The sequence below is a fragment of the Schistocerca americana genome, chromosome 1, assembly GCF_021461395.2.
Source record: "Schistocerca americana isolate TAMUIC-IGC-003095 chromosome 1, iqSchAmer2.1, whole genome shotgun sequence".
In the NCBI taxonomy this organism is placed as follows: Eukaryota; Metazoa; Arthropoda; class Insecta; order Orthoptera; family Acrididae; genus Schistocerca; species Schistocerca americana.
Window position 1 is genome coordinate 118,631,305 of NC_060119.1, and position 144,179 is coordinate 118,775,483.

General features: G+C 43.7%; 1 protein-coding gene across 1 annotated transcript; it reads right to left on the reverse strand.

Annotated features, from left to right (window-relative positions):
• Positions 1–4,445: 4,445 nt before the first annotated feature.
• Positions 4,446–111,462, reverse strand: LOC124604915 (odorant receptor 43a-like). Its single transcript, XM_047136522.1, has 7 exons — positions 111,184–111,462; positions 83,197–83,337; positions 62,912–63,345; positions 58,332–58,431; positions 26,283–26,396; positions 15,238–15,393; positions 4,446–5,011 (listed from the first exon to the last, which is right to left on the reverse strand). The coding sequence occupies exons 1-7, from the start codon at positions 111,460–111,462 to the stop codon at positions 4,952–4,954; spliced, it is 1,284 nt and encodes a 427-aa protein (XP_046992478.1). The 3' UTR covers positions 4,446–4,951.
• Positions 111,463–144,179: the final 32,717 nt, after the last annotated feature.

The window sequence follows — 144,179 nt, forward strand, 5'->3', positions numbered from 1 at the left end:
GAGCGATTGTTGCAGCTGCATCTCGTTGGCACCTACTATGCACGTGGAACGAAAGCCTCAAGGAATTAGCCAACTGGAAAATGAAAATAACAGCTTCTCCTTAGGTGCTATATTGCGGGGCGTCAGTCTCAAAAGGTGCGGTCGAACGCAGGAAGAACGTAGATCTAGGAACCATCAGTATAACAGGTGTACATTACAGTAGCTGTGTTGGGAAAGTATCAGAACTCGAAGCGCCAATACAAACCACTGATGCTCAAATCGTTATAGGTACTGGACGCTGGCTATAAATACAGTTGGCAGTGGCGTGTTAGTTGCTGTTATAAGTAGTTTAACTTGAAGCGAAATTGAAGAACATAGTTCCTGTGAGTTAGTATGGGTAGAGGTCATTCTTGGCAACTGGAAAAAAATAATAATTGGATCCTTTTGCCGACCTTACAACTCAGATCATACAATTGCTCAAAGGTTCAAAGAAAACTTGAGCCTAATTTTAAAAAAGTAGCTGATCCATACAATTATAATTGGTGGTGAATTCAATTTACCGTCGATATGTTGGCGAAAATACATGTTAAAATCTGGAGGTACACATAAAACATCATCCCAAATTGTGCTAAACGCAGTCCCTGAAAACTATTTCGGGCAGTTAGTTCGTGAGGCCACTCGAATAGTAAACGGTTGTGAAAACGCACTTCACTACTTAGCAACAAATAATACTGAGCTAATAACGAGCATAAAAACTTATGCAGGAATTAGTGAACACAGGGTTATCGTAGCGAGACTGAATACCGTAACTCCCAAATCCACCAAAGATAAACGCAAAACACATCTTTTCAAAAAACAGATAAACATTCGCTTGTCCTCATCCTGAGAGACAATCTCCTCTTCTTCCAGATTAACAATGTAAGTGTAGAATATATGTGGCTGTAACTCAAAGAAATAGTATCGACAGCAGTTGAGAGATATATATCAGAGAGATGAACTAATCACGGAGGTGATCCCACGTAGTACGCAAAACAGGTTAGAACACTGTTGTAGAAACATTTTAAAGACATAGCAAATTTAAATGAATACAAAATGCCCAAGTTGTTGCTATAGTCGTCACCAGATCACGAAAACAGAGATAATAAATACGTTCCAGAGAAGGACACACTATGTTTAGTGAACGTCGAAGATACTTGCAATTAATTAGGCTGTATCATATAGTGTTCTCTAAATCTCAGTCTACGATTGCAGGAATGAAACATGCAGACTTAATAAGTGCTCAGAGGAAGCTGCGTAGAATTGTGGGTGAAGGGAATGGGGTGGGGTGCGACTACCGAAATAAGGAGCGTTAGATCCGACTGGAGAGAGGGGTGGAGGCGTGGGATCGTGAGATACGAAACACCAGTTAGAGGTAGTATTTTTTTCCGAGCAGTTAGTCCATGAGCCCACTCGAATAGTAAACAGTTATGAAAACACACTTGATCTCTTAGCAATAAATAATACTGAACAAATAACGAGCATGAAAACGGATGCAGCGATTAGTGAATACGGAATCATTGTAGTGAGACTGAGTAACGTAACTCCCAAATCCACCAAAAATAAAAGAAAAATATGTCTATTCAAAGAAGCAGATAAAAAATTGCTTGAAGCGTTCCTGAGGGCAATGCAAATAATACCGATGACAGTGCTGCCAAAGCATAGTTACTAAACATAGCCTTCCGACATTCCCTCATCAAAGAATACAAAGCAAATATTACAGAATTCGATTCGAGAACAGCTGCCTACATGAATAACTTAGAAGTAGATATCCTCGTCGTAGTGAAGCAATTTACAACACACAATCAAAGCAAGTCTTCCAGAATTCGATTCAAAAACAGTTGCCAACATGAGTAAGAAGTAGATATCCTCGGAATAGTGAAGCAACTTAAATCACACAACAACAGAAGCAAGTCTTCCGGTTAAGACTGCATACCAGTTACATTCCTTTCACAGTATGCTGATGGATTAGCTCCATACTTAAAACTCATGTACAACCGCTCGCTCGATGAAAGATCCGTACCCAAAGACTGGAAAGACAAGAAAGGTAGTAGGAGTAATTCACTGAATTACAGGCCCGTATTATTAATGTCGACATATAGAAGGATTTTCTAACATCTATTGTGTTCGAACATTATGAATTACCTCGAAGAGAACAGTCTATTGACACATAGTCAACACGGATTTAGAAAACATCGTTCTTGTGGAACACAACTAGCTCTTTAATCACACGAATGTTTGAGTGATATAGACAAAGGATTTTCAAGTTGGTTCCGCATTTCTAGATTTCGAGAAGGCTTTTGACAGTGTTTCTCACAAGTCGCTTATCATCAAGTTTCGAGCTTGTGAAATATCGTCTCAGTTATGCAGCTGGATTCGTGATTTCCTGTCAGAGTAGTCACACTCCATAGATATTAACGGAAAGTCATCGAGTAAAACAGAAGTGATCTCTGGCGTTCCCAAGGGTAGTGTTATAGCCCCTCTACTGTTCCTTATCTATATAAATGATTTAGGAGGCAATCTGACCAGCTGTCTAGGGTTGTTTCGACATGACACTGTCATTTACCGCCTAGTAAAGTCAACAGAAGATCAAAACAAATTGCAGAACGGTTTAGAAAGGATATCTGTATGGCACGAAAATTGGCAGTTGACCCTCATTAGTGCAACGTGTGAGGTCATCCCCATGAGTGAATCTCTTAAACTTGGGATGCAGGCCTTAAATTCAACTAAATTGCTAGGAATTACAGTTACAAACAACATAAATTGGAAAGAACACATAGAAAACGTTTTGCGGAAGGAGAAGCAAAGACTGAGTTTTACTGACAGAACATTTAGGAGATCTACCAGATCTACGAAAGAGACTGCCTTACACTGCGCTTGTCCGACTTCTTTTGGAGTACTTCTGCGCGATATTGGATCCTTACCAGATTGGATTAACGGAGTACATTGACAAAGTTCAAAGAATGGCACCACGTTTTGTATTATCGAGAAACAGGGGAGAAGGTGTCACGGACATGATGCAGGATTTGGGATGGAAATCAGTAAGACAAAGGCGTTTTTGGTCTCGGTCGGATCTTGTCGCGAAATTTCATTCGCCATCTTTCTCCTCCGAATGCGAAAATCTTCTGTTGACGCTCACCTACATAGGGAGGACGATCATCATGACAAAAAAAAAAAAAAAAAAAAAAAAAAAAATCAGAACTCGCGCGGAAAGATATTGATTTTCTTTTTTCCTGCACGTTGTTTAACAGTGGAATAACAGAGAATTAGTGCAAAAGTGGTTGGATATACCATCCAGGCACTTAAGTACGATTTGTAGAGTACCCATGTTAATGTTGGTGTGTATATGTAAAAGTACTGACTAATGTTATGGAACCGAAATGTTTGGTAGAGTTACACCTGTATATGAAGGAGTTACAAATAGTACTACTTGCTTAGTCCTATAAAATTAATGACGTAAAATTCTACCTTAAAGTGTCATTGAATCTAAACTAATTAAACTCTCAAAGTTTGAATTATACTTTCCTTTTATTTTTACTAACGAAATTACAGAAGTATTTTTAAAAAAGGTTCCAGTATTTAAGGTGCTGCACTGTTATGTACTACGACAGATACAGAATAGGCATATTTGTGTGTGTGTGTGTGTGTGTGTGTGTGTGTGTGTGTGTGTGTGTTTCAGCGAGAGAAAGAGAAAGAAAGAGAGCGAGAGAGAGAGAGGAAAGTGAGGGAGTGTGTGAACTGTGTGGAATATGTATTACAACTACTCAATAATTCAAGTATTTTACAGAGATTAATGAAGCACCCAGAAAGTGTGCATATGATATAGATAGTCAATAAAACTGAAACCAGTGTAAAATTCAGTTTGAAAGATAATGCTAAAATGGATCAGATATATTCAGAATAAAATGTTCAGCTTTGGGAGAGGGTAAAATAACTTCACGTTCAAACATCAAAGTAGAAATAAGTAGACTCAAATATTCAGAGATAATGTGATTCATTTCCTGCTACGATAAATACAGAAAAGTTACAGCATATGATATTCATAGTAAAGCTAAAGTCAGTGCCATCTTACAGCCAATATGGTGTGTAAAGCATTTTCATATATGTGGTGATTCTCCTTGCTGTTTACACAGAAATCGTTAAAAATGGCGTACATATGAATAAATTCAACAAACTGGTGAATAAATTCAACAAACTGGGAGTTGAATGTCATATCAGTCACAAAATTTTAATTTTTGTGTTACAATTCGGTGGCAGTATGGGTCAGGTAGAAGCAGATCTAATAGCTGGACGGAAATCAATTTGGTGTTTTGAGTTTCTAACACTGGCTAAAAGTGGCTTGGAGAATTTTCAATGACAGATGTGACTCTAGATTCACAAATATGGTGGTGCAATAAACCAACATATTCTCCAGTGGATTCATTCTAGGATTATGAGCAATGTAGTAATAGAATTAAAGTCAAAATAAGAGAGAGATCATTTGCTATTTATCTTTTCATGTTCACTAATGTATGGCTACTTTTGTTCTTTTTTGTCATTAATAAGAAAAATAAAGTTCACTTCACTTTAGAAACATTTTCCCAAAATAAAGTTTCGATTGATTATGTTGCATAAAGTTTAAAATTGGACTTTATGTTTATAACGAAAGTATTTATAGTATCACTGTTTTCACGTTGATGAGAAGTCTAAACTACAATTGTAGAACTGCTGTGACAAAGTCCATAAGCGAATGAATTGGTTACAAAATTCTCTTTAAACAAAGACACTTCATTGTAAAACTAAAGTAATGGCATTGAAATATTTTTTGTGGAAATATAAAAGCTCTAAGTAACTGTTTTGCTGATAATGGTTTTCTCTTATATCCTTATGGCATTAAATCTCAACCTTCAAATATCTGAAAATGTATGCTGGTAAATTACGTTGATGAGTCATCTTATTAATTTCTTCCGTTCGTTTGGAACACCAAGTTGAAAAGAGAGTAGGACGCATTCAGTATCTGTAAAAATGAAGTAGACATTAGTGGTCATTCAAAGTGTTCCACATACTTACCCGTATTAGATTCTGCTTTTTCTTAACATTGTCGAAACTGAATAGCTTACGCAGAGGTTACAATATAAATGTCACAGAACTAGTGGCACAGTTAAAAAGGTACTGAATATCAGATATTGCATTCAGAGATCCAGTTATACAATTTATTGTCCTCGCAATGAAAAAGACTCAAGAAAGCTTCGAGAAGATTGTTTATTAAGAGAATATATTGTTTTTGACTATGAGGTTACAAACGAAATGTTTCACGTACTTAGGGGTGGTATTGAAAGAAGCACTACTTTTTTTGATTGAATTGTATTCCTATTTTTCAACTGGTCTCCAAATCTTATATGGCATTATTAATTCGCCCTTTTGCAGTTATCTCAATGACTGTATTTTGCAAGGAATGGAAAAACAGTGTGATATAGCATACGAGACGACCAGTTACTTTCGCATCACAAAGTGCTGATTTTACCTAACGTCTTAAAGTTGCAAACTAGATTTAAACAAGAAGAGTTGTGTTGTGGTAAAAAATAAGGGTTATGATTCTGCTGCTGCTACTGCCTCTACTAGTACCACATGGGAAGTGAAGGACTAAAACGCTAGTCGTACCGGAAGCAGCAGGCCTCGTTCCTCGATGCAGTCACATAATTTTTGGACTTTTTCGAATCCTCTACCTTACAGAAGGTGAGCACCGTTCTGTTTTTAACTGGTTTAGCTGCTAGTTGGAAGAAAACAAAGAGACAAGGGCAGATATATACTAGACAGGCTACCATAGAAGAAGTGAAAGATTTTTTGCTGAAACTCTTGGCCATTTTGTGGAATGGTGTGACTAAGACTTTGCGATATTTCAATAGAACACCTGCTCCACATCTCCAGGCGATGATGTCTACCATTGGTGCTAGAAGCCAGCCAAGTGTTAACAGTTGTGACAAAACAGGAGATCGCACATGCCAGTCAGCGATCCTTATATTTGGCCATAGGTGACAGATAAGATCGATAGAACGTGATTTCGTTATATTTAAAACCACATTTTCATCACCTGATTCGTGGACACTGGTTGCAGACGACCTACGGAGTAAATCTTAACTTTTCTTTCTTGTAGTATTTTATGCCATGATTTTTTAAATTCCAGTAATAAAGTCTCTTCAGTGAATGATTTCACTCAAAAGTATTTGAGGGGAAGTGATAATACGTTCCACGTGTTAAGTTATTTTAAAGTAACAAAATTTTGGTAATATCTTTGTACACAGGGTAAGTCACTAACTATTGCCACCATCAATAACTCCGAAAGTATGATAATAGCTGAAAAGTTTGTGAGACAAGTGTTGCATGGGACAACGGGGCCCACAATATGACGTTGGTTGTTTGTTGCTATGTGGGGTCATGTCAGATATATGAAGGTCAATTTGTTTTTTTTTTTAATGGGATTCTATAGTTTGTCTTGTGTACATAGTTCCGCGTAGTCAGCGCGTACACAACTTTCTCACTAGAGCGCGCCCCACTAAGCACAACAGCGCAGGCGCAGCGCTCGTCCGTCTCCGCACAATGAGATGGCGCTGCCTTAGAGACGGACCAAATTCTGCTTCCCCCGATCCGCGTATTAATATGTAACGCAGCCAATGAGATTGTTGCTACGTAGAACCTTTTCTGCTCGCGGATCACACTTGCGTAGTGATACCTGAACGCGCGAGGTATTATAACGCGTTTGTGTGTACCAGTCTATAGTCAAGTTTCAGTCTGCGCCTGATAAGATTATCATATTCCTGTACATAGCCATGAAGATAAATGAATAGACACTTTGTCAAGTATCAGAGATATGTGAGAAGAAGATTAACATACCAAGACCAAAGGAACTTCAGATTGTCAATTGTAAACAGCATCCAGAATCAAGTTACGTAATGTCTGTGCTTTTTATTATTTTAATAAATGTATGTGAAAATTAATCAAGTTCAGTTTAAAGTTGGTCACCGTCAATGTGCTACTCTAAGCGTGCAAGTGGCATTTCTATCGTCTGACCCAGCGGCAGAAGATAACACACCATGATAAGACCACGAGACATATTGCTGAGACTCGCTTACTTCGTTAGATCGACAAGTCAAATAATCTGATGGTGTGTGTACCGAAGGTCTTACGGTACGCACACCACAGTTTGGTACTTATTTTCTGATAGCGGCTATAGATGAATCCAACAATATGTAACAGTAAGGTCTTTGAAGGTCAACGAAGGTCAAAAAGGTGGCATGAACGTCCATTTACAGAAGGTGTTCGAAGTGATGACCATTATCAGTGCAGTGCTGCAATCTTCTTCTCATGGACTGAATGGTATTTCTTATCACTTCGGCACTTATCGAAGTACGTGCCCTGACAGTTCTCTCTCGTATATCGTGCAAATAGTAAATATTCGCCGAATACAGTATATACATCTATCGTGCCATTGACATGTAAACACCATTCGACGGTTTCGCAATACAGCATTAATAGGAACGGTAAGATTAGTATCGTCGAAACAAGCGGATGTGAATGATGTATTCCTTCGAAGAACAAGTCGATATGCTGCTTATTTACGGAGAATGCCAACGAAATTCAGAGAGAGCTAGAGATTTATATGCTGAGAGACATCTTCAGTGTAATCACCCTACACGTCGTACATTTAAATATGTGTATGTTAAATTGAGAACAACTGGCTATTTAACGCATCGGAAACATATACGGCAAAGGAAAGTTACTAACGAGGAAACGGAAATTGGTACTCTTGCCACTGTGGTTCGAGATCCTTATGTTAGTCGCGTCAAATCGCAAGGGAATCTGGCATGAAACAGGGTAGTGTTGTTCGTGTTCTGCATAGCCATAAATATCAACCTTACATATCAGTCTCCACCAAGAATTAACTGGTACGGATTGTTTGCGTCTCATTGAATTCTGCCGATGGGCTAAACTTCAGATTCAGAGGTATGACACATTTATTAATACAATTTTATTTACTGACGAGGCTGCATTCACGAACCATAAAATGTTAATTTGCATAACATGAATTATTGGGCAACTGAAAATCCATGTTGGCTGCGGCAAGTTCCACACCAAAAATTGTGGTCGGTGAATGTGTGGTGTGGGATTCTGGAGGATAGAATTATAGGCCCCTATTTCATTGAAGGAAATCTTAATGGTGGGAAGTACACCACATTCCTGGAAAAAACATTAGGTCTGTTATTGGAAGAAACAACTTTAGGAACAAGGAACAGAATGGTTCGTGAATGTAGCCTCGTCAGTAAATAAAATCTGAATTTGAAGTTGAGCCCATCGGCAGAATTCAGTGCGACGCAAACAATCCGTACCAGTTAATTCTTGGTGGAGACTGATACGTAAGGATGATATTTATGGCGATGCAGAACACGAACAACACTACTCTGTTTCATGCCAGATTCCCTTGCGATTTGACGAGAGCTAACACAAGGAACTCGAACCACAGTGGCAAGAGTACCAATTTCCACTTTCTCGTTGGTAACGGATATGTTTCCGATGCGTTAAAGATCCAGTTGTTCTCAATTTATCATACACATATTTAAATGTACGACGTGCAGGGTGAGTACGCTGAGCATATCTTTAAGCGTAAAAGTCTCTAGCTCTCACTGAATTTCGTTAGCATTCTCCGTAAATGAGAACCATATCGACTTGTTGTTCGAAGGAATACATCATTCACATTCGCTTGATTCGACGATACATGTCTTACCGTTGCTATTACTGTCGTATTGCGAAACAGTCGGATGGTGTTTACATGTCAATGACACGTTAGATGAATACACCGTCTTCGGTGAATATTTACTATTTGCACGATACACGAGAGAGAATTGTCAGAGCAGGTGCTTCGATAAGTGACGAAGTGATAAGGAATACCACTTTATCTATCATAAGAAGATTGCAGCTCTTCAGTGATACCAATGGTCATCACTTCGAACACCTTCTGTAAAAGGACGTTCATGTCACCTTGACCTTCAAACACATTACTGTTACACATCATTGGATTGGTCTCGATAGCCGCTATTAGAAAATAAGTACCTAATTCCTAACTGTAGCATCCCATGGGAAAAAAAACCTACGTTGATCTTCATATCTCTGATGCGATCCCACCTAACAACAAAACACCAACGTCATATTATGGCCCCCGTTTTCCCATGCAACATTTGTCCCAGAAACTTTTCAGGTCCTATCGTACTTTCGGAGTTATTGTTGGTGACAATAGTTAGTGACTCACCCTGTATGACAGTTTCTTAAGTGTGTGGAAATTTATCAAACGTTAATTACATTGTCTTTCGTTTTTCAGTCCACTATATGAAGTCTGTAACTTTTCTTGCATAATTTACAATGCGGGTGACAGCTTTCTCCACTAATAAAACACGGTAAGAAGTAGTGTTTCGGCCCTTGTCTTGAAAAGAAAAGTAACAACACTAAAAGGCTACGTAGAAAAACAATTTCCACTCGAATATTTAGTTCGTGAAGCCTCTGGTCTCGGATAAAAACTAAATTCAGAGGATTTTGCTCCAATTTTTATCTTTTTTGTATCTAAGGGAAAAAAGAGAAATTCACAAATTAGAGAAAAGAAACCGCGAGAAGTGTCATGGGCATCAATAGTGAAATTTAAGATGCATTTTACCCGTATTTTTGTGATATGACTGTATACAAAATTTTAAGGCAGAAGTTAAAATGCTTAAACTTGTGGTTTGATTCCAAATGAAAGTACATTTACATTAAGTTTACATGAAAGTCTTTAAGAAACACCATGATGGTCTCATTGAATAGGGGTTGCTGCTATGAGTGTGTTAGCTGTAGAGTTTTAATTCAATAGCAAAGAGTGATGTACGTAACTGTAGATGTTAGTAACAAAATAATGGTAAAGTGTATTGATCAGTGCAAAAATCAGTGATTTATTTTGGTCCTCAGATTTAAAACTAGTCGAATGAGACAAAATAATGTTATATTATTTGATCCGCTATAACAGTTTTTCAATACCAACGCTTTCCTTTACTTTCTACTTCTAGCTGGAATATTGTTTTAGTATCTGTACTTGATTTAGTAGGAGTCGTAAAGTGTAACTTTTTGGAAGAATCGAACCTGATGGATGAATGTGGGTGACATTCCTAATGGCATAAATAGCTGACATGTGTTTCTGAGAAATCGTCTGAAAACAAAGTGTCTTCCTTTTTTTTAATCAAACTGGTAACTTTCCAGAATGAGATTTTCACTCTTCAGCGGAGTGTGCGCTGATATGAAACTTCCTGGCAGATTAAAACTGTGTGGCGGACCGAGACTCGAACTCGGAACATTTGCCTTTCGCGAGCACTTGCCCGCTAAAGGCAAAGGTCCCGAGTTCGAGTCTCAGTCCGGCACACAGTTTTAATCTGCCAGCAAGTTTCAAACTGGTAAGTGTTTTCCTGTCCTGTGCAAACGGTGAATCAGATAATGCACAGTTCGGCAGAACAAGGGAATTCATCGAAGCAATGATAATTCTGAATCTTGAAAAACATACATACAGAAAGAACTGTATGCCTAATGATTTTAGGTTTCTTTGTTACTCTTTTACCTGACCGAATTCTGACACGCTGACAACAGACTGCAGTACTGCAGCAGGCACAAGTGTTTCGCGGCACACCGCCCAGCACACTTTGGAACACGGGGCTCCAGAGCATACGACCCCTACGTTTTCCAGTTTTGATGCAATGAAATCATCAGTTACCACTACAATGAGCACAGGTTTGTCGAGATTAGACCGTGGATTAATTGAAATGCGTCACCAGGTCGAATGAACCCCATTTGTTGTTAGACCAGGTCGATAGTTGTGTGCAGATACCCTGTCATCCATGAGACAAACTGCTCGAAATATATACCGCGCCATGGACGTTGGCCAGTGCAGGCAGACATTCACGTGAACTTTCGTGTGACCTGTTAGCAACTGAAGTCAACATGACAGCTGTCGATTAAGTGAACGTTATTTCATACCATCTGCATTCCTTCACTGTTCATGTTTAACCCGATGATGGTGTGATGTTCCAGCAGGGATTGGGCTTGTTTTGGGGGAGGATAACAGACAGCGAGGTCATTGATCTCATCGGATTAGGGAAGGACGGGGAAGGAAGTCGACCGTGCCCTTTCGAAGAAACCATCCCAGTAGTTGCCTGGAGCGATTTAGGGAAATCATGTAAAACCTAAATCAGGATGGCGGAAGGGATTGAACCGTCGTCCTCTCGAATGCGAGTCCGGTGTGCTAGTCACTGCGCCACCTCGCTCGGTATTCCATTAGGATAATTGTCTGTATCTCAAAGTCAAATTCGTGCCACCCAGCACTACGTATCGATGGTACGTAACTGGGAACAATAGTCGTCTATAGAGCCTCGGCAACGACAAGGCGTTGGTATAGAGAGGTAAAGGAAATCACGTTACACGGTTCATTGTGGTAGAGCAACCACGCCAAGCTCACCTCAACTCTCAGGGCTTCTCTTTCCAGTGCGGACTATAGGCCTATAGCTGATAGGGTTAATAAACGTTACCTTGGAGCTCAGGTTTAGGAAGAGAGAGCCTGTTTCCTTAGGTTGTGACACATAGGGTGTGGAGACGGAAGGACACAAGGATCCGTTGTATAGGGACACTAACAGCCTCATGGTGTAGGAGACAGAGGAGAAAATAGGGTTTTGATATTCAGATTTACAGGAAATGTAAGATCTCAAAAAAATTTTCTGGAATTTGAGATTGAACATATGTGTTACGAATGCTTAAGAACTAGTGTTTATTCAGTACAAATACAGAAAACCAAGCAGTAACTTTTCTGATGCTTGTTTATCCCATAAACCGGTTTTCGATCCTTTTCACTCTCATCGTCAGGTGGTGCACAGGAAGTTACATAACTATTTCATAGCGTAATACCGCGTGCTGACTTCATGACAAGAAAATGGTACATGCTTTAGGCCTCACCATTAATATTATTTATATTGTGAATTGAGTACAAAAATGAATTCTGTACTTACTGCGACAGTATGGGTGGCTTTGTTATTGGTATTCATCTGTTAACTTTAACTGTGACTGACGGGTGGCACATATCACTCACTTTTCACAGTATATATATATATATATATATATATATATATATATATATATATATATATATATATATATATATATATATATATATATATATGGAGGAGACCAGACAGCGAGGTCATCGGTCTCATCGGATTAGGGAAAATATATATATATATATATAGTCACGAAACTTTGCCAGCATCCAGCATGTGCTGTCCATTTGGTGCGTGTTGCAAACGCCTTCACACGAAAATGTAACATACTTTGACCAGAGACATTACCTGTTTTGGTTTGCATATAATGCAGTAGATGTATGAGCAAATACTTTAATCAAACCGGCGCTAACATGATTCCCCAAAAATAAAATAAAGCTACTGTTGTTTCAGTTACTGTGGGAGACAGCACTGACGCAAACAATGAAGCAGAAAAGCGGCGATGGCTGGTAGCAGGAATCCAAAATGATATGTATATTAAACTTTAAGATTCTACAAAGAAGAGAACCATTGATTAACTTGTTGTGCCTCCTTCGTGTAAGTACACTGACAACCTATTAGTACTCGCAGAATGCAGGCTAAGCATCGTCTTCCTATTACACAGTATTGATGCTCTCGAAGTCGGCGACCGAACTGGGGCCAACCAGCCATGGACGGCTGATCAAATCAGCGTTGATAGGGGGCCCAGAACTCTGTCTTCTGGATGTGTGACGTTGCCCGCTCTTTCCACTGGCGTGCGGGCGAGCGCCTGCTTGATGCCGTTCCGCGGCGCTGTGCTGGTCGGTGTGCCGTCGATGCTTTAGGACTGCACATTTATAATAATTGCAGTGAATTACACCCTAATGTATATGCACGGGGACTTTGCATTAAAAAACAACAAGAAAAAAATTCCAGTGAAATTTTACTTTATTTTTGGGAATTTATGTTAGCGTCTGTTTTGATTAAGGCATTTGCCCGTACATCGACGGTGCTACACGCAAAAAGAGGGTCTCTGATCAAAGTATGTTACGTCTTCAAGTGAAGATATTTGTAACATACACCCGTTCGACAGCACATACTGGATGATGGCAAAGTTTCGGGGAAATTGGGTGATGCGTTGCCAACACAATCACAATGGAAGATGATAGATAAGCACTAATAACAATCTCGCCTATACTGTCGCAGTAGGCAACGGCCTTGTCGCAGTGGATACACCAGGAACATCTGTCATGCGCGCAGCCAAAACAGTGTATGCCCAGTAGTACTACCAGTTCTTTTATTTTTATTTCATTATTTGTACTATATTGTCTAGAATACAAGCATTACTTAGTGGAAAGTGCCAACTACTCATAATTTTTTAAATGATTTCCTTTACTATGTGCCCTATAAAATTATATTGTTTACTCACACTCTCCTTTCTGCTTCTCGTATATAATATGACAAAATTTTCTCTCTTCTACAATTTATATATAATCTGCAGCATATGTAAAATAGTTTCTTCCGCTTCTGCTCCATCTAATATGGTGATGTTTCCCTCATACTGTCCCGCCTAACAGTGCAAACTAGAGGAAGAGATCAAACCAGAATGCACAATATGCCTGTAGCATCACAAGTGCATGACATACAGAAACATGAACTCAAAATTAACGTGTCGATGCTACATATAAATTATTATGCCTGTCCTGCAATGTCTACCCAAAAAAAGATGACAAATGGCCATGTAACAGGGTTCAAGGAACAACAATATCAAAAAACGAAAAAGGAAAAAATATAAAAACGAAGACCTATAAAATGACAGTAATATTAATCAACAGTAGAAATATAATAGGTTAATAGAATAAAATGTCTTTTTAAATGTATCATTGTTAATATATTTAAATAAATATATATGGTACAAAAAAAAGTTCCCGTGAGATCACCGAAGTTAAGCGCAGTCGGGCGTGGTCGGCACTTGGATGGGTGACCATCCAGTCCGCCATGTGCTGTTGCCATTTTTCGGGTTGCACTCAGCCTCGTGATGCCAATTGAGGAGCTACTCGACCGAATAGTAGTGTCTTCGGTCAAGAATACCATTATAACGACCGGGAGAGCGGTGTGCTGACCCCACGCCCCTCCTATCCGCATCCTCCATGAGGATGACACGGCGGTCGGATGGTATCGGTAGGCCACTCGTGGCCTGTAGACGGAGTGCTATACTGTCGCAGTAAGTACCGATATCATTTTGGATCCAAAATGCCGTATAAACAATACTCAATGAAGCATGTTCCATCTTCTTGTCACACAGCCAACACCCAGCATTGTGCTATGAAATATTCATGTAATCTCGTGTACACCATCTGAAGATGAGCCTGTAAAGGGTCGAAAACCGGTTTATGGAATAAATAAGCATTTCAGAAAAGGTACTGCTTTCAGTTGCAGTTTCCTGTATTTATATTTTAGAGAGGAACAAATTTAATCAGCTGGTAGAAGATGCACGTGGGAGAAAGAAGATGTATACGGGAGGGCATGTGATTGCAACACTTTATCGGACTTGTAATGGCTAGTAACATATCGGTTGGACAGAGACCCAAATTATGTTGGTGAAAGTAAAGATGGTTCGAATAAAGATTTGCAGTCGTAGAGGATGGCAGAAGGACTTGAGCCTCATCTATGGGCAGTTGTCAGTCTATTATGAGCTTCTTGTTGGGTGGTTAGTTGAAAGGAGGGCCAAGTTAGTTTGGGATCAAGGAGTTATTCCAAAATATTTTTGTGTATTAGTAAGACGGAATGGATGGTAATGGATGGTGAGATGGAAATTATGAAGACGTAAAGAACGGGCCTTGCGTCCTATTCTTATTACCTGGGTTTCATCAGGATAGATTTTCAGGTACTACATGTTAACTAGGATGTGAAGTTACTGATAAAGTTCTGTAGGAACCATTGGGGAACGTTCGGGGTTGAAGGGCATGGGGAATCCAGCGTCGTTGGCTCTGCAGGAGAGACAAAGCAGAATGGACTGAGCAGATCATTAGAGAACTCGTGCATGTGGATGGAAGAAACTGGAGGTTCGATACGTAGGGGCACATCCTGTACAGGAACTTAAGAAGTATGAATATTAATATCGATGAGATGCTCAGAAATGAATGTATCGTAATAACGTAATAGACCTCACCTGAAGGTATGTTTCCTTTGAGAGCGGGTACAGTTTTGCGACCCTTAACTGGAGGGGTTGCAGTGCCCGCGTCATGAAGATGAGCAGCGTCTTCTTGAAGCGAGGATTAGCGTCCGGCCAGTAGCTGCTGTACGCGGACATCATCAACTGCTCGCTCTGCAACAGTGAGGTGCGTGCAGCGTCAGCAGCTGACCGACGTAAATATGATTTCTGCCAAATCGTATGATGCCACGGTGTTTTCTTTTTGCTTCTACAATCGTGACATTAACGATCGACTGCTACAGTAAGTATCCAGTCAACATCTCCAAGGAATAAGGGCATCACCTACCGCGTGAATCAGCTGGAAAGCATTCTCAGTTGTAATGAGACTGCGTGGAAGAAATTCCAGACTCTCACAGGTCGACAACCAGACTGGCAGACTAGTGTGGATGAATGAAAAGTTTATTTTGAGCTAGCTACTATCACACATCATTACCCTTATGAAGGAATAATGAAGAAGAGCTGTGCTTTTCGATTTACTTACAAACTCAGGAAGCGACTGTACAGTGTATGGTGGAGGGTAGAAAAATATTAACAACTTACTATCCCATTCTCTTCGTGTATCGATCGAGGTGAAAAATGGCTGACTGTTTGTCACAATACGTGCTCTACGCACTCTTATTCCAATGTTACCTGCGAAATCTATTTACACACTGGAGACAACAGAATTTTTTCAGTTTTCCTTTAATATCGTTACTCAAAAAGATTTCTTGAGAACAAGGTTATGTTTCGGCCAAAAACTCCTATTCAAGTTCCTCGTGAATCTCTGATACACTTTTTTATGGACTATGGTGATGTGATCCGGTCCTAGTAGTGCGTCTTCGAATTCGTTCAGCATCTGCTGTCCTGTCTTCTTGATAATGGCCCCAAACACTGGAACACTAAAACTGGTTTGCCTGGTGCGTTATATGATTCATTTACAGAGTACAGAAACTTCCTAAAATGTTGATAAGGAATCGAAATGTTTAGTTCGCCTTCCCCCGCGATGATTTTCCCCTGTTCGTCCCATATATTATCTCTTCTTACAAGAATTCGGATTTTTATGCAGTTACATATCCTTTTCCTTCTTTCCAACGCACTGTATTGCCAGTGTTGATTAATTTCATTTTACCGTTTCATATTTCACTATTATTGCGCATGTTAACTTGATGCTACATAAAACTGCATAATATTGCTTCTCTTTTCACCATCAGTAGGCCGCTCCCTATCTACCTATCAGAAAAGTTAAGGACGGGAAGTACATTCTCACTAAAAATAATATTCTAGTGCAACAAAATGAATTTAATTGCACTTTGAACTGGATTATGAAAGAATGATTCTGCTTAATTTTCTAAGATTCGAAATTTCTGTTCTGAAAAGGAAAGCAAATGCAAGACAATATAATTGCAGCATTGTAGAAGCCAGTGTATACATGCTTCCTTTACCAGTTAAACAAAAACCAGAGTTAGGCAAAATTTATTTCAATGACGAACAGGAATACAGATAAAAATTGTTATTCATTATTCGTGAATACCAAATAAAACTATTTACTCGAAATATTATTCGTTTACAAGAATAGAAATATTTATTCGTCATCTGTGAATGAAAAACGTCAAGAATAATAGATAAATTTGAAATCCAATAACATTCGTTGCTGCAGTCCCCTGTCATTTATTAAATAAATGTACATTTTGTTGCTTTTAAATTATATTTCGTAACAATTCGTTTTTCAATCATCTCGTGATGAAGTTTATTTCACTTTCGAATATTTGCCACTGTGACATACTAAAGAAAAAAATACGTTCTACATCTTCAAAGAGGATATCTGTGTGGTACACATCCTGAAATTGTCTGTTTCAGGACAGTGACATAAGACATTCAAATTACAACCTGTTTTTGGCAAAAATTGAAAAATCATCAACTTCGCTGTAGTCTTGGCAGATAAATTCGTTGTGATTCCACATTAGCTTCAACTCCCAAATCAAGTTCGAAATAAATTTTCTTTTAAGGTTTTCTTTAACATTTCTTTGGCTATAATTGTCTTTAGTTTGTTGTAAGCCTGGTTGTTCATAGACAGAAATACAGGCGAACTCTTTGTTTTTTATGTAAGCCTGCAGGCACTTTCAAAATGAAAATTAAGTAAAGTAAAATGTACCTTTCTAAAGTACTCTGCGTGTACCTTTAAATGCATGTGAAGGTAGATCAATTTAGAAACTCATATCAGTGTGTAGGATATTGTTACGTGTTCCTCAGGTGTTCCAATTCTGTGGCAATTTGTTCAATGATGTATCTGTCTGTGTGGGTTTTCGACCAGTTTTTCAAATTATTTGCGTACTGTTGTGTGGATACGATCGTGAATTACTCTTTGTTTCTGGTCTCAACAATGGACCTGGTTGGTGCATGCCTTCCCTAATATCCTCTCGCTCTATACTACAGTCCAAGACAAAAAAAAATCGCATGACGAAGCAATTATCCGAATGGGACGGAAATCAGTAGATGTGATGTACGTCTGCAGATAACCAAATGGTTACAGTTTCAGACAAACTAGACGATTTATTAAAGAGCAAGACTGTCACAAACTAAGAAATTCAATAACGCGTTAGTCCACTTCTGGCCCTCATGTAAGCAGTTATTCGGCTTGGTATTGAATGACGATATCGTGTCAAATTCTGTCCAAATGACGCTCTAGATCGTTAAAATCCCCAGATGGCGAGGTGGTTGGAGGGCTCTGCCCATAATGCTCCTTTTCTTTTCATAGCTGGACCCCCTCCGTTGTGATCCGCGGCACGCTTGCAGTACATCATTAAGCCGACGATATTCTACACCCCGTTTTGTTGCCCTTCATGGCCAACCATCCTGGGCTTACATTTCAGAACGATAACACTCACTCGCACAAAGGTGACAGTTTCTACTGGTTGTTTTCGTGTTTGCCAAACTCTACCTTAGCAAGGTCGCCGGATCTCCCCCCCGTTGAGGACGTTTGGAGCATTGTGAGCACAACCCTCAAACCATCTCACCATCTCGGGATTTTAACGATCTAACGTCACAGTTAAACAGAATTTAGCGCGGTGTCCTGCAAGAAAACTTCCGACAACTCTGTCAGTCAAGGCCAAGGCGAAGAACAGCTTGGATAAAGGCCAGAAGTGGACCAACGATGCCGGCCGGTGCGGACGAGCGGTTCTAGGCGCTTCAGTCTGGAACCGCTCGACCGCTATGGTCGCAGGTTCGAATCCTACCTCGGGCATGGATGTGTATGATGTCCTTAGGTTAGTTAGGTTTAAGTAGTTCTAAGTTCTAGGGGACTGATGACCTCAGGTGTTAAGTCCCATGGTACTCAGAGCCATTTGAACCATTTGGACCAACGCGTTATTGACTTCCTCAGTTTGTGAAGCTCTTTCTCTTTAATAAATAATCCTATTTTTCTGAAATTTTAATCATTTGTTTCTGTGTAGATGGTACATCACATCTACGATTTACGTCCCATTCGAATAATTCTTTCATGGTGCGATTCTTTTTTTCTTCTTCGAACGTATTTTGCTCCTCGTCCTGACATGCAGACTGGACAGGGTGCGAGCTCACTAACTTTGTTGCTAAGATACTGTGCTGGCAGGTTCAGAAAAGTCCGTGATGGTCGCAGGTTAATACTTAAGTCACCAAATACGTAACAAAAACCACGTTTATTTTTTTAGTTTCGACAAAAACTTCATCTAGACAGTTACTAACCTCTTTACCAACCTCTTTAATGAGTATATGCTACTATTTCACGTACAGCCCTTAACGCCACACAGTAAACGCGCCAGACCAGTTGGAGCTGCTACAGGTGAGTTCGCACAAAGACTCACCATCGCGCGCGTACATCACAACACTTGCGCATGCTGGCGCGTGCCAGAACAGACACACTGTTGAACCAGAAACAAAGTTCAAGTCATTCCCACATTCGCTCAAAAGTATCTAATTCGGAAAACTGATCGAAAACCCGCCTCCCCCCCACACACACACATACACGCACACACACAGGTTCATCATTGATTGACACAAAACTGGATCACTTGAGGAACACCAATACCTCACGAGTTGAAATTATTCTTTTATGTTAAGCACTAAAAATATTTTGATGACATTGCATATTTTATCCATTTTCATTATATAAATTGTATGTATTTTACTTGTTGACATTAAATAAAAATTTGTGCTCTAGTTATCTCTTAATATTTGATGCATGTGAAAGGCTCAAAATGTTTACCACCAAGCACGCAATCAGAAAATAACGCTAGCTTTTAGATCAATCACAGATGACGGCTCTAGCTATAATTTTTAACACTTCATAGTATCAACCTCGATAATAGAAGCAAACAGGGAACAAAGGTGAAATAATCCGAGAGCCACGTCCAGGGGAGTAGAAACGGGGGGAGAGGAGGAGGGGGATCCACTCAGTCCCTCTCCCGGCCATGATTTTCCTTTTTTAAAAGCGTGTTTAAAGTCGGTCACGTTTGAACACTTACAGTCACTGTTACAATGCAGAATTTGGCAGCAGCGAAAAGTGGAACGATTTCTGTAAGTTGACGACTCTAAAGCTTGGCTTCGGCTCCCAACCTGTTATCGGCACGTGTCGATACACTTCGCGTCGACTGTCTTATTTTCCCGACTGCTGCCAACTTCAATGATCTTACCAGGTGTAGTAGTATAGTAGCGCGACGAACCCGTGTTGTGTGTCAACTGAAAAATAAATAGCTTAACGAGTGTGTTTGAACATGAATACTTTACGTTATGCTTTCACATAAACTTGTTACTTCCGTGTGTCATTTATACAATAGCAGGTGGTTACTGCGCGCATGCTTTCCTAAAGCTGCATCATTTTATAACAGAAACACAACAGGCCCCCTCTTATGTCCCTCCTTCTTGCTTTCTACGTACCGCGCACTCCACCGCAGTCGAATCGTAACCCAGCATCGACAACTTTATCAACTTCTATCGATAGCTGTAGTGCTGAATAATTACGTCTGAGATCACTAAATCTTGAAATAAAAGAAATGTTACATTGCGATTACCAAAAGATTAAAGGTTTTTGATGCTTTACACTATAGAGTCTCTCAAAGTTTCATTTGCACTGATGTAACAATAATACACCTAACATATAACTGGACCTATTTTCGATGGCATAATAACACCCGATGACTGTGTGCTAGGTTCACTGATCAGTCACTGAGAGTACAGTTGTTAAACGACGAACAGAGCGTGTGGCAGTTTTCAGACGTTTCGTGACGCTGATAGCAAGCAGGAACTTGTTGTACTTAGCGTGACTGAGATTGTGTTGTTTGTCCAGTTGACCTGAAGTGATATTTCACGGTAAAGTTTTTACTTATATTTTGGAAGCGTCGACTGTTATTAAGTAGTTACGTTAATCTTTATATTAGCCTCACATGACAAGAAATGTAACTTTTGTATCATCCATTCAATATTAACATTAGGAGGTTAGCATTCAAATAAATCATAAATAGTTTATACCTTGTGGCCTTTTAAATGTATTAATATAAGGATAATGCTCCAAAAGAAAGACCCCTGGGTGAATACAGCTCTTTAACAGTGGAAATTCAACTTCAGAAAGCAACAGTATTTTCGAGAGAAGCTATGGTACTAACTGAAGGTACTAGAGAAGACTTGTAAGGTCTGATGCTACTTGTAGGGCTGTTTTGGAGAGCAACTAAAATTTGTCAATAGCTGGAAACTACAGTCTTAGTTTACCAGGGCATTAAAATCCAAAAGAACAGACCAAACTACCTGATTCGTAATCCCGAAGAGTACAACAGAGGGGCGGTCTTTATATAATTCTTTGATTGCTTTATAACAAACTTTACAGATCATATGAAAGTTTTGTCTGGATTTTCCTCACTTTTTTTGAGCTGAACCAGTTAAGTACCATTAAATAGTGAAGAATGAGAAGAGTTCTAGGCCTTAATTGAATCCTACATTAAAGATATGGAATGCAGAGTTGAACTAGTTTCTGATGCATTATCTTTTCGGAGCAGGAAATCTGGAAGGTCAATATTATACACTACTGGCGATTAAAATTGCTACACCACGAAGATGACGTGCTACAGACGCGAAATTTAACCGACAGGAAGAAGATGCTGTGATATGTAAATGACTAGCTTTTCAGAGCATTTACACAAGGTTGGCCCCGGTGGCGACACCTACAACGTGCTGACATGATGAAAGTTTCCAACCGATTTCTCTTACACAAACAGCAGTTGACCGGCTTTGCCTGGTGAAACGTTATTGTGATGCCTCATGTAAGGAGGAGAAATGCGTACCATCACGTTTCCGACTTTGATAAAGGTCGGATTGTAGCCTATCGCGATTGCGGTTTATCGTATCGCGACATTGCTGCTCGCGTTGGTCGAGATCCAATGACTGTTAGCAGAACATGGAATCGGTGGGCTCATGAGGGTAATACGGAACGCCGTGCTGGATCCCAATGGCTTCGTATCACTAGCAGTCGAGATGTCAGGCATCTTATCCGCATGGTTGTAATGGATCGTGCAGCCACGTCTCGATCCCTGAGTCAACAGATGAGGACGTTTGCAAGACAACAACCATCTGCACGAATAGTTCGACGACGTTTGCAGCAGCATGGACTATTGGCTCGGAGACCATGGCTGCTGTTACCCTTGACGCTGCATCACAGACAGGAGCGCCTGCGATTGTGTACTCAACGGCGAATCTGGGTGCACCAATGGCAAAACGTCATGTTTTCGGATGAATCCAGGTTCCGTTTACAGCATCATGATGGTCGCATCTGTGTTTGGTGACATCGCGGTGAGCGCACATTGGAAGCGTGTATTCGTCATCGCCATACTGGCGTATCAATCAGCGTGATAGTATGGGGTGCCATTGGTTACACGTCTCGGTCACCTCTTGTCCGCATTGACAGCACTTTGAACAGTGGACGTTACATTTCCGATGTGTTACGACCCGTGGCTCTACCCTTCATTCGATCTCTGCGAAACCCTACATTTCAGCAGGATAATGCACGACTGCATGTTGCAGGTCCTGTACGGACCTGCCCTGGCCAGCACATTCTCCAGATCTCTCACTAATTGAAAACGTCTGGTCAATGGTGGCCGAGCAAGTGGCTCGTCACAATGCGCCAGTCACTACTCTTGATGAATTGTGGTATCGTGTTGAAGCTGCATGGGCAGCTGTACCTGTACACGCCATCCAAGCTCTGTTTGAGTCAATGCCAAGGCGTATCAAGACCGTTATTACGGCCAGAGGTGGTTGTTCTGGGTACTGCTTTCTGAGGATCTATGCACCCAAATTGCATGAAAATAGCCGGCCAGTGTGGCCGAGCGGTTCTAGGCGCTTTAGTCCGGAACCGCGCGACCGCTACGGTCGCAGGTTCGAATCCTGCCTCAGGCAGGGATGTGTGTGATGTCCTTAGGTTTAAGTAGTTCTAAGTTCTAGGGGACTGATGACCTCAGCTGTAAGTCCCATAGTGCTCAGAGCCATTTGAACCATTTGCATGAAAATGTAATCACATGTCAGTTCTAGTATAATATATTTGTCCAATGAATACCCGTTTATCATCTGCATTTCTTCTTGGTGTATCAATTTTAATGGCCAGTAGTGTATTAGTAAACAGAAGGAGCATCCAGGAAAAGGTCATAGAATCAGTATCGCTAATTGAAGATTGTAATGCCTAGATATTAATAGGAACAGGAAGTTGGCCGAAACCGGACAAATTCGAATATCGCAAGGAAACGTTAGTCACCTATGTGGGCACCGTAATTATTACAGAAAAGAATTCGATAATACCTGGCGGGGCTATCACGGATTCCGAATGTGAATTAATACGGATGAAAATAAGCATTAAAGATGGCCCAAAAATGGTGATTGGATTCTTTTACAGACCACCTGCGTCAGGAGCTGTAGTGGTAGGGCGCTTCATATAGTTCAGAATTTCATGAATATGCTTCCCGATCATGCCGTTGTATGCACGTTGACTTCAACTTGCCAAATATACCGGGTGATCAAAAGTCTGTATAAATTTGAAAACTTAATAAAGCACGGAATAATGTAGATAGAGAGGTAAAAAGTTGTGAATTGTGGTATGTGTTGTGGTAGGCTTCATACCACAATTCACAACTCCTCTTGCCACCCCGCAGCACACAAAATGTCAGCATTCCGGTACATGATTAATAGAGCTATCCAACTACCACTCTCAGAAGATAAATGTGATCAAGAAATTGAAATAATAAAACAAACAGCTATTGAAAATGGTTATAACAGCTCCATAGTAGACACCATAAAACACTCAATAATGGCAAAGGAATCACAACACAAAAAACAAAAAGAAAACAACATCTTCCATACAATCCCCTTTTTGGGTAACATTTCATACCAGATTGCCAATGTCTTCAAACGAAAAGGCATAAGCATATCCTTTACAACAGACAACAAGATTGGACAGAAATTACCCCAAACATTGGCACATGAAACCCACCTCATCACACAGGTGTGTACAAAATTGAATGTTTGGACTGTGACTGCTTCTACATAGGCCAGACAGGCAGATCATTTGAGATTAGGTTCAAGGAACACATGGCAGCACCAAAAAACAAAAAATTTCACACATCAGCAATAGCTACCCACCTGCATGAAACAAAACACCATGTTAACAACACAAGTATTAGCATCCTACACGTCCAACCAAAAGGCAGAAAACTAGACATCCTTGAAACACTCCAAATATAAAAACATCAAATGAAACAACCAGAGTTCATCTCAAATGACAAAAATGACAATATTTACAATAGTATCATCTCCGTTTTCAGCAACTGCCTACACTCTTAAAAATGCACGCGCACACACACACACACACACACACACACACACACCTAATATTTATCATAAATATTGACAGCTGCGAAGAGTACAAGAGATTGACCTCATTCACAGATAATTCATCACACCAACAGCTTGTACCCCTTGTCAGCTTGAAACTGTATGTACATCAGCTACTGGCACAAATTTATATCTATCTGCATATTTTATAGCACTGACCAATGTATTACCCCAACCTTTAGGTAGCTAATATATGCAACGTACAATCTTAAGACTCCTTGCCATGTAAATGTTTGCTCTCATATAATCACTCTTTCCTCTCTCTCTCTTTCACTCACCCCCCCCCCCCATTCCCCCCTCACCTCCCCCCTCCCACACACACACTTTTTCTCTCTCTCTACCTCTCCTTCTGCCTCCAGCCCCTCACCTCACATCTGTTCATTAATCCCAATCAAAGAGTGTAATTTATGTATGATTTTACTGTTGTAGCCAATATGATCATTGTAATTAAAGTCTGTAACATTTCACCTAATTGTTATCAACAAGTATGAAGTTTAAGCCATTTTAGCATTTCACCTGATTGTATAAACGAGTACGAATGTTTAGCTGTTTTAACTTGTCAGAATTGGATTTATATACCACCTGAAGTACACACACAATATTTGACTTCTCAAAACAAACACCATTAAATGCTTAAAACAATTATTCTGCAATAATGTTGTTACGATGTATATTCTTTGCACTTTGCGATTATGTCTTCTCTTCTGCTATACGAACCTTGCATCCAGCTGATTCCAGACGCCATATTTGTTTACAAATGTGGCAGTATACATGTGATGTATTATGACAGCAAAAGGAACCTGTGACCACTGAAGGTACTCTAGTTTACTGATTTAATGTTTACCATTAGGTATCAGTTTATTTTTTTGTCAAAAGTAATCCTAAACCATATTCTGAAATAGTGTCTTGTTTCTCCACTAGGCAGTGCCACAAGTTCCTCCAAAATCGTAATACAACACACACACAAATGTAATACTAACTAATGTAAATCCACCCGATGATGGAGGTTTAAACCTTCGAAACGCGTCGTGGAAATAAATAAAACGGTGACTGGCAACAGTGAACTTGTTGTTTCATTTAATGTCAGTAACAGTCACGGTAAAGCCTAACCTAAACATGTTCGCATTTGAGTTCTCTAAGTTCACTGACGTCAAAGAAAACTTGAGGTGTGAAGAATTCATTGTGTTCTTGAAAGAATCACAACGATAGTTTTCTAAACATCTTGAGGACACTGTCAGTCTTACATCTGTTTCGAGGCTATTCGCCATATCAGTTAAAAGTGCTCCCGCGCAAGTGCATTGCAACTGATAATTCTGCAGTGTAATTCCTGTTTCAAAGAAAAATTCTTTTGTGTTAAAACTATCCAGAACATCTACATTATTTGCTACAGGTTTAAGTTCCACGATTAGATAAAGAGGTTGCAAAAGTACTGCAGTATTTCTATCAACATTCCTTTTTCCATTACGAAACTAAAATCACGATTACGTGTTGACATGAGTGCGAAAAGTTGTGAAATTGTCTGCGTCTGTCCATATGTGGACAATTTCTACGAGATAAAAATTGTCTTCAGCGAGTCAAAAATAATTAAATAATACTGAAAATTTGTTCCATTCTGATGAGTGTTACTGGGAAATATGGTTTACTGCGACTTCTTTGCCATCTAAAGGCGGCTCGTTTGCAGTTTCCCCCTCCTCCCGCTCAGACAACTTAGAGTGGTGGGGAAGAGTCTAAATCCAGGCTGAGCACTAAAGCACACGAGCCGAATTCTTGCCGGCCCCTGTCGTACTTCAACAGTACTGATAACCACTTCCCTCCAGAAGAAAAAATTATCTACGTCCCTGACTACTAACAGCAACGTTATCGTTCCAGGCATGCGTATAGCTTGACTGATCTATAGTTGATCAAGATCTTTTGATTGTTTAGAATGTGTCCCTCTTTTACGTAAGAAATATTACAGAATGGCTTCGGATTGCAGCTTACTGGAATATGCAGAAGAAGGACCACATGAACCGTACGAAAAGGACATTGTAGGGGAAATATTGGAGCGATTACTTGTACATGCTGTATATTGTTAGTGTTGTGCAAGTTCTGGAGTAAATCTGTCGAAACACTTTACCACTGACCTGTTCAATGACGTTGTTGCCAAGTATACAGAAAAAACCCAACTGGGAAACAAAGACCGCTATGACGAACATAATCTTGAGAATCATCGGTTTGTAGCCGCCAATCTGCAAAAGCTGAAACAAGCATTCTTCAATCAGTTTTCCATCTGTTTACGAGTCTACTTTTTATTCTTATGCTTTTTTGGCTAGTTTTACACATATTGTAAATTATATCCATAAAAGATTACGTTGTTTAATAACATATAGGGATAATCATCCAAAACATGCACCGAAAATATTGTGGAAATGGAAAATGCTATTGCTGTGCTGTTTTCAAAGAATGGATTGGTAGTCAGGGGCTCGTATTGTTAGCCAAGCAACAGATTGTAATAAGACTTAGAAAGTGTATTTTTGTGCAAACATACACTTTTTTGAATGGGACAATGCCCACTGACACTAACAGACAAAAGTAGGTGAAGCAGAATGTCAGTGGTGTTTGTTGCAGGACTGATGTGTGAATCATTTACGAGATATGGTTTTGAAATTTCCCTCACGGACAATTGTGCAATACCTGTGGTAGCACACAATAAAGAACAACACAAGTGCATACACCAGTTATGTGGATTCTGACCAGTAATGAGACAATTCACAATCACAAGTTATATTCGAAACGACCATTGACAGCGGTATGGAACGACTGGTGCACACGAGCTAGCATTTCAGCGGAGATTCCGAGCAGGCTACAGCAATACGCTGTAGCGTATCATGAAATGTAGTTGGTGTGTCCTTGTAGACAGCGTATTTCAGCTTTTCCCATAGAAAAAGTCTACACGCGTAAAATCTAGGGACCGGGCCGGCCAAGGTACAGGTCCATTGCGTCCAACGAATTGGAAACAATTCGTGGAGGCATGCTGCAGTACTTTGTGCACTATGGGCTAGACAGCCGTCACGTTGGTACCACAGGTTCCTCCTAGTCTGCAGAGGAACGTCTCCTAGCATCCGTGGAAGATGGTCTGATTGGAGGCTGCAATACTTGTGTGCGTTCAGTAATCCGTCTACGTGAAACGGGAATAAGAGCGGGTGGTTCACTATCCCACACGACACGTTTACACTCCACGGACGCTGAAGTTCCACCTGTCGAAGCCAACGGAGGTTGTCAACAGACCAGTGGTGCAATTTCGGTGGTTTAGCTGGCCATTAATGCTTCGTCACTAAACAAAATACGGAGAGTGTCCTGTCCTGCAGTGTCCTGTCTTAATGCCTATGTACAGAAGTTGACACGATTCTCATAATCGTTTTCATTGCGCTCTTGATCTAGAGAAACGTGATGCGGATTGATCCTATGTCGGTAGAGAATGCGTAGGACACTGGCCTGATTCATGTCACTTCCTCGTGCGACTGAGCGGGAGTTAGAGTGTGGATCAACAGCAGCGACAGCAGCAAGAACATTAATTTTTCCCTCTTATGTCGTCTCTTATTTCCTTCTGTTACGTTGTCCAGGTCTTATACTACTAATGTCTCGTAACTGATTGAAGTGACTGATAAATAATTACTGACCTGGTTGATGTCTACTGGGATATCTTAGAGCTTGTACCGTTCAAGAAAATCGAATTGTATTCTTCCTTCATTCTCCATACACCATGAGCATGTCGGCTCTTTCTGCCTTGATAAATCCAATCGCTCTCACGAACCACTGCTTCGACTACTGCTTGGACTGCCGCAAGGCACTCAAAGAACTCACAAGCAAATTATAAGCAAACATAAGCAGGTTGAGTGGCACAAACAAGTGTCGTCGTGGAAACTTTTCAAAATACGATATCTCGTAAACGATTCGCACTAGAATCCTGTAACAAACACCAGCGACAGACTAATTTACCCTACTTTTAGTTTGTTAATGTCAATAGGCATAGTTCCATTTAAAAAGTGTATGGCTGCACAAAAAATACACTTTCTAAGTATTTTTGCAATCTGTTTGTATGACTAAGAATACGAGTTCCTGACGACGAATTCATTCTGTGGAAACCGCACATCAATAGCACTTTCCATTTCCGTAATATTTGCGGTGCAATTTTTAGGTGTTTCACCCTGTACATTTCTCAAACTCTAATAAGCTCTCTATATTCTTTCTTTTTACTGTATATCATCTTCACACATCCACATGGATCAATACAGGTGACTGAAAAGTGGAGTTATATCAATCCGAAATCAGTACCATTACACTCCCCTAAGCAGGGGAGAGGAAGGGTGATGGAGATCATGCGGTTCCCCGCCGAAAACATAAAAATGAGTAGAAGCGTTTACATTCTACATGCATCAATTTCCAACTTTCATAGCCAAATATCGATGAATAAAGTACCATGAAGACTAAGAATCTCGAAAATGGCAAGGAATCCTAGAAATTGCGACCTACGTTTAGCAGGGGACATTTTTCACTTTCTGAGCGAAGGCCTGCCTACGCCGATGGTCTGGTAGCTATACTATGTAATCAAAAGTATCCGCAACCGTCCCCCCCACAAAACATACGGTTTTCACGTTAGGTGCATTGTGCTGCCACCTACTGCCAAGCATTCCATATCAGCGACCTCATTGGTCATTAGACATCGTGAGAGAGCAGAGTGGGGCGCTCCGTGGAATTCACGGACTTCGAACGTGGTCAAGTGATTGGGTGTCTCATACGTCTGTACGCGAGATTTCCACACTCCTAAATATCCCTAGGTCAACTGTTTCCGATGTGATAGTGAAGTGGAAACTGGAAGGGACACATACAGCACAAAAGCGTACAGCCCGACCTCGTCTGTTGACTGACGGAGACCGCCGACAGTTGAAGAGAGTTGTAGCGTGTAATAGGCAGACATCTAGCCAGGCTATAACACAGGAATTCCCAATTGCATTAGGATCCACTGCGAGTACTGTGACAGTTAGGCGGGAGATGAGAAAAAACGTCACACCGGTAAATGCCAAACGACACCTCGCTTGGAGTAAGGAGCGTAAACATTGGACGATTGAACAGTGCAAAAAACGTTGTGTGGAGTGACGAATCACGGTATACAATGTCGCGATCCGATGGCGGGGTGTGGGTATGGCGAATGCCCGGTGAACGTCATCTGCCAGCGTATGTAGTGCCAACAGTAAAATTTGGAGGTGGTGGTGTTACGGCGTGGTCGTGTTTTTCATGGAGGGGGCTTGCACACCTTGTTGTTTTGCATGGCACTATCACAGCACACGCCTACATTGATGTTTTAAGCACCTTCTTGCTTCCCATTCTTGAAGAGCAATTCGGGGATGGCGACTGCATCTTTCATCACGATCGAGCACCTTTTCATAATGCACGGCCTGTGGCGGAGTGGTTACACGACAATAACATCCCTGTACTGGACTGGCCTGGACAGAGTCCTCACCTGAATCCTATAGTACACCTTTGGGACGTTTTGGAACGCCGACCTCGTGCCAGGCCTCACCGACCGACAACGATACCACTCCTCAGTACAGTACTCCGTGAAGAATGGGCTGCCATTCCCCAAGAAACTTCCCAACACCTAATTGAACGTATGCCTGCGAGAGTGGAAGCTGTCGTCAAGGCTGAGGGTGGGACAACACCATAATGAATTCCAGCATTACCGATGGAGGGCACCACGAACTAGTAGGTCATTTTCAGCCCGGTGTTCGGATACTTTTGATCACATAGTGTACATCGCCGGCAGAGCACATTCCAACGAGGCACTGAGGCCGGACTTTCGTGGACTTTGTCACCTGTGATGTCAGCGTTGTGTTTCCGACCGTATATATTTTGGCTGCAGTTTTTCTGACTGTTTTGCTGATAAGAGCATCCGTTCGCATTTTATCCAGGCTTAGAACTGGCCATGCACGTAGAAGATAGGCATCCTCTAAAGCTTTTGTAATTGAATTTTTTCTTATCGACGTGATTATTAGAGTAGATGCACCAAATAACTGCTTATTCTGATAATATTATAAATGCCAATTCCTGTCATCCAGTGGCTCATAAACTAGCACTTTTCTGTTTCTTTGACTAAAAGATCAAATAACCGACCATTAGAAAAACCAGGAATTCTAGAAGAACTTGATCCCGACATAATCACAAAATTATACTAGAAATGTAAAACACCAAGGCAGAACACAGTACATAGCCAGATATGCCTAACTCGAGCAACATCACCGACACAGAAAGAAAGATACATTCCAGCAGTCTACTTTGATAGCCTCTCCAACAGAATTAATGTACTTTTTAAAGCCACAAATATTCAACTAGCATTTCGAACCAATAACAATCTTTCAATAAAATTGCTTTCCGCCACCACTAGGAAATCGAAATATGGTAACCCAGGCGTATATAACATCAGATGTGGCAGCTGTAATACCTTTTGCATTGGTCAAACAGAAAGAAATTTTAATGTGAGATATAAAGAACACGTTAGAGACAACAAATATAATTAGTCGATCTTCTTTCTACACTTAAAAAAAATCAAAATCACACAGCTGAAACGATAGAAAATGCACGCCAGATTCTGCACAGAATACCAAAAGGTTTTGCAATGAACATTCTTGAAGAATTAGGAAGCTATATGTACACGAGAAAATACCTACAAGAAATGCTAAACGAAGATACAGGATTCAGAACAAGTACTACCACAAAAACTTTATTGAACTTTTAGAACACGAAAATGGGTAAATCAGAAGTAACACATGCAACAACCAAAGACAATCGTAATAAATTTTAATTAGTAAAATAATATCGCTGCTCATCTGCACAATCTTAGCAAACATATAGCTTCGTAAGAGTGGAACTGTCAAACTACCTCCACACCGTAATTAACACTTTATTTTCAACATATTTACATCATTTACCATCTTATTAAAAAAGTGACAGTTATAAGACAGTGCACTAACGACGTAATATGGAGGTCACACCAATATAGACGTGAGTACAATACAGCTACTTTAATATAAATGATACTCACATTCACATATGTTCACGAAAATTGTAATTGGAATTACTTGAAAATGGCGATAAAGCCGAAACAGTTTGTCGTAAATAAAGATCACTTATTATAAGCAGCTATTTGGTGCATCTACTGTAATAATCATGTCGTTATCAGACATATATTATGATGCAAGCTCTAAAGAAAAAAATTATTATCTTTGTTTCTTTTTAGCTATTTTCTTTCTACAACATTAGTCAGAAAATTATTAAGATTTTTGTATTGTTTTATGAATCATAATTTCTCACTCAATTTTTCGGAAGAAAGCCAAATTTTTTAAACATCTTCTTAAATCCTCTGAGTCTTGCTACATTTTTAAAATGACTTTTAACTTTTAGTCAACAATTTTTTTGTTACAAGTCAGTACAATGGAACCGTTTTTATTTCAAATATAGTTCCCCCTTCAACTTATTTATGAGAAAGTTTACACTGGGATATTTTTCATTTATCGAGGAGCTTAAAATTCCTATGGCAAACCTGGATGTGCTTCTGTGCTGCTGGTTAAAATCGTTCCATATTTCAGGTGGTATACTAGGATTTTCCATCAACTTATTGGTCAGTTAGTACTTTATCGCGACCTTTTCTCACTGGGAAATTCCTCCATTATTACCATCCACACTTCATCGACACTGATTGGTGGAAGACGTGACACTGCAACACATAAGCGCCAAAACGATAGGACTTCTGTATATTCTTGTATCCTCCGTAAATCCCAGTTTTTGTATTTTGTTCCAAAGACCATGGTTTAAGTGAAAATTGTAAGCAAAGAGGATGTTTGTGGGAGCACTGTTTTCATTCCTTTTCATTGTAGCCACTTCAGAGTCTAACACTATAGGTTTCAGTGACAATCCAGTCATGTTATTTTCCAATCTGGAGAAAGGTCTCTCATACCTATTTGGGATTTTATCTAGGGGGGGGGGGGGGGCAAATGAAATAAAATGTGAAATACAGTACCTTCGCCTCCTCTTCTATGTTTCCGGTGTCGACGTGTATCGTGTACAGTTGTTCGAAGTGTTAACTGTGTCATCCATAAGGACAGATCCATTGAATGCTGGACACTTGCCACGCCGGACATTTGCCACGCCGGACATTTGCCACGATTTTACCTGCTCCCAGGGGTTGGGTCCCTTGTCTCCCCCTCCTCCTCATCGCTGTCTCGCAGTAAAGGTACTTACTGAGCCTTGCCGCTGGTTTACTTAACATAGGACCAGAATCTCTTTGGATTTTCTGCCACATTTCTAGAGATACTTTCGTTGTGGGAACTATTAAATGCATCTCGCATTGAAATCCGCACCAAATTTCGAGCCAGTAAAACTTCGCCAATCTTGGAGATTTTGAGTCCGTCTAAATTATAGTGCCTTTTTCGGTGCTCCTGCAGCAGCTTTCTGTCGTGTTTTGTGTACCATGGGGGACCAATTCCGTCTCTTATTAATTTATTTGGTATGAATCTCTCGAGTACTGTTGATACTATTTCTTTGAACTTAAGCCACATATGGTCTTCACTTACATAGTTTGGAAGGATTGGACACTGTCTCTTAGAAAGACGTCAACCGAATTTTTAGCTGCTTTTATAAACAGATATATTTCGCGTTTAGTTTTGCTGAATTTCTTTGTAACGGAATTGAGCCTCGCTACGACTGTGTGTTCACTAATCCCTGTATCCGTCGTGATGTCCACGATTATTTGCGGCTAAGAGGTCAAGTGTGTTTTCGTAACCATTTAAAATTTGAATGGCCTCATAAAATAATTGTTCAAAATTATTTTTTAAAAAAGCATTTAGAACAATTACGGAACTTGTTTTCTTCTACAATAGGGTCTGAAAAAGTATTTTTGTCAACATACGGAAGGTAGATTGAAGTCACTGCCAACTATAATTGTGTGAGTAGCGTACCTATTTCTGATGAGACTCAAGTTTTCTTTGAACTGTTGAGCAACTGTTTCATCTGAAACCGAGGGTCGGTAAAAGGAGCCAGTTATTAATTTATTTTGGTTGTCGAATATAACCTCTGCCCATACTAACTCACAGGAACTATCTGCTTCAAAGTCGCTTGTGAGCTGAAACACACATTACATTTTTTTTCTTAAGTTGTGCTTCTTGTTTCTGTTGTAGTGCAGATCATTACAATTACGGGATTTCCCTCCAAAACCTAGGATGTTTTCTCTGTGACTCTGTAAATATTCGTTATTTCTAACATTTTAAAATTGTACGTCGACTTTAGATGACATGTCAATATTTGATGTTCTTATCTCTATTTAGTGAACGTATTTTCAGTCATGTTTTGAACATTGTCCCGCTACACTTTATTAACTAATGTTTCGCCGCAAAGGATATCGGATTTTAGAGAGTAAATTAATATGGAGTATGTCGTTCTTCTTTTCAAACATTCACATTCCCATTTCTTCTTTCCTTATTGTCTTTTGGGCATGCAGCTGTAGTACTTAAATCAGGCACAAATGCAGTCATCGAATAGAAAAGATTAGCGTACATTCGCATTCTTTATACGTCGTTCCTTTCTTGTTGCTCCCATGGCGATGAACTGTTTCTTTCGCAATCAGTAAGCGTGAAAGGAAGCTACCGTACAGACAGAGGGATCTATGTTTATACTTGGCAGAACTAATTACATACCGACATAATCGTCGGAATTGCTTTCGTTTCCCAAAAGCTATAAATCTTTCGATTTCGGAAAAGAAGCTCTGTATTTCGCCAAGATGTCGAAGAAGAAGGTCCCTTACGTACCGGTTGTACCGAGTAAGATGTGGAGACGACGGTTTGAAAGCGGACAGAGAAGTATGAGGAAGGGCGTCCCTTACCTGAGGGATCGCTACCTGGCGAAGGGGCGAGTGTGGCAAATGTCCGGCGTGGCAAATGTGCGCACGCCGATCCATTTACACCAAGGCCAGCCACGGCATGCGTGCGGGCCACGGGCGGCCCAAAGTCCGGCCTGCCACTCGGCTTTGTTCTGTCCTTCTCGGAAGTACCCGGAACACCGCGAAACTTCGTTTAGCACTGCGGTGCGGCATTTTGCGGTCGGCACAACTCTCTTTGAGTTCGGCAGAATCGTTCTGTCAGCGCTGTTTACCCTTCGCTTTTTGTTCGTGGTATGGAAGGGGACAGCTGCGCGGGGTAGCCGTGCGGTCTAAGGGCGTCTTACCACGGTTCGAGCGGCTCCCCCCCGTCGGAGGATCAAGTTCTCCCTTGGGCATGGGTGTGTGTGTTGTCCTTAGCGTAAGTTAGTTTAAGTTAGATTATGTAGTGTGTAAGCCTAAGGACCGATGATCTCAGTAGTTTGGTCCCATAGGCACTTAACATAAATTTCCAATTTCTATGAAGGACATTCACAGATTGAGGCTTAGCGCCGTATAACGATCCTGCTTTGGAGGCGGTTAAGTGGGAGATGTGTCTCAGAGCTGGATAGTGACAGATGGTGACACGAGACTGGACGTACACGTAGTTTAGCCGATAGAGGACAATATTGGATAGGTGGACTGTGATTTTAGTTTCGATTGTGCCCACTAGAGTGCACTAAAGTAATAGAATGTTTTTCATAAACTGTTGTAAAGGTGTTTTAGCAGTATGAATGATGCGTGAGTGTGGTTTAAGGTTAATACGAAGATAATTGTTTAACGAGTTATGTAGTGGGATTTAGTGTGGGAACATCTCGAAGAAGTATGGATGTGGACAAAGGGGATTTTTGTAGAATAGATTTCTAAAGTAAGTTTATGGTAAACGGAAAGTTAATTCAGGTATAAATAAGAATAGTAAATAACTTTATGCATAAACAAAACTTCAGCATATTGGATAATTGCGTCGGTAAAAAGTGCAGTCGTTAGGTGTACTATTTTGCGATTGGTTATTGATGAAAAGCGCGGACTGACGCTGGAGAATGTTGTTTTGCTATTGGCTGTTGAGTAAACTGACCAATCGTAAAGCAATACTCTTCGCGCGCCTTTCTCTACTGGTAGAGAAGACTTGGAGTATTCTAGAGATGAGTCGGAGCCTATCCATGAAACAGATCGGACGTGTGTAGTAGTAGTTCCGATGGAAACGATAAGTTGCCCGATCTAGCAGTGTTTCGTACATCAAAAGTGTGGTAAAGTGACGGCATAATTATTCCGATGGGCGTGTAGAAATTTCGGAATTTTTAAGTGAATTTTGTGCCGAGAAAAGAGATATATTCCGCGTGGCGTATTGAGCAGGTCGGTGGCTAAAAACTGTGACTGCATTTGGTACCGACAGACTTAATATTTGGCGAGCATTCTTAATCAAAAACAATCAGTATTTTTGTAGCTATTACGTTTTCGGGAAATGCAACACCATAAACTTGCTAACGTGAGTGAAAGGGATTGTGAGTGGTTGTGTTAAGGCTAGTACGGGCCTGGCAGTGATACTTGTTCACCTAAGTTTCAGAATATATTAATTGAGGACAAAATTTCCAACCTTTCATTTCGTGTGAAAACTTTCTCCCGAAACGTAGATTAGTGACTTAAATTGCAGCCCGGTTCACATCGAAGTACAGTAGGTTTCGCTCGGCTTTCCTACTGATGATCTGCTGAGACAATGTTCGCAGGTATGTGCAGGTTCGTCGTAGAGGGACGGAAGGAACCGCGCCGCCGCAAGATCCAGTAGCTTTTTGTGCAAAAAGAGGCAGTCCAGCGATCTATCGTTACAATCGTTTAAACATGAATGGAAATGATAGAAGAGAAGGATGACAATTCTCAATTGGCATTAGGGGCAGGTACCGCTTATTTGCTACGAAACAACCTTATAGAAGTATGCAGAAAGAATTAAACTTTTAGATGACGATAAAAGAGCTAAAAATTACAATGCTCGACAGACGGGATTCTTTGTTCTGTACATCAAGAAGCACTTTGTGCTAAATCTGTGGCATGGAGCACTTGAAGAAATTGTAGATACAGATAGTAACATTCCAATTTACAATTGCAACAGTTTTCAGTGGAAATGAACGAAGAGTATAGAGACTTCATATATTACTACTGCAAAGTACATTGGCTAAGTCAAGGGGCATTCCTGGAACGACTTCTCGATTTAAATGTCACTATTGCTGAATTTATGATGGAAAAAGGAGTGCAGGAACGAAAATTAAAACATCTGGAATGGATTGCGGATTGCGCGTTATAAATGGACTTGACTGCACACTGCCCACAGTAAGACACTGCAAGGTAACATCTTCCTGATTTGATGGACGTGCATTTGAAAATAAAATCTGACAAAGACAATCCAGTTCCCTAAGCTCACTGCCGGCCGGGGTGGCCGAGCGGTTCTAGGCGCTACAGTCTGGAACCACGCGACCGCTACGGTCGCAGGTTCGAATCCTGCCTCGGGCATTGATGTGTGTGATGTTCTTAGGTTAGTTAGGTTTAAGTAGTTCTCAGTTCTAGGGGACTGATGACCTCAGAAGCTAAGTCCCATAGTGCTCAGAGCCATTTGAACCTAAGCTCACTGACATTAAAGAAAGTGCGAATTAGAAGACTTCATTCTAGCCTTGCAAGAATTACAACGATAGTTTTATTAAGGTTTTGAGGACACTGTCAGTCTTTGTTTGTTTGTGATCTGTGTTGTTGAGAAGTGTGAAATATAAAACCAGCTCATGTGCAGTGCGACTGCACTACTATTTCAGTGCGGCGCGTTCGAAATTTCCCCCTGTTCCCCCTCCAACTGCTGAGACAATGGGGCGCGGCAGTGGTGAAGATGTGCAACGAGGCTGACCGCTTTAGCACTCGGGCCTGAGCATGCTGCGTGAGCCGAAATCTGACCGCCCCTGTTTTAGATGGTCATTCTACTGTATGTAATTACGCCTAGGTGCTTCGTAGTTGTTGCTGTTTCCAATGATTTTTCACCAGTAGGATAACCGAACAGGTATGGATGTCTTCACCTACTTATATGCATTACATTCACTTACATTCAAGACAACTCCTAGTCCTTCCAAGAATAAACGATCCTGTGCATGTCTCCCTGTATTTTACTACAGTCTTAATCTTCCAGTTTTACTTTTAGTTTGCGTTTTATTCTACTTTTATTGCCACTTTAAGTGCTCTTACTGTATGCAAAATTAGGCTTGTTCTTCCATACTCGGAGCAGGAGTTGCGACTGTTTTTAGTGAAAAGTGTATTGTTCTACTTTCTACAAAATCTTCTAGAAGGCACAGTCTTTTGAAAAGTTCATATTCCGTTTTTCTCTGCAAATCTGCTGGAGCTGAGGTTGAAGTTCGTCTCGACCTTGGGCTTTGGTTGGTCTGAATTCTCTCAGTGCTGCTTCAAATTAAATTTCCACAACTTAGCTTACGGTAATCTGGTTATAACTTTCATAATTATAATCACTGATCATGCGATTTGATAGCAATGTTCAGGCAGAAATATGAGTGGGCCAGCCCCCATCCAGACGGATGTAGATGATTCAAATTACAGAGTCTGGAGAAATTTCCTCCACCGTGAAATGGACGACAGGAGGTAGTTACACTTTATAAGCACCAAATTAGGCGCCATTGCTCTCAGTGAACCTACAGTCCGTTAACAACATCCTATACGAGTGAATGGATGTGTTTCGAAACGAACGACTTTGTCTGTCCATAGTTGCGTAGACTTTTCTAATTCCAGACACACAGTGACCCTACTTAAGCAATACACTATCATCCGCATCGTTTCAGGTGCACATTTGACAAACATGTGTAAGTAGGCTGTTCATGTTTTCTCTGTGTATGTAGGCTGTTCAGGTTTTTTTATTGGTAACTATGTAAGTAGGCTGTTTAGGTTTTTTTATTGGTAACGCCACCTCTGTATGAAAATCACTGGCTGTGCTGTGTGCAGTCTGTGGCTAGTTTGCATTGTTGTCTGCCATTGTAGTGTTGGGCAGCGGCAGCTGGATGTGAACAGCGCGTAGCGTTGCGCAGTTGGAGGTGAGCTGCCAGCAGTGGTGGATGTGGGGAGAGAGATGGCGGAGTTTTGAAATTTGTCATGAACTGCTATATTTATATATGATGTTATCAAGGTAAATACATTGTTTGTTCTCTATTAATATCTTTCATTTGCTAACTATCCCTATCAGTAGTTAGTGCCTTCCATAGTTTGAATCTTTTATTTAGCTGGCAGTAGTGGCGCTCGCTGTATTGCAGTAGCTTGAGCAGCGAAGATTTTTGTGAGGTAAGTGATTTGTGAAAGGTATAGTTTAATGTTAGTCAGGGCCATTCTTTTGTAGGGAATTTTGAAAGTCAGATTGCGTTGCGCTAAAAAAAAAATATTGTGTGTCAGGTTAAGCACAGTCGTGTATTATTGTTCAAAAGGGGACGTTTCATATGTCGACCCTTAGCCGAGGATACCTCACTGGGATCTTCTGATTTTTTCTTGTAGTTTGTGTAATTAGTGTAGATTTTGTTTATTGCTAGCGCGTAATTGTAGAGAAAATCTCCTTTGTAGTTGCAGTCTTTCATTGTTGTACAGTAAAACAGTTGTGGCATGCATGTAGATTTGCACCAAGTATTTCGCAGCTGCAATTAACTAGATATTATTTTCAGTGCTATGTTAATGTGTTCTCTTATTTTTGATCTTCAAATTGTGTTTTTCTGTGTTGTCGTGTGAAATACTGTGACAATAATGGCGTGTGAAAAACGTAATACTAGGCTCCAAAGTAAACTGAGAAATGACAGTGAAAATGAAAGCAGTGTGTTAGCGCCACCGAGTAATGAATTAACTGATGTTCAAAGTAGTAATTTGGTAATTGTGCATAGGGAAATGGAGCGGGCTGCAAACAATGGTGTAGACAGTGAAACAGGTAGTGAACAGGGAAGCATTATCGATCGATCGGTCGGCAACAGCTCGCCTCAGAAATCCGAAATGACAGGACACAATTTCGCAAACACTGTAGATTCAGGTTTTGGGTCATCACCTTTTTCTCAAATAAGTCAAGACACATTTTCTGCTTGTCAAAATGTGAATGTTGCCGGTGCAAATGCACTGCCGAAAAGCGTAGAGAAACAGATTCCAGACACTAATACATTATTATTGCAATTAATGCAACAAATGGAACAAAATCAGAGACAAATGGGACAAAATCTTAAAAAGTTAGACACAGTGGAACAAAATCTTAAAAAGTTAGACACAGTGGAACAACATCAGAGACAAACACAGCAACAGTTAGACACAATGGAACAAAATCTTAAAAAGTTAGACTCATTGGAACAAACACTTGAACAAACACGTGAAGATTTAACTACTGAGTTACATAACATTGAATCGAAATGTCAAAAAGTCTGTAATGACGTAAAAACGCAAATTTGTGAGCATTTTCAACCTATTTTTTCGCGGCATGAAAATGCATTACAGAATCACGAAGCAGCCATAAAAGAACTGCAAACCATTGTTCATGAAAATCATGAGACCTTGTGGGCTAAAATTGACTCAGTTGCATCTACCGATTCGGTTACGCAACTTGCAAAAACTCAGGAAAACTTTAAGGACACAGTAGATACTCTGAAACTTGGTTTAGAAAAACACACTGAAGAAATAAGTACACTATCGGAGAAAGTAGCCGAACTTTCGGATCAGGTCACTAACTTATCTACAAAGGTAGATGATGATCTGAAAGACACAAGACCTGTAGCCTTCACTGACACAGAAGAGTATGAACAAATTAGAAAATTCAAACAGAATCAAAATCAAATCAATACACAGTACAAAAGAGAAATCCAGGAAGTACAAGATCAGCTGACACAGGTAATACAAGAATTACGTATTTCAGAGGACACTCGCGCTCCAACACGGGAAGAGGGACTTAGAAACACGGAAAAGCCACAAAATAATAACACAGGGCATTTCGGAAGTTATGAAAGAAATTGGCAATGTGCACCGAATTTTGAGATGGAACGGCCGACACGACCTAACAATGACCGATATGCGACTCGCCGACATGATGATTTTGACTATAAGCTGTTCATTACTACACGTAAATTCAAAACATTTAAGAATTCTGGCAACGACATTCATCCACAAGCATGGCTTCATCAATTCTCTCATTGTTTTCCTCCCAACTGGTCATTAGAGCACAGATTAGAATTTATGTGTGGCTACTTAGAGAATGAACCAGTTGTAAGAATGCGGTCGGTCATTCACGATTGCCACAGTGAAGGAGAGTTTTACCATGCCTTCCTCTCAGCATATTGGTCTCAAGCCAGACAAGACCGAGTAAAACATAGCATCATAATGATGAAACGTTTCGAACAATCTGAATTTTCCAGTCTTATTAAATATTTTGAAGACATGTTACACAAGAATCAGTACCTGTCAAACCCATACAGCCCCTCAGAACTCATCCGCATTTGCTTAATCAAATTACCTGAACATTTCCGACATATTATTTTGGCAGGACGTTGCAAAGACGACATTGAAGCTTTTCAGGGACTGTTACAAGAACTGGAAAGTGACACTGACAATCGCGGAACGCGAAAACAAGGACACAACAATTACAGGTCACGTCCGTCACAATTCCGTGACGACAGAAACAATAACTGGACACGACAGGTCTATTCTTACAACGCAAATCGTGACCAAAATAGACACCACCCGCACGACAACCGTTGGCAGAGTAATAATAGTTACAGAGACAGATCGCATTTCCGTAGTAATGACTATCACAGAGACAATCAGAGAAACAGACAATATGGGAACCAAAACAAGCATTATCAAGGGAGGCAGAATAACTTCAGACGCAACAGTTCGGCGCAGAGTTACGATTCAGGGAGAAATTCTCCACCATATGACCGACAAACAAGAAACTATGTAAACTACCGACAAAACGACAGACGTGAATTTCATCAGAACTGGCGGGATTCTAACAGAGCTGGGCCTTCTCGTCAGAGTGAATTTGTAGAAGCTAGGTCTCCTAATCCCAATAACGACGCGCGCCAACAAAGAAACAGACAATGACTCGCACCGCAGGCAGCCACCTGCGCCGGCTGGCTCAGGGAAAAATAACACAGACGCTAACCTTGAGAAAAGATTTAGCATTCCTTACCGACGTATACAACATGATAATTGCATTCAAATCAAACTGTGAGTACTATGAAGAGTAAAGGATAGCACCACACTTCACATGTAAAACCGTTTATTTAAAGATAATCTGCTTTTTAACTTTGTCTTTGCCATAAAACTTTTCACATTTCTAGTATGCATTGTCAGACTTAGAAACTGTTACCATGCACCAATGTTTGAAGTTAAATATCCAATCAAGAACCAAGAGAACTTATTCAAACAGTAATTACGAATGCATTGTTATTGTGAACAGACGTCACAGCGTTATTGTGTGTGTACATTCTTGCTTGTTAATTGCACGATTATGGAACGACTATAAGGCTCACATACTTAGAACATTTACCAGTACTGCTAATGAGATTTTAATGCAACATTTTGGTTTACTTGAAAATATATTCTGGATTTAAAGTACATTCTGTGAGATACCAGATGACACAGTGGTTAGTTTATGTGACAGCTACACGATGTTATCACGACGCTACTAATGAGTGACAATTTACAATGTTGCTTTTGCAGTGTATCTGTTTTATATCTGCACAGTTTTCTGAATTCTTCTAGGAAGAAAAACATGTTTTAGTAGTAACTTTTGTGGTATAGCAACAATGAGACAGCCTTTTTCGTGGCATAACAATACGTTACTGTACAGCACTTTCTTCATCACGCCAATAAGCATAATAACTACGATATCTATACGCAAAGCATTTCACTTTTGTTTATCATGTGGTAAGTACATTGACTTCTGCAGAACTTAGCTTTCGGAGGACGATAACTACGACACTTCCACAGAGATTATGTTGCGACAAGATGCACAGTTTAGCGCTACAGTACACGCATTTGAGAGATTAATCTTATACTTAAAATACTTATTTTTAAATATTTTTTTTAATTACAAAGAAAGTTTTCCGTGATACATTTCATTCCATTGCTGTAATCTGTAACACCTGAGGGTATAATTACATTAATCCTCAGGGGGGTATACGCTTACTTTGTGTACCATGTGTGTGGCAACCACAAGGAACCCTAGCTAATATGGTATTTGCTTATACAACTTTACACATCGGTACCATATTTCTCTAACACACAAATTACACAGCTATCTGATCATTTAACTGAGAGATAAACATTTTTTTACTACATCAGTGACACATGTTTACGCAATACACAGTTGGGTAACTTCACACTTATGAAACTGTATTTTGTCTGTACTTTGTAAACTGTTCATATTTTTTTTCGGAATCATTGTGATACTATGAGAGCTTTGAATTATGTATTTGGTAAGGGAGCATGATTTTAAAGTACGTTTGAGGAAGATGACACTATTGAAATGAGCAGAGAATTTTTTTTAGGTTTTGAAATTATTGGAGGAAGCTACGACGATTTTGAGATTTGACTGAGGTGTTATGATGTTATTTTTACGATGACGATGTGTATTATGCTGCTGAGGTATGTTTATGATTAATAGGCTGAGGCTATATGAGTTATTTGATTATGCTTCATATTTATAATGACGAAATATTGACGAGTGTCGATGGATACGTATATGTGTAATAAGGTAAGGAGTAATGAATAGTGGGTAGGGACTCTTGACTTGTGAAACAGGATGTTGGAAACCAAGAATCGTACTTTAAGAGTTATGAAATGTGTGTAAATGCGTGAATGTATCACAATGCCGGCGAAAATTTTTTTGGACACTTATATTTATAGGATTTTGTTTCTACAGATTTGCAACGCTAATTCTTGACCTGTGAAATATTTTTATGTGAGACTGTCACTGTAGCGGAAACTGCTGTTGTAAATATTTCCGTAAGAAAGTTAAGTGACCACCTGCACGTAATGCGTCGCGGGCACCCACCTGGGCGACAGCCGCCCGAGAAAAAAAAAAAAAGCCATTAGCCTTTCAGCGGCACAGGTAGAAAACAAAAAGGGGAGGCCATTGTCCGTGCTACTGACATTTCCTTGTTGAAAGCATACTGTGGAGCTCGTAATTTATGATATTTACTGAAATACCTAATAAAATGACAAGAAATATTTTTACATCTGCACACCTGATTATGACAAGCGTCTTTCTATGAGAGTTGAGAGGATTTCTACTAACTTATGAAATGTCACATGACTACTGAATGACATTTTTATGCTTTGCTTTTCGTAGTTGCTTATTTCACTTGATATCTGGTTTCCAGCTGTGTTGCAGCATTGCTTTTATAAAAGGAAATGCATTTGCTAATGTGAACACTTTCTGTCAACAGATCTATTAAATAATTATTTTATGATCCACATTCTTTAAAAAAGGAGCACTTGGAAAGGAAAGAACAATAAGAAGGAACTAGTAACAGTAACACATAATTTTCTTTTCAAGTACATGGTAATATTTCTTTTACAATAAGTTGTTGTGGTGCACCACTTTAATTACGTAGACATTAAGATGTGAATATACATTTCCCTTATCTGCATTGTTGTCTTTAGTGTAATGTTTTTTTCTGCTTGAGCTATGTCATGTTTAGATATAAGTTATTTCTGCTGCTATTTGCCAGGCATAGTGCTACTAAATTTCACTTTGTATTACTCTGTTAAGCTAGTTTTACTATTGATTTATTTTTATTGTTGCTGCACATTGGCTCATATTAGTTGTAATTTTGCATTTTATCTGTTAATTTAGATTTGCTGCTGCTTGCTTTGCAAATTGGCATTTTTTTGTCATTGCTGTTTGTGATAATTTGTTATGTGATGCTGGATTGCCTCGTCCCTTGTTTAGCATCTGAGCTCAGTAGATTTAAGTTAGCTTAAGAGGGGGTAGCCTCTAAGAGAATGAGTTTCGATGAATTGGAAGAAATGCATTGAGAAGTTATACAAAAAAAAAAGTACAGAAAACAGGTTTAGGTAGGATTTTCTTGGAAATAAATGTTGAGGTGAGAAATGTGTGAACATATAAATACAGAAAGCATGCTTAGATAGAATTTTTTTGGTGGAAACAAAGGATGAAATAAGAGGAAAGATATATGAAGTTTTGGGTTGGACTGCAGTACCAAATGTTACACTGAAAACGAACCCTATCCTTTCCTATTGGTGTTATCCCACTATGTGTTTGTGTACCCTTGTGTAGTTGTTTTCTTCCTGTCTCTGTGTAGTTTCATAGAATTTTTTTTTCTCTTTTAATATTAAGCTACATTCACTATGATGAGGAATACTGTTATCCTCAAATATAATTGGCATTAATAATATGTTATTTACTTTGTAAAGATGTTAGACATTATTCATTCTCTTTAAATGCTCATGTGTGAAGTTGACGTTTCGCAAGTTATTCTGATCTTCTATGTATGTACTCATGTCATAATTCCTCTAACACTGACGTATATGTCTATTTCTATTCTTTTGTAAAGCCTGTACTACAAATGTTATCTATAGTGTTATGTTTTTAATGATGTATTTTGTACCTTTATTGTATTCTTATGTTATAAAATTGTAATTGTCACCAGTTCATCTTATTATTAACTTGTAAGTTACATTTCACTGCACACGTTTCTGTTGGTCATAGTACATGGACAATATGTGAGAAGTAGGGACTGATAGTGTTTGCACGTGTGTTAATAATTCAGCAAGGGACTGGATAACAGCATTGCTGGTTCTAAGGACAATTCCAAACACTTTGTGAGTGCACAAGTGGTGGTTTATGGACTTGCTATATTGTCCGCAAGACTCTTCGATGGTGATTGTGCACCTGCACACTCGCAACAGATGGCTGCTGGCGTCTCTACAAGGACTGCAGTGGGTCTGCATCTTTGATGGCCCACCAATACCATCATCTCTACAAGGACTACAGTGGGTCTGCATCTTTGATGACCCACCATGCCAATATTTCTACAAGGACTGCAGTGGGTCTGCACCTCTGGTGGCCCACCAATACCACAATCTCTACCAGGACTCCAGTGGGTCTGCTCTGTGATGACCTACCTACCAATATTCTTCAAAACTTCGAATGACTCTGCTGTGGGTTTGCTCCATTGTGGCCCATTACCTGTCTGCATGTCAAGAGTCAGAACTGTCTTTCCTTTGGAAGGACAACACTACTTCTGCAAGACTGCATGGAAATCCACTACTTCTATGTGCATTTTCTTTTACTGCTCAGACTTTGAGAAAAACTCTGCATTTTTACTGTGATGAACAATGTGGACTGTCTTTATGGACTGTGAGAAATTTTTAGCTTTTGACCAACATTGTATCAATAAGTGTGTGCATTTGATTTCTTTGTTATTGTAATTATGAAAACATTTTTTCAAATCTGTATTGGGCGCTGCCCAAACCAATTTGTAAAATTTTTTGTGGGGAGCATGGGGGCTATGTAAGTAGGCTGTTCATGTTTTCTCTATGTAAGTAGGCTGTTCAGGTTTTTTTATTGGTAACTATGTAAGTAGGCTGTTTAGGTTTTTTTATTGGTAACGCCACCTCTGTATAAAAATCACTGGCTGTGCTGTGTGCAGTCTGTGGCTAGTTTGCATTGTTGTCTGCCATTGTAGTGTTGGGCAGCGGCAGCTGGATGTGAACAGCGCGTAGCGTTGCGCAGTTGGAGGTGAGCCGCCAGCAGTGGTGGATGTGGGGAGAGAGATGGCGGAGTTTAGAAATTTGTCATGAACTGCTATATTTATATATGATGTTATCAAGGTAAATACATTGTTTGTTCTCTATTAATATCTTTCATTTTCTAACTATCCCTATCAGTAGTTAGTGCCTTCCATAGTTTGAATCTTTTATTTAGCTGGCACTAGTGGCGCTCGCTGTATTGCAGTAGCTTGAGCAGCGAAGATTTTTGTGGGGTAAGTGATTTGTGAAAGGTATAGTTTAATGAAACTTCCTGGCAGATTAAAACTGTGTGTCCGACCGAGACTCGAACTCGGGGCCTTTGCCTTTCGCGGGCAAGTGCTCTACCAACTGAGCTACCGAAGCACGACTCACGCCCGATACTCACAGCTTTACTTCTGCCAGTACCTCGTCTCCTACCTTCCAAACTTTACAGAAGCTCTCCTGCGAACCTTGCAGAACTGGCACTCCTGAAAGAAAGGATATTGCGGAGACATGGCTTAGCCACAGCCTGGGGGATGTTTCCAGAATGACATTTTCACTCTGCAGCGGAGTGTGCGCTGATATGAAACTTCCTGGCAGATTAAAACTGTGTGTCCGACCGAGACTCGAACTCGGGACCTTTGCCTTTCGCGGGCAAGTGCAAGTGGTAGAGCACTTGCCCGCGAAAGGCAAAGGTCCCGAGTTCGAGTCTCGGTCGGACACACAGTTTTAATCTGCCAGGAAGTTTCATATCAGCGCACACTCCGCTGCAGAGTGAAAATGTCATTCTGTATAGTTTAATGTTAGTCAGGGCCATTCTTTTGTAGGGAATTTTGAAAGTCAGATTGCGTTGCGCTAAAAAAAAAATATTGTGTGTCAGGTTAAGCACAGTCGTGTATTATTGTTCAAAGGGGACGTTTCACATGTCGGAAAAGTGCAATGCTAAACCACCTCCATTCAGTCTGTAGCAAAGACGAAATGCAAGTTTTGCGCGGGATTTTTGCACAGGACTTAACTTTTTTTCTCCAAAATTAGTCGTGTGACGTAGTCTGCAAGTCAGAGGAACAAAATAACACCTCCTGCAATACAATGCTCACAACTAAGTTAAATTCCACAAACCATCTTACAATGTTTGACAGATAATACGTAGTGTACCACAAATGTCAACTCCTTCTTCTCCCAATTAATGTTTCATTCGAAAATGGCATCCTCAAGGTTCAATAATTTTACCGACGTGTTCCTTTTGTGAGGTACATCCTCAAAGTCGTTCGTCTGAACGTCAACTTTCAAGCTTTTCATTCTTACACGAACTCTGAATCGAAAGTCTGTTAAATTCTAAATCGGGAGTCTGGTATACAATCAGTCTTTGCTTAATGTATTAGGCTCTTTCCCTAGTCAAGTTCAAATGGTTCAAATGGCTCTGAGCACAATGAGTCTTAACTTCTGAGGTCATCAGTCTCCTAACTAACCTAAGGACATCACACACCTCCATGCCCGAGGCAGCATTCGAACCTGCGACCGTAGCGGTCGCGTGGTTCCAGGCTGTAGCGCTTAGAACCGCTCGGCCACCCCGGCCGGTCACTAGTCAAGTGAAAGCATGTCTGCTGACCTGTACTTTGGAAGAAGTAGAGATGAACCATTCACAGGTCTGTATGGGGCGTGTCGCGTGATTGTGGGTGTCGTTGAATGGTGGTAAAAGCATTCTGCGTTCTGCTTTCGTCTTTCTGCATTAGGCTGCCGATCTTTCTGCCTCCTGCATGCGGCTCTCTTCTGGACGACTGTCGTCGCAGCTTCATCATCGACGTTGGCATTGGGATTGAGGCCACTTTCTGATACCCGTTCTCAGGCTATGAGCTATCAGAAGTATGGTGATGCTGAGCTATACATTCTGCAGCTTGGTATAAATATTCTTTCTGCAACGTTTCAGGTCCTTCAATATACCTGCAAACCCAACACCTTCCATGAAAAACCCGACATGATAAGCAAATCCAGTAGTATGTCGCATAGCTCCGAATAAGTCGTGACATTAAATTAACCAAAGTAATACGAGTAACGAGTGAGCAAATGAAATACCACAGACTAACACAAGAATGCCTAAATGAATGTCATACCTTCCCACCGTGGGACAGACGCAGTTCCTAGGGGAGAAACGAGAACAGAAGCCGAGAGCAGAACCGTGTTAAGCTGGAAGGCCTTACGATAAGGGACGGACGGACACCCACGTCGCCAGCTAACCGCGAGGACCACACCACCCGCAAGTTTTAGCGTGAGACTTTTTCGCGTCTCTGTTACGTCAAGACCACCCCCCAGCTAATGTTAAAAGCTAGAGCCCTCCAGAAGAACAGTATAGATCTTACGATAACACAAAAAGGGCTACACCACCCGCAAGTTTCAGCGTGAGACTTTTTCGCGTCTCTGTTACGTTAGGACCACCCCCCATCCCATGTTAAAAGATAGAGCCCTCCAAAAGAACAGTATAGATGTTACGATAACACTAAAGGACCACAACAGCTGCAAGTTTTAGCGTGAGACTTTGTCGTGTCTCTGTTACATTGCAAACTTTAAAAACATTGCCCCACCACGAAAAGTATAACGTTTCTCATTGGATAGACGGAATTTTTGTAGGCGGAGCTTAAGGTTAACATTGAGACCCTGATCGGTCAGATGGAAACACAGCCAGATAGTTTTTTTTTAAACCAACTTCGGTAAATAGTAGTAAGGAGAAGTTAGGAAGGAGTTGCTTCCGAGAGGGCGAGCTGCACAGAGCTGCGCCGGCCGCCGCCCCCTGACGAACACCGACAAGGCAATGAACGCATGCGATGCCGCATTTTTGAGCGCATAAGGCTTCACTCAGAACTGCAGAAGTCTCATCTGTTACATCCCCTTTTTGCGTAATACTAGCGTCGATCGTCAATTAAAGCTCATGGTGTTCACATTTGCCACTTGAAGTAAAAATCTGAAACGCTATGATTTTTCTGTTATATAGTTATTGAGAAGCCACATCAGCCACTGTAATTTACGACAAGTTAGATAAGTAATTAAAAACATAATTGAGGGTCACTGTAGACCATTTTGATAGTTTTCTCTTTTGTGAAACTTAATTTAAACCCAGATTATAGATGTGATATGGCATAGGTCATCCTTCGATCCACTGTAGAACTTGGAAACCCATTCAGGGAATATTCGTTCACATTTTTGTTGAATGCAGTTGGTTTTTCCAATCCTGTATTAAAACATTTCCTTTTATCAATAGTGCAATTTAGAAACAATGTTTTGTGAGTAGAATAAAATTTCCAATGGTAAACTTAACTGCTTTTTCGACGTTATTTTACCAGCTAACTAAAAATAGGAAAGCCTTGAACCCCTTCCACTAAATTTAGTTAGTATTAAGATTCTTTTACAGGGAGTGCAGTGGAGCTGACGCTGAAATCATTAGGTATTTGTTTATATCATCGCTAGTCTCACTGAACTCTTCTGAATTCTACATGTCATGTGTGGTCTGGCGTCTCCTTACCAGCAACAGGTCCCAGGTTCAAACTAGTCAATTCCCTAAAAAACACGCTCAGAGCGTCGTTGCACGAAAGTGGTAGGGAGACACGATATAGAACAAACAGACACCACCATGAATGTTTAGATCTGTGATTCTTCAGATTCTCTCGGCGTACTTCCCGACGAAACAGTTCACGGGTGAACGACCGTATGTCAGCGTCCAACGGGCGCATTATTTCGGCAAGCGACAACGTTCCCATTGTCTGGTGCGCTGATAAACTGACCGCTTGGGGGCGCGCATGGCGCTTTTACCTCTTCTCCCCTCACTCCCATCTGCCGTTCTGTCCGCCATCCGTACCCTGTGTCTCCCGCTGCAGTCCATCCGCCGAAAGACAGATCCATCCTACTCGGCGCCCACGTACGCATGCTGGCGGCAACTTAGTTGTTCCTCCGCACGCCCCCGAAATCGGTTCGTTATGGGGTATTTCCAACCTCTTCTCAATCAGATTAATAGCGGTTTAGCCACTATTACGATCGATCAGCGATTCCCTTTATCGGATCTTATAAGGTTCTTTAATTTCGCAGTTCCATAAGTTAGACATCCGTGTCAGAACTTTAGTATGGCCGTAATCCGCTCCATGTAATTCCGATAGGCAATGTTCTGCGACTGCTGACTTATTAGGCTGCTCCAATTTGGTGTGCCGTTGATGTTCTCGACAACGATCTTCGGCAGTACGCAGCGTTTTACCACATTGGCAGGGTATCTGATAGTCCCTGGATATCCATTATCCGAGGTTGTCTTTGGCACTAACCGGCAGTGACGTGTTTTAGATGGTGACTCAAATGGCTCTGAGCACTATGGGACTTAACATCTGAGGTCACCAGTTCCCTAGACTTAGAACTACTTAAACCTAACTAACCCAAGAAAATGACACACATCCATGCCCGAGGCAGGATTCGAACCTGCGACCGTAGCAGCAGCACGGTTCCGGACTGAAGCGCCTAGAACCGCTCGGACACAGCGGCCGGCTTTTATCTGGTGCACGGAAGACATTTTTCACGAGACATTTCCGGACAGTTCGTCCTATTTTCTGGATAATGAGCCACAAAAAGCAATAAATGCAATGGTGACATACTTCTGGTGTTCCCCTTCTGTTTCTGCCAGTTGTACAGTAAGAAATTTGCCAGTCCTCGTAGCTGTTCTTCAGGAACACCGTTATCAGATGTTCAAGTTCTTGACTGAGACTTTCACTGTCAGAGAGGCCTCTGTACCGATCTTTTGAGCACGCCATTCATCTGCACCGCACAGTGGCAGCTGTCCGAGTGCAGGTATAGGTCGGCATGCGTCTTCTTCTGGTACACACTGTGGCCCCACGTGCCATCGTCTTTTCTTTTCACCAGGACATCGAGAAATGGAAGCACTCCACTCACTTCGACTTACATGGTAAAACTGATGTTCTGGCGTATAAAAGCTGAGACGTATGAGAAAGTCATTCAGCTTGTCACTTCCATGTGGCCATATCAGAAAGTTGTCGTCAACATACTGGAACAGACAGGTAGGTTTCCATTCGGCTGATACCAGGGTTTCCAGCTCGAAATTCTTAATACAGGGTGTTACAAAAAGGTACGGCCAAACTTTCAGGAAATATTCCTCACACACAAAGAAAGACAATATGTTATGTGGACATGTGTCCGGAAACGCTTACTTTCCATGTTAGAGCTCATTTTATTACTTCTCTTCAAATCACATTAATCATGGAATGGAAACACACAGCAACAGAACGAACCAGCGTGACTTCAAACACTTTGTAACAGGAAATGTTCAAAATGTCCTTCGTTAGAGAGGATACATGCATCCACCCTCCGTCGCATGGAATCCCTGATGCGCTGATGCAGCCCTGGAGAATGGCGTATTGTATCACAGCCGTCCACAATACGCCGGCCGAAGTGGCCGTGCGGTTAAAGGCGCTGCAGTCTGGAACCGCAAGACCGCTACGGTCGCAGGTTCGAATCCTGCCTCGGGCATGGATGTTTGTGATGTCCTTAGGTTAGTTAGGTTTAACTAGTTCTAAGTTCTAGGGGACTAATGACCTCAGCAGTTGAGTCCCATAGTGCTCAGAGCCATTTTTTTCGTCCACAATACGAGCACGAAGAGTCTCTACATTTGGTACCGGGGTTGCGTAGACAAGAGCTTTCAAATGCCCCTATAAATGAAAGTCAAGAGGGGTGAGGTCAGGAGAGAGTGGAGGCCATGGAGTTGGTCCGCCTCTACCAATCCATCGGTCACCGAATCTGTTGTTGAGAAGCGTACGAACACTTCAACTGAAATGTGCAGGAGCTCCATCGTGCATGAACCACATGTTGTGTCGTACTTGTAACGGCACATGGTCTTGCAGCACAGATAGAGTATCCCGTATGACATCATGATAACGTGCTCCATTGAGCGTAGGTGGAAGAACATGGGGCCCAATCAAGACATCACTAACATGGAAATTAAGCGTTTCAGGACACATGTCCACATAACATCTTTTCTTTCTTTGTGTGTGAGGAATGTTTCCTGAATGTTTGGCCGTACCTTTTTGTAACACCCTGTATATAAGTTGGCGGCAGCTGATGCAAGTGGAATCCCCGTGGTTACTCCTTCATCTGCTCATAGTAGCCACAGTAGAATAGAAAGTATGTCGATATCAAGGCATACTTGAAGAGATTAGTCGTTTTTAGGTCAAATTTCTGACCAATAGGCTCTAAGGATTCTTCTAAAGGACCTCTGATAAAAAGAGAGAAAACATCGAAGCTCACTAGGATATAGGTTGTGAGTTAACGAGTACTTCGCTCTCATTTAAGTATATGATTGAAAGAGACAGACTTCCAGGAATTGTGAAAAGAATCCTGTCGTCCAGGACCGTGTGGCACAAAGAGCGCAGATTTGCCACGACATGGGGAGATTCACAGGCGTCTATTGTACTGAATGAGGTCAGGGTGATCAGGCCTAAGTGCTGTAAGGTAAGAGTGAGACAGATGAGAACCTATGTCACAGGGAAACCCGATAGGAACTGTTCGTGCCCAGGGAGGCGTAGCAGCGTTAAATAAGGCGGACCTAAGATCGGCTATGTCCACTGCTCGTGGTCTCGCGGTAACGTTCTCGCTTCCCGAGCACGGGGTCCCGGGTTCGATTCCCGGCTGAGTCAGGGACTTTTCGTATCTCTAGATGACTGGGTGTTGTTGTGTCGTTTTCATCATCATCATTCATCTCCATTATGGTCGGAGGAAGGCAATGGCAAACCACCTCCACTAGGACCTTGTCTAATAAAGCGGTGTGGGTCTCCCGCACCGTTCCCCTACGCTCTGTAAAGAAGCATGGGACTTCATTTCATTTTATAAGATCGGCCATAAAGGGAAACATTTATGAAAACTATTTAATTTTGTAGTAATTCAGGGAATGAAGCCACAGTAATTTTAATCTATCATCTTTCTTAAAGTTTCATGGTGATCCCGATAAAACTTGGATACTGATCATATCTATAATAGTTTTTGGATTTGCCGTTAAAATGAAAGTAAGAGGTTTTGTAACAAAGATCTGAAGGTAAAATCTGATCGCTTTGGTCGATCTTAACGATCGACAGTTCATATAAAAGCGGATCATTAAAATGACACATGTTGTAAATATCAACTCTGTAACTTTATTTGTTTAAAAGATATAGCAAATTTAAATTATCACTATTTTCAGTTAAGCATCAGATCATCATTTCCTCCACACAAAACACATTGAACAATGACAACGTGACACCTTATTGAATCATTAGGTAACAGAATATTTGTTGTAAAGTTTATTGCATAATAGTTACTTTTGTTCTTTGTTTATTTATTAGAAAGGACATTGGTGCAAGGCTACTGACCGTGACATTCAAAGTTAAGAAGGAATTTGTATTGGTTTTATGTAAAAGAATTAAACGTTTATCATATAATCGATATTATTGTTACTCTATTTAGAACATGAAAGTGGTCAAGCTTTGATTATTTGAATATGTTAAAATGTAAAATAATGTAGAATAAGCTGTAGTCAATCAGATGCACGGCTGCAGGGAAGTCAATTGAGCGATGATGTTCAGCACGCGGGAGACGCGGCCAGAGACAGGGCAGAGAGACAGTGCTGGTGCAGACGCGAAAGCGGACAGTCGGTCTTCTGGGTAGCTGGAAAGCGAAACGACTTAGAAAATATCGCGTTGTGTGGTATCGCGGGACACAGTCTCTGAGCGGTGAGGAGCCGCGCGCCTTGTGTGAACTCTCGCATAGATAACGATGTGGAGTATTGGACTTGTATTTCACGACGAGATTGTGAATGATCGAGCTGTGTCAAATGGATATGCGCTCGACTGTAACAGTAACTCTAATACGACCACTTTCGCTATTAGTTTCCTTTCTGAATAAACATTATTCTAACCAAATCGCAACTGTGTGGCCTACATCATTTATGAGTCGTTAATTCAGCTCCCGATATTATTATTATTATGTTATTATATGTTATATTAACTTTGTATGTTTCATACAATTTCACAAACTTGCCATCAGCCAGACAATTTAACAAAAGGGTCACAAGTGTCTAATTTAGGGCTTGTAATGCGACACGTGCAGTTCAACCCCTAGAAAAGTTTGAGCCAAGTCATTTCGACGAAGACAAACCGCATGTGAGCCCGAACATCTTTGCGATGTTAGCTCAGAAGGTATCTTTAATTTAAAATTGTTAAAGTACCGCACAAATCAACAGATTTGAATATATGATATGAACATTTCCCGTTAGGGTTAAGCAAATCTTTCAGGTATTTAGCAGGGGACTACATGAGGACACAAATATTGCTATCAATGGAGAATAAACGCACTTCATCTTTGTGAACTTTCGGTAGTTCGATAAGTCTATGTGGAACTGATGATATCCATCGTAGCTCCTTAAATCCCTCGTCTAGTAAGCCGGATTCTTTGAAATACCGCAATTTACTCCTATTACGTAATTTTTGGAATGAATACTTAAGAACACAGTGCAAAAAAATTAGAACGTTCTGATACTTTTACTCACCATTTAAAACACTTTGATATACCGCAAGTTACACCCTTTATGCCATTTTCTGGATAAATACTTTCAAATATGGCGAAAAAATTCAGATCATTCGGATACTTTTGAGCACACTTAAAGTACTTTGAAATACTGCAGATTACACCCTTTACATAATTTTTTGGATAAATACTTTTGAGTACGTTTTCTGCCTGGCATCTCATTGACTGACGTGATCTTCAGTGATGAGTCCTACTTGGAACTGAGCCCCAGTGACCAGAGAAGACGTACCTGAAGACGCCCCTGTGGGATACCAGTTGAAAGCGGCCCGACCACCAGGAGTAATGGCCAGGGAGCCATTTTCTTTCATAGGAGGACCCCTGTAGTTGTCATCTGCGGCGCTCTTACAGCACGGCGGTACGTCCACGATATTCAATGCTCCGCTTTGTTGCATCATCATGGGCTTACATTTCAGTAAGATAATGCCCATCCGCACAAGGCGAGAGTTTCTACTGTTTGTCTTCGTGCTTGTCAAACTCTACCTTGGCCAGTAAGGTCATCGAATCTAACCCCAATTGAGAACGTTTGGAGCATTACGGGCACGTACCTCCTAGAGCTTAATTTATCCACTTAATCAAATTTGTTTCGGGCTGCATGCAGGGAAAGCCTTGATGACTCATTCGATGAAGGTGCACTCTCAGCTACTGTTTTGATGTCTGCGTACGAGGGGCGTTTGAAAAGACCGTGCAAAAATAAAAACTACTTACGTGTTTGGGGTAAACCTTTTTTATTTTTCGATATAGTTTCCTCTTAGACTTATGCAACGCTGTTCTAATTTTTTGATCCCTTCCGAGTAATAGGAACTGTCCAAGCCTGCAAAATAGCTACGAGTTGCTGCAATCACCTCCTCGTTTGAATAAAATCTTTGTCCTGCCAGCCATTTCTTCAAATTAGGGAACAAATAGTAGTCTGAGGGAGCCAAGTCTGGAGAATGGGACGATGTAAAACTAGTAGGAATCCTATTTCCATTAATTTTGCTACCACAACTGCTGAGGTGTGTGCTGGTGCACTGTCGTGATGGCAAAGAACTTTTTTACGGTCTAATAGCCGGCTTTTCTCTTGCAGCTCGGTTTTCAAACGGTCCAATAACGATGAATAATATGTACCTGTAATAGTTTATCCTTTTCCAGATAGTCTATGAGGATTATCCCTTCCTAATCCCAAAAGACAGTCGCCATAACCTTTCCGGCCGAAGGACTGGTCTTCGCCTTTTTTGGTGCAGATTCTCCCTTGGTAACCCACTGTTTAGATTGTTGTTTGGTCTCAGGAGTATAGTAGTGTATCCATGCTTCATCCAAAGTAACGAAACGACACTTAAAGTCCAGCGGATTCTTCCTGAACAGTTGAAAACTATCCTTGCAACACTTCACACGATTCCGTTTTTGGTCAAGTGTGAGCAATTGCGGAACCCATCTTGCGGGTAACTTTCTCATGTTCAAATGTTTATGCAAAATATTATGTACCCGTTCATTCGAGATGACCTCAGCACTAGCAGTCTCACGACCTTAACTCTTCTGTCATCCGTCACCATATCATAGATTTTATCAATGATTTTTGGAGTCCTCCTCCACAGAGCGTCCAAAACGTTCAGCATCACTTGTGCCCATATGGCCACTCCGAAAATTTTGAAACTACTTATAAACTGTTCTAATCGAAGGTGCAGAATCACCGTAATGTTTATCAAGCTTCTCTTTAGTCTCCTGAGGCGTTTTTCCTTTCATAAAGTAATGTTTAATCACCACACGAAATTATTCTTCGTCCATTGTTTGACAATCACTCGAATACCAAACACAAAGAAATAGACCAATATGGCTGAAGCTTGGTGTGCGTTCTTTCAAAAAATGCTACTAACTAAACATGACCTCGATACGCGCCAGTGGTGTCATCTCTCGGACTTTGCAAGGACTTTTCAAACGCCACTCGTAGTGTTCGCTGTCTGCTAAGTGGAATTATTGTTACAGGGTTATTACAAATGATTGAAGCGATTTCACAGCTCTACAATAACTTTATTATTTGAGATATTTTCACAATGCTTTCCGCACACATACAAAAACTCAAAAAGTTTTTTTAGGAATTCACAAATGTTCGATATGTGCCCCTTTAGTGATTCGGCAGACATCAAGCCGATAATCAAGTTCCTCCCACACTCGGCGCAGCATGTCCCCATCAATGAGTTCGAAAGCATCGTTGATGCGAGCTCGCAGTTTTGGCACGTTTCTTGGTAGAGGAGGTTTAAACACTGAATCTTTCACATAACCCCACAGAAAGAAATCGCATGGGGTTAAGTCGGGAGAGCATGGAGGCCATGACATAAATTGCTGATCATGATCTCCACCACGACCGATCCATCGGTTTTCCAATCTCCTGTTTAAGAAATGCCGAACATCATGATGGAAGTGCAGTGGAGCACCATCCTGTTGAAAGATGAAGTCGGCGCTGTCGGTCTCCAGTTGTGGCATGAGCCAATTTTCCAGCATGTCCAGATACACGTGTCCTGTAATGTTTTTTTTTTCGCAGAAGAAAAAGGGGCCGTAAACTTTAAACCGTGAGATTGCACAAAACACGTTAACTTTTGGTGAATTGCGAATTTGCTGCACGAATGCGTGAGGATTCTCTACCGCCCAGATTCGCACATTGTGTCTGTTCACTTCACCATTAAGAAAAAATGTTGCTTCATCACTGAAAACAAGTTTCGCACTGAACGCATCCTCTTCCATGAGCTGTTGCAACCGCGCCGAAAATTCAAAGCGTTTGACTTTGTCATCGAGTGTCAGGGCTTGTAGCAATTGTAAACTGTAAGGCTTCTGCTTTAACCTTTTCCGTAAGATTTTCCAAACCTTCGGCTGTGGTACGTTTAGCTCCCTGCTTGCTTTATTCGTCGACTTCTGCGGGCTACGCGTGAAACTGCCCGCACGCGTTCAACCGTTTCTTCGCTCACTGCAGGCCGACCCGTTGATTTCCCCTTACAGAGGCATCCAGAAGCTTTAAACTGCGCATACTATCGCCGAATGGAGTTAGCAGTTGGTGGATCTTTGTTGAACTTCGTCCTGAAGTGTCGTTGCACTGTTATGACTGACTGATGTGAGTGCATTTCAAGCACGACAAACGCTTTCTCGGCTCCTGTCGCCATTTTGTCTCACTGCGCTCTCGAGCGCTCTGGCGGCAGAAACCTGAAGTGCGGCTTCAGCCGAACAAAACTTTATGAGTTTTTCTACGTATCTGTAGTGTTTCGTGACCATATGTCAATGAATGGAGCTACAGTGAATTTATGAAATCGCTTCAATCATTTGTAATAGCCCTGTACTGTTGGTAAAGATCGTAATGGCCAAGGCTGCACTGTCGCCAGATTTTCCCCTCAGCCCTACAGAACTGTTAGATGAAAGACATGCAAAAGGTACTAGACTGTGGAAATAGCCCACTTGTGCTATGAAATAAACAGCCAAACTGATTGAAATGGATCACTTGCTCTGTGCAAAAGTGGGGGGAAATTCAAATTTTATTAGAAAATTCATCGAATTATTATGGTAGGGGACCTAAGTGAAAACTGTGCGAAAATTTCAAATACGACATTATGTAATAATAATAAATTAATACGTCTACTGGATGGGGGAAGGTCAGGTAAGAAAGGATGACCAAGGATACTTGCGGTATCAGGGAACAATGGCACATAGTCACAAGTTACGTGTGATGACACAAGAAATTATATTCGGATGAAGTTTGTTGAGCGTAAAGGCATGATAAATTTATTGTCTTTTGAGCTACCTTCATAAATGTTTGAGCAAGAAATCTTTCCTTGTTCTGACGAGGCGCCGAAACAGATGAATGACTTATCACCAACATACTCATAGTAACAAACTTTTTTTCCTTAGTATGTGCACTCACCACGGCGACAGACACGATGCTGAGAGAGATGCAGACGAGGTTGTAGAACAGGAGTATAAGCGTGGGTCCGCTCATCAGGGATTCCAGTTCCATCGTTCGGCTGCAACGGAACCATACGGAGCGGAAGTATCAAGTTCGAAGATATATGGTTGAGCTTCAAATAAGAGAAATGAGTTTTACTGCCTTTCTGTCATATTATTCTAGCTGCATTTTTTAAAAGTTTATAGGTTTCCGTTTCTAATCAGATTGGTGATTTTGCGAGAACGTGGTAGTGATCACAGAAACTATAAAACAAAATTCATACAAACATAGTGTGTACAGGCTACCAATGCATGCATGTTATGTTTTCAGTCATTAGCAACGTCGCATGTAAGTCACAATACGTGTTAAGCAAATTTTATTTTCTTATACACGCTAAGACGTGTACTAGCATAATACATCGTGACTAGATCGTTAATGTCCCTGTAACAAACCAAACAGCTGTAGTGTCTTAGTTCTGACCGAGGTTTACGGAATGTTTGTGTTGTTTTTTGAAGAAAGCTTCGGAGTTGTCAATTAACAGAGTCCCAAATGAGACCAGTTACTGGACCTCAGTTCTATCAGATTTGGACGAAAGTTTCTGTATCGGCACTCCTGCTCATGTTGATAGAAAATGGAAGTGCAAAAAAAGTAACACATTGTATGAGTATTAAAAACAGGCTACAACACATAAGCTGCTTACACTGACCGAAAAAACTCGCTACACAAAAAAATAATTAACGTAGAGCAATGAAATTTTCCGAATACATTTGTTTAGGTGACATATTTAAGTGATTAACATCGTAAGATCACAGGTCAATGTAAGCGCGAGACAAGCCATTGTAAATGTGAAATGCTGGTACATTTATAACCACTGACATTTGAATGCAAGTATGCATTATGTTGTAGAGGTGCCGGATGTGTTTGTGTGGTGGAGTTCCTTGCGTATTGCACTTGGTTGGTCAGTGCAAGTATTGTTCATGCTAAGCATGGATGACTCTGGAGTTCTCGTTCAATGTCTCCCATATGAGGTCGATTGGAGGCAGATCTGATGATCGTGCAGACCGAGGCAATATCTCGACATTCGGTAGAGCATATTGGTTTAGAACAGTAGTATAAGCGGTATGTGGGCGAGCGCTATCCTGTTGGAAAACATCCCCTGGAGTGCTGTTCATTAATGGCAGCACAACTGGTCGAATCACCAGACTGATGCACTGTTTTGCAGTTACGGTGCATGGGATGACTACGAGAGTGCTCCTGCCGTCATACGAAATCGCACCCGAGCCCATAACTCCAGGAGTATGTGCAGTGTGCCCAGCACGCAGAAACGTTGGTTGCAGGTCCTCGACTGCCTCTTTCTACACAAAACACCGCCATTACTGGCACCGACGCAGAACCACCTTTCATCAGGGAACATAACAGACTTCCGCCCTGTTCTCTGGTGAGCTCTCGCTTGACGCCACTGAAGTCGCAAATGTTGGTGGTTTGGGGTGGGTGGAATGTACGCTACGGGGCCTGTGACTCGAAGCTGTACTTGAAATAATCGATCTCTAACAGTCATGAGGAGAACACGCCAAGTGCCACATTCCACTTTCATAGAAACTTTGCTGAGTGGTAGAGGGGTCGAAATAAGCGAACACGAGTCCCAGCTTATCCATATATACTCGACCGTTTGTAAGAAAACTATAGTCAAATTTGTTGAGGTGCTTTATGTGCTGCTCAGTATGTAACTACTTCAGCCGAAGCGTTGGCTAAGTGGCTAGCATTGTGGTGCCAACTGCTGCTCAAATTGCTTCTGCAGATGCAGTGCGATTCGCCAGAGCCGTACGTCGAACACGGTAGTCTTCCATCTCAGTAGTGTCACGTGGCTGGAGGGGGCCCGGGTTGAAAGGGGGGGGGGGGCGGGGGCGTGACTGTACATTCTTGTGACCACTGCTGCCAGCAGTCATGTACAGTGGCTACATTCCTGCCAAATCTTTATGCAGTATCGTAGAAGGAACATCCAGCTTTTCGTAGCCCTGTTACATGACGTCGACGAAATTCGGTGGAGTATTAATAATGGCTTTTTGGTTGTGTATTTAATGCAAACCTAATTAGCAGCCTCATAGTGGCGCTACTAGCGCCACTCTTAAGAAACTGCCGCGAAACTGGAATAGACGCCATCTTTCAGATGTAGAAACACTGGTACCAACTTCCGATTATGTCGCACAACTCCTTCTTGGTGCTGCCATTTCTTCCTTCAATGTGTTAGTGCAGTCATCGATAATAAAATTTTAAAAAATCTTCATTTGTAATCGCTGTTTTCAGTACGAGATGATCGTGGCGTTTTAGAAGTGGATTCGTCATTTAATTAATCACGTGTTTCATATTTAGACTCACTGTGGTGTTAAAAATGCTGTGTTGCTAGGGCCTCCCGTCGGGTTGACCGTTCACCTGGTGCAAGTCTTTCGAGCTGACGCTACTTCGGCGACTTGCGTGTCGATGGGGATCAAATTATGATGATACGGACGACACAACACCCAGTCCCTGAGCGGAGAAAATCTCCGACCCAGCCGGGAATCGAACTCAGGCCGTTAGGTATGACATTCCGTCGAGCTGAACACTCAGCTACCAGGGGCGGACGCTGTGATGTTGATGGCTGCTGATGCAGAGGTGCCAGTATGGTGGGCAGATCTATAACGGAGTCCACTCGGTGTCGTAATGTCAAGTGAGAAGCAGCTTCAATAAATAACCAAGAGTCACCAAATCCAAAGGCTTATATCAGACTGCTATCTGTGTGACATCCAGCAAGCAAACCACAAAGGTTCCGCCACGCTGGATGAATATGCGTGCAGGCAGTGCCGATTTAAGGCCGAAGCGACACCAGCTAACCTGAGAGGGGCGCCACAGGAAAACTTGTGTACGTCTTCTATCGTAACTAGTAGCGAAAATGAACATGGGTGAAGCTTTAAGATTGTGAAAGCAAAAATGTTTCAGTAAACGTAGGACTCCAAACGAATCATTTCCGAATAATTACGAACGTCGAGAACCGCCAGTGATTTCAGTGTGAAACTTCGTTCTAATTAGTATAGAGATATTTAAAATGATAACTTTGTGATTAACTCCCCATCTAAATGAGGTCAAATTTCGCGAAACAAGAAACACATTAATACCTCAGCATGCTACAAATTGTGAAAGGAGTTTTCAAAACTCAAGACGATATGGGAATACCTAGGGTCAACACTTTCTCCAGAACTATCGCGTACACTGTCAACTGTAGCCACTGAAAGCGAGATCTTGAAGTCGGTAGACCCGGTAGACAGTTGAGTTCACCCAGAAAATAGCGCTTCCTCCTGGTTGCAGGGTGTTTGCTTTCAGCAGTTTCACGCCATACACGCCAGCGGCCGTCTGTCTGATGGAGCATAAAACGTGATTCATCTCAAAACGCCACCTGTCACCATCCAATGGACGTATTGGCATCCAAATTCCAGCCGTCATCAACGATGAACGGAAGTCAGCATGGGGGACGAAACGGGCTCCTGCGGCGGAGACGCGTACGCAGCAATGTTCGACGCCCAGTGGTTGAGGAGACAGTTGGTAGCCCCTTGCTTCATCTGGGTGGTCAGTCGATCGACAGTTGCACGTCTATTCGCGTGTACACATCTCAGCATACCTGTCATTTATGGCCTGTGGTGTGCCGCTGTTTCCTCGGCGTTGGTTTTCGGTGTGACCGAGCGGTTCTAGGCGCTTCAGTCTGGAACCGCGCGACGGATACGGTCGCAGGTTCGAATCCTGCCTCGGGTATGGATGAGTGTGATGTCCTTAGGTTAGTTAGTTTAAGTAGTTCTAAGTTCAAGGGGACTGATGGCATCAGATGTTAAGTCCCATAGTGCTCAGAGCCATTTGAACCATTTGAGCGTTGGTTTTGAGCACCGCCATTTTCCCCTGCGCGGTTTACATTAACCACGGTGGCACGCGAACAATTTACAGACTTAGCCATTTCGAAAGTGCTTCCAAACTCGTCGGATTTAAATCCAGTCGAGAATCTGTGGGACCACCTCGATCGGGCTGTTCGTGCCTGGTATGTGGGGAATGGTGACGGCAATGCAGTCGGCATGCCTCTACATCCCTGTCGGTACCTTCCAGAAGCTCACTCCCATGCTGCACGTCTCGCGGCATCCCGCGACGCAATGGTCAGAGAGTGTTTTGACACGTGATTACATTAATGTGACAGGACAATCCGAGCGGTCTAGGGCGCTGCAGTCATGGACTGTGCGGCTGGTCCCGGCGGAGGTTCGAGTCCTCCCTCGGGCATGGGTGTGCGTGTTGGTCCTTAGGATAATTCAGGTTAAGTAGTGTGTAAGCTTAGGGACTGATGACCTTAGCAGTTAAGTCCCATACGATTTCACACACATTTGAACATTTGGCTGGACAATGTACAATTTGTGAGCTACGGAGAGAGTCAAACAGCTGTAGAATGATCTGCTAATTTTGTTATTCCTGTGACAGGTGATAGTTAAGAAATAACACAAGAAGGGAAGGACAAGGAATATAACACAGTGATTTTCGTGCAGTACACTTACCTTATGATATGCTGGTGGTGTTTTATGTTATCCACTAACTGAAGGTACGTGTCGTCCGCGGAACTGGAATTACTGTTGAGACGCTTGTCATTCGAGTACGGATAGCGATCATTTGTATGACAGCATTTTTCGTCCTTCGGCCGTTCGGTGCCTTTTATGGAGACGAGGTTGTCGTTGAGAACCTCCAGCTCGGCAGCGATGTTGAGCATCAGCGTCAGGAGCGAGGCGTCCAGCAGAACCATCCCCTCGGTCGCGACGAACAGGCACGAGGCCTGCATGACGTACAGCAGCTCGTAGTGCGGGGACAGCGAGACGTCGGCCCCGTGCACGCACAGCGGCATCGGCAGCTCCCTGGCGGCGGCCGCGTCGCCGCTGAGCAGCCCCGACGCGGCGGGCACCGTCACCCACACCAACACCGTGAACCGCGAGACTCTCTGCAAACCAAAGGGGCCTCAGGTAGCACCGGCTCCAGGTGTAGGGTGCTGGCCGTGTGTCTTCTACCGGTGAAGTAATTCTTGGTAGTCTTCTAATCCGACCTTGGATGGTCCGTCACTCTGGTTAGTCCGACCATGCTGAGGCTCGCGAGCCTCTGCCGACTTGTCACTGACTGGACGCCTGTCGGGCCATTGTTGCGGTGTCTATCGCTGTGCATATTGTTATACTGTACGTTATTGTGCAGTTTTATCCTTTGTTGGGATTAAAAAACTTCGTTGTTTGCTTTATTCCGTGTTCTCTACCGTACTTATTACTGTAGATTCACTGTGTGTACAGTTGTCTGTTTTTAACATGTCTGGATTCGAACGCAAACACGTAACTCTTTCACTAAATGAAAAATTAGCACTGCTACAAAGACTGGACGAAGGAGATTCGCTCCAAAAAATTGCAAAGAAACTGAATGTAGGTGTTACGACAATTAAGGATTGGAGGAAGGATCAGAAAGACATTGACTCCTATACAGTTACGATTGGTGGTGAAAACACTCTGAAGAATCGCAAAACATTAAAAAAGCCTAAACTTGAACTGCTTGATAACGCATTGTGGATGTGGTTTTGTCAAGAAAGAAGGAAAGGAACTCCAATATCTGGGCCAATTCTCAAAGAAAAAGGGATAGTTTTGCACAAAAAACTGGATGCCGAAAGTACATTTGCTGCCAGTGAAGGCTAGAGTGACCCTTGGAAAACTCGTGAAAAATGTATCCCTGACTTTTTTTTTTCAAGTAATTTGTTTTCGTTTGTACTGTAAAAACAATGCATACAGGATAATCATTTCTTAGTTTATATATACAGTAGTTTATTTCTTTGTAAAAAATTTCTTTTTTTATATACAGTGCTATAAACATTTATAAGTTTACAGTATATATCGTTGATGCGTTATTATGTACAGTACAGTTCTGTAATTTGTTTGTCGTTTTCCTTCTAAAACCAATACATATTATAGTGTGTGTAGACGTTTTTTAGTTAATATACTGTTCAACACTGTATAAAAAACATCTTTTTATATTACTGAGACATCTTTTAGTTCTTAAATCGTTAAATTTTTTGTACTAAATGTCTTTTTATATTTTTTGCAATAAATATAGATTTTTCGGATAATCCGACCTTTTTCTCATTCCGACCATGGTCCCGGTCCCGAAGATTACGGATTAGAGGCGTTCTACTGTACGTACAGTCAGGTGCTAGAAGGTTTCCCCCGTGAATGGCACCCCATTCTTTACGGAATGCTGCACTGAGAGGTATCGATGTCGGTCGGTGAGGCCTGGCACGAGGTCGGCGTTCCAAAACATCCCAAAGGTCTATAGATTCAGGTCAGGACTCTGTGTAGGCCAGTCCATTACAGGAATGTTACTGTCGTGTAACCACTCCGCCACATGGCGTGCATTATGAATAGGTGCTCGATCGTGTTGAATGATGCAATCGCCATCCCTGAATTACTCTTCAACAGTGGGAAGCAAGAAGGTGCTTAAAACATCAATGTAGGCCTGTGTTGTGATAGTGCCACGCAAAACAACAAGGGGTGTAAGCCTCCTCCACAAAAAACACTACCACACCATAACACTACCGTCTTCCAATTTTACTGTTGGCACTACACGCGCTGACAGATGACGTTCACCGGGCATACGCCATAATCACACCCTGCCACCGGATAGCCACATTGTGTACCGTGATTCGTCACTCCACACAACATTTTCCCAGTGTTCCAATGTTTATGCTCCTTACACCAAGCGAGGTGCCGTTTGGCATTTATCGGCATGATGTATGGCTCGACCACGAAATCCAAGTTTCCTCACCTCCCGCCTAACTGTCATAGTACTTGCAGTGGATCCTGATTCAGTTTGGAATTCCTGTGTGATGGCCTGGATAGATGTCTGCCTACACATTACGACTCTCTTCAACTGTCGGCGGTCTCTGTCAGTCAATAGACGAGGTCGACCTGTACGCATTTGTGCTGTACGTTTCCAATTCACTATCACATCGGAAACAGTGCACCTATGGACGTTTAGGAGTGTGGAAATCTCGCGTACAGGCGTATGACGCAAGTGACATCCAATCACCTGACCACGTTCGAAGTCCGTGAGTTCCGCGGAGTGCCCCATTCTGCTCTCTTGGGATGTCTAATGACTACTCAGGTCGCCCATACGGAGTACCTGGCAGTAGGTGGCAGCACAATAGACCTAATACGAAAAACGTATGTTTTTGGAGGTGTCCGGATACTTCTGGTCACATAGTGTTCCAACACTGTAGGATAAGGCATATTGCTTCTTACCGCAAAGAAGACACGTTAACTTAAAGCACACCCCATGCACACATAACCGCCAACTCCAGCATCTCGGGCCCGCCTTCCCATGTGCTTACTTGTGTTTGTGAATGGTGTGTCTTTCTCTTTTGCTGTTGAGGGCTCTGACCGAAAGATTTATGTTAGTGTCTATCAATTGAGACTGTCTGGAACATAAGTGTCAACTCTACGCTAAGTAGCACATAGTTGAATCATAAAATCAACGTGACTCCATATTTCGACGATCCACCTCTCCGCCATCTTCGGGAAAGAGGCCGCTGTTGCTGCTATTGGGTCCCGCTGAAAGCTGATGCTAAGGCTGAAGTCGTCGACCTATATGGGGCCCCGGTTTTCGGCCACACCGATTCCCTTCGTCTCCAGTTTAATCTGGCTGTTAAAACCCCTCAAAAAACTGGTTTCTGAAATAACCGATTTTCTGTTTTTTGTTGCTATCACTTCCGCGGCAGACATATATCGCATTCGAAAACTGTCCCCAAACACTCGGACTGGTTACATCAAAGAACATAGCTAATACACGATTCCACGTCCTGCCAAGTAGAAAACCCTTGTCTCTATTAATGAACTTATTACATGGCGGCCTCTAGTAGACTAAAAGCAGCACGGGACAAAAATAAATAATTTTCAGCAAAAATAATTCAAATTGCCTCCTTAACAACACTGTTACAAACACGGGACGTATCGATGACTATCACGGTCTCATCATATTCCTCTTGTTTAAAAAAGCGAGTGAGATGGTGTAGTAGTTAGTACACTGGGCCCGTCCAGAATTAGGTTTTCAGTGACTTCTCTAAATCCTTCCAGGTAACTCATAGGATGGTGCCTTTGAAATGGCATGGTCGACTTTTTCCCCCACCGTTTCATAATCCGCCCTTGTGCTCCCTCTGTAATGATTGGATTGCGCTGTCGATAGGACGTTAAATTCTAATCTTCCATCCTTCATTTTTCGTTTAAACAATGTACTGCTATGGCTGATTTTTCATACTTTTATAGCTTCTTGCGACGGCGACGTTCCATGCATCTGTCCTGAACTGTGTGAATCGATCGGCCGGTATAAGCCTTCCCACATTGACACGGATATATGACAGGCTTCCTAAGTCACAAATCATATTTGATAGAGTCGAATAGAGTCTCCTTAACGTTCTTCCAGTCTCAAACGGTATGCCCCGAGCATAAGGTACAAAGGGCACAGAGCTATGCTTCTCTTCATGCACCTCCGGGGATGGTCCAAACTCCGTAGCTCGACGAACCTGCTTCTCGGAGTACCCACTTTCGTTGAACTCATGTTCCAAGTGTGTAAGTTCCTGTGTTAGGCAACCCTTGTTGTAAATAGCGTATGCTCCGAGTAAGAATCCTAAGGACGCCACTGCGGTGGTACGTCGATGGCAACAACACTTTGCATGCAGGTATCGATAGGTATGCGTTGGTTTTCAATAGACACAGTGGCCCAGAGAGCCACCATGATTTTTATAAACCATTGTCTTCTACAATGGAAGCTTCTTATCACTTTCAGCCTCCATAGTATAATTTATTTCTTGGATGAAGACAGCTGAAGTGGTCCAAAAATCGGTTAAAAGCGTCACCTGCCGTTCTGCCAAGATTGTATTGTCCCCATATAATTAGCGATTTAAGTGTGTCTACTTACAACCTGTTCTTCACTCATTTCTTGGCAAATGTGAACACCATATCTCCAATTCGGTCGATTTGTTGAAAAATGTTCAAATGTGTGTGAAATCTTATGGGCCTTAACTGCTAAGGTCATCAGCCCCTGAGCTTACACAATACTTAACCTAAATTATCCTAAGGACAAACACACACACCCATGCCCGAGGGAGGACTCGAACCTCCGCCGGGACCAGCCGCACAGTTCATGACTGCAGCGCCCCAGACCGCTCGGCTAATCCCGCGCGGCTCGGTCGATTTGGTTGGTTGATAGATTTGGGGGAGGGGACCAGACAGTGAGGTCATCGATCCCATCGTATTAGGTAAAGTTGGGGAAGGAAATCGACCGTGTACTTTCATGGTAACCATCCTGGCATTTACCCAAAGCGATTTAGGGAACGCACGGAAAACTTAAATCAGTGGTCGGACGCGGGTTTGAACCGTCGTCCTCCCGAATGCGAGTCCAGAGCGTTAACTACTGCGCCGCCTCGTTCGATTCGGTCGATGTCATTCGACGGTTGAAATCTCTGCGGCTGGATCCTTTGAATATACTTGACAGGAGCCTCTGAGAGATTCCTTGAGTTTGATTAGTGAAAAACTGAATGAGGACTTGATAAAGTTTTCTCGTCATACGTTGACCACATATTTTCCATTTAATGGCAATATTTTTGAACTGATTCGCGAAGTCACTATAGGTAGCCCTTTTGTGCCCATAGCTGCCCATTTATTCATGGAGAACTTTGAGGACAAGGTACTGAGGACTTCCGTTTTTCAACCAACGTGCTTCTGGCGACACGTCGTCGATACCTCTTTTGTCTGGCACCATAGACATGTACTCTTAACTGGTTTCTGGACTACTTCAGTTTTCTTTATCCTAATATGAAATTTACCATGGAGGTTAAAAGTGATGGGGAACATCCATTGTTTTATGTAATGGCTTAAAGAAAACTTGATGGTACTCTGTGACACAGAGTTAATCGAAAACCGATACACACCGATCGACATCTGCATGCAAAAGAGTTGCCACCCACCATATCAACGCAGTGCCGTCCTCATGACTCTGTTACGCAAAGCATATGTTGCGGATAGTCTAACACAGACACTTGCGCACTAGGAGGTTGTGTTCAAGAAAAATGGATACTCCGAGAAGTAGGTTCATCAAGCTATGGATTCTAGACTATTCCATGAGGTACATGAGCAGAAGCATAGATCTCCACTCTTTATTCCTTATGCTGGGGACATACCTTTTAAAATTGTAAAATTTTAAGGAGATTTGACATTAATAGTGCGTTCTATCCACCTACCAACATTAGAGCACTACTTTGCACTGTCGAAGATGGTTTGGGACTTTAATAAGCCTGGAATATAAAAAAAATCCCGTGTCAATGTGAGAAGGCTTACATCGGTCGCCGATTCACACACTTCAGGAAAGCAGCGTGGACAGTAGTCGCCAGAAGAGGCTGCAACAGCCTGAAAAATGGACGGTACCACAACATTGTTTAGACGATGGATACGGGATGAACGATACCCTGGTAGCTGCCGGTATGTCCGTTTTTTGGGACAGTGTTTAAAAAGAGACAACTGAAATTAGGTTGGCACGCAATTTGATTAACAGAGATGGTTTTCCTCTTAGCAGGACGTGGAACCTTGATGCGGAAGACCCGATCACCGAAATGTTGATTTTAGGATGTGACAGCAAACTCAAGCTGACTACGGTGTAGCGTTCTGATTTGTTTGCAGCTTAAAATTAGACTGAGATTCCTCGAACTAACTCTTCACTTTAAACTAACGCAGAGCCATCTCCTATTAGACTACCACCAAAAGTCAGGCAACAGGCTAACGCTGTTCCCGTACTTACCGTGGGGTGCACACATGGGTGTCCGCCGAAATTTTTGCAGAGGGGGGGGGGGGGAAAGGGGGAAGGGGGGGAGGAGAGGGGCAAGGCTGCAAAATTTCCGCTTTCATGTAATGAATTGGCCTGTTTGGAGACATGTCATGCCATAAGAACCAAATTTTATAGGCGACACAAAAAAATTTTATGTCCCAGAGAATTCATGGCGCTCCACTCGATGTCCACTACTGACCATTAAAATTGCTACACCACGAAGATGACGTGCTACAGACGCGAAATTTAACCAACGGGAAGAAGATGCTGTGATATGGAAATTATTAGCTTTTCAGAGCATTCACACAACGTTGGCGCCGGTGGCGACACCTGCAACGTACTGACATGAGGAAAGTTTACAACCGATTTCTCATACACAAATAGCAGTTGACCGGCGTTTCCTGGTGAAACTTAAGGAGGGCAAATGCGTACCATCACGTTTCCGACTTTGATAAAGGTCGGATTGTAGCCTATCGCGATTGCGATTTATCGTCCCGCGACATTGCTGCTCGCGTTGGTCAAGATCCAATGACTGTTAGCAGAATATGGGATCGGTTGGTTCAGGAGGGTAATACGGGACGCCGTGCTGTATCCCAACTGCCTCGTATCACTAGCAGTCGAGATGACAGGCATCTTATCCGTGTGGCTGTAACGGTTCGTGCAGCCACGTCTCGATCCCTGAGTCAACAGATGGAGACGTTTGCAAGACAACAACCATCTGTACGAACAGTTCGACGACGTTTGCAGCAGCATGGACTATCGTCTCGGAGACTATGGCTGCGGTTACCCTTGACGCTGCATCACAGACAGGAGCGCCTGCGATGGTGTACTCAACAACGAACCTGGGTGCACGAATGGCAAAAAGTCATTTTTTCGGATGAATCCAGGTTCTGTTTACAGCATCATGATTGTCGCATCCGCGTTTGGCGACATCGCGGTGAACACACATTGGAACCGTGTATTCGTGATCGCCATACTGGCGTGTCACCCGGCGTGATGGTATTGGGTGCCATTGGTTACACGTCTCGGTAACCTCTTGTCCGCATTGACGGAACTTTGAACAGTGGACGTTACATTTCAGATGTGGCTCTACCCTTCATTCGATCCCTGCGAAACACTACATTTCAGCAGGATAATGCACAACGGCATGCTGCAGGTCCTGTACGGGCCTTTCTGGATACAGAAAATGTTCGACTGCTGCCCTGGCCAGCACATTCTCCAGATCTCTCACCAATTAAAAACGTCTGGTCAATGGAGGCCGAGCAACTGGCTCGTCAGCCAGCCAGGGTGGCCGAGCGGTTCTAGGCACTGCATTCTGGAGCCGCGCGACCGCTGCGATCGCAGGTTCGAATCCTGCCTCGGGTATGGATGTGTGTGATGTCCTTGGGTTAGTTAGGTTTAAGTAGTTCTAAGTTCTAGGGGACTGATGACCATAGTGCTCAGAGCCATTTGAACCATTTTGAACTGGGTTGTCACAATACGCCAGTCACTACTCTTGATGAACTGTGGTACGGTGTTGAAGCTACATGGGCAGCTGTACCTGTACACGCCATCCAAGCTCTGTTTGCCCAGGAGTATCAAGGCCGTTATTACGGCCAGAGGTGGTTGTTCAGGGTACTGATTGCTCAGGATCTATGCACCCAAATTGCGTGAAAAAGTAATCACATGTCAGTTCTAGTATAATATATTTGTCCAATGAATACCCGTTTATCATCTGCATTTCTTCTTGGTGTAGCAATTTTAATGGTCAGTAGTGTATTAATAAAAACTTTGTATCCCAGATTCCAGGGTGGTGGTGGTAAAAATGCCCCTTCCTGGCCTCCCCCTCCCTACCCCCGGCCGCATCCCCATAGTGAAAACCTATGATGGTATCATTATGGGTTTTGATTTATTACCAACCCATCCTCAGATGACTATCTGGTAATAAGTTGCAACTGGTGATGATATATTTGAGTGATCTGTGGATAAGATATATAACAGAAGGATTCAACATAAAAATATTGAAAAATATGTGATATTATATTCAGCATGTAAAACATTTGTTTACCAGTGTTTAGTGTGTATATAGAAGATAAAAAACATTTATAAGTGACAAAAATGTGATAGATGTGCCGTTTCCCTGCAAGGATTCTGTACAGGTTTTGACGGCAGTGATGTTGAGAGACGGTGTTCAAACTGCCGTATGACAGATGTTGTTTTAGAGATGTTGCTGACGTAGTATGGATTTCTTTTTGTGGGTGAAGATGAAGCGTTTGTTGTACACGACGTCGATAGACACTCCAAAAGAGCTGGTTTGCCGTTTGGCTGAGGGTGCAGCCATTATTCGTAAAGTACCTGGTTGTTCTGAGCGAATTACACAACCATTACTCAGCAAATGTTGATGCAGGTATAAAAGGCCAACATTTCCAGCAATATGTCTAAAACAGTATTCATCACAGAACAGTTTGAACATCGTCTCTGAACATCGCTAGCCTTAAAACATTCATGGACCCCTCTATCGAGTAAACTTTACACTTGTGATTTTTTATGACATAAAAAGTGTTTTTTGCTATCTCCTGTAGACACTCAAAAATTTTTTATACGTAGTGTTTTTGAACACTCTGTATAGATTGATGTGAGCTGCCCAACAGTGTGTACTTTTGATTTTGATTTTTTTACCACACTAGTATCGGACGCGTCCCCATCTTCTACGGCATTCACGTTATGGAAAACAAAATGACTTTTGCAGTATTTATAAATAATCTGAAAGTTGCTCGTCACAAATGACAAGTTCCAACTTTTTTCGGTTTCCACATTGTCTAACTCGCCATCACAAGGCTAACACATCCTGTGTATAGTAATCGAGGTATAAGTATGAAGTGAGGACAGTCATCGGCCAGTCGTGAAGGGAAGTCTGGGCCACGTTCTTTGGCGAGCAGAGTCTCCGCCAATGAGAATTCTGCACAGCCACGTACTTCAACGCGTGGACAGCGTTAAAATAGAGCAATCGTAGACTACATACACATGCTTGTGGTTCTTCGGTGCTGGATGTATGGCTCTTGTGTGTTCAGCCCTGATCTGAGACGTTCTTAGTGGAGGAGGCTGATGTTCAAGTTTAACATGAGATTGAGTTTAACATACTCTTCTTAAGACTTATTCCGAATTACGGTTAGGTAAAGCACAACACTGTGCAGTTTAGCATATTAATTCAAAGTTACGATTTCAGGTTTGTAACAAGCCACTAGGATGATATATTTTGTACTGTGAGATATTCAGTCTTGACCCACGTGGGCCTGAAAAACATCCGAATCGCAGGCGGGCTAAATAAATCACATTCTCATTCATTTTACTGTTCTTGATATTGTCATATGATTCTTGAACGGCCGGCCGGAGTGGCCGCGCGGTTAAAGGCGCTTCAGTCTGGAACCGCATGACCGCTACGGTCGCAGGTTCGAATCCTGCCTCGGGCATGAATGTGTGTGATGTCCTTAGGTTAGTTAGGTTTAAGTAGTTCTAAGTTCTAGGGGACTTATGACCACAGCAGTTGAGTCCCATAGTGCTCAGAGCCATTTGAACCATTTGAACATTCTTGAACAATATGGGGATAAATTCTTTATTAAGTGGTGGCATAGCAGGACACATAATTTATCTGTGACTAATTGTTCTCTTCGTTGCACTATGAATTATCTTGAATTGAAATAATCATTAAATTCAAATCATTTTTTCTCAACATTTATTTATATTACCTTGTCAAAATTAAATTGATAGTTCAAACTTAACAGTTCTACATAACATGTCATTCGTCTGTGCACTTTCAATTAAGTTGCAGTAAAGGTCCTGCTACTATAGCATTTCATCTGAAACGCACGGCTTATGACTTGTACCTTAAAATAGTAAAACTGTTATTACGAATATTTCACTAAATTTGCACCCTTGCTAGTTTAAAGGTTTCTTGGTGTTCATCTTAAGTTCTTTTCAGGTGAGGTAAGGCACTTTTCAACCCTTTTTTGTCACTATAGCACCACTTGGGGCATGTCCGTATATGCGTAAATGCCCATTGTGCAGAGACGGCGCGTCGTAAAGTTTTATTTGTGAGAAAATACTTACTGAAGACATAGTCTGGTAAGCTCAGAATCCTTACTATGACCCCCAGAACCCTTGCCAATGTTCGGTACATCACTTATAACTACAATTAAGCCTCAGACCTTACATTACATGATTATTTTTATGTGCGTATATACTGTAACTTTGAAACTCATATCGAAAAACGTTTCAGTGCTCTCGAGAACATTATCTTAAGAATATCTAGTAAAAATTTCGACGATTTGCCATGAGTAGAAATTATAAAAGTGGGTGTCCACACAATTGGTACTTTTGGTACGCAAAAACTATGGTTTCTGGGGAGTTTTCTCAGGAAACGCCGATGAACAAATGGCGCCTTTATAAGCTATCTTTGGTGGACACTAGGTCACACCTAATTCAAAGGAACCAACCGATTTGCTCAGCTTTTTTGGGTTTCAGAAAGCGTCTAATATTTAAATTTTGACCGTGTGATGCAGGATAGCTACAGTATCACCGTTCTTCAGGTGGATACAAAAATGGCCGCTAGGCCAAAGACTATCAAAAACACTTGATCCCTTATCTCTGTGATCAATAGAACCCGAGACATGACCCACTGAAAAATCGCATTTTCACGCGAGGCTTTTGGGAAGGTACTGATACAGTGCACTGGCCAGTTTTATTGTGAGGTGCATTAAGATTTGAGTGGGAGTGGCTCACGTGTGTGATCGTGTATGTTGAGGTGCGTATCATGATTATTAATATGAACTGTTATATTGATCGTTGGTATTAATTCCGTGATTATAAAGTACTTACGATGTAGGCAGTCACGTGGAATAGCGTGTATTTTCTTACGTGTGTTATTTTAACAGTGCTGTGGCGAGAACTGCAGCACAGAATAAATAACTGGCATCCGATAAAACAAATTTACGTGTTCTTTACTGAACAGTAGCCGATACTTGCCTACAGTCACAACAATTTCAGCGCCACTTCATAAATGGAAACAAGACCGAGCGTGATCTTCTGTCGTCTTCAAGGCCTTTGACTGCTTGTGGCACGAGGGCCTCCTCTATAAACTTTTTGTACTGGGGGTTCGCGTCGCGTCGTATTTGCGTGACCAGACGTTTCACGTTTGTGCCGAAGACGGCATCTAAACAAATAGGCCTATACGAGCAGGAATGCCGCAGGGATCGATTCTCGGCCCCCTTCTGTACTCCCTGTATACATCTGACGTGCCACGCACCGACAAGGTATCCCTCGCGCTATACGCGGATGACACCGCATTCCACGCGCGTCCCCCAAGGATTGACGTCGGTCGCCGCCGCTTAAAAGAGGCATGCAACGTCCTAGGGGCCTGGACAACGAAATGGCAGCTTAAGTTCAATGCCATTAAAAGCCAGGCCGTCGCAATAACGAGACATAGAGTGCCCGTGGACCTCCAACCGCTGCGAATCATGGGAGGCCCCAGCCCTTGGTCTTCCACGGCTAATTATCTAGGGGTAACACTCGATAGGCACGTCACGTGGAAACCGCACATCCGAGAGGTCTGGGGCAAGGTGCATGGACGTTTGAAGGCGCTATATCCCCTACTAAACCCTCAATCGACGCTTCCTCCACACTGCAGAATTACGCTATATCTGTCACTGATCCGACCAGTGCTAGAATACGCGTCTGCAGTGTGGGGGAACGCAGCCGACCCTACACACACACATGTCGGCTCCAAGGGGTGTACCGCGCGAGGTGGCGCAGTGGTTAGCACACTGGACTCGCATTCGGGAGGACGCGCGTCCAGCCATCCTGATTTAGGTTTTCCGTGATTTCCCTAAATAGCTCCAGGCATATGCCGGGATGGTTCCTTTGAAAGGGGCACGGCCGACTTCCTTCCCCGTCCTTCCCTAATCCGATGAGTTCGATGACCTCGCTGTCTGGTTTCCTCCCCCCAAACAACCCACTCCAAGGGGTGCAAGGGAGAGCTCTGCGACTCGCGAGACTACCCGACCAGGGCCTCGCGTGAGGAAACCGGGATCCCCCATGATAAGGGACCGCATAAAACAGACTGCCCGACGGTTCTATGAAGCGTCGCCGCAATCTGACAGTCGGCTCATTTCAAGTCAGGGAACCCAGGAGCGCCGACGACGGACCACCAGGTGGCCCGACCTGCTTCGGCAGTGAGGTAGGCGGTGCACAAACGCGCCAGTGCTCCTGACGCCAAGAGGAAATACACAAACGTTATGGTAATAAAATGCGCATTGAGGGAACACAAGAATAGTTAGAAAAACTTAGCTGTACAACAAACAAACAGTAAGGGCTGTCCTTTAGGAAAAAGAGCAGGTGGTGACCGTGATCTTCTGCAGGGAGAGGCAGATCCAACTTTAGAAGGCTCAAGGTGAACTACAGAACCCCATAATGCTTACCTGATGCTATACAGATCCCTCATGTGTGTGGCCCGGCTGCCGCCACCAACAACAGTGGCATATTATTTAGAGCGAAGCTGTTATAAATTACTCAGCTGTGTGTACTACACATTGCTGTTAAATGTGGTTGTATCTTTCCGCGTTTAGTGGTTTCTTAAACTCAGTAAGGAAACCATATCCTAACGACAAACAACACCCCCATACCATAACGGCCCTGAGCCGCGGCCGGTTCGCGTTGATGCCATTTGTTCTGTGACAGTTTGTCGCAATCGAGTGGCATGTTATTTCTCCCTGAGTTACTACCATGACGAGTTGCTGACTTGCAGTGGCAGCAGCAGCGCTTCGATACTAGTACTGCTGTGCCATATTTGGTGTAACCTCTATATTTCTGTGTGGTGGTGCTGTGTGGTAGCCAGTCGGTTGGGACAGAAGTCTCCGCAGTGCGAGTTCAGGCCGGGACCGCAGGTGGCGTTCACACACAATCGGATTGTGAGGTAGTAGCTGCAAGAGGTACAAAGTTCGTTGTCCACCGAACCTGGACACTGAAGTTGAGTGATCAGTTAAGCTGCTATGAAACCTCAACTGCTCTGACATCTCTTCGTTCATTGCCAGTTGTTGCTTCCAGGGCCGTTCCGGCTAGCAGCAACATATGATGCCGGCCGTGGTGGCCGAGCGGTTCTAGGCGCTACAGTCTGGAACCGCGTGACCGCTACGGTCGCAGGTTCGAATCCTGCCTCGGTCATGGATGTGTGTTATGTCCTTAGGTTAGTTAGGTTTACGTAGTTCTAAGTTCTAGGGGACTGATGACCCAAGTTAAGTCCCATAGTGCTCAGAGCCATTTGAACCAACATATGATGTGTTGGAGTCGGTGAAATTTTGCAGCCATCTTCCTCTACAGTCTTTAACTATTAAATTGGTTGTTACTTCTCAGTGAAGCGCAGCAGTGATATTTTCTGCCTTGTGGGCGTTAACGCCCCAGTGACTTGCCCTGGACGTTAGCATAGTTTTCTGGAAGTGTGTTTTTCCTCGCCATGTTGATGCTGTCCAGCACGGCGTGTAGTTCTACAGCCTTTTAGATGTTTGTTAATATTTTTTTCTTAAGAGCGGTTATTGTGCCGTGACTGTTTTTAGACAACAGGTTTGAAGACGTAGTGCTGTTAGTATTTTCGCCCTCGTCTGATATTTTCCATTGTCGTACCGTTGGTCAGGCAGAAGGTAATTGATTAGGTTGTTGGTCGGTCCTTCAGCCATCCCTGGGTCGGGTTGCCATCCGATATTTAACCTTACTCTTGGCTGCCTGTCTCACCTCACCATACATTATAGCTACCCCCTCAGGTCGACCCTTGGAACACTTCTGAGCACCACTGTTCTGTTGGTTTTAGATTGTGATTTTCATTGTAGTCTGATGTACTGTGTGGGGCCTTCAGCCGTCTATTAATTTAGATTGTTTTAATTTTGAAATAAGGCCTTCAACTGACTTAAATTAAAATTTGAAGATTGATTTGTTTAAAAATTAAATTTTGAAAGTTTGTTCTATCTGAAATTCTTGTTATCCGGGCCTTAAGCCCTTAGTTGTTCAATTTTCAAGTGTGTGGCTTTCAGTTGAGCTTTTAAGTGGAATATTTTTAAGATAAGGCCTTTAGCCGACTTAAAGTTTGAAGATTGATTTGTTTAATAACTAAAATTTTGAAAGTTTGTTCTATCTGAAATTCTTGTTATCCAGGCGCTAAGCCCTGAGTTGTTCAATGTCTTGTGTGTGGCCTTCAGCCGAGCATTTACATGAAATATTTTTTTTTAGATAAGGCCTTCAGCCGCGTGTATTCTTTAAAGTATTTTTTATAACTTGTGTTCAGGCCTTCAGCCTTTCTTGTTTTTGGTGTGGTTTTGGGCCTTCAGCCCAGGAGGTATTGCAAGTTTTCTTAACTAGGCCTTCAGCCATATTGTCTTAATTTGATCCTTTTAAGGCAATATTTAATTAAGTGGTGCTTAGGAAAATAAAGGTTTGTGTGTTTTGTGTAACTAACAGTAACTGATTACGGCCCCCTCCACAACCATACCCTGATCCGCTCTATCCTGCAAAACCAGACACCTCCACCATCCTTCACTGTTGGCAATGGACATTACAACAGGAAACTTTCTCAAGACATTTGTCAAAACCAAACCTTGCCGCCAGATTGCCACAGAGTATAGCATGATTCGTGACCGCAAATCATTCATTTCCACACCCACTGTCCAGTAGCGTCCCTCTTTATACCACCTCAAGCTTCGGTTAGCACTAACTACAGAAACGTGTGGTTTACGAGCTTCTGCTCTACCGTAGTACCCCATTCTTCGTCTCCTAACACAATCATTCCGCTACCTGGACTGCCGGTAGGGCTTTGGAACTCACGAGTGGTTCCTTCCGCTGACTTCATGCGGTTTGTTTACATCCGCCCTCCGCAGTGCTCTACGGTCCCTGTTCGCCAGTACACGATGTCTAACCGGTCTTGGTATGGCTATGGTTCTTCCTTCGCATTTCCACTTCACACTCACAGCACCAGTAGTTGGAAGCTTTAGAAGCGTTGCTACTCAGATCAAATCCGATGACCAGTCTACATTGGAAGCTACTGAGATCTACTGATCGACCCATTCTGCTGTCAATGTTTCTCTACTGATGAAACATCCTGCCTTCTTTTGTACTGGCGTGACATCTAATAGTCAGTTCCGGATTACAAAGGGGTGTCCAGATGTTTTGACCAGGTGATGTAGGACGAGCGAAATTGTGCTACATTCTCTGAAAATTATTTCGAGCAGTTAGTTCATGAGCCCACGTGAATAGTACATGGTTGTGAAAACACACTTGACCTCTTAGCAACAAATAATCCTGAGTTGATAACAAGCACCAAAACCGATTCAGGGATTAGTGAACAAAGGGCTGTCGTAGCGAGAATGAATATTGTAATCCCCAAATCCTCGAAAAATAAGCGAAAAACATACCCATTCAAAAAAGAGGATAAAAGTTCACTTGACGTCTTCCTCAGAGACAATCTCCACCCATTCCATATTCATAATATAAGTGTAGACCAGATGTGGCTTAAATTCAAAGAAATAATTTCAGCAGCAATTGAGAGATTTATACCAAAAAAATTAACAAACGACGGAGCTGATCCTCCTTGGTACACAAAATGGGTTAGAACACTGTTGCAGAAACAACAACGAAACAAACATGCCAAATTTAAACAGACGGAAAATGTCCAAGATCGGCGATCTTTTACAGAAGCTCGAAATTTAGCGCGGACTTCTATGCGAGATGCCTATAACAGTTTTCACAACAAAACTTTGTCTCGAAACCTGGCAGAAAATCCAAAGAGATTCTGACTGTATGTGAAGTATGTTAGCAGCAAGAAACAATCAATGCCTTGTTCCATTGAGTTTCGGGTGTGCAGCCGCAATAAATCTCCTTCTTCTTCTAATATTTCGGCTGTGTAACGTTCAGCCATCTTCAGAGTGAGCCGCAAGACTGCCGCTCCAGTTTTTTTTTTTTTTTTCTTTATTGAATTTCAATTCCCCCCGAAGGGGGCGGGCTGGCAGCAGCTTAGTATTCCGCTCTTCAGCCTACAGACTTTGTTAGAAAGATGAAGAGAATAAATAATAAAAACAGGCGATAAAATCGGAGACTTAAAGAGTAACATGGCGAAAAAAAATCGTGGAACTTAAAACAAAGAACAGAAGGATGATGATGCTAATAAAATACATACGAAGCAGACAGGTAAAACAATAGACAGACAATTAAAAAACACGGCGACAGTCTGGTTTCTGTTCGCAAAAGACATAAAATTCACACCTAGCGACAGCATGGTTTCTGTTCGCAACACGAGAAAGACGAACAACACTGAATAGTCGCTGGAACACTGCACTAAAAAGTTGGCAAATGTGACATACCACAGCCGAGAGCAGGTGGGGGGAAACTGGACAGATGATGGGAAAATAAAAAAGGGGGAAAGGAGAGTAAAAGCGAAGGGGGTGGGGGAGCCGGGAAAGGAGCTGATGGAGGATGAGGACCCATAAGAGGGGTGGGGGGCGCTGGGCAGACGCGACAGGGAGTGGGGTAGGCAGAGGAGGGGAATACAAAAGGACTCGGTGGGGGGGGAGAAGGGAGGTAGGGAGAGGTTTAGTGGGGAGAAAACAGCATGGAAGGGGGCAAGAGGGAGCCCAGGGAAAGGACAGAGTAAAGGAGGGGCAGTGAGGATGAGAGTTGATAGGAGGGATAAATGGAGGGAGAGAGGGCATCATCCGGGAGGGGGAGTTGACGGAAGCCACCTTGGGAAAGGAGATGAAGGATGTGGAGATGGAGGGTAGGGGGGACACAACGGTGAAGGTGTGGCAGGGGGCGGGGATGAGAGAGGAGAGGAGCAACCAGGGGGTGTGGGGGTTCAAGACGGCGGGAGGTGTAGAGGATGCGGATATGTTCGAGGAATAGGAGCAGATGGGGGAAAGGAATGAGATCATAGAGGATCCGCGTGGGGGACGGGAGGCGTATACGGAAGGCGAGACGGAGTGCACGAGGCTCAAGGATCTGGAGGGACTTATAGAATTTGGGGGGGGGGGCAGATATCCAGGCAGGACTGGCATAACAGAGGATGGGATGGATTAAGGATTTGTAGGTGTGGAGGATGGTAGAGGGGTGCAACCCCCATGTCCAGCCAGAGAGGAGTTTGAGGAGTCGGAGGCGGTGCCGCTCCAGTGCTTGCTTCGTCCCTTTATGCTGTTTTACCGCGCGACTGCGCATGCGGCCACAGATGCAAATGCGCCAGAGACGTTGGGCGGCAGAGACGTGCATAATGCGCGAGTTGTATCTATGACTCCGCAGTTTATCTGTGTTGGCATATCGATATATCATTGTGAGCTGCACTCTGATGACGTCTTTGCGAGTTTATTACAGCAAGTGCCGTATTTATCAAGATTGAAACCACTATCTCTGTTAATTAAATTCGTCGTCAAACGAATTTCAATTGCCTCCTTCACTATCGAGTCCCAAAAGGATGATGTAATTGCTAAAATTTCGACGTTGTCGTACAACATACTGTGACCATTATCAATACAGTGCTCTGTCACTGCCGACTTGTCAGGTTGTAAAAGTGGTGTGTACCTCCGGTGTTCTGTACATCTTTCTTGGGCAGTACGAGTTGTTTGTCCGATGTAAGAAAGGCCACATTCACATGGAATTTTGTAAACTCCAGATTTTCGGAGCAGCAAATCATCTTTGACGGAGCCCACGAGTGCAGCTGTCTTGGGTGGAGGACGAAAAATTACTTTTACTTTGTGTCTGCCGAGAATGCGTCCTATTTTTGATGAGAGGCTACCAACATATGGCAGGAAGGCTATCGATTTAAAGGTTTCTTCATCTTCTTCTGCTTTCTTTGTGGCCTCTCTCAGTTTCATTTTGAGTGCCCTCTGTATTTGTTGTGGAGAGTACCCATTGTAAGTGGGAAAGTTCATCTTGCAGACTGCTCTCGTCAGAAATAATATGCGCTCTGTGGGTCAAGTTTCGGAGAACACTCATTGTCTGGGCAGGAGGGTGGCAGCTATTTGCACGTAAATACAGATCGGTGTGCGTCGGCTTCCTATAAACTTCATGTCCCAAAGTGCCATCCTCTCTGCGCCGAATCAAAACATCCAACAATGGAAGGCGTCCCTCCTTTTCAATTTCCATTGTGAACTTTATTTGATCGTGGAGGGAGTTCAGATGTCTTAACAAGTCTTGCAAGTTGTCTTCACCATGGGGCCAAACTACAAAGGTGTCATCAACATACCTCCAGAATACCGTGGGTTTCAAGTCAGCAGATTCAAGTGCCTTCTCCTCGAAGTCCTCCATAAATAAATTGGCCAGCAGAGGGGATAAGGGACTACCCATGGCGACTCCGTCCGTCTGTTCAAAAAATTCGTTGTTAAATAAGAAATATGTGGAGGTCAGAACATGTTTAAATAAAGCTGAAATCTCTTTGTCAAAATTTCTTTCAATAAGTTAGAGAGATTCTGGAAGGGGAACCTTTGTAAATAAAGCCACCCCATCAAAACTAACTAATATATCAGACGGGTTCATCTTCAATGATTTCAGTTTACTAATGAAATCACCCGAGTTTCTTATGTGGTCAGTGCATTTTCCCACAAGAGGCCTCTACAATGATGCCAGATGTATGGCAACGTCATAGGTCGGAGAGCCTATGTTACTTACTATGGGGCGTAGAGGGACATCTTTCTTGTGGACCTTTGGTAGTCCATAAAGTCTAGGAGGCACCGGACCACTTTGTTTCAATCGCCGAACAACTTCTGGTGGAAAGGGAGAATCATTCAGAAGCGAAACAGTTTTCTTGGCCACTCGATTAGTGGTATCCTCCGAATGCGAAAATATTTTGTTGACACCGACCTACCGCACTGCCGCTACGGTCGCAGATTCGAATCCTGCCTCGGGCATGGATGTGTGTGATGTCCTTAGGTTAGTTATGTTTAAGTAGTTCTAAGTTCTAGGGGACTGATGACCTTAGAAGTTAAGTCCCATAGTGCTCAGAGCCATTTGACACCGACCTACATACTCAGAAACGATCACGACGATAAAATAACGGAAATCAGAGCTCGTACGGATAGGTGTTCGTTCTTTCCGCACGCTATACGAGACTGGACTAATAGAGGTCCGGCCGGGGTGGCCGATCGGTTCTAGGCGCTACAGTCTGGAACCGCGCGACCGCTACGGTCGCAGGTTCGAATCCTGCCGCGGGCATGGATGTGTGTGATGTCCTTAGGTTAGTTTAAGTAGTTCTAAGTTCTAGGGGACTGATGACCTCAGCAGTTAAGTCCCATAGTGCTCAGAGCCATTTGAACCAACTAATAGAGAATTGTGAAGGTGGTTCGGTGAACCGTCTGCCAGGCACTTAAATGTGATTTGCAGAATATCCATGTAGATGTAGTTCAGAAAGGGGTTTTGCTCGAGTGAAGAAAACTCCCTTCAATGAAAGATCTATTATGGTATGAGATATTGATATACGGCCAAAGAAGAAGTTCTTGAAAGTGTACGCAGAAGTATATGGAAGTGAAATGTGGACTATAGGAAATACAAAGAAGAAAAAAATGGAAGTATTTGAAATCCAATCTTATCGGATAGTATTGAAAATCAAGTGAACAGAAAAAGAAAAAAACGGAGAAGCTTTAAAAGTAGTAGGTGAGGAGAAAAGTCAATGCAGGACATCTCACTTGAAAGAGGAGCTTAATACTGGGGCATTTGCTATGGAATCGGGGAATAACTAAATTGGCGAGGGACGAGACGCTTGAAAGGAAACTTAGTAGGGGCACGCGAATGAGCAAAACTGATTATAGGGATAAAAATATTTGCACAAGACAGAAAAAATATGGAAGACAGCATGAAACCAGTCAAAAGACCGACCACCGAAAGCAGTAATGGCGGCGTCCTGTCGAGACACTGAGGCACAGCCGGAGTAGGGAGGCCGGCAGGGGGGACTCACATGGTGCGTGTTGTAGAGCCTGGTGGCGATCGTGCGGCAGCGCTCCCTCGCCCCCGCGTTGTCCGCGAACAGCGTCTGGGTCTGCTGCAGCTGCACCAGCAGCCGGTCGAAGCGCCTCTTGTCCAGCGCGAACAGCAGCGCCTGTCCACAAAAGTAATCTCAGTTCGTCCTACTTATCTTGATGGTACAGCGCCCATGTAGAACAACTATTGATTTCCTTTATTAAATCGTTGATTTCATTTATTGCCTTACACTCGTACGCAACAGAATTAGGACGCCTTTACACTGCAGCAGCGCTGGTGACACCTGTATCTCCTGGATGCAGAACTCTAGTCTCTGAGCACAGAACATCTGCATACTGTGCTTTGCATCGACCCCAATGCCAAAAACTTTCCATTGATTTGTACGTGAATAAGGATTATTTACTGTTTCAGAATACACATCTTATGTCACGGACTGCAACTTGCCGAAGCAGGTAATTGTCAGATCAGCAGAATATTGAAACAGCTCGTTAGAACCTACATACATAACCGTGCCCTGATCTACGCTACGAACTGTGTAACTCCTTAGTGGTTTTGTTCCTGAAAACGGTAACAAAGTTTAGGGCTCCACAAATACACTGCTCGACAAAAAAAGTGAAATACGGCTGAGCTGGGTCTGTCACGTTATTTCAGCGTTTACGACATCGGCTCAAGTTTGCCAGGAACTTGGAAGTATGAGCCCAGTTACAAGTATTACATTGCTCTCCCCCTACGCTGGATGCATGCACTCACTCAGTTAGGAAAGATGTGATAACGCCATGTATCCTCACCAGAGGCAAGCTGGTACACAAATGCTGTAACTGGTCCTTGATGTACTGGATACTTGCACTGGGACAGTGCTGACGCCTGAGCTCCTGCCCCACATGTTATATTGGGGATAGATCCAACACATGTTCTATTGAGGACAGATCTGGGCATCTTGCTGACCATGGCAGTATCTCTCCTGAGGCAGGCTGGAACACAACTGCTGTAACTGATCCGTGATGCACTGGGTACTTGCACTGGGACTTGACATCCGAACTAGTCCCACACGTGTTCTATTGGCGATAGATCTGGGGACCTTACAGGGCACAGGAGTAGCTATCCTGAGGCGAGCTGGTACACAACTGTTGTAATTTGTCCTTGATATACTGGATACTTGCATTGGAAAAGGGTTGACGTCCGAGCTAGTCCCATGTATGTTCTATTGGGTACAGATCCAACAGATGTTCTGTTGCGGACAGATGTGGGCACCTTGCAGGTCCTGAGAGTACCTCTCCTATGGCAAGCTGGTACACAACTGTTGTAACTGATCCATGATATACTGGATACTTGCACTGGGACAGTGCTGACGCCTGAGCTCCTACCACACATGTTCTATTGGGGACAGATCCAACACATGTTCTATTGGGAACAGACCTGGGTATCTTGCTGGCCATGGGAGTACCTTCCCTGAGCGAAGCTGCTCCAGAACTGGTGTAACTGCTCCTTGATATACTGGATACTTGCAATGGGTAGAGTTGATGTCCGCGCTGGCCACACATGTGTTCTGTTGGGAACAGATCCAACACATATTCCATTGGGGATAGATACAACTCATATTCTATTGGGGACAGATCTGGGTATCTTGCTGGCCACAGGTATACCTCAAGAGCACACAAACAGTTCATGGAGAGATGTGCCATGTGTTGACCAGTACTGTCCTGTTGAAAAATGGCATCACAATAACGCCACATGAGATACACATGAAGATACAGAATGTCTGTGAGGTATCTTTGTGCCTTCAAAGTTCCCTCAATCACTGCCAGCCATGACATGATGTCATACCCGCTGGCTTCCCACAAAATATCACCGCTGTGCCTCTCGACATTCGCCAACGACAGTCATCTGGGGTGGCGTAGAACCACGATTCACCACTGGACACAGCAATCCATGCTTCCCGGTCTCGTACCTCTCCGAACACAACCGTTCTGATTGCGATCTTAACTACAGCCTACGCATGAGACAGTAATCCCTAGTCCAGCTGTTCCTAGTCTGTAAATAATAGTGCGGGACGATACAGAGTGTTGCAGTGTTGCAGAATGTTTCAATACTTGTTCTCGGATGACAGACTCAAATGTGAAGTGTTTACCACATGCTTGGTGAGCAGTTCAGTGGCCCTCCCTTGTGTGGTCAAACAGCATTTACCAAAATGTTGGCGGCATGTATTCATGCCCTCACGGTCCTATGCAATCCAGTATCGAACCACTGTCACATCCAAATGCCGCACAAATCTGTATATTGCACAAATCGAGCATCCAGCCAAATGGAGACTCACAATGAGGTCCGTTTCAAACTCCGGCTGTCCCACGTCAGTTACCAGCATCTCAGTATCCTTCTCAGTGGTCACTCAAGACCTGGTGCTGTTTACGCGTCTTATGTACCCTACCAGGGCTGATAACTAAATATAAACGCTAAAGCAATCGGCCGTTCTAAACGTCACAGAGAATTGCAGCTCTAATCATTTACATACTCGCCGATAGCTTGTATATATATGAAGTGACATTGACATCCGAGCTGTCTTTTTGGTGCTTCATTTTTTTTTCTTCAGGCAATGCATTTCGCTTGCGTCGTGTCTTTACTGTCAGTATGCTGTACGAAGCTGACAAGTGTTATCACTATGATTCCCAAAATCTGTTATTTTGTACATGCAACTGTGTTGGCAAAATACAGTATATGTAGCATCCATAAGTGCAGATAAGTCCGTGAAAACTCTATATTGAAGCCCTGTTGAAGGTAACATACTGTTGCATTCTATGGATTGGCTACCACGTGGTAACCAATCGATCTATATACAGAATACTACTCATGTCAAAATGAGAAACATTCAGGCAAATGCGAAATTATTCCAAAATCAATAACGTAAATTTTCTCCAAACATTCTAAGCCTGAAACCTCGCTATAAAACAGAATTATTATTAACTGGCATGATAAATGCTAGCAGGAAATGCATTGCTTTCGATGCCATGAATGTAAAAGTGTATTTCGTTTTAGGCTGTTAAAGTTTTCTGTTTGCTACAGGTTCTCGAATTTAATTTATCCAGAACCTTGTAACATATGCTGTAATTGTTGGGGGAGAAATTCACTGCCTCTGGCCATAAATCGAACTTTATCAACGAATAATTTTAATATAGGCAAAAGAACGCAATATCTTCTATTTAAATTTAGGCCAAGTATTTTATACACTGAACCGCCAAAGAAACTAGCATAGGCATGCGTAATCAGATACAGTGGTTTGTAAACAGGCAGAATAAGGAGCTGCTTTTGGCAACGCCTATGTAAGACAACAAGTGTCTGGCGCAGTTGTTAGATTGGTTACTGCTGCTACAATGGCTTATTATCAACATTTAGCCGCGTGGAGTGGCCGCGTGGTTTAAGACGCCATGTCACGGATTGCGCGGCCCTCCCCGCCGGGGGTTCGAGTCCTCCCAAGCGCTTGGCTGTGTGTGTTGTTCTCAGCATAACTTAGTTTAAGTTAGTTTAAATAGTGTGTAAGTTTAGGGACTCATGACCTCAGCAGTTTGGTCCCTTAGGAATTCACACACATTTGAACCTTTTCTTTATCAAGATTTAAGTGATTTTGAACGTGGTGCTATAGCCGGCGCACGAGCGATAGTACATACCGTCTCTGAGGTAGAAATTAAGTAGGGTTTTTCCCCTACGACCATTTCACGAGTATACCGTGAATATCAGGAATCCGGCAAAGCGTCAAATCTCCGATGTCGCTGCGGCAGGAAAAGGAGAGAAGCTACCATATCACCAGTGCAGACTAGGCAGGGAAACAGGTCATCGCAGTGAACAGGTGCGAAAGCCACGAAAGTTCGTTGCACTGAGAAAAATAAAAATTAGTAAAATCCCGCTATACATGTAGGTACTCGTTATGCATCAAAGAAAGGGAGCAATCGATTACAGAAAGCTACAACAGTCAGAGCATTATCTGACGAGCACGTGGGCAGAAGGAAGTAATCACATACAAAATCACGACAAGATGTGAAATCAGCACTCACAAAACAGACAAAATGGAGCAACGAATATAGGTACTCATTCTGTGATGAAAATTTGACACAATTCAATGGTGAGTTTGAGCAGGCACCTCAAAATTATCTAGTGAACACATGGTAGAACATTGACTAACGCACGAAGTACGACACTGACTATTTGGCCACAAAAACCACATCTTAATGAAAAATCACCCTCATTCCAGACTAATATCGAAGGTGTGAACACTCATAAAAACCTTGAAAACAAAACACATCGATCGTATCACAGAATCCAACGAAAACGTGGCTGAAACAAAGACCCAATTACGAAGTCCGCTACCAAATCTGGAAATTTAGAACGCCATAACCGCGCCAAGTGCAAATAGACCCCTTTTATTTATCTAAAACATTTAGGATGAAACAACCTGATAAAATATGTAACTAAGCATGGTTCCCTTGTTTCTTACCACCACACGTGATAGCCAAACGATCTATTGGCAAAATTCTACTGATGTTAAAATCAGAAACACTAAAGCACATCCGTAATTATTCTCAAAATGTGTGACATATATTTCCTCTTAACATTCTCAGCTTAAACCTCGCTATAAAACAAAATTAAAGTATACGAAACTCATTTCAGTACCTGTATCCACATCTCAGACTGTCTACGAGGGACACAACTTGACTTTACCAGCTGCTCGTACGAGAGTGTGTGACGTTCCGATTGTCTAAACTTAGCCCACTCTGGAAGCCAGAGAGCGAGGAGCTCTAAGGCACAGACCATCCCTTCTGTAAACCCTCTTACAAAATCACCTGCCCAACCACACTACGTTGGTCAGACTGCTCTTGCAGACTACAAAAGTCCCCTCACCCACGAGAAAATACATCCATCTCACACACTCAAATAAGATATATGGAATTTAAGCACAAACGTGCGGAATGGATCTGAGGTGTCCCTTTTAAATTATATGTAGGTGGCAATCCACACATTAATATCAGTTTATATTTAATAACTACGTCATTTGTTCATATGTAAGTAGTAGAACAAATTTCATATGGCCCCTCTCTCCATTGTTGCCAAAATTTATTCAAGATGATGGAGCCAAGATGGCAGCGATAGATATGGCAACATCGCAATGATGTCATGGTGGTAAGTTCAAATTTTGGCGAGAAAATAGGTCAATTGGGCTACCTCCACTAACCTATACCACTCCCTCCCCCCTCCCCTCCCCCCCAGAAAATGGCAGGAAATTCAAATTCCAGCAGGACATTGCAACCCACTGCGGCTACCTCCACTAATCTAAGAAAATGGCGGGAAAATAGCTCACTTGGGATAACTCCACTAACCTAGGAATTGGCAGGAAAAGGGCTCATCCTTGTGCTGGATAGGATGGACGTAAGTCTTTATTTTCAGTCTTTATTTAAACAATTAGAGGCAGTATGTTCATCAAGAGGTCTGGAGCCCAACTGACCTAGTACACAGTACCGCCACTAAAGGGCGCCATCGTCCCTCCTGTGACATATTCCAAGATGGCGGCCTAGGGTGCACAATGGTGGGAAAAGGACTCAGCCTGCACTAAGCTGCTAGAGAGAGGAAGGAGTGTACTTTATTTATTTTGGAACAATTTATTTAGGGATGAATTTCTTGTAGTTTATTTATTACACTGATACAAAACACTCGCCGTGAGATGCTTGAGGTCGCAGTAAATAGTCTACAGACCTGCAAACTGCTCATAAATAATGCAGTACACTGATGTGCAGAGACGTAAACAACTCGTAAATTACCGAAATAATGCAGCACACAGCATACGGACGTGCAAAATACTTTTAGATCACCAAAATAATGTATGTGATGTGGAAAATACTTGTAGATCACCAAAATAATATATATGTAACGCTACGCAAACACGCTCACATAGCTCAAACACCCGAAAAAATGCAGTGCACAAACATTCATTGCACATGAAAAACGCAATGTTACAGTGAACTGTTCCAACACGGCCATGCACTTTGCAGAGCCTGCCATATGCAAGCCAGCACTGGAGCGGGAGCTATTGGTATCACGCCGTTGTCAATGGCAAGTGAAAGTCATGTCTATTTTCGGGTATAGAGTTAAGAGTTCTTCAAGTGTTATAGTGATGTCACATGTCTATGTAAATGAGTGCCAAGTCACCTTCTGGACCACACGCGTGTGTTCACCATTGCTGGCACGATTCCTCTGTTTACCTGCGGTCCAGCGAAGACCTAATTGCTGAGTGACTCATCCTTGCAGATGCTGCAGAAATCTGTTCCATTGCTTCGCAGAATAGCCCAGGGTGCACTGTTCCTAGTGATCCTAATGGGACACTCGAGATGCTCAGGCCACATATGTGATTACCCAGCCACCACGCGTATCTGCCGGTCCAGTGAGGCGTAATTTCCAAGCAAGAGATGTCTGCACAGCTACTCACCTGTGTAGGTGTAGTAAAATGTTTTACTGATGTCTCATGTCTATGTAAATAACAACCAAGCCCCCCTCTGGACGTGCAATAGAAATCTTCTGCAATGCTTTCAGAAACTGTTAACGAAAATAGTCCAAAATGACACTGAATCCATTCTTCCAGATGCTCCTAGTGGCAGAGCTTGTCCATCACATGGTAGTCCCTCACGGAAATCGTAAACTGTCCCAGAATTAGTTAATGGTCGCTTTTCTAGGAGTTTTCGTAATATCTCAGCTTGTCTGCATGGAAATTCTTACCCTAACAGAAACTGTTTATGGAAATAGCCAAATGTATTTGTCCTGATGGTCCTAACTTGGCACCCCATCCATCATGTGTTACCCTTCCTGGAAATCGTTAAGTCCTGCTTTCAACAAACATCTCAGAAACGGTAAACGTTCTCACTGCTATGTACAGGCTCCTATGTCCCGGCACAAAGGATGTCTTGTGAATGAATGGAGCAATGGAGCACTATGATTGGCTCTTATTGAATTTACCCCCCTCCTCCCAAACTACTGATGCCGCCAATGTGGAAGCAGTGTCCACTGTTTTTTTTTTTTTTTCTTTCTACAGATGAGACTTTCAGTGGCAAAAACTATTTTGTACAGATCACCATATTGCACCGACAATTAAACCCTGCAAAGTGGCCTACAGATCATAAGATACAGTAAGAATTTTACTCAATTACACTTCTCTCCACTGAGGGCTGGAGCTTGAATATTAGAGAGTGAAACTGATCTCCAACACGGCAGTATATCACTGTGTATTGTGTCGATGTAGTAAACATACAATTCGTATCCTGAACGATACAAAATTTCATTTTCAAATCATTTGTATAGCTACCAACCGCCAGACACTTGTTATATACCGTGAAGACAGACAGCATAAGCACAGGCACCATAGGTATACTCCTCACTGAGCTAAATATTTCCTGTGAGGTCAGCCAGTCATCCACCCCTGATGCATGACCAGAGCGCCCTCAGTGGACTGATATCACACTCCAAACTGTTCTACAAATTCGGGGCTGACTCGCCTCCACACAAACGCATTACTGTTTCTGGTCCTGACCTGCTTGCTTGCTTGCTTTTCTACACCAACCTCAAGAACATATGTAATTCCACTTGGTTTGCCACAGTAATATGCCATTTTTGCGATACTTCTCAATATGCTCACAGCAATATCGCTTGCACACTATAATTCTGAAGACATAGACTGGAAATTATTTCTCTAGAAACCCGAAACTTTAGCAAGGTGAAGTGTGGTGTAAATCACTGAGTAACTAGAAACGTATCCCATCTACAAAGACCTTTACATGAAACCTCGAAAAAAATAGAGGAAACTGATGTTTTCACTCGCAAATACTGATTTCGGTGATACAACAGATTCCAAATCATCCATGTAATTTACAAAGTCAACTAAGGTGTTTCTCATGTCTAGAGAACCAGCAAACGTGTCCTTCACACGTCTTTCACCTGCTAGATGCATGCAACACACACCACAGTCGATGCTCTTTGAACCAAATAAAGATGGGGAAATGTCAGAAAGCAGTCAATCAGACAATTTACTTGGGGGGGGGGGGGGGGAATAATGGTCTAGCGGCGCAAACACATGTCCGTATTGAATCTTCTCAAATTTCCATACAATCACGAAAGCTGTCCAAGACATACTAAGTATTAGTTCGCTACTTGGCTGTCTAGAGGACAACATGGTTAAGTCAGCTACATTCCTGCATCTCAACAGGCCTTTCCATTTGGACAGCTCCTGCCATTAACGGGAAACATGAATCATTCCAGCCACAAGCCACCACTGGCGCGCCATGCACTGTAAGACATAATCGTCCTAGGAAATCAGTCACATATATATTTGATTGCTATACTTACAATTAAATGTTTCGATTGCTATCTCAGTTGAATGACATTTGACAATGAGCGAAGTATCTGAAATACACTCTCCCAATGGCTGTGGCTCTGGAAATAGAAATATCTGTACCATTCTTAAGACCTGACATACTCTTCTCATTGCTATCACAGTATCCCACATCAAATCCATACCTTCCTTACAACTGGACATAGTCATTTCCTTTGCACATGTCAGAACACAAACATATACTTCATAAGCCTGATGCTTAAGGCAAACCTATCATGCATCCCCTACTACTAAGTATAAAACTTGGCTATTAACTGATTGCCTGCGATACAAAGTAATACTAACCAGAAATCAGCGATGGGTGGATATGTCTCATAAGTTTTTCTTGAGAGTGGTACCACCGTCTCTTAGAAAGAAAGGTGTAATCGTCTTACAAACCACCAGATATTAAAAAACACGATCGCAACAACTACTTTATATTACTGTCACAAGCGGCCTTGGTTCTACAGGGACATACTAGCTTTATAAATCGAGGTATGTCATTACTTCCGAATGAAATGGTTTTTCCAGACAAATACCGCGATACTGAATATGGACGGTGATCACCAAAGTGTATATTATCAGACCAACAGTGCGGTTACATGTCGCAGACTGTGCAACCTCGTAATAAAATTATCAAATTTAGAGAGTGATTCGGCTAAGGAAAATGGTATGAAACCAGTACTTGCAACTCCCTCACACCGCCGCTAGATATTTCTCCAGTATTTGTAACACATTGTGTCTCAATGCCACGTCAGAGGCTCGGTATTATATCGACTGGGTTATCGGTGATGGTTGATTGATAAGGTTCACAAATAGTAGATGGCGTGCTTATTGAGGTCACAAGAAATATACACTAGCTTCTCAGACCTCTAGTGCTACGTTTTCCGGTAGAAATGATATCTTTGATTTGGAATCAAGTCTTTCCATTCAACCACATACCTGCATTGTATCCGATGGAGAATTCCTTTAATGATTACAGCCACTAGTAAATTATATTTCTGGCACTCTCATATCTCGAAATGAGTCACCTTTTTCGTACCTGTCTGCTACAGTAAAATTTTAGATAGTCCCTATGCCTCTTGCAACTGCTGCCATTTCTGCAGCTTTGCGATTTGATCGTTCCAATTTAAGTCGGAACTGAGCAAAAGTTGGAGAGAGCTATGTCCACCACCTTCTGCAACCCATGTAGAAACAGAGTGACCCGAGTTTGTGCGACAGGACCGTGTTTTGACCATTTAGTGGAAATGGGAACAAGCTGCAGTAGCTCCACCAACAGTGTACGATGTGTAAGGTCAGTGCCAAATGTAGCCTGCTATTGCAACACGAGGTAGTTTAAAAGACAGTATGGGAACTGGGAGAAGGACGAGGATTATGCTACTGCGTTGTGATGCGTACCCAAACTTCATACAGATACTGCAATCCAAAGCAGATCCGTGTCCCTCAAGTCCCATTCACATCTAGCACAGTGTTGTTACTGCCGCTACCACAGCACATCACACACCCTGGATGATTTTAAATAAAAGACAGTTACAACATAAGGAAACTGGAAGAGTTTGGCCACATTGTGGAGCGTTTCCAAACTGCTGTCCTAAGGTGATTGACGTCCTCTACATTCAAACTCATCTGTCACAGTCACAGAATAGCCGATGGCTCTGCATTTCATTTCGACTGATTCCTCATACTGCAATCATGTACGTGATCACTGTTTTGCCGCTAGCCATCCCCAGAAGGTGTTGCCTCTCCACCAAAACTCTTTCTCCATCTCAAACAAGCGATGTCAGTCAATCATTATGTGGTACCCAACAGCGTACCAGTGGACAGATGGGGTGGAAAAGACACTGTCGATGTACTGTAGCCGGCCGGCGTGGCCGACTTGTTCTAGGCGCTACAGTCTGGAACCGCTCTACCGCTACGGTCACAGGTTCGAATCCTGTCTCGGGCATGGACGTGTGTGATGTCCTTAGGTTAGTTAGGTTTAAGTAGTTCTACGTTCTAGGGGACTGATGACCTCAGATGTTAAGTCCTATAGTGCTCAGAGCCATTCGAACCATTTTTTTATGTACTGTAATGATAAGCATCACAGTTGATAGTGCGAACAATTTTATCAATCTTACAGTAATTTCAACACCGACCAATGATGCAACAGATGTTACCCAATTTCCGTATAAGCACTAAACCTTGCGAATGTGAATAGATGACTGTGCAGTATGTCCATTCTTGATAATTCACGAACATATACATCCTCAAAGTATACCAGACAGTGCTCTACATATTTTTAGCACCTCTAGCATAGTGCATAATTTACAGCCTATCTGTATGCAAATGAGTGTTATAGAGCATTCTCATAGTCTTAGGATAAAATTAGAGACTGAAAGACCCCCTCGCACTGTCTTTGACCAACCCGCTCCGCAGCACCATTACCTGCTGATCAGAAGTAGACCGCTACATCCCGTGTCTCATGAATGAATGAAGCTTGACGAGTCCTTGCCCATCAATGTGCACAAGATTTCTCCAGACCTGCCCCTGTCGAGGAGGTTAGCACTCCTTATCGGTGTATAGTAATAGATTTGAAAGTGCTGTGATGTAATAGCAAACGGTTAAGAAGAACAAGAAACAGGTGGTTTTTATATATGATGGAGCTCCAGGCAGATGGAGTTCAAGGCAATTTACGTAAATCAACCTCGCCATCAATTTTAAAGTAGTGTTCTAGTGTCTGGGATCAGTAGCAGGAGGGTACTGGTAAGAGGGAACATAAACACACGCACTCCTAAGGCTACACAGTTCTGCACTTAAAACAGGCAATACTGTTATATCGCTTCAGTTTCCGACCTACCAGTCATGTGGAATGCAGCGATGCTAACATTCCAATGTGAGAAACATATTTCCAGCGCATGACATACATCCTTCCTACAGGTTTCTCTACGATAAACAATGGTAACAAACTGTAAAATGAAAAAACTACTTCCTTAAAATATCGATTCTGTGTGATACGTGCACAATGTAGCTTTCCAGACATTATAGCGACCACTGTTCACATCCAATCACGGTTCAGAAATTATACTATTCTCAAATCAGTCCTGTATAAAGTGATCGTTAGTATCGGAGAGCTGGCCGTGGTGGCCGAGCGGTTCTAGGCGCTTCAGTCCGGAACCGCGCGACTGCTACGGTCTCAGGTTCTCGAAAACTGACATACGGTCGGGAGAGCGGTGAGCTGACCACATGCCCCTCCATATCCGCATACAGTGACGCCTGTGGGCTGAGGAGGACGTGGAGGGCGGTCGGAACCGTTGGATCTTCATGGTCTGTTCGGGAGGGGAGAGAGTTGACCTGTGCATAGACATATGGTCCCACATGCTTCTGTCAAGAACTTGTAGAATCAGCGCCAAGCAGAATCTTTTTTGTACTGTTTGAAAACTCACTTAAACGGGTAGTCATAATGTTTTGGCCCATCGGTGTAAGCCAGAAGGTGTCTGCAGCTGGGAGGTTATTCGATTGTTCTCAGTCATACAGGAATATGCCACGCTCCACTGTCACTCTGTTCGCGGCCGCTTGAGTCTCAGGTGAAGTTGATAATGACTGACGTTATTGTCTTTCGGTCGAATGATATACCGTGTACAACTGTTGAAACAGCGTAAAAGTTAACATACTTGGGTTATGAATTGATCTCGAAACGCATATTTCGCTGTCCGTGGTGCGTTTTGTGCTCCGCACGCAATGTTACAGAAAACTATGTGGTAAGTGTCCCAGATCTTTCTCCACTTTTAAGGCGAGCAATTAATTTTTCCTAAATGGAAACAAAGAAATAATCTCTGAACTGTTTCGGGTGCTGAGAACAACAGGACAAGGTTAAATGATTTTCAGACTCATTCTTGTGCGTGTGATCATTGATCGTAATACACTGTTTCGTTAAATGACAGTAGACTTTTATTTATTGTCGTGGTTCCTGACTCCTTTGCATTATTCTCAGGGTTCTAGAACATTTTATTTCACTGTAGGCGAGCTGAGAAGTGGACCTGTGCAATGAAGGCTATGAACGACACGTTCTCAATCGTTTTCTGGCTTTCCATACAAATAGTTTTCGCAACCTTGTAAAAGGCTGTGGTGTCTAAAAATCGTACAACGCTACTAAACATTTCAACTCGTAAACCAGAAGAAACAACCGATTTTACCCGCCACCCCACAACCTGACGATCCTTCCATACAAACCCAGACATCTGTAAAACGTAATAGTACACTTTGATTGTGAGCAGGAACCAAACACTGAATGTGTACAAAGCTTCGTATTGAATATCATCATAAAAGTAACAAAGCTCTGTTAAATATGACTACATCTGTAGTAGTATATGACACATCTGTACCTGTTAAGAATGGTTCAAATGGCTCTGAGCACAATGGGACTTAACTTCTGAGGTCATCAGTCCCCTAGAACTACTTAAATCTAACTAATCTAAGGACATCACACACATCTATGCCCGAGACATGATTCGAACCTGCGACCGTAGCGGTCTCGCGGTTCCAGACTGCAGCACCTAGAACCGCTTGGCCACTCCGGCCAGCTGTACCTGTTAAGATAAGGTATTTATGTAGGTATTTATTTACAAGACCACTGAGGGATTAGGCCTTACTCCTGTTCCGATGGGCTAACTGCCGCATATAAGGCGGTACGAGGAGCCATCTATGAGCGTGGGACGTGTGATCAGCACGCCGGCAATAGCTTCAGCCGTGAATCCTAATTATGCCGCTGCTCCTATATTCAAGTTGGACTTGCTAAGTGAACTCCAGAAAACGTATTCGCCATTGCGAATGTGAACGACCATAGGCTGTACATTGGCATTACGACGATGAAAATTTGTGCTGAACCGGTACTCGAAACGGAATTTCGCGCTTTACGTGAACGGACGCCTTAACTGCTTCGACTAACCTCGCTTGAATCACGGCCGCCAGACCAAAACTTCCATATCTCGTCGCCTGTATGACACAACCTGCACTCGTACTTTATGTATATTCCGTCAAGGAAGTACATATGCATTGGGAGTTGAGACCTCGGTATTGGAGAACAAATACGAAATAGTAGTGGCTGTATTAATAACAAGTATGGTGCAGTGTTCCTTCGGACATACACGAATGTCCATATGGAAGTTTAGGTCTGGTGACTTGCCTAAATCGCCCCAAGCGAAAGCCGGGGTGGTTCCTTTGAAAGGGACTGCCGATTTCCTTCCCCATTCTTCCCTAATCCGAGCTTAAGCACCGTCTCTAACGACCTCGTTGTCGACGGTACGTTAAACTCTAATCTCCTCTTCCTCCTCAGTTTAGATCTGGCCGTGATTCGCGCTCGTATGGCCTAAAGGGTTAAGAAAGGAACATTACGTCATGTTTCTCGATAACACAGGCGCTGTTGTTTGATAAGCGATCTCTGTACCTCAGAAAAAATACGAGGACGTACCAGGTATCAAAGCCAGGTCCTTCCGCACCAAAGGCAACTGCGATAACAATTCAGCTACGGAGGTAGTCAAGATATTAATTTAATGTAGATATTAATGTAATACAATGTTGTTATTAATGTAATGAATAATGATAAATCAGTATTAAACTTTTCTGAAACGTCGTTTGCCAGAAAAAGACAGAAAATGTTAGTAGGCAGATATTTAACTACACCCTAAAAATGTGTTGGAAGTTCAGATGAGACTCTAGTAATACGGGGTGTTAAAAAGTTCCGTATGATTGTTCGACGCGGGTGCCGTATGACGCAGTGAATATACCGAAATGAAACTCAGTGAAATACAAGTTATTAATTTATTGGATATTCATTTTTACTTACAAATTTTCACGTTAAATGAATTACTTTTGAATGCATTACGGGAACAGCAGTGATCATTGTCTTATAAATAATTACTATTAAAAACAGTCTTGATCACGATTTATTTAACAAGATGACCGGTTTCGACCACTACTGTGGTCATCTTCAGACCTACAAGTTGTATACAATGCTCTAATTAGAGGGCTACATACATTAAAGAAAATACATAAAGTTATAAAGCTATAAAACGTTGAATTGCCATTGAGTAGGAACCTCTTACTGTTGGAGAATCACTACTGGAGAAACCAGTACACGTCTTACTATATATAATGGAGGCTCCACCCACTTCTGACTGCATGATGTCATTATTAACCAATGAGTTATAAGTCGAATTACAATTTAAAATTTCTTAGTTAAAACAACATTGTCAAGAATTAGAAATAAATACACACACATCATGCAGTCAGAAGTGGGTGGAGCCTCCAATATATATAGTAAGACGTGCACTGGTTTCTCCAGTAGTGATTCTCCAACAGTAAGAGGTTCCTACTCAATGGTAATTCAACGTTTTACGGCTTTATAGCTTTATAACTTTATGTATTTTCTTTAATGTATGTAGCCCTCTAATTAGAGCATTGTATATGTTGTGTCTAGACAAGACAGCCTAGACACAATGAGAGGAAGCCGAAAGGCACGCGCTAAGCTAAAGCAGGATGGCGTGAGGTCTGAAACAGGATACGTAATGAGTGCTTTAAAGAAAAGTACGTAGCTTCTGGAATACTTAACTTTAATCCATCCTTTTGGTACATCTGGAGATTGTGGCGATACAAGTGAGACTCTTTAGATACATGCAATGTTACTAATGGCGCCTTGCTAGGTCGTAGCCATTGACTTAGCTGAAGGCTATTCTAACTATCTGCTCTGCAAATGAGCGAGGCTTCGTCAGTGTGCATCGCTAGCTACGTCGTCCGTACAACTGGGGCGAGTGCTAGTCCGTATCTCGAAACCTGCCTTGTGGTGGCGCTCGGTCTGCGATCACACAGTGGCGACACGCGGGTCCGACATGTACTAATGGACCGCGGCCGATTTAAAACTACCACCTAGCAAGTGTGGTGTCTGGCGGTGACACGACATTCCTCCCCAGCAAATCGGCGAACGGTCGTGTTATAAGGCTTCCGCCCGCCGTGGGGAGGACCCCATGTTGACGTATGCGATGAGGTGGGGAGCCTAACAACAGGCGAGGCTGTGCCACCCGCACCCGGCCATTCGGTCCGAGGGGATCTAGGAAACGCCTGAAAACCTAGTCCCGGGTGCACGTCAACATGCGGTGTATGCGCCCGTAAAGAGACAGGAGGGGCCGAAGGGTCGACCTCCATTGCGTCGGGGTAGCCGACGCGCGATGACGTCATGTGGTCCGGAGCGGGCAAGAGTTCCATGGCGGAGGACAGCTGGTCACGGGAAGCGATCGGCGGCGTCTGACCCAGGGAGGCGCTTGGCGGCTGCAGCGAAGCGTCCACTGCGGGCGGCGCCGGCTGGAGGACAGGCGGCGGCGGCGGAGGCGGCAGCGGCGCGTCGCCATGGGGCAAAATGGAAGGCATCGTCGGTAACACCTGGGGATGAGGCGAGCCAGTAGATGGGTCCCCAGGGCGCTGACCGGACGGCACCGTCGCTGAAAGCAGACGGGCAGCGGCAGAACCCGTGCGACTACAGAGGCGCAGCTGATTGAGATGCCGACGCACCTCACCAGAGGCCCCCAAAACCAAATACATCGCGCGGCCGAGGCAGCGAAGTATGCGCCCTGCGAGCCAACGCCGTGAACCTCGATAGTTGCGATAGAATACAACGTCGCCTGGAGCAAAAGCAGAAGTCTGCCGCTGCACAGGAACCTGATGCGGCGGGTGCAGCAAAGACAACAAGGTTCGATGAGGACGACCGTGGAGCAACTCAGCCGGCGAGCGACCATCTCGGGGCTGAGAGCGATACGATGACAAAAAGAGCAACAACGCGTCCTCCCGAGAGTGCGACTCTTTCAACTTCAACATCTGTGACTTGAAAGTCCGGACCAATCGTTCAGCGCAACCGTTTGACTGAGGCGAGAACGGCGCGGATGTCAGATGTTGAATACCATTGGCCTGGCAGAATGACTGAAATTCTGCGGACATGAATTGTGGGCCATTGTCGGACACAATCGTCTGCGGAAGACCTTCAATGCAAAAGATAGCAGACAACGCTTGGATGGTGGCAGTTGACGTCGTGGATGACATCCGGACAACAAAAGGAAAATTACTGAAGGCATCTACCAGAACCAACCATCTAGCATTCCAGAATGGACCAGCAAAATCGATGTGCAAGCGTTGCCAAGGGGAAGTGGCTTTTGGCCATGCAAAGACTTTCCGCGGCGGTGCGGATTGTTGTTCGGCACACGCCATGCAAGAAGAACACATATTCGTAATCGCAGCATCGATTCCGAACCAAGTACAGTGCTGACGAGCAAGTTGTTTCGTTTGCACTGTATCCCAATGTCCTTGGTGAAGAAGCCGTAAAACAAAGGACTGTAACGAACGTGGGACCACGACTCTGGACTGATCATTATCAGAACGCAACAACAAAACACCACGTCGAACAAAAAGTCTCTCCTTGTGAGCAAAAAATCGGCGAACCAACGGATCCTCGATCCGAGACTTTGACAAAGGCCATTGCGTAGCAACAAAACGCAAAACGGTAGCAAGGACCGGGTCAGCAGCTGTGGCTGTAGCTACACGACGAAAATCAATCGGAAACGATGCGACCACGTCATCAGTTTCCGAATCAATGAACATGCAAGCAAGTTCGGAAGAATCGAATGCTCTATCCTCAGCAACAGGCAAACGGGACAACGCATCGGCGTTTCCGTGCTTAGCAGTGGACCGATACAAGATATCGTAGCGGTACTGCGAGAGGAAAATAGACCAGCGAATGAATTTCTGCGCTGTACGTGGAGATACAGGCTTGTTTGGATGAAAAAGCGATGTCAAAGGTTTGTGGTCTGTGATGATGGTAAAGTGACGACCATACAAGAAATCATGGAACTTAGTAACACCAAACACGAGAGCCAAAGCTTCTTTCTCGATTTGTGAATAATTTCCTTGCGCAGACGAGAGCAATTTGAACGCAAAGGCAATAGGGCGATCATGCGACCCATCTCTGTGCGCAAGCACAGCACCGATCCCGAAATCCGATGCATCGACCATCAACAAAAGGGGTTTCTGGGGATCGAATGGCGTAAGGCAAGTATTAGAAAGCAACGCCGATTTCAACTGGCGAAAGGCGCGTTCGCATTCCGTCGTCCAGACGAACGGAACACCTGTGCGGCGTAAGTGATGAAGCGGAGCTGAAATGGAAGAGGCATTGCGCACATTCACTCACACCTTGTGATTCTAAATCGTGTAATGTTCTTGCGACCTCAGCACGCAATGCGTGGGGAACATTGCGCGCTCTGAAAAATTTCGGTTGCGCGTTTACTTTCAGTTCCAAATGTGCTTCATAGTTCTTAGCGCAACCAAGGCCTGGTGCAAAAATGTCTGCAAATTCTTCACACAGACGAGAAACACTGTCTGAAGGCACAGTCTGATTCACTGATAGGACCTGATTTACTATAGACATGTTAAACAACTGAAATAAATCTAAACCAAACAAGTTCACTGGAGTAGGAGAACGAAGATCGTAATATGACACAAGTTTTGTTTGTCCCTTATATGTGGCAGGAAGGGTGCACTGTCCGAACACAGGGATCTGCTGTCCTGAATAACTTTTTAACTGAACATTTGCGGCACGCAACGGAGGTTTGGCCAGTTGTTTGTACGTGTCGTGATTGATTAATGAAACAGCAGCTCCGGTATCGAGCTGGAATGCTATCACGTGGCCATGAATGTCCAAATCGACAAAATGTTTATTGTCCGGCTGACGACAAGAGCGACTGTCTCGTGCAATTTGAACTGACACTGGTACAGAAGCACTTGCGACTTGACGCGATTTTCGGCGACGTCGACGCACAGTATTTGTGGGACGAACACAGTCACTGTTAGAGACAGTGGCACTGGACGAAGTGGAATTAACTACATGAATGTCCATGGGCGAAGGTTCACGAGCCTGAGTATTCTTGGTTCGATTCTGGCGTGAAGCAAAGGGCCTGGAATGGTTGTGATTGTCTGATCTGAGCTTTTTCTGGCAAACACTTTGAACATGTCCTTTCTTATTACAGAAAAAGCAAATAGCTTGGCGTGACGGGCAATTTTCACGCAAATGTCTAGTAGCACACCGCGGGCATGATTTCACAGCATTTGTATGCTGTCGCGGCACACCTGGTTTAGAGCGTGGCGGCAGCTGCGCGGACGTGTGCGAGGGCAGTTTATCGGTCCGTGCAGCGCGCCCAGCGGGCAGGTTAATGTTACACACGGCTGGCGAAGTTGCAAATGATTCCTGAGCAAAGTCAAGCGTGTCTTGTCTATCCAATATGTCTATCACTTGTTGCAGGGAGGGATTGACGAGTTTCAAAATCTGTTCCTGTATGCGAACATCAGAAACGTTCTGTGCTATTGCATCACGTACCATAGTATCTGAATAAGGGAGTCCACATTCACACTCAAAAGCACAATCCCTTGTAAGGCCTTGCAATGTTGCAACCCACTCCCTATTAGTTTGACCGGCCATACGTTTTGTACGAAAGAAAGTATACCTTTTTGCAACGACATTCACTGTTTCTTTGAAATAGGCATCCAATGCCGACAAAATTTCTTCGTAGGACAGAGTTGCTACGTCACGTCGGGGAAACAATTTCACTATCACACGGTGGGTGGACACACCGACACAGGATAATAAGTGATGTGTTGGCAAATGTGCCAACACCTTGTATATAGAGGAGGCCGAAATGCATGCTATCTAACGCAGACGGGCGTGAATTCTGGAACAGGATAAGTAGTGAATTCTAATAAGAAAAGTATGCAGCTCCTCGAATACTTATCTTTTATTCCTATGTGTGAATACAGCATTCTTGATGAGACATTTCATACGATAACTATCAAACTATGTAAGGCTAATGGCGCCTTGCTAGGTCGTAGCCATTGACTTAGCTGAAGGCTATTCTAACTGTCTCTCGGCAAATGAGAGAAGGCTTCGTCAGTGTAGTCGCTAGCAAAGTCGTCGTACAACTGGGGCGAGTGCTAGTCCGTATCTCGAGACCTGCCTTGTGGTAGCACTCGGTCTGCGATCACACAGAGGCGACACGCAGGTCCGACATGTACTAAATGGACCGCGGCCGATTTAAGCTACCACCTAGCAAGTGCGGTGTCTGGCGGTGACACCACATCCCTACCCCGCAAATCGGCGAACGGTCGTGTTATAAGGCTTCCGCCCGCCGTGGGGAGGACCTCATGTTGACGTATGCGATGAGGTGGGGAGCCTAACAACAGGCGAGGCTGTGCCACCCGCACCCGGCCATTCGGTCCGATGGGAGCTAGGAAACGCCTGAAAACCTAGTCCAGGGTGCTCGTCAACATGCGGTGTATGCGCCCGTAAAGAGATAGGAGGGGCCGAAGGGTCGACCTCCATTGCGTCGGGGTACCCAACGCGCGAATACGCCATGTGGTCCGGAGCGGGCAAGAGTTCCATGGCGGAGGACAATTGGTCACGGGAAGCGATCGGCGGCGCGTGACCCAGGGAGGCGCTTGGCGGCTGCAGCGAAGCGTCGAATGCGGGCGGCGCCGGCGGGAGAACAGGCGGCGGCGGCGGCGGCGGCGGCTGCTGCGGCGGCGCGTCGCCATGGGGCAAAATGGAAGGCATCGTCGGTAACACCTGGGGATGAGGCGAGCCAGTAGATGGGTCCCCAGGGCGCTGACCGGATGGCACCGTCGCTGAAAGCAGATGGGGAGCGGCAGAACCCGTGCGACGACAGAGGCGCAGCTGATTGAGATACCGACGCACCTCACCAGAGGCCCCCAAACCAAATACATCGCGCGGCCGAGGCAGCGAAGTATGCGCCCTGCGGACCAACGCCGTGAACCTCGATAGTTGCGATAGAATACAACGTCGCCTGGAGCAAAAGCAGGAGTCTGCCGCTGCACAGGAACCTGATGCGGCGGATGCAGCAAAGACATCTAGGTTCGATGAGGACGACCGTAGAGTAACTCAGCCGGCGAGTGACCATCTCGGGGCTAAGAGCGATACGATGACAAAAAGAGCAACAAGGCGTCCTCCCGAGAATGCGACACTTTCAACTTCAACATCTGTGAAGAATTTCTTTGCGCAGACGAGAGCAATTTTGACGCAAAGGCAATAGGGCGATCATGCGAGTCAACTTTGTGCACAAGCACAGCACCGATCCCGTAATCCGATGCATCTACCATCAACAAAAGGGGTTTCTGGGGATCGAATGGCGTAAGGCAAGTATTAGAAAGCAACGCCGATTTCAACTGGCGAACAGCGTGTTCGCATTCCGTCGTCCAGAGAAACGGAACACCTGTACGGCGTAAGTGATGAAGCGGAGATGAAATGGAAGAGGCATTGTGCACATTCACTCACACCTTGTGATGCTAAATCGTGTAATGTTCTTGCGGCCTCAACACTCAATGCGTGAGGAACATTGCGCGCTCTGAAAAATTTCGGTTGCGCGTTTACTTTCAGTTCCAAATGTGCTTCATAATTCTTAGCGCAACCAAGGCCTGGTGCAAAAATGTCTGCAAATTCTTCACACAGACGAGAAACACTGTCTGAAGGCACAGTCTGATTCACTGATAGGACCTGATTTACTATAGACATGTTAAACAACTGAAATAAATCTAAACCAAACAAGTTCACTGCAGTAGGAGAACGAAGAACGTAATATGACACAAGTTTTGTTTGTCCCTTATATGTGGCAGGAAGGGTGCACTGTCCGAACGCAGGGATCTGCTGTCCTGAATAACTTTTTAACTGAACATTTGCGGCACGCAACGGAGGTTTGGCCAGTTGTTTGTACGTGTCGTGATTGATTAATGAAACAGCAGCTCCGGTATCGAGCTGGACGAAGTGGAATTAACTACATGAATGTCCATGGGCGAAGGTTCACGAGCCTGAGTATTCTTGGTTCGATTCCGGCGCGAAGCAAAGGGCCTGGAATGGTTGTGATTGTCTGATCTGAGCTTTTTCTGGCAAACACATTGAACATGTCCTTTCTTATTACAGAAAAAGCAAATAGCTTGGCGTGACGGGCAATTTTCACGCAAATGTCTAGTAGCACACCGCGGGCATGATTTCACAGCATTTGTATGCTGTCACGGCACACCTGGTTTAGAGCGTGGCGGCAGCTGCGCGGACGTGTGCGAGGGCAGTTTATCGGTCCGTGCAGCGCGCCCGGCGAGCCGGTTAATGTTACACACGGCTGGCGAAGTTGCAAATGATTCCTGAGCAAAGTCAAGCGTGTCTTGTCTATCCAATATGTCTATCACTTGTGGAAGGGAGGGATTGACGAGTTTCAAAATCTGTTCCTGTATGCGAACATCAGAAACGTTCTGTGCTATTGCATCACGTACCATAGTATCTGAATAAGGGAGTCCACATTCACACTCAAAAGCACAATCCCTTGTAAGGCCTTGCGATGTTGCAACCCACTCCCTATTAGTTTGACCGGCCGTACGTTTTGTATGAAAGAAAGTATACCTTTTTGCAACGACATTGACTGTTTCTTTGAAATAGGCATCCAATGCCAACAAAATTTCTTCGTAGGACAGAGTTGCTATGTCGCGTTGGGGAAACAATTTCACTATCACACGGTAGGTGGACACACCGACACAGGATAATAAGTGAGGCTGCCGCGCATTACCTTGAATTCTGTAGGCGGCGATATGGAATCCAAATTGGCGTGACCACTCCGTCCATGTTTCGAGGGCCTCATTATATGGCCGGAATGGAGGTGCAACAGCTTGTTGTGGCTGCGGTAGCGGTGAAGCGGCGGCCGCCGCATCGGTTTGCATTGCACGTTGACCCTGGACGAGCTGTCCAAGGGCATCCAATAACGCCTGCGTCTGCCGATTCTGCAAGCGATAAAATTCGGACAGTACATCTGGCGAAGCCATGACACAAGTAAATTAGAGCAATACGAACGCGAAATCCTCTTTTAAGCCTCGTCGCCAAAAATGTTGTGTCTAGACAAGACAGCCTAGACACAATGAGAGGAAGCCGAAAGGCACGCGCTAAGCTAAAGCAGGATGGCGTGAGTTCTGAAACAGGATATGTAATGAATGCTATAAAGAAAAGTACGTAGCTTCTGTAATACTTAACTTTAATCCATCCTTGGTACATCTGGAGATTGTGGCGATACAAGTGAGACTCTTTAGATACATGCAATGTTATTAATGGCGCCTTGCTAGGTCGTAGCCATTGACTTAGCTGAAGGCTATTCTAACTATCTGCTCTGCAAATGAGCGAGGCTTCGTCAGTGTAGTCGCTAGCTACGTCGTCCGTACAACTGGGGCGAGTGCTAGTCCGTATCTCGAGACCTGCCTTGTGGTGGCGCTCGGTCTGCGATCACACAGTGGCGACACGCGGGTCCGACATGTACTAATGGACCGCGGCCGATTTAAAACTACCACCTAGCAAGTGTGGTGTCTGGCGGTGACACCACAGTATACAACTTGTAGGTCTGAAGATGACCACAGTAGTGGTCGAAACCGGTCACCTTGTTAAATAAATCGTGATCAAGACCGTTTTTAATAGTAATTATTCACGTTAAATGTTGAAAGTGACCCCCTGTTGTTGAATACACAATTCAATTCGTCTAATCATGTTTCCAAACACAAGCTGTAACATTTCTGCTGTAACAGAAGCAGTGAAAGTGGATATTTCAGTTCATTGATGGATTTTGGACGGTTTTTATAGACAGTTGCTTTCGCTGCACCCCAGAAGAAAAAGTCAGGTGGTGTTAGATCAGGCGATCGTGGAGGCCAAAGTCCCTGTGAAATTATGCGATCACCAAAAACGTCAGCAAGCAGTGACATTGAAACGCGAGCTGTATGCGCGGTTGCACCATCTTGTTGAAAACAACCGTTCTGTATTTCACTTAACAGAAGTTCTCCTATGAATGGGTACAGAATATTACTGCAGTATCGTTGTGTGTTTATTGTTTCGTTGAAAAATATAGGACCAACAATCCGACGGCTAGAAATTGCAATCCCAAACTTCTTTTTTCACAGAATGAAGTCGTTCCTGATGAATACACAGTGGATTTGCAGTACTCCACATACGAGAAATTTGCGAGTTCATGTACCCCGATAGATGAAACCAGGCCTCATCAGTGAAAAAATTTTTCAACCATTGATAATAATTCAGTCTCTTGCCTTGATCAGTATTTTTCAGTTCTTGCACGTCTGTCACTTTGTATGGGAAAAGTTCTAATTTTTTCGTTACAGCTGTGTGGGCCGTTCCGGCACTAACATCGATTTCCTGCGCGAGTTTTCTTACTGACTTGTTTGGACTCATGGACATTTTATCGGAAATATTGAGTAGTTTATCCTCAGACAAAACGTTAGGACAACCACTTCTCGGTGCATCTGTCACTGAACCCGTACTTCGAAATTTGTTAATCAAATCTCGCACAGCATCGCGCTGTGAGAGTGTTGTCTCCGGGAAAACTGAATTAAATGTTTGACGAACTGAAACTGTGTATTTACCGCCAGCTTTGAACACTTGTTCAACTGAAAACACACGTTCTTCAATGGTTAGCATTTTAGCAGTGACAAAAACGAAACAAAGGAACTAAAGTTAAACGTTCACGTCAACACGTAACGACAAACACCAACAATACTTCTGACGCTGGCAGAGATAAACGAAACAATGGAATGTTGGGAGAGTCCACTTGAAAGAAAGTAACCCAAGCAGGCGAACAATCATACGGCATGCGCGGCTAGCAATCACACAGCACTGCAGAGAGACTTTTTTGACATCCCGTATACCAAAATATTACGTAAATATGTCATCAGACAATAAATATGTTGATGTGAAACAGACTTCATTATCTGTGTTGTGAAACAAGTGAGGAGAATATGTGGATGTCACAGGCTGTTGACACTGGCACTCATACTCCCACTGCTTACACTCTCACAGGTAATGTCAAAGTTTGTCACGTTTTGTAATTCAGTATGTTACTATTAGATTAGAACATTTCGTATTTTAATGCACTACAGTGTTAACATATGTAATTTCTATTTTCATTTGGGTTGAATCTGGAGCGTTGTGTTCCTTATTTTCAAGCGGAGCGAGAGAGTGCTGTGGCTGAGAGAGTTCGTCCGCTACAGCTCGTGATCTGGCCACTATTACGCCTGCTGTGCTGGCCAAAGGTCCTAGGAAGACGAACTACAAGGCGCCAAGCATCTGCTGCTCTCTTTTTTTAATGTGTTGTACGGTTTCGTTTTCATGTGAAATGTTTGAAAAAGGTGGTGTGAGGGTCATCAGCTCTGTTGTATAGAATGTAATATTGAAGAGGAAATTATTTTACATTGCTCAATGTTTTCCGACTTACCTGCCTTATATTTAAAAACAGTCACAGAGCGTTTATCTTTTTAAAAAAAATTGAGAAATACATAAAACAGACTTCTTGGATGAGTGACAGAATTTACTGGTCTTTCAAGCAGATTACATTGATTCTAAAACATTTTTCAGTTCATGACGATGATGTTTGGTTTGTGGGGAGCTCAACTGTGCGGTCGTCAGCGTCCGTACAAAGTCCCAATTTTGACACAGTCCAATTTTTACACAGTCCAATCTAGCCGCTGTCACGAATGATGATGATGGTGATGAAATGATGATAACAACACAAGCACAGAAAATCCCCTAACCCGACCAGGAATCGAATCCGGGCCCCCGTGATCCAGAGGCAGCAAATGACGAGGTTGGTATAGCAACAGGTACGTACGACACGAAGAAACAAGCAGTGTTGTTTGCAGTGTCAAATTTTTTTGTGATTTCCCAATGACGCATTTCACCTTTACTTACGCACCTTCGCACTGACCTACGGCAGAAATAGAAAATTTCATAATAGTGGCGTGACTCCATTCAGTGTGACTGAATTACCAAGAAAATATAAAAGAACTTACTGATATTTGGTAGCGACGGGCACATGGGATACCGCGTACAAAATATCCCAGCAGGTAAATGTGTCTTGTCAAAGCTTTAAAAATACTGCACGGTGTTCTGTAAAATATAATAAAACAGAAGATGACACAAAGGTATTTTAAAAAAGTATGTGACCCGCTTTGTCGCTAAACCGACGACCCCCAACAAAAACAAGAAGTAAGTTGTGTATTGGCATGTGGCGCAGTCCAATGTAAACCAAAAGGGATCAGGCCTACAGCAAACATTAAACCATAAACATGCCGGACGTGTAGTGCGTATTCTGCCCATACAGTAAAAAAATATCTATGGAGTGATCATAGCCTACTGCGCATGTTCTCAACATCAAACCAGGCTAGTCACGTGGTAATTGGACGTCGCTGCTCGTCTGCAATTTGTGGTAAGAGCGAAACTTGTGGTAACACGTATTCACCTGTTTTTACATACGTTTCTAAACTTTTTCGTAGTAATAACAGCCATGGTGCAGTGCTCTTATTACTACGAATGTAAAGAGAAGTACGTGAAAGGAGGATCAGTTACTTTTCATAAGTACGTACAAAAAAATCTCTAATAGTGAATATCATATTGATATGTGAAACGCTTTATATACTTAAGAATATCGAGAAGCGGTGTTATAATGTCTTGCATTATAAAGCCGATTTCTGCGTTTTTTTTTTTTTTTTTTTTTTTTTTTTTTTGCCCATGTGTTTACGAGAGAAATGCTAAATGCTACATAAATTTGCAAGTGCATTTAAGCCGCCAGTCAGTGTTTACGTATTCGTGCTATGTTCATCTGCAGATGATGCATCGGCGCCGATACAGTGTCATTGTGACGTAATTAATTAGAACGGAGATTCTACGACATGAATAAGTGCAATACAAAACCTAGAAAGGTGTTATTCGCTGTCACTTCTTTTCCCGCACCAGAAAAAACGTAGGTAAAGTCGAACTAAACTATAATACTGTGGCGAAAAACCACAATACCCTTGCTCTTGACAGCTTTAAAACTATTACAGTTCCAGGTATAAAATTGTTAAGATGTCTATAAAACGCATATACAAAGTTTCAGGATACTTCTGAAGGTGATCTATCTGTTCTAGCGAAATAATAACATTCGAAATACGCCAAGCACTATGCAGACTAACATGCACCGCCCCAATACCACGTGACTTGAGCAGCAGGAAATCTTTCTCGTTCTGTGCATCGGAATGCTCACTCCATAGATACTTATACTCTATGATTCTGGCAGAACACACCACACTGGATAAGAAAACGTACAAGGCCCCTAAGACTACTGTATGTAGCTCGCGGCAGGTGGCGCAAACAGGTTGTGAGCTTCAATAGTGTTCAATTGCTAAATCTTGTAACAACAAACCATAACAGATATATAGAACAATGGCGTTCTAAAAATTGATGATGAATTGCTTACATTAACAGCCAGAATAATCAAGGTGAATAAAAATTAAAAACTAAAATAAAGCAATCATTGTAGGTCGTACCACTCGCTCCTTCCACCTCCTTGATTTCTCCCATCTACGCCCCCCCCCCCCCCCAAATTCTATAAGTCCCTCCAGATCCTCAAGCGCCATGCTCTCTGCCTCGCCTTCCGTATACACCTCCAGTTCCCCACGCGGATCCTCTACGACCTGATTCCATTCCCCATCTGCTCCGATTCCTCGAACATATCCGCATACTCTACATCTCCCGCCGCCTTGATCTCCCTCATCCCCTGATTGCTCCTCTCTTCTCTAACCCTCGCCCTCTGCCGCGCCTTCACTGTTTTGTCCCCCCTACCCTCCACCTCTACACCCTTCCTTTCCCAAGGTGGCTTCCATTGACTCCCCCTCCCAAATGTCCTCTCTCCCTCCATTTATCTCTCCTATCAACTCTGATCCTCACCTTCCCTCCCTTCCTCTGTCCTTTTCCCAGGCGCCCTCCCCCCCCCCCTTCCATCCTGTTTTTTCCCTGCCTACCCTCTCTCTGCCTCCCTTCTCTCCCCCGAGCCCTTTTGCATTCCTCTCCTCTGCCTTTCTCCATTCCCTCTCGCATCTGTCCTGCCCCCCCCCCCCCGCCCCCTATAAGTCCTCTCCCTCCATCGATTCTCTCCCCCCCCTAACTTCGTTTTTCCTCTCCTTCCCCCTTTTTTCCCCTCTTCTGTCCAGGTCCCCCCTCCCCGCATCAGCCACTTGGCTGTGGTGTGTCATCTTCGAACCGACTTCTTAGTGCAGTGTTTCCAGTGAGTGTTAAGTGTTGTGCGTCTTTTCCAAAGTGTTGCAAATGGAAACCACACTGTCGCTGGGTGTGATTTTTATACCTCTTGTGAACAGAAACCACACTGTCACCGTGTTTTTTTAATTGTCTGTCTACTGTTTTACCTGTCTGCTTCCTGTGTATTTTATTAGCATTGCCAACCCTTTGTTTTATGTTTAAACTTTCCACAATTTTCTGCCATTTCACAATTTAAGTCACTGTTTTATCGCCTGCTTTTATTGTTTATTATCTTCTTCTTATGTTTTAAAAATTCTGTAGGCTGAAGAGCGGCGTACTAAGCTGCTGCCAGCCCGCCCTCTTCGGGGGGACGGGGGGGAATCGAAAATCTATAACGAAAAACAAACAGTGCCGCTACGACGACAACATAGATGACGTACCTTTAACGACACACCTCCCATGCCAGAGAAGAGAAAGACGTTGGTGGCGAGCAGATCGAGACTGTCAAAGTGGCAGTTGAGAAAGTTGCCAGCTAAAGTGAGGGGCAGCACGACGTGCGCCACGGTCAGCAGCCCGGCGTGCAGCCACGCCGCCAATCCGCGCCACACGCCACCACCAGCTGCAGGGCCGGCCGGCTGAGAGGGCCACAGCCCCAGCCTGTGGAGGCCCGCGAAGCAGGGGCACAGGTCAGCGCCCACCGCCAGCGCCTTGCTCCGCATCTGCGGCCCAAATGCGGATGCACACTTGTGTAGTGATCAGTTGCTCCGGCACACAGCCTACTCTGTGCACAGAAGTGCTAATGCACAGCCAGCTTCCCAGTGACCACCATTTTGGGCCCACTGTGCTGCTCCTCATACACTGACCGCTACAGTACATACACTGAGGTGACAAAAGCCGTGGCATACCTCGTAATATGGTTTCGAACCTCCTTTTGCCCAGCGTAGCGCAGCAACTCGACGTGAGAGGGACTCAACAAGTAGTTGGAAGCCCCTGCAGAAATCTACATCTACATTTATACTCCGCAAGCCACCCAATGGTGTGTGGCGGAGGACACTTTACGTGCCACTGTCATTACCTCCCTTTCCTGTTCCAGTCGCGTATGGTTCGCGGGAAGAACGACTGCCGGAAAGCCTCCGTGCGCGCTCGAATCTCTCTAATTTTACATTCGTGATCTCCTCGGGAGGTATAAGTAGGGGGAAGCAATATATTCGATACCTCATCCAGAAACCCACCCTCTCGAAACCTGGCGAGCAAGCTACACCGCGATGCAGAGCGCCTCTCTTGCACAGTCTGCCACTTGAGTTTGCTAAACATCTCCGTAACGCTATCACGCTTACCAAATAACCCTGTGACGAAACGCGCCGCTCTTCTTTGGATCTTCTCTATCTCCTCCGTCAACCCGACCTGGTACGGATCCCACAAAGATGAGCAATACTCAAGTATAGGTCGAACGAGTGTTTTGTATGCCACCTCCTTTGTTGATGGACTACATTTTCTAAGGACTCTCCCAATGAATCTCAACCTGGTGCCCGCCTTACCAACAATTAATTTTATATGATCATTCCACTTCAAGTCGTTCCGTACGCACACTCCGAAATATTTTACAGAAGTAACTGCTACTAGTGTTTGTTCCGCTATCATATAATCATACAGTAAAGAATCCTTCTTTCTATGTATTCGCAATACATTACCTCTGTCTGTGTTTAGGGTCAGTTGCCACTCCCGGCATCAAGCGCCTATCCGCTGCAGATCTTCCTGCATTTCGCTACAATTTTCTAATGCTGCAACTTCTCTGTATACTACAGCATCATCAGCGAAAAGCTGCATGGAACTTCCGACACTATCTACTAGGTTATTTATATATATTGTGAAAAGCAATGGTCCCATAACACTCCCCTGTGGCATGCCAGAGATTACTTTAACGTCTGTAGACGTGTCTCCATTGAGAACAACATGCTGTGTTCTGTTTGCTAAAAACTCTTCAATCCAGCCACACAGCTGGTCTGATATTCCGTAGGCTCTTACTTTGTTTATCAGGCGACAGTGCGGAACTGTATCGAACGCCTTCCGGAAGTCAAGAAAAATAGCATCTACCTGGGAGCCTGTATCTAATATTTTCTGGGTCTCATGAACAAATAAAGCGTGTTGGGTCTCACACGATCGCTGTTTCCGGAATCTGTGTTGATTCCTACAGAGTAGATTCTGGGTTTCCAGAAATGACATGATACGCGAGCAAAAAACATGTTCTAAAATTCTACAACAGATCGACGTCAGAGATATAGGTCTATAGTTTTGCGCATCTGCTCGACGAACCTTCTTGAAGACTGGGACTACCTGTGCTCTTTTCCAATCATTTGGAACCTTCCGTTCCTCTAGAGACTTGCGGTACGCGGCTGTTAGAAGGGGGGCCAAGTTCTTTCGCGCACTCTGTGTAGAATCGAATTGGTATCCCGTCAGGTCCAGTGGACTTTCCTCTCTTGAGTGTTTCCAGTTGCTTTTCTATTCCTTGGACACTTATTTCGATGTCAACCATTTTTTCGTTTGTGCGAGGATTTAGAGAAGGAACTGCAGTGCGGTCTTCCTCTGTGAAACAGCTTTGGAAAAAGGTGTTTAGTATTTCAGCTTTACGCGTGTCATCCTCTGTTTCCATGCCATCATCATCCCAGAGTGTCTGGATATGCTGTTTCGAGCCACCTACTGATTTAACGTAAGACCAGAACTTCCTAGGATTTTCTGTCAAGTCGGTACAGAGAATTTTCCTTTCGAATTCACTGAACGCTTCACGCATATCCCTCCTTACGCTAACTTTGACATCGTTTAGCTTCTGTTTGTCTGAGAGGTTTTGGCTGCGTTTAAACTTGCAGTGAAGCTCTCTTTGCTTTCGCAGTAGTTTCCTAACTTTGTTATTGAACCACGGTGGGTTTTTCCAATTCCTTACAGTTTTACTCGGCACGTACCTGTCTAAAACGCATTTTACGATTGCCTTGAACTTTTTCCATTGAGGTATGCTGCCTCTACAACCGTCCATAATTGCGGAAGTGTTGCCAGTGCAGGATTTTGTGCAAAGACTGACATTCTCGATTATTTTCCATAAATATTTGATCGAATTCGCATCTGGCGATATGGATAATCAAATCATTCGCATGAACTGTCCAGAATGTCCTTCAAACCAACTGCGGACAATTGTGGCCCGGTGACACGGCACATTGTTATCCATTGTTGTTTGGGAAGTCCATGAATGGATGAAATCGTCTCCCGGTAGCCGAAAACATCAATTTCCAGTCAATTATCGGTTCAGTCGGACCAGACGACCCAGTCCATTCCACGTAAACACAGCCCTCACCATTATGGAACCACCACCAGCTTTTGCCTCTAGGGGTGTGCACCACACTCGAACCCTACCTTCAGCTCTCAGCAACTGAAATCGGGATTCATCTGACCAGGCCACGGTTTTCCAGTCGTCTAGAGTCCAACTGATGTGCTCACGAGCCCAGAAAGATGGTACAGGCGGTGCCGTGCTGTTAGCTTACGCACTTGCGTCGGTCGTCTGTTGCAGTAGCCCATTAATGCCAAATAGGTTCGTCGTACATCCCACATTGGTTTCTACGGTTATTTCACGCAGTATTGATTGTTAGCACTGACAACTTTAGGCAAGCGTCGCTGTTCTTAGTAGTTAAGTGAACGCCGTCGGCTATTGCGTTCTCCATGGTAGGAGGTAATGCCTGAAATTTGGTATTCTTGACACTGTGGATCTCAGAGTATTATATCCTCTAATGATTTCGGAAATGGAATCTCCAATGTGTCTAGCTTCAACCACCATTCCGCGTTCAAAGTGGGAAGCCTTTTCACATGAGACATCTGTGTACAATTGGTAGCTCAGCCAATGCATTAATACCTTGTGTACGCGATACTGCGGCCATTTGTACATGTGCATATCGCTCTCCCGTGACTTTTATCATCTCACTGTTGCTGTTGTTGTTGTTGTTGTTGTTGTAGTCTTCAGTCCTGAGACTGGTTTGATGCAGCACTCCATGCTACTCTATCCTGTTCAAGCTTCTTCATCTCCCAGTACCTATTGCAAACTACATCCTTTTGAATCTGCGTAGTGTATTCATCTCTTGGTCTCCTTCTACGATTTTTACCCTCCACGCTGCCCTCCAATACTAAATTGGTGATCCCTTGATGCCTCAACACATGTCCTACCAACCGATCCCTTCTTCTAGTCAAGTTGTGCCACAAACGTTTCTTCTCCCCAATCCTATTCAATACTTCCTCATTAGTTATGTGATCTACGCATCTAATCTTCAGCATTCTTCTGTAGCACTACATTTCAAAAGCGTCTATTCTCTTCTTGTCCAAACTATTTACCGACCATGTTTCACTTCCATACATGGCTACACTCCATACAAATTTCAGAAACGACTTCCTGACACTTAAATCTATAATCGATGTTAAGAAATTTCTCTTCTTCAGAAACGCTTTCCTTTGCCATTGCCAGTCTACATTTTATATCCTCTCTACTTCGACCATGATCAGTTATTTTGCTCCCAGAAATAGCAAAATTCCTTTACTACTTTAAGTGTCTCATTTCCTAATCTAATTCCCTCAGCATCACCCGACTTAATTCGACTACATTCCATTATCCTCATTTTGCTTTTGTTGATGTTCATCTTATACCCTCCTTTCAAGACACTATCCATTCCATAAGTCCTTTGCTGTCTCTGACAGAATTACAATGTCATCGGCGAACCTCAAAGTTTTTATTTCTTCACCATGGATTTTAATACCTACTCCGAATTTTTCTTTAGTTTCCTTCACTGCTTGCTCAATATACAGATTGAATAGCATCGGGGAGAGGCTACAACCCTGTCTCACTCCCTTTCCAACCACTGCTTCCCTTTCATTTCCCTCGACTCTTATAACTGCCATCTGGTTTCTCATCTCACTGTATAATTTCAATTTTCACTGTCAATAATTGATCATCTCACTGTATAATTTCATAATCAGTTATTGACTATTGCAGCAAATTCGATTATATCTAGCAATACACTCTTTGAACCTAACCTAAACTGATGTAACACATGTTCACTCAAGGTATATATATATATATATATATATATATATATATATATACACAGGGTGGTCCATTGATCGTGACCGGACCAAATATCTCCCGAAATAAGCGTCAAACGAAAAAACTACAAAGAACGAAACTTGTCTAGCTTGAAGGGGGAAACCAGATGGCGCTATCGTTGGCCCGCTAGATGGCGCTGCCGTAGGTCAAACGGAAATCAACTGCGTTTTTTAAAAATAGGAACCCCCATTTTTTATTACATATTCGTGTAGTACGTAAAGAAATATGAATTTTTAGTTGGACCACTTTTTTCGCTTTGTGATAGGTGGCGCTGTACCAGTCACAAACATATGGCTCACAATTTTAGACGAACAGTTGCTAACAGGTATGTTTTTGAAACTAAAATACAGAACGTAGGTACGTTTGAACATTTTATTTTGGTTGTTCCTATGTAATACTTGTACCTTTGTGAACTTATCATTTCTGAGAACGCATGCTGTTATAGCGTGATTACCTGAAAATATCACATTAATGCAATAAATGCTCAATATGACGTCCGTCAGCCTCAATGCATTTGGCAATACGTGTAGCGACATTCCTCTCAACAGCGAGTAGTTCGCCTTCCGTAATGTTCGCACATGCATTGGCAATACGCTGACGCATGTTGTCAGGCGTTGTCGGTGGATCACGATAGCAAATATCCTTCAACTTTCCCCACAGAAAGAAATCCGGGGACTTCAGGTCCGGTGAACGTGCGGGCCATGGTATGGTGCTTCGACGACCAATCCACCTATCATGAAATATGCTATTCAGTACCGCTTCAACCGCACACGAGCTATGTGCCGGACATCCATCATGTTGGAAGTACATCGCCATTCTGTCATACAGTGAAACATCTTGTAGTAACATCGGTGGAACATTACGTAGGAAATCAGCATACATTGCACCATTTAGATTGCCACCGATAAAATGAGGCCCAATTATCCTTTCTCCCATAATGACGGACCATACATTAACCCGCCAAGGGTTAATGCAGCCGTGACTTATTAAGCTGACAGTTCGGTGATTTTCACATCTGTCAACACCTGCTTTCTTTGGGATTGGAATTATTATGTTCTTCTTGAAGTCTGAGGATATTTTGCCTGTCTCATACATCTTGCTCACCAGATGGTAGAGTTTTGTTAGGCCTGGCTCTCCCAAGGCTGTCAGTAGTTCTAATGGAATATTGTCTAATCCTGAGGCCTTGATTCGACTTAGGTCTTTCAGTGCTCTGTCAAACTCTTCACGCAGTATCATATCTCCCATTTCATCTTCATCTATATCCTATTCCATTTCCATAATATTGTCCTCAAGCATATCGCCGTTGTGTAGACCCTCTATATATTTCCTCCTGCCACCGAACTTCACTAATTCCCACTATATCTAATTTTAACCTATTAATATCCCTTTTTAAATTTTCTAACCCACCTGCCCTATTAAGGGATCTGACATTCCACACTCCGATCCGCAGAACGCCAGTTCTTTTTCTCCTGATGTCCTCTTGAGTAGTCCCCGCCCGGAGATCCGAATGGGGGACTATTTTACCTCCGGAATATTTTATTCAAGAGGACGCCATCACCATTTAACCGTACAGTGAAGCTGCATGCCCTCGGGAAAAATTGCGGGTGTAGTTTCCCCTTGCTTTCAGCCGTTCGCAGTACCAGCACTGCATGGCCGTTTTGGTTAGTGTTACAAGGCAGGTCAGTCAATCATCCACACTGTTTCCCTGCAACTACTGAAAAGGCTGCAGCCCCTCTTCAGGAACCACACGTTTGTCTGGCCTCTCAACTGATACCCCTCCGTTGTGGTTGCACCTACGGTACGGCTATCTGTATCGCTGAAGCACGCAAGCCTCCCCACCAACGGCAAGGTTTCAAGTTTCATGGGGGGAGGATAGATGGCTGTCTTTATTGTGAACTCTGTGAACTGCATTTTCGTAACAGGCCTCGTGCTATGAATACATTGCTCTGATTTATTAGTCTTTACCAATCGCAAGTGAACTCTGGAACAAAACTCCTGAGATGGGCTGCAGCTCCGACTATCGTACGATCTCATTGATCACCGAGACAGAATCACTGCTCATTATGTACAGTGTATAGGCAGGTAGTAATGAAATACATAGGAACTGAAACTGAGGGCCGCAAAGCAAAACAAATGGCGAACTGGGTTATAAAATGTCCCTTTATATAGAAAAAAAACCAGATGTAACCTCCTAATTTAATTCTTGCACCATGCAAAGATGACTGAAGTAGATATTAATGTGAGTGACGTTGAGAAACACCTGAAACAGCTAAAACCAAACGAAGAGCCATAGCCCACTGGGATCGCTACGGAATTTACGCTGTGTTAGATCCACTTCTAACCATAACGCACCAAGTGTCCCTCGGAAACAACTATGCCCAGTTGTTGGATGAATGCGCAGATCACACTTGTCTAAAAGAAAAGTAGCAGACGTAATCATCAATACTATTGTTGACGTTGATCTGTTGTAGATTTTTAGAACGTACACTGATCTCAAACGTAGTAAGGTGTCATGAACAGATTGATCTCCCGCATGCCGACCAGCATGGATTCTGAATGCATCATTTATGCGAAAAACAACTTGTGTTCTTCTCGCACGACGTCCTGAAATCCATGGAGTAAAGACGTCGGGTAGATACAATGTTTTTGACTTTGGAAAAGTATTTGAGGTTGTAGCACAAATAGCCTAATTACAGAGAGTGTGAACACAGCCGTGTCAAGCGAAATTTGTTTCTGGATTGACGATTTCTTGCTAGGCAGGACAGCTTGTTGTCATGAATGGAGAGTCATCGATAAATGTACTGGTAACTGCAGATGTCCCCCCAGGAAAATGGTAGGGACTCTTGCTTTCATGTTGTATATTAATAACCTTGCAGACAATATAAATAGTAACAGACTTTTCTCAGATGATGTACTTAAGTATAACGAGACACTGTCTGAAACAAGCATCATACATATTCAGCACATCTTGATAAGGTTTCAGTGTAAATATTGACAATTATGCATAAAATGTTCAACACGTAAAACTGTGCACTCCACAAAACGAAATACCGTAGTATCGTATGACTACAATATAAATTAGTCGCAACTGAAATCATTTAACTCAGAGCCAGTAACAAATATCAAATGGAACAATCACATAACATCAGTCTAAGGTAAAGCAGTTGACAGACTTCGGTTCATTGGTAATATATTAGGAAAGTAGAGTCAGTTTACAAAGGAGAATGCTTATAAAACGCTCTTGTGACCCATCCTAGAATAATGCTCAGGTGTACGGGACACTTAACTGATATGAGTGAGAGGGGATACTGAGCGTTGTATATAATGGAGGGCAGCACGAGTGGTCACAGTTTCGTTTGACCCGTGGAAGAACGTCACGAAGATACCGCAAAAACAGAACTGCGAGACTCTTGAATACATATGCAGAATGTCCCGTGAAAGCCCCCTTACGAAGTTTCAAGAACCAGTTTTGACTGAGGAAAGTAGGAAATCAGTATTTAGCACAAAATTTGGGTGGGGACGGATTTCGACTCTGGGTTGTGCAGGTGTGGACTTGTTTTTTAAAGACATTTATTAATACCTGAAGTATTTTCACACAAACGCAATGACATCCATAGGATGGTAGACAGTTAATCGTAAATCAACAATATTCTGCCAAGAGCTAATGCTTATGTAAAAATATAACTCATGTAACTCAAATGTGATTCAGCCCATGTGCCACACAAAAGTATGACAGAACAGAAAACACAATATTGCACTGAGCAGTAGTTGTATGTTACGACTGGGCAGTCCTATAAACACTGTACAACAAATTAATAAAATCGCAACAGGATATAACTCTGTTACTAAAGAGGTCCACCAGCAACTTACTACTGCTACATTTAATGCTACCAATGGGACCTAGTGTACGGATAACAACAGCAACATAAAACTAAGGAAACTAACAGATACGAGTATGTACATTTATTAAACACCCTTTCAACCAGATAACAAACAGAATACAGAACCCTCTCTTGTGTAACAGCTGAACATGAATATAGTGAGGAGATAAGACACAACACAGGAATCACACCATCGCGGCCCCAAGACCACACTGTGCAGTATCAAAACTTGTACTTCGTTGGTGCCCGCTTGTTGGCATATGGGGTGAACCACATTTGAGTTATACTGTATCAGGTAAGTCACATAGACACCAGGGTACAATAGTTATCAAGTGGAACGATCACGTAACCTCAGTCTTAGGTGAAGCACCTTGACAGACTACAGTTCATTGGTAGTATATTAGGAAAATGAAGTCAATTCACAAAGGAGACTGCTTATTAAATGCTTGTGTGACTATACTAGAATAATGCTCATGTGCATGGGACACTTACTGAAGGGGACTGAAAGGGGACATTGAGTGTTTGTAATGAATATGTATATTGTTTAGGAAGGTTTTTATTTATTTTATTATTGTATTGTGCCAACTTTTGAAAACTCTCACACTAGCCTCTGGCTGTGTTAATTCTACACACTACATGTCGTACGATAATCTCAATCTGCCAACTTGTCAATTGACTACCAAAGCCTGCAGGTCACAAAAGCACGCTCTTTAGTGTTCAGTTTATTACCGCAATAACAAAAACCACCCTTCCCTGCATCTGGTTGTGGTCACTTCTCTGACCACCGGCTACAGGCCCATCTACCCACCAGGTAGGCGGTGTTCGCAACAGCTAAGCTTTGTTGACCGTTGACTGCTGCCTAGCTGCTCGGCACACTACGTTCCAGTTGACCTTCCGCCTCGGTTTTTGGTCGCCAGCCAACTTCCGTCCGGTCCAGCTGTGGCCCTTGACCAAAACTTAGGCCTGTCACACCTTATCCAAAACGTGTCTGGACTGCGCCCTTTAGCAGGACCTACGTGTGGCTCGTCCGCCGCTAACCAATGCGAGTGCCGTCGGTTGAAGTTCTCGTCGCTGCAGCACTGATTGCCACATCCAGACCCAGCGTGCCTGTACGGACAGTCTCGCCCGCCAGGCAGATTGTTGGACCCGATGACGCACCAGCGCTCCCCCTCCCCCCCCCTCCCCAACGGCTTGGAGGCGGCACTGGCTTCCAGATGACGTCGTCTTTACCACTCTGTGCAGACGGCTAACTTTTTCCGTGTCGCGCTGCACCAGCTAGGCTCGGAGCGGCGCTGCTGCGGTTCAGGCAACGCCAACCGCGCACTCTCCCCAAGCTACGAGCACCAGAGCAATACCGCCGTAGCTGGCTGAGTGCGCAAGAAGAACAACGTGCCGAAAACTTAAAATTCTTGGCGCAAATACAACGTCCTACGTATCGCCCCCACAGGGATTGCGAAGAACAGGACTAGACTAATTACAGCGCACACAGACACATTTGTACACCACTAGCTGTGTCCCCAGCGTTGTCCGGGCATGCATTAGGTGGGTGCATAAATTCGTAGCGTATTTGTTTCGTGTGTTGGTGTTCCGGTTAATATGGATTTTTACTATCAAAAACAGTCTTGATCACAATTTATTTATTACGGTGACCGGTTTCGACCACTACTGTGGTCATCTTCAGACCTACAAATACTTGTAACACATTGATCACTGTTCACCCCCACAATGTATTCAAAAGTAATTAATATGGGTTTATTTACCGATTTTCATCTTTATTTGTAGTTCACTGTTGCTATTTGAGTTCACATATTGTCATTTTGTCATTAGGAGATAGCGAGTGGAGCACAAAGACCCGCGCGCATCTACGAAAAACTAAGCTCTGCAACTGACTGAACAGCGACTGTGTGGTGTACTACAGTGTAACCACCACTGCTGACATTTGTCAGCCCCAGATTTACGATATTTCCGAACCGGAATAAAAACTTGATAGTGGCGCCCCCCTGTCCCACACGAGCGTTTCAGATAGAACGTCAAAAATTTAAAAAAAATCGGTTTTTCCAAAATATGTTCATTTAGCAGCACACATCTTTCTGAGGAGTTTGATATGTAAAACACATATGTTCGAATAACTGTATGACATGGTATTTGGTCTTAAGTGTGCCAAAGTGCAGTGCCACGCCTCTTCACACAGCATTCTTCTATCGAACGGCACTGTATTTCGCTCTGTCGAATTCAGACGGGTATATTTTGTAATGGAAGCCATCAAACCTACACTATGTGATCAAAAGTATCCGGACACCCCCAAAAACATACGTTTTTCGTATTAGGTGCATCGTGCTGCCACCTGCTGCCAGGTACTCCATATCATCGACCTCAGTAGTCATTAGACATCGTTACAGAGCAGAATGGGACGCTCCGCGGATCTCACGGACTTTGAATGTGGTCAGTTGATTGGATGTCACTTATGTCATACGTCTGTACGCGAGATTTACACACTCCTAAACATCCCTAGGTCCACTGTTTTCGATGTGATAGTGAAGTGGAAACGTGAAGGGACATGTACATTACAAAAGCGTATAGGCCAACCTCGTCTGTTGACTGACAGAGACTGCTGACAGTTGAAGCGGGTCGTAATGTGTAATAGGCAGACAGAAACGTTGTGTGGAGTGACGAATCACGATACACAATGTGGCGATCCAATGGCAGAGTGGATGGCGAATGCCAGGTGTACGTCATCTTCCAGCGTGTGTAGTGCCAACAGTAAAATTTGGAGGCGGTGGTGTTATGGTTTGGTCGTGTTTTTCTTGTTGTTTTGCGTGGCACTATCACACCTCAGGCCTACATTGATGTTTTAAGCACGTTCTTGCTTCCCACTGTTGAAGAGCAATTCGGGGATGGCGACTGCATCTTTCATCACGATCGAGCGCCTGTTCATAATGCACGGCCTGTGGCGGAGTGGTTACACGACAATAACATCCCTGTAATGGACTGGCCTGCTCAGAGTCCTGACCTGAATCCTATAGAACGCCGTTGGGACGTATTGGAACGCCAACTTCGTGCCAGGCCTCACCGTCCGACATCGATACCTCTCCTCAGTGCAGCACTCCGTGAAGAATGGGCTGCCATTCTCCAAGAAACCTTCCGGCACCTGATTGAGCATATGCCTACGAGAGTGGAGGCTGTCATGAAGACTAGGGGTGGGCGAGCACCGTATTGAATACCAGCATTACAGATGGAGGGCCCCACGAACTTGTAAGTCGTTTTCGGCCAGGTGTCCGGATACTTCTGATCACATAGTGTATATTCGGGACAGAGAAAATTGAAATGGTCGGTGCTGCCTCTCCTTCACCCAGTTGACTGGTCTGACATCCTAGCCCTCTGTTATTTTTAGAAAAAGAAAGCAATTAATACTGGGTAGGATTATTTGTGACTGGGAGAATAAGAACTCTTCAGGAAAATTGCAGTCTTTGTTGCCTATTAGCTAATAACTTTCTCTTTTGTGTGACGTAAAATTAAATACAGGAAACACAAAACCAGTAAAGACGAGAGACAACCAAGACAGGACACATTTCTTCAATCCGTAAGTCCCAGAATTTTTTTCTCTCTAATCTTGCTATAACTTTACACGGCGTGCTTTCCTTTCTGCGAAAGAATCTGTTATCTCATTGACGTTCCTCAAACGTTTTGCTACATGAAAAATCAAAATGTCACTGTGTAATTATGAAAAAACTGTTAATACTAATATTATCCAAGACTGGTTTGGTTTCTTGATCTCATTACATCTACACTCCTGGAAATGGAAAAAAGAACACATTGACACCGGTGTGTCAGACCCACCATACTTGCTCCGGACACTGCGAGAGGGCTGTACAAGCAATGATCACACGCACGGCACAGCGGACACACCAGGAACCGCGGTGTTGGCCGTCGAATGGCGCTAGCTGCGCAGCATTTGTGCACCGCCGCCGTCAGTGTCAGCCAGTTTGCCGTGGCATACGGAGCTCCATCGCAGTCTTTAACACTGGTAGCATGCCGCGACAGCGTGGACGTGAACCGTATGTGCAGTTGACGGACTTTGAGCGAGGGCGTATAGTGGGCATGCGGGAGGCCGGGTGGACATACCGCCGAATTGCTCAACACGTGGGGCGTGAGATCTCCACAGTACATCGATGTTGTCGCCAGTGGTCGGCGGAAGGTGCACGTGCCCGTCGACCTGGGACCGGACCGCAGCGACGCACGGATGCACGCCAAGACCGTAGGATCCTACGCAGTGCCGTAGGGGACCGCACCGCCACTTCCCAGCAAATTAGGGACACTGTTGCTCCTGGGGTATCGGCGAGGACCATTCGCAACCGTCTCCATGAAGGTGGGCTACGGTCCCGCACACCGTTAGGCCGTCTTCCGCTCACGCCCCAACATCGTGCAGCCCGCCTCCAGTGGTGTCGCGACAGGCGTGAATGGAGGGACGTGTCGTCTTCAGCGATGAGAGTCGCTTCTGCCTTGGTGCCAATGATGGTCGTATGCGTGTTTGGCGCCGTGCAGGTGAGCGTCACAATCAGGACTGCATACGACCGAGGCACACAGGGCCAAAACCCGGCATCATGGTGTGGGGAGCGATCTCCTACACTGGCTGTACACCACTGGTGATCGTCGAGGGGATACTGAATAGTGCACGGTACATCCAAACCGTCATCGAACCCATCGTTCTACCATTCCTAGACCGGCAAGGGAACTTGCTGTTCCAACAGGACAATGCACGTCCGCATGTATCCCGTGCCACCCAACATGCTCTAGAAGGTGTAAGTCAACTACCCTGGCCAGAAAGATCTCCGGATCTGTCCCCCATTGAGCATGTTTGGGACTGGATGAAGCGCCGTCTCACGCGGTCTGCACGTCCAGCACGAACGCTGGTCCAACTGAGGCGCCAGGTGGAAATGGCATGGCAAGCCGTTCCACAGGACTACATCCAGCATCTCTACGATCGTCTCCATGGGAGAATAGCAGCCTGCATTGCTGCGAAAGGTGGATATACACTGTACTAGTGCCGACATTGTGCATGCTCTGTTGCCTGTGTCTATGTGCCTGTGGTTCTGTCAGTGTGATCATGTGATGTATCTGACCCCAGGAATGTGTCAATAAAGTTTCCCCTTCCTGGGACAATGAATTCACGGTGTTCTTATTTCAATTTCCAGGAGTGTATTTTGTCACTGTCTGATAGATAAAACGAAAGAGGCCTTTCTGATATTTCAGTAATTATAACACACACCAAATAAGCAAGACTGTTTTGGCACAAATGCTCATTTTTATCTACCTCGTTTACATAGGTAAAACGACAGAATATAATTCACGAAGTACCAATGTCAAATGCGTATCGGGCCTATTATACACAAACACCAAGTTTTATATTAGGAAACAGGTTCACATTTCATTCATATGCTCCAATTTCTCAAGCATCAGATCTAAAAGTGGTAGTAGTACGAAATTTTTATATAAATTTGGAATTATCATATTCTTCCATGTAATTTGTGTAATGTCCTCGTTTCTTCTCCTTCCTCGTTCTAACAAACAGTCTTGTCACACTAATTCTGTAACTTCACTAACCCTACCAGAATCACCAGTTTAGTTATTCCGCATTTATTCTCCGGTTAGGCGTTATTACATGTTGTTACAACACCTTTTCCTCGCTATACCGAGAACAGAACTTCAGTGGCTGCCTACCGGGGACAGTGCAACTGCCCCTTAGCAGGTAGCGATTTGATAAAAATTCTCAGTCAAAATTTCATTTACTTGGATACCCTGAAAGGATAAAGTGCAGTCTTTCTTCCATTTATTCCTGTTAGTCGTTTATTTGCACTCTGGTAGTCTCAATATATGGATTTCGCTAGTAATTATAACAACGCTTATCATTCGCACACCCAGTAAACGACATAAACAAACAGCAGCGATTGGTATTCACCTGTTTGGGTTTATTCGACTCAGCTCGTATAGCCCCCTCCCCTTTTGTCTCAGGGAAACTTTTTTACTTCTTGATGCGAAGGGGTTTCCCCTGGCGGAGACATCATCTACACGATGCACGCATTCAAAAATCAACTAACGACTAGTCCAAAATTCAACTTGAATGTGTTCAAAAATACTCAAAAACCAACCGGGATGCGTTTCAACGTCATATGAATAGTCGATAGACGAACGTGTGCTGAGTGCTAGGCGCTTTCTGAAACAAGGTTATTTTCTTCAAGAATGTGAATTTGGCGCCCACCCCCCGAAATTGCTGGCCGAGGTGGATACCCCGGTTTCCGCCCCCCCCCCGCCCCCCTCCTAGATCCGGGGGCCTGACACTTATTGTGAACAACTTGCTGATGCAATCCAAGAACAACGATCAGGACGACAAAGTGAAGTCATGCAATTCCACAGCAACGCCCACCTGTGTACTGCTAGACTGACAAACACTACTGTTCGGGAGCTAGGTTGGGAATTCATTCCGCACCATCCTTATAAAGAACTTCATTTTCGTATAAAATATTCTTCGAACATGGTTCGATGAATTCTTCGCCTCACAACCGGGTGAATTCTCCAATCGCGAAATCGAAAACTTAACCCAGCGTGGGCAGACTGTTGTAAATAATGAAGAAGAATATAATTATTTCTGTTGCCTACACATTCTGTTATGAATATCTGTCCTGTTAACTTAAACTTATGGAACTACGCTACGAACTTATGCAACAGCCCAATATATTCCATTGTTCTTTTAGTCTGTCTTCTGGATCTCTGTGTCCATCTCATCCTACACCCCCTCTATGTCTATCTACTCCTCCCCCCTCTCTGTCCATCTCCTCAGCCCCCCCCCCCCCTCCTCGTTCATCTGCTGATCTTTCCTTTCTCTGTCCATCTCCCACCTGCCCCTCCCTTTGTACAGTTCCCCCTCCTTCTCGCTGTCCATATACTCCTCCCGCGTTTGCCCACGTACGCTCATGTCAAATATATTTTACATTTATTTAACACATTCCACTAGTCAAAATATCCACGGGTGTGCTGCCGGTCTATAGTGTCCAACAGGCACAATATTTCGGCGATCATACATGTCGCCATCATCAGGTGAACTGACGGACTGAGCTCCTGTGAACGTGCCGGCACGGAGATCCGTACGCTATGGCTGCTCAGAGGGAACTGGGTTCGGTCGCGGCGGCGGCCGATTTAAATACCCTCCGCCCGCGGCGTGCTCCCTCCGCCGTCCGCGCCCCGCACCACGGTGGCGCGGTGGAACAGATTGCGACGGCGTCTGAGATGACGACGGTGTGATGGCTCTGTCCGCCGTGGTCGTCACAACTATGCGTTTGATCGATTTACTCTTGATTAACCCGATCGCTGGTTCCCAAGCCTTGCTAAGATTATAGCCACAGTCACGGTTTATGAGGTCGTCATTGGTGCGAATTTCGATGGCCTCTCTGACAACGCTGTCCCAGTATCTCGACGTCTGTACCAGAATCCTCGTGCGGTCATACTCCATGGCGTGATTTTCCGACAAACAATGTTCAGCGACCGCCGACTTGCTCGGATACATCAGTCGAGTGTGCCTCTGGTGTTCACGGCATCGATCCTCGACGGTACGCATCGTCTGACCAATATACGACTTGCCACATTGACACGGAATCTGGTACACGCCGGCCTTCCTCAAACCGAGGTCATCTTTGGCGCTCCCCACCAGTGCACGAGTCTTATTTGGAGGACAAAACACAGTTCCGACCCGGTGTTTCTCCAGAATTCGGGCGATTTTCCCCGAGAGTGCGCCTGTGTATGGAATAAATGCAGTGCCTACCTCCGCCCTCGTGACTTCATCCATCTCAATAGCTTGTGCTGCAGTGGTTGGGTGGAGAGCACGTTGAATCTGCCACTCTGAGTACCCATTTTTTCGAAATACAGTTCTCAGATGTTCCAATTCCTGGGGTAGACTCTCTGCGTCAGAGATAGTGCGCGCCCTATGTACTAGCGTTTTAAGTACCCCATTCCTCTGTGAAGGGTGGTGGCAGCAGTCTGCGTGCAAATACAGATCGGTGTGCGTAGTCTTCCGATACACCCCATGACGTAGGGTGCCGTCAGCCCTTCTCCTGACCAAGACGTCAAGGAAAGGTAATTTACCCTCCGTTTCAGTCTCCATAGTGAATTTGATGTTGGGGTGTATGGAGTTTAGATGTGTAAGGAAGTCAAGGAGTTTATCCATACCATGTGGCCAGATGACGAACGTGTCGTCCACGTAACGGAAAAAGCAAGTAGGTTTCCATACGGATGACGACAGGGCTTCCTCCTCGAAGTTCTCCATGTACAAATTCGCTACCACCGGTGAGAGTGGGCTGCCCATGGTGACTCCCTCCGTTTGTTCGTAGTATTCTCCATTAAAAAGAAAATACGTGGAAGTCAAGACATGCCTAAAAAGTTCAGTGGTCTTCTCGTCAAACTTCTGACTAATCAATTCTAGTGACTCTCGCAAGGGTACCCTCGTAAACAAGGAAACGACGTCAAAACTCACCATGATATCTGACTCATCCAACCTGAAGCTATCAAGGCGTTTAACAAAATCCACGGAATTACGGATGTGATGAAGGCATTTACCCACATAAGGACTTAATACTCCCGTCAGGTATTTGGCCAACAAATATGTAGGTGCCCTGCTGTTGCTGACAATGGGGCGTAATGGTATCCCCTCTTTGTGAACCTTCGGGAGTCCATATAGTCTAGGCGGTACCGGACCTTGGGGTAACAATTTCTTAGCGTCACCCTCCGGTAAATCTGCGTCCTTGAGAAGTGCCCTCGTCTTGTTCTCCACCTTCTTTGTAGGGTCAACGCTGATCTTCCGGTAGGAATCCTCATTTAGCAGGCTCCGCATCGCACCCACCCCCAAGTTCACTCCAGTCGCAGAAATTGTTAGTGCTGTTGAACAGGTTGCAGCTCGACTTCCCCAGAATCAGCAGAGGAAATACGTCGTGAAACTTGTCGTGCGTTGACGAAATCCAAGTCAATGAAGTCAAATATCAGCAGTAAAGAGAGGGCGGCCATTCGTGATCTGAGGGAGCGCTCTGAAATTGTTGTCTTACCGGCTGACAAAGGCAATGCTACAGTTGTTGTCTCCCATAAGGACTACACTGATGAGATGCGGAGCCTGCTAAATGACGATTCCTACCGGAAGATCAGCGTTGACCCTACAAAGAAGGTGGAGAACAAGACGAGGGCGCTTCTCAAGGACGCAGATTTACCGGAGGGTGACGCTAAGAAATTGTTACCCCAAGGTCCAGTACCGCCTAGACTATATGGACTCCCGAAGGTTCACAAAGAGGGGGTACCATTACGCCCCATTGTCAGCAACAGCAGGGCACCTACATATTTGTTTGCCAAATACCTGACGGGAATATTAAGTATTTATGTGGGTAAATGCCCTCATCACATCCGTAATTCCGTGGATTTTGTTAAACGCCTTGATAGCTTCAGGTTGGATAAGTCAGATATCATGGTGAGTTTTGACGTCGTTTCCCTGTTTACGAGGGTACCCCTGCGAGAGTCACTAGAATTGATTAGTCAGAAGTTTGACGAGAAGACCACTGAACTTTTTAGGCATGTCTTGACTTCCACGTATTTTCTTTTTAATGGAGAATACTACGAACAAACGGAGGGAGTCGCCATGGGTAGCCCACTCTCACCGGTGGTAGCGAATTTGTACATGGAGAACTTCGAGGAGGAAGCCCTGTCGTCATCCGTATGGAAACCTACTTGCTTTTTCCGTTACGTGGACGACACGTTCGTCATCTGGCCACATGGTATGGATAAACTCCTTGACTTCCTTACACATCTAAACTCCATACACCCCAACATCAAATTCACTATGGAGACTGAAACGGAGGGTAAATTACCTTTCCTTGACGTCTTGGTCAAGAGAAGGGCTGACGGCACCCTAGATCATGGGGTGTATCGGAAGACTACGCACACCGATCTGTATTTGCACGCAGACAGCTGCCACCACCCTTCACAGAGGAATGGGGTACTTAAAACGCTAGTACATAGGGCGCGCACTATCTCTGACGCAGAGAGTCTACCCCAGGAATTGGAACATCTGAGAACTGTATTTCGAAAAAATGGGTACTCAGAGTGGCAGATTCAACGTGCTCTCCGCCCAACCACTACAGCACAACCTGTTGAGATGGATGAAGTCACGAGGGAGGAGGTAGGCACTGCATTTATTCCATACACAGGCGCACTCTCGGGGAAAATCGCCCGCATTCTGGAGAAACACCGGGTCGGAACTGTGTTTTGTCCTCCAAATAAGACTCGTGCACTGGTGGGGAGCGCCAAAGATGACCTCGGTTTGAGGAAGGCCGGCGTGTACCAGATTCCGTGTCAATGTGGCAAGTCGTATATTGGTCAGACGATGCGTACCGTCGAGGATCGATGCCGTGAACACCAGAGGCACACTCGACTGATGTATCCGAGCAAGTCGGCGGTCGCTGAACATTGTTTGTCGGAAAATCACGCCATGGAGTATGACCGCACGAGGATTCTGGTACAGACGTCGAGATACTGGGACAGTGTTGTCAGAGAGGCCATCGAAATTCGCACCAATGACGACCTCATAAACCGTGACTGTGGCTATAATCTTAGGAAGGCTTGGGAACCAGCGATCGGGTTAATCAAGAGTAAATCGAGCAAATGTATAGTTGTGACGACCACGGCGGACAGAGCCATCACACCGACGTCATCTCAGACGCCGTCGCAATCTGTTCCACAGCGCCACCGTGGTGCGGGGCGCGGACGGCGGAGGGAGCGCGCCGCGGGCGGAGGGTATTTAAATCGGCCGCCGCCGCGACCGAACCCAGACTCACGACATGCACACGAGTCGTACGCACTTCGCGTGAGAGATGTCGAAGCGAACGGAGCTACGTACTGCGAAGGGTGTGGCAGATCGCCGTCCGGCGGAGCTTGCTACGTCGGCGGCCCCATCTGGCCCCCCACTTATGACGGACCACGCAACGAATGAGGACATGCTGGATATCGCTATGGATGCGCTTACAGTTCCGCTTCCGGAGTCGGAAGAAGACGAGCCGTCGGGCGTACCACCGCCTCGTCGGCAATCCGGCAAAAGCAGAAGAGAAGAAGATACAGCCCCTACCGGCGGGCGCAGCTCCCCGGTTGAGAAGCGCTCGAAACAAACGCCTGCTGACGATGCTGACGGATTCACTCGCCCGAAGCGACGGCATACAGCGCGACGTCGGGTGCTGTCCACCCACGAGCCGGCATCCACTGCCAACACTTTTGCTGCCCTTGAGGATGCCCCTGAGGACCCGCCGCGCCCTTCCACGGCGCCAAGGAGGGATGCGCCACTTCCGCCGATCGTTCTGAAATACGAAGGGACCTTCCGGCAGCTGCAGCAGCTTCTCAATACCTGGACGACGGCAGTCTACAATGTGAAGGTCGCCGGACGAGACATGTACAAGATTACGCTGCGCTCAGCAGACGACTACCGACGCGTGACGCAGGAGGCGTCTGAAAGGGCAATCCCTTTCTTCACTCACGCCACCACACCGGACCGCGTCCTGAAGATTGTCATCCGGCATCTGCCCTTCAACATGGAGCCGGATCACATTAAAGAAGAACTCGAAGAGCTCGACTTCAGTGTCAGAACTGTGGTCAAGATGAAGCAGCCCAAATCACGTGCCTACATGCCCCTGTTTCTCGTCATCGCAACCGATACAATCGAGAACAGGAAGCTCTACCAGCTCACCCGACTCGCCAACGTCTCGGTGACCACAGAAGACTTGCGCGCCAAGAGAGGCCCTGTTCAGTGCTACCGGTGCCAGGGCATCAACCATGTCGCCCGGCATTGCTCCATGCCTGAAAAATGTGTGAAATGCGCCGGTGCACACCCAGCGAAGGACTGCCCCATCCCTCGGAAGCAGCAGCCAACGTGCGCTCTCTGTGGGGGCGCTCACGTTGCCAGCTACCGCGGCTGTGAAGCTTGGAGACGCGCCAGTGCTCGTCAGCGCGGCCAGCCAGTCGCCGCGAAACAGAAGAAGTCTGCCAAGGCTGAACCTACAATCTCCCACGCCACGGTTGTCGCCAGAGGACTGGCGCCCCGCCGACCCAACAGCGATGACGCCGACCATGCAGGCCCTCAGGCACGTCGCCACAATGGCGACTCACACACCCGAGATGTTTTTGAAGACGCAGGGGCACGCCATCCACTACTAAACTGCGCCACTCCACCTGCGCAGAATTCGTCGGACCCGGAACCGGGCCTCTCCTCTGCTGCCCTACCCGTGACGTCTGATGCACGCCCCCAACGCCGCGGCGGCCGGCGCAAGACGGGGGGTCGCACACCCAACGCTCCAGAAGAAGCCACATACAATGGCGAAGAGGTGGCCACTTCCGTCGGCGCCAGAGACGATACGGCTCCTGCCGCCTCCGCCACGGACATCGCCAGTCTGATTACTCAACTCACCGCACTTGTGGCGAGCACGACAAAACTGCTTGATGTCCTCACGCAGCACCTGACCGCTGCACAGAAGATTGCCGCTCCGGCAGCCACCAGACGCTCCTCCACTACTCATTATGGGAAGTGTTAGAGGACTCACGGTCGTCGCGTGGAACACCCTCTGTCTACGCACACAAGCTGGCGAATTTCGTCAATTTCTTCGCGATGAAGCCGTGGACATCTGTCTGCTCAGCGAAACCCGCCTTAAACCAGGCATTGCAGTCAAAGCGCCGAACTACTCCTGTTACCGTGCTGACAGGCCAACTGCCGGCGGAGGAATGGCCATCTACATACGGAATGGGATCCGTCACCACCAGATTCAACTGCCGCCGCTCGTGACTCTGGAGGCGACTGGAGTTGTCGCGCACACGTCAGCGGGAGCCATAACCTTCATTGCTATCTACAAACCACCGTCGCATCCATGGGTAGATGCGGACTTAGAATCTCTTCTCTCCATCGGAGGCAAGCTGTTCATCGCTGGAGACTATAACTCCAAGCACGTCGCTTGGCGTTCACGACTCACCAACAGAGACGGACGCCGCGTCCTACGAATCGTGGATCGCAATGACGCCGTGGTAGTGGGTCCCTATGATCCCACCATCTTCCCCGCTAATGGACAACCGGACATCGTCGACTTTGCGGTCGTGAAAGGCATTCCGCACCGCATCCTCGCCTCGACACGGAATGTTCTCTCCTCTGACCATGTGCCAGTTGTTTTTGACGTCGACCTCGACCCACTGCAGTTACCCAGGCGTGGGGTGTCACTCTCTGGAGTCAACTGGGATCTCTTTCGCCACACCCTGACCGAGTCCCTAGCTGGGATGCCTCCTGCCGACGACGCAGAAGCTGAAGATTCCCTCCTCCACTTCACGGACGCCGCCCTCGCCGCAGTCGAAGAAGCGGCTCCGCCCAGACGCGAGCGTCAGGACCACTCTCGACAGCTGCCCCCCGATCTCCTTGCACAAATTGCCGAGAAGAACAGAGTGTACCGCGAATGGCAGCGTACACGGAACCCCGCCACCAAACGGCAACTCAACCGTATGCGGCGCGAAATCACGGTGGCTGTGGACAATCACCGCAACCGGGAGTGGGCTAGCCGTGTGGCGGCTCTTCAGCTTGACGACGGGTCTGCCTGGAGGACCACGAAACACTTCATACGGCGAACGCAGCGCATGCCGCCTCTCCGAACTGCAACCGGAACTGTCTGCGAACCGAACGCGAAGGCTGATGCCCTCGCCGATGTTTTCGAAGAGAACTTCAAGCCTGTAGAGGATCCACTGGACGCAGAACATGAAGAGATGGTCGCTGCCCGGCTCCCTCGCTATCTGGAAACGGAGGGCGATGATGACATAGAGGCCACAACTCCTGAAGAAGTCTCGGCGGCTCTGAAGGCCCTCAATCCAAAGAGAGCTGCAGGCCCTGACGACGTCTCCACTGCCATGCTGAAACAACTGCCTGAGGACGCCTCTACTCGCCTGGCTGCAATCTTCAACAAGATCTTTCGCACCGGCCACTTTCCCCTGCAGTGGAAGCATGCTGAGATTGTGGCTATTCCTAAGATGGGAAAAGATCTCCGCCAGCCGAAGAGCTATCGCCCAATTAGTCTGCTGCCTGCCATCTCGAAAGTTTTCGAGCGCATCTACCTGAAGAGGCTACAGCAACACGTCACCGCCGAAGCTCTACTCCCAGATGCCCAGTTCGGCTTCCGTAAGGGCCACTCTACGGAGCACCAACTTCTCCGACTCGTGGAGGAAGCCTTCGATTCCCTGGAGAGGCGCGAATACTTCGGAGCAGTCTTCCTTGATGTCTCGCGCGCTTTTGACAGCGTCTGGCACGATGGGCTGCTCTTCAAACTTCTCGAAATGGGGGTCCCTGGATCCCACATCCGTCTGCTACGGTCCTTCCTCGATGGACGGACTTTTCATGTCCGTGCAGAAACTGGCCTGTCAACAGTCCGTCCCATCAGAGCAGGCGTGCCACAAGGGTCGGTCTTGGGGCCGATTCTGTACACGCTCTACACGGCTGATACGCCGACGGTCCCTCGTGTGCACCTAGCACTGTACGCCGACGACACTGCGCTCTACTCACGAAGTATGCGCGCGGACACACTTCGCCAGAGGTTGCAGCACGCTGTCGACACCCTAGCCGATTGGGCCGTCAAGTGGAAACTCCAGTTCAACGGCGCCAAGACGCAATTTTTCATTGCAACCCGTCGTGTCATCCCAGCCGCTCTGCCCCCACTCGTCGTTGGAGGCAGTCCTGTCAACTGGCGACCGACAGCGCAGTATCTTGGGGTCACCATAGATCGCCGCCTCACCTGGGGCCCACACGTGAAGGGCGTCGTAAACAAAGCAAGGGGTCGACTTCTCCAGCTCTACCCCCTGCTCAACCCGACGTCGACTCTTCCTGCGCGACTGGGCGTCACGTTGTACAGGGCGCTAATCCGCCCTGTCTTCGATTACGCGGCTGTCGTCTGGGGGAATGCGGCAGACGACCATCTGAAGAAACTACAATCTCTGCAGAACAGGGCTCTCCGCCTCGCGCTGCACCTGCCGCGGGACTTCCCATCTGGACCACTGCACGACCTCGCTGAGGTCCGCAAAGTCAAGGACCACATCCGTACGGTTGCCCGCCGCTTCTACGAAAAGGCGCGGCAATCCGAGAACCGGTACATACGCTCTCTGGGGCAGAAGATACGGCGCAATGCCAATACACGCTGGCCCCAGCTCCTTACGGCATAGGCTGTCACTGAAGAAGAATAAAGAGTGGAAACAACCAGAAGCCAATCCCCTCTAGAAGACGCACCACCAGAATTAATGGGAGGCAAAACATGTATGTGTTGTGAACTCCGCTTTACTCGAAGACTGAAGTTTCTTCGTGAAGGAGCCACGCAGGACCGAACCCAGTTCCCTCTGAGCAGCCATAGCGTACGGATCTCTGTGCCGGCACGTTCACAGGAGCTCAGTCCGTCGTTCACCTGATGATGGCGACATGTATGATCGCCGAAATATTGTGCCCGTTGGACACTATAGACCGGCAGCACACCCGTGGATATTTTGATTATCAAATACGCCGGGAGAAACTCAAGAATCACACGTTCCACTAGTAATTGTGCACATATTTCATCAGTATCTCTAGCAAAGTTCTCCCTGTAGCTTTATTTTCACGTAACTTGACGTTTACGACATCGTATCTCTTGAACTTTTTGCTGTACAATGACATAGTGTTGGAAGTACATCCGTTGGCATATATAGCTACCGTCTGCGAAATGTGTTGTGAATAGAGTTTGTAGTAACGAAGTGTAAATTAAAACATCATGGATGACTCGGCAGTTTTTCACACGTCTCAATGTTTATGATGTCGTATCCCCTGAAGTATGTGTTGTACAGCGATATACTGTCCTAGGTACATTCAGAGGTATATGTGCACACTGTCTATGAAATTTTTGCGAGTAGAGTCTGTAGTAAAGAAGTAATAAATTAAAACTTCATGCTCCAAACGGCTCTTTTACTGCATTAACAGCGAAAATGTCGTAAGGGATAACTTTTTTACTTTCATTTTTTTGTGTGGGTTGTCAGCGATAAAAAGTCTCCATAGAAGTTTGAAATTATGTGTGAAGCTGTTCCAGGTCACGAAATGTGCTCATTGTCCAACACTGGATGACTAAAGTACGACTGTTCGCGCATCGTGGTATATCCAACAACACCTTTTCACCCCCACTCCTACGATGACACTTATCCGCACAGTGATGATTTCCAGACAGTAAGGGATATGTGCGCCACGTCTGGCTGAAATCGGTCGTGTAATTAGAGCTTCTTCCGATTTTTGGGTCACTCTGTATGTATAGATTCTTCCCGAGGTCCATACAGGAACTGAGTAGAAGAAGACATAATTATTGGTACAGTGGGAAGTATCCTCTGCCATGTAGTTCACAGCAGTTTGCAGAGTATATATGCAGATGTAGATACTGAATATTGTATTTCTCTCATGGAATTTTTACAGAAGCAAAGCACTATGAAAAATATAAATGCTTTAGGTAAAATGGGTATGCAACGAACAATATCTCCGTACAGATGTATTAACCAAGCACAGAGCGTTCACAATGTCCTTCCTTAATAGCTAACAGCCCATATCTCGACGAGTGTAACTGATACATTCGTCGTGTACATCACTGTAGTAACATTCTCAAATTTTCTGCACAATTAAACAACAAACATTGTATATGCACATATTGTACATCGTACCTGAGTTTGAAATTGCTTACGCCAGTTTAAAAAGGAGACATCTGTAAAATTATGAGAACAAAAAATTCGACTTTACTGTTCCGATTACATCTCTTTTTTGCTTTCCATCTTTTATTTTTCGTTTGCTGTAACCCTACACTAAACGCTACCGAACGAATCGGAAACGTATATAACAGTCTTAAACAATTTAAAGTTAACTACGGAACGAAATTAAACAATAAACAGATTTGTTGCCTCAGTTATACGTCATATTTAATTGTGTGTTTCATTCATCTGCAGAGAAATAAAAATAGTCGATACAGAAAGAAGTTAACCATACATCATTATGTAAAAACTTTAATTATGAATATTCAAATTAAAAAACTGCAGCTCTTTGCTTTGCGATATACTCGTCGGTGAAACATAACATTTAATGAGGTGATTTACGTTAATGCATAAACATTCTTTCTGCTGCATCTCTCCCTTCAGCACAAACCCTACACCATTTACCTTCCTACTGATCTCGAAAAGTGCAACCGAAAACACATCACGGCATTATTTTAGTGAAAACTTCCGGAAATACGTAACACATCCTATACTACATACGTAACAACCGAGCCCAGTACAGTCAGAAGTGTCATATTTGCAGCTGCAGACAATCGCAAACAGCAGACTACATCAAACGAAGGGGAAAACGATGGTCGTAGTTCCCTATATAGAGCAGTATAGCAGTGGGGCTCAAGTGAATATGAGAGGCTAACGAAAACATCAAGCTCTTGAAGTCGTTTATTTTCTGGAGAACGTTAACTGTAACATTATTATGTTAGTAACACTATTGGTGTTGGTATCAATATTCCCAACTTCTTAATACAAATCTCATAATTATCAACACATACCCACAGGTTTGTAATTGAAACATACATGTGACATCTAGTCACACGTAACATGAAGATTAAAAGATTTCTCAGGTTCGTCAAAAACAATTTTACAGATACATAACTTTGCCATTTCCGCTTGCAAATCCAAGGTGGCCACGAATATATATTTTTAAATTTGAAACTAGCAGTTTAACATTCAAAGAATCATCAAACTATTATTCTTTCAGTACTACCATAAAGTTCTTATGTATTCTGTACTTACTATGTAATTAATAGTAGTGTTTCGTATATCTTGATAACTCTTCCTCGCCGTCCGATTACCATTAGTTCAACTACTGGCAACTGGGTGGCAAGAAGAAGATATTAAGACACATTAAAACCTTTGTTTATAAACAGAACCGTTTATTTTTTAAACAACACTTTTCCACTCAGTCACATTTTCTAGGAAATGGAAAAAAACTTCTGTAACGGATAATCTGTTGAGGAGACCTGTAAATTTTTTTTGAGAGGCAACGTTTTTACATCTTGTTTGATAACATAAAACCAATATAAAGACCTACAGAATTTTTTAAAAGTGATGGAGAACTGCTGTTTTCAAAATAATAGGTAATAACTTATAAAAGATAAAGCTGTAAATCGCTTTTAACAGACGATATCTAACTTAGAAACTATACTTCACACTACACAAAATTTTTACACTGATAACAAATTGTGCGTGCTTCCTATCCTGTGCCAGGGATTCTTAGTAACAAAAGAAATTAGTACTGATTATGATTCATATACACTGAAGAACCAAAGAAACTGGTACACCTGCCTAGTATCGTGTAGGGTCCCCAAGAGCACGCAGAAGAGCCACAGTACGATATAGCATGGACTCAACTAACGTCTGAAGTAATGCTGGAGTGAACTCACACCATGAATCCTGCAGGGCTGTCCATAAATCCGAGAGTTCGAGGGGGTGGAGATTTCTTCTGAACAGCACGTTGCAAAGCGTCCCAGATATGTTCAATAATGTTCATGACTGGGGAGTGTTTAAACTCTGAAGAGTGTTCCTGGAGCTACTCGGTAAAAAGTCTGGACGTGTGATGTCGCATTGTCCTACTGGAATTGCCCAAATCCGTCGGAATTCACGTTGAACATGAATGGATACAGGTGATCAGACAGGATGCTTACATACATATCACCTCTCAGAATCGTATCTAGACGTATCATGGGTCCCCTATCACTCCAACTGCACAGCCCCCACACCATTACATAACCTTGACCACCTTGAACAGTCCCGTGATGACAAGCAGGGTCCATGGATTCATGAGGTTGTCTCCATACCCGTACACGTCCATCCGCTCGATACAATTTGAAACGAGACTCGTTCGGCAAGGCAGCATGTTTCCATTCATCAACTGTGTAAAGGCCGGTTTTGACGGGCCAAAGCGAGGCGTAAAGCTTTGTGTCGAGCAGTCATCAAGGGTACACGAGTGGGCCTTCGGCTCCGAAAACCTATATCGATGATGTTTTGTTGAATGGTTCGTACGCTGACACTTGTTGATGGCACAGCATTGAAATCTGCAGCAATTTGTGGAAGTGTTGGACCTCTGGTACGGTGAACGATTCTCTTCAGTCACCGTTGGTCCCGTTCTTGCAGGATCTTTTTCCGGTCGCAGCGATGTCCGAGGATGTTTTACCGTATTTCTGATATTCAACGGTACACTCGTGTAATGGTCGTACGGAAAAGTCCCCACTTCATCGCTGCCTCGGAGATGCTGTGTCCCATCGATGCGCCGACTATAACACTACGTTCAAACTCACTTAAATCTTATAAACTTGCCGTTGTAGCAGCAGTAATCGATCTAACTACTGCGCCAGACATTTATTGTCTTATATAGGCAACCAAAACCCCAAGGAAAGGCAACCAGCGTCTGAAGGAGAGGGGTAGTGACACTAAATGACACGTTGCGTGTGTGAGAAACTGTTACTGTAACGGGCCTGCTAGCACAAGTGGTAGAGATTTGGCAACCGCACGTGGTTGCTGCGGCCACAAAGCTCGTGGTATTGGTTGAACCCCTACCGTGCCTCCGACGTCTGCCTCCGCCCACTGCTTTCTTTGTAGCTGTTAATTATGAAGTAATTTTGAACAGAGTATAGCGGCAGACTCAACAATAAATGCAAAGTGCACTACAAAGGGATAGTGCTTCACGTACAGTCTCATTGCTGAAATTCGAAGAATGCGCATTCCAAGAAGAATCAAGCAGTATGTTAATTCCTCCCAAGTATATCGCTGTAAATGGCTGTAGCTGTAAAATCAAATCAGACATATTCCACCTTATAAAGTGTTGACAGTCAGTCTTCCCACACACCATTCTCGAATGGAACAAGTAGTGACAAAATTAAACAAGACAGTAGTACAAGAAGTATCATCCACCAGGATGATTTACTGAGTCAGAATATTAAGATACACGTAATTTTTCATTTTGGATGCTTTGGTATTGATCTCTATTTATTGGTAACGCGAATCCGCATATTCCGTGCAATCAATGTCCTTTACGAGCGTTCTATACACGCCATTGTTTGTCTGCTCCTTCCTTTCTGTTTGCCTTCCCTCACCAAATCCTCTGATCATGGGTACCTTAGAATATGCCGCAAAGACACGTCCCTTCCTCTGCCAGAAAAACCACAGACTTCTTTCTTGTAATTTTTATTGTTTAGTAGCTCAGTATTTCATAGGTTATCTGATAATTTCCTTGGAGCTTTCCATGTTGCGTAGCTTAAAAAATGCTCCACCGCAACTTTTTTTCTCCCTCCGGTATCTCTAGAAACAACACAAAATACCTACACAAACATGTGCCCCGGTAGCACCGTTTCAATTATTTCTTCTATATACTTGTAGACCACTGTTTTGCTCTAGACCATAGATTACGTCGTAACGTAAAGAATCCTTACACTCCTTCTATTTCAACTTCAACACAAAATTTATTTTGCACAATGAATCAAAACCTGCCACCCTTGTCTAAATTTACAATCAAGACAAAATAAATTTTATATCGAAAACCAAGATCGCGTATTCCACAAACTTGACCATTTCAAGTCATATTTTTTTATCCGCCAATTTTGGTGTTCATCAGGTTTTTTCTGTTATTATCCAGTGCTTCTTGTTTTGCACAACCCAATCGAAATATTGTGCTAAATAATCCCTCCATTTCACATAAGAATTTTCGAAAGTCTGCCTTAGTTGGCTGGTTCAAATGGCTCTGCGCACTATGCGACTTAACTTCTGAGGTCATCAGTCGCCTAGAACTTAGAACTAATTAAACCTAACTAACCTAAGGACATCACACACATGCATGCCCGAGGCAGGATTCGAACCTGCGACCGTAGCCCTGCCTTAGTTCCAATCCAACATTAGCACTAGTCTCAATTCCCGATACAATTCTACTCCACAGTTAGTTATAACTAGTTTCCTCTTTTATATTGTATCCACATAGCTTCAACGTAAATATGCAGCAGGAAGGGGACTTTCGACCACTGAAAGTATTTGATGTTATTGATATGGCTTGCTTATACACCAACGATACAGCTTCATCACAGAGCCATACAGCTTACGGCACACTGCGGAAAAAAATATAGCAACACAAATTAGCAACAATTAACAAAAATTTATTACAGGGAAGTATGAGTAAGTAAGTTAAGTGTGATAACGATGTGCGCCAAATTAGTTAAATTTTCACTTTCTTTGATAAATTTTTGAACATTGATTTGGTTCTGAATCCAATGAATGATGACTAATATAACCTGTAGCATGTCCAGTTGGGTGACGGTAGATAAGTACCAGTGTGGTCTTGAGGCATGGTGTTACAATGGTGTCCAGTGTGTGCCTACCATGTTCAAACACTTCGAAGCTAGTAAACCCACGCAACATTATGTCTTCCCACACCATAAGATCTGTAACACCAAAACGACAGCTTCTGAGAGTGCTAGACGTACCCACGATGGTGAGAGGTGGGAACATGTAATGCGCTATGGAACATTCTCGAACATCAGTGTTTTGTTGGGCCAGGTGTTATAGTGTGAACAGGCGAATGTTGCATGAATGTACTGGCCTCCGATCTATGAACATGGCACGCTCACCAGGCAACTTAATATGACACTATACTCCTTCCCATGTGCGTCTTTTCAGGACTGCATTGGACCCTAACTTCATTTTTGTGGCTGACAATGTGCAACCACATCGAACAGCTCTTGGAATGGGAGGATATTCGTCGAATGGAATGGTTTGCCTGTTTCTCCGACTTAAATCCCATCGGGCACTTGTGTAATGCTTTAGCAAGATGTACTGTGGCACAATCACATGTACCACCGACCATCCAGCAGTTGTCAACGACGCTGGTTGAGGAATGGAACTCCCTACCACAAGAACTCCTTACCAATCTCAAGCAGCTGAAAAGGACCTATTAGATGAAAACATTGATACAAAGACAAGTGATGAAATGGAGAGTCCATATGCTCTCGAGAATATAGGAAACTGGAAAGTGGAAGCATTACCGAATTCGAGCAGCAGAATTTCTGGAATATCAGAAGCTTTAAGCAATGAAATTAGAAAAAATAAGAATTATACTGAGATGCCAGTGGTAGGACTTAGTAATTAGAGGGGCTACTGGTAGACACAGTAACTTGGGGAAATACCCACCTTCACTGAATTTGATATTGAGGATGTAGAATTTGAACATGGTTGTTTAATAATTTCAGTGTTAAGTAAAGAATTTATTTTGGGGACTGACTGGTTACATCAAGTTAGTGCAGTTCTTGAATGAAGAGAGAAAACGTTATATGTGACAGGGAATATAATACAAACAAAACTCACAGAGGAGGAATGGGAAGAGACTGTGAACACATGAAGAGATTGGCGGTAGTGAAAGAGGAAAGTCATTTAGTAGAGGATAATTTAAATCTAGAAGCTGAAGAGATGAAGTTGGTGAAAATAACTAAGGAAAAGGTATGAGAAGCTGTGGGGCTGAAGGTTGAAGAGTCAACAAAAACTTGAGCTTAAAGGTGTGTCATGGGAACAGGGGGATGTGTTCAGTAATGAACCAGCAAATGTGAAGAATTTTGAATGTGTACCGAAATTGAAACCTCAATTGCAGTTCTTTAAAAGACTATATGATGTGTGAATTGCAAAGAAACCAGTTATTGAAAAATAGATTCAGAGGATGGAAAGATATGGCATAATTAAGAGAAGTTGTAGTGATTATAACAATCCTTTAGTAACTGTAGTAAGACGTAATGGAGCTGTTAGATTTGTTTTAGACTAGACTCCTGAACAAATTTTTACATAGAGAAAATGGTCATTCTGAGGATATAAATGACTTATTACGTATGTTTCAGTGAAGCAAACTGATGACAAGTTTAGATTAACCTCTGCATTCCATCAAGTTTCACTTGCTCCAGAATCTCGGAATACGCAGCATTTTTGCACATAATTATCATATAATAATATAATGACATAATTATCAGTAGCTGAGTTCATCAGAGCTTTGGATGAAGCTTAGGACACGAATTATCTTCCTGATTAGCTATATATGTTGAAGACATTTTGTTTGGTATCAGCGTTGGGATGAACATTATTTGTACTAAAAGAAGAGCCGGATAAATAGCAAGAGAAGTGACACTGAAATTAGAAAAATGTAAATTGTGGTTAATGAACTGAAATTTTTGGGACATTGCGTTACTGAGAAAGATAAGTTATCAGACTCTGACAAAATTACAGCTATTGCTGAGTTTGCAATACCAAAAAATAAGAAACCACTAAAATCATTCTTTAAAACATGTGAATATTATAGGAGGTACCTGAGTAAACGAAATAAGAATGCACAAAGTTTGTATAATTTATTGAAAAGTTTTCCTTCTGGGTTTGGGATAAGGAATTGCAGGAAGGTTTTGGCGCTATAAAAAGTTCCTTGTGTAATTTTAACTTGCTGTATAGACCAGATTTATTCTTACCATTTTACTCAGCCCTCATTTGTTTCAAATAAAGACTGTAAATGCGGAAGACACACATCAAATAATTGCTTTCACAAGTAGGATTCTCCGAAACATGAAAGAATTTATACTGCAACTGAGCGTGTATTGCTAGCTGTACATTGATCGTATACCAGTTTTAGAAAGTACTTGTAAGGACATAAAGCTATTGTGCACTCAGACCACAATATCTTAACATATTTGGAAGGATGCAAGTTATATCACAGTAGGGTGACAAGATGGGTCACATTTTTAGTACAGTTTGACAATTACATTAAGTATGTTAAGAGATCTGAGAATCTACCTGCTGATACATTGTCTCAGATACCATTAGAGGAGCATAACAATGACATTGAGGAGCAAGAAAACAAAGAACCCATGTCTCCTAAGGGGTTAAAGACGAGAAGGTAATTAAGAGCATCTCTAATGTCATTCACAAAAAGCAGATTCACGGTGATAATTGAAAATTGGTAAGAAGTTGCTCTGATAAAAAGACCTACGGGAAAATCGACAAAGATTACAAGGTACACAAGGGAATACTATTTACAAGAATGAAATTAGACTCAAACCATTGGAGACTGCGTTGACCAGAACAGTAAACTGACAAACTTAGTATGTATAATTATGCAAGCTATGGACACTATTGTCTTCAGAAATATCCAAACAAATTGCAAGAAAATATAATTTTTTATAAACTGTCGAAAAGAATAAGGAAGGAAATTTCAACTGGTGACAGAGGCTAACGAATGAAACTAATACAACTTGTCAGATACAGATGCAAAATATACTACCTGAGAATT

Bases quoted from the DNA above. Each gene is read 5' to 3' on its own strand.
- LOC124604915 (XM_047136522.1), bottom strand. From the start codon at position 111,462: ATGCGGAGCAAGGCGCTGGCGGTGGGCGCTGACCTGTGCCCCTGCTTC. The intron at 83,338-111,183 runs GTACGTCATCTA...TTTTGTGGACAG, and splicing joins TGGGAGGTGTGTCGTTAAAG to GCGCTGCTGTTCGCGCTGGA. The intron at 5,012-15,237 runs GTGAGGTCTATT...TCATTTTTACAG, and splicing joins CAAAGGAAACATACCTTCAG to ATACTGAATGCGTCCTACTC.